Source organism: Varanus komodoensis, unplaced genomic scaffold (assembly GCF_004798865.1).
Source record: "Varanus komodoensis strain SLA01 unplaced genomic scaffold, ASM479886v1 scaffold61, whole genome shotgun sequence".
Taxonomy (NCBI): Eukaryota; Metazoa; Chordata; class Lepidosauria; order Squamata; family Varanidae; genus Varanus; species Varanus komodoensis.
The window spans coordinates 3,430,380-3,547,862 of record NW_025336236.1 but is presented as its reverse complement, the minus strand read 5'-3'; the positions used below and the strand labels follow the sequence as shown (position 1 = coordinate 3,547,862).

General features: G+C 40.8%; 5 protein-coding genes across 12 annotated transcripts; 3 read left to right on the top strand and 2 right to left on the bottom strand.

Moving 5' to 3' along the window:
- The first annotated feature begins 6,738 nt into the window (after positions 1–6,738).
- On the top strand, positions 6,739–54,154 carry FRS2 (fibroblast growth factor receptor substrate 2). Of its 7 annotated transcripts, none has more exons than XM_044449815.1 (8): positions 6,758–6,848; positions 8,339–8,475; positions 33,180–33,276; positions 34,404–34,495; positions 36,322–36,508; positions 39,769–39,927; positions 42,583–42,746; positions 42,988–54,154. In XM_044449815.1, exons 4-8 carry the CDS (start codon positions 34,430–34,432, stop codon positions 43,975–43,977), a joined length of 1,566 nt encoding a protein of 521 aa, XP_044305750.1. In that variant the 5' UTR covers positions 6,758–6,848; positions 8,339–8,475; positions 33,180–33,276; positions 34,404–34,429; the 3' UTR covers positions 43,978–54,154. The 7 variants fall into 7 exon arrangements, with proteins under 7 accessions (XP_044305749.1, XP_044305754.1, XP_044305750.1 ...); XM_044449816.1 differs by lacking the exon at positions 6,758–6,848 and adding an exon at positions 7,207–7,412; XM_044449814.1 differs by lacking the exon at positions 8,339–8,475 and having other exon boundaries at positions 6,739–6,848.
- Positions 54,155–55,227: 1,073 nt separating this feature from the next.
- CCT2 (chaperonin containing TCP1 subunit 2) lies at positions 55,228–68,155 on the top strand. Its single transcript, XM_044449868.1, has 16 exons — positions 55,228–55,405; positions 56,894–56,968; positions 57,264–57,329; positions 57,413–57,524; positions 57,778–57,854; positions 58,574–58,686; positions 59,816–60,018; positions 61,503–61,603; positions 62,038–62,165; positions 63,376–63,479; positions 64,460–64,579; positions 66,331–66,459; positions 66,553–66,656; positions 66,800–66,899; positions 67,469–67,610; positions 67,895–68,155. Exons 1-16 carry the CDS (start codon positions 55,403–55,405, stop codon positions 67,923–67,925), a joined length of 1,608 nt encoding a protein of 535 aa, XP_044305803.1. The 5' UTR covers positions 55,228–55,402; the 3' UTR covers positions 67,926–68,155.
- Positions 68,156–70,572: 2,417 nt separating this feature from the next.
- LRRC10 (leucine rich repeat containing 10) lies at positions 70,573–71,412 on the bottom strand. The gene has a single exon (XM_044449860.1). It carries the CDS (start codon positions 71,410–71,412, stop codon positions 70,573–70,575), a length of 840 nt encoding a protein of 279 aa, XP_044305795.1.
- A 527-nt stretch (positions 71,413–71,939) lies between these two features.
- Positions 71,940–89,323, top strand: LOC123033306 (cathepsin E-B-like). Of its 2 annotated transcripts, none has more exons than XM_044449870.1 (9): positions 71,940–72,017; positions 75,702–75,879; positions 78,197–78,314; positions 80,524–80,642; positions 82,172–82,371; positions 83,148–83,270; positions 84,006–84,150; positions 85,321–85,419; positions 86,720–89,323. In XM_044449870.1, the coding sequence occupies exons 2-9, from the start codon at positions 75,874–75,876 to the stop codon at positions 86,882–86,884; spliced, it is 975 nt and encodes a 324-aa protein (XP_044305805.1). In that variant the 5' UTR covers positions 71,940–72,017; positions 75,702–75,873; the 3' UTR covers positions 86,885–89,323. The 2 variants fall into 2 exon arrangements, with proteins under 2 accessions (XP_044305805.1, XP_044305804.1); XM_044449869.1 differs by lacking the exon at positions 71,940–72,017 and adding an exon at positions 73,040–74,037.
- Positions 89,324–91,090: 1,767 nt separating this feature from the next.
- Positions 91,091–112,170, bottom strand: BEST3 (bestrophin 3). Its single transcript, XM_044449924.1, has 10 exons — positions 112,027–112,170; positions 109,702–109,871; positions 106,917–107,011; positions 104,093–104,326; positions 103,243–103,397; positions 101,899–101,976; positions 101,021–101,173; positions 94,749–94,829; positions 93,491–93,642; positions 91,091–91,252 (listed from the first exon to the last, which is right to left on the bottom strand). The coding sequence occupies exons 2-10, from the start codon at positions 109,851–109,853 to the stop codon at positions 91,210–91,212; spliced, it is 1,143 nt and encodes a 380-aa protein (XP_044305859.1). The 5' UTR covers positions 109,854–109,871; positions 112,027–112,170; the 3' UTR covers positions 91,091–91,209.
- Between the last annotated feature and the right edge of the window lie 5,313 nt (positions 112,171–117,483).

The window sequence follows — 117,483 nt, the reverse complement described above, 5'->3', positions numbered from 1 at the left end:
ATCATTTAAATTGTTAGCTAATACTTTCAGTTGTTTTCTCTTTCATCATATTTATGGGAAGTCTAACCTACAATAAAGTATTTGGGTTTGTGTGTTCTCATACTTTGCAGGAGCAAAAATATCTCAGCTACAGTCCTAGTTTAGTCAACTTTTTCCTTGGATTGGTGAGCTGTCATTCTTCTAATTCTGAACTTCCTTCCATCCATTATGTTGCCCAAAGTTAACACCTTTCATCCTCTGCTATCTAGCTGCCACCTCTGAAAAACAAAATGCAAACCCCTCAAGTCAATGTTGGGATGCACAGGTAATTAAGAAGCCTCCTATAGCTTTCCGTAACAGCCAGTGCCTTTGAGATCAATTTAAAGAGCTAAAAGCATTATTTTTCTTCAAAGAGGGGTTCCCATATTTTTAAGTCTAGCTCTGTTCCTCCTCTGGGTATCTAGGAAAAGGAAGTAAATTTGCTGGAGAGCCAGAAGTAGCTAGAGAGAGGAGTATTATTTAATTATGTGAACATGTATACAAATGCATGCATGCATGCACTATTATAATATTATAATTTATTACATTTCTATACTGCCTGTGGTTCAAGCTCTCTGGCTAAAAGGGAAAGAGGAAATAGCTTTTTCATCAGGCCTCCCTAGTTCGCATAGCTTCCAGTTTTGAGCAAGTTTGCTCTGAAAGCACTTACCATCCATCAGTTTTTTGATGGAAGATGCTAGGATGCTCTAGGTCTAGGAAATATATGCTAGTGCATCTGAGATGGGGAAATGAGGATTCATTCTATTGCCCTATAAAGCAAAATGTATGGCTCAAATTTGGTCATGCTGACTCTCCCAGATAGGTTTGTTTCTTTCTGAAAAACAAATTAGCCAGCTTTGCTTCTGAATAATAACACATTGGATAGGAAGTGGCTACTTTAGTACTATTCCTAGTCGAAGCAAGATTAAATGTTCTGAACACCTATCATGTATGTAGAGAAATACTTTTCATAAGTTGTGGATTTTAATTTAGATACAGACACAACTGGATGTCTGAGTTATGGATTCTTCTGAACTAGAAGCAGAAAAAATGGCTTTGGGGGATCTAATGAGGAATCAGTTTTGCTACCTTTTAAGTCATTTGCTAAATAAAAGAATTACAAAAACAGCATAAACCTTTTTCCAGCACGCTATTGGAACCTTGTAGTGTTGCCCCTGCTGTCCTCACCATTACTCAAGCAAGTGATGATGGTGTTGGACTATTCTTTCCCTGGAGAGAAGCAGACACTAAGCTGATGGGGATGTCAGGACAGAGCCAATAAAACCATAGTGTGCTCCCCCTGTCACACAAAGTTCAGAAAACATAGGCCTCCTAGGAACAGTTTAATGAGGATCATATAGGAAGAATTGTGTAGGAAACTGGAGACTACGTATGAGGAAATGAGAGTTTTGATCCACAGACAGATCTTCTTTACCAGATTTCAGTAAGGAAAACACTCTTGTGGATGAGACACCTAAATAGTGGATGGAAGTTACTAAATGATAGGTGATAGGTATTGATAGGTAGGTATTGCACAGTTGTATCATCTGTTTAGGTATTATATGATTTAAAAGCCCTTATATATTTGTAAGTGGAAAAGTAGTTCTGGAGAAATGTCAAAAGACAAAGCAGGTATTTGTATTACAGTTTAGTTTCTGCTGTATTACATCTGTTCTGCACATATGCTATTTGGAATAGTCTTGTTGCTTTGGTTCTGTAGCACACAATTAATATCTAGTGTACAACCCTGACCATACTAGGGAGTAAGTAACACAAGTGGGATTTATCACATGAGGCTCACATGAGGACTGCTATTTTATCCACAACCTTCAGCTAACAGGAAAAAAAAAGAGTTAAAAAAAATCCTTGGAGAAGTGCAGATCCCAAATCTTTCCCAAGGGGAAGATTAACCATTATGCTAAATAAGTGCTAAGAGTGGCATTCCGGGAGAAACGGTAATCAATCATCTTGAAGTCTGTCACTGCAGATCAACCATTTCCTATTGCCTGCACTGGGATTCTTTAAAGCTTTACACAGGTTTAGATATGGTGCCGTTTATTATATGCAAGAAGAACAGTGCTTGCCTTCCCATCTGTCTGGAGATAACCTGGTCAGTTTAAAGAGTTGAATAGCCACAATCTTAGGACTGTGGTAGATGTCAGATGGGGAACATTACCTGCTTTCACATACAATTGTAGGAATGCATTTTAGCTGTGACAGATCAGGGACAGGAAAGTGATAAAAAGGCCAGAGATGTGTGGGGTCCAGAATGGAGGGAAGAGGAGGCTTATGTCCTTTAAATACAGCCTTGTTTTTCATGTGCAAAAGTGCCTTGCTCAGAGGTGAACCCCCTGCAAGGAATTGTGGGAAATCATCTGGTGAGGAATGAGACTTGCTCCAGCTAACTAAAGGAGAACATGGGAAAGAATAAGGAACAATTTATTTAACAGATATATTCCACTGTGTAAAAACAAGTTATGCTGCTTGACTGCTCTTTAGACTACTTTCTAAAACAATATAGGTCACAGGTGAAAATATGTAGTCTATGCAGTCTAATCTCCATCACAAAAGCACCACACAATAGCAGTTCTTTCTTGTAAGAGTGCAAGGACTGGAATAATAGGGGCATGACAGGTCAAGATTGAGATGCCTTGGGAGAAAGAGAAGCTAATGCAGGCCCCTGCCACAGATATGCAAGCAATTTAATGCTGCCATGCAAAGCATACTTACTTAGAAGTAATTCTTACTTGCTAGACCCAATTCAAAGTAAATTAGGTTAAGATCAGAATGTAAGGCAAGGGACCTAAGCAGACTACTTACTTACTAGATACTTTGTTCCAGTCATTTTAAAAGAAAAATTAAAACTATAAGAAAATTAGCATTAAATCAAGATACTTATTTTGTTATAATGCAACTAATCTTACTAATCCACACCTAGTTGCAGACGTGGAATAGAGTAATATTTAGTTTAGTTGGAACCTTTTATACAGACTAGCTACGTTTCATTAAATTTGAAGTTAATAATCCTTTCAATACTGTATTGGGTAAATATTAAATGAGTCTACCTATATAAAATGGCATTATCCTTCAGTAAGAGTGCTACAACTTTTCTTCTACCAACTTCAAACATTATTAGATAAGCTCCTTGGAATTCAGATCCAACCATATTACTTCATCTGACTATTTTCCAATCATTTACTTTTATGCACTCCATGAATTAGAGTGGTTAAAAATAATGTGGGAATTGGAAACATGCATAATAAGACACTTTCCAGAACAAATTAATCGGTTATCATGTGAGTTTTCACATTAATTGGTTTGACCCTACTCAGAAGATTCAGGTTACATAATCTACTAGAGGCATAACAGTTAAACAAAATGTGGAAAGCGGTAGAATTCATAACCAGATTGTAGGGAATGTATTGAGTACAAATAACATACAACAAAACAATTATGGGAACAAAGCAACCAGTGAGACTCTTCTGCAACCATATCCTGTACATGTTTACCCAATGCATTCAAAGCCTTAGGACTCATACTCCTATGTTTACTTGTTTGGGAAGAAGCCTGATTTAACTCAATAGTATGTACTTTTGAATCAGCATACATAGGGCCAGGTTCCACATCCCACTGATATAACTGGCAGAGTTAATACCACTCCACATTGCTGGTTCTTCGGTTGTTTCTTCTTCCTCTTCCAGAGGACGTAACAAGCTCTTCCAATTATTCATTTGTAAACACTTCTCAATTGCCTTCAATATGTTCTTTCACTTATTCTGACAGATCAACAAATCCTTCTCCACCAAATTGTCTCGCTTCATCAATTATTTTCCTAATTTCTCCAACTAACCCCAGGAAGCCTTTAATATTAATCGTGACTTCACTCCATAAATTCTTCCAGCAGGCATTCACAGTCTCTGGTTTTCATCCATTAATTGCTACTTTGATTAATATTATTGTGTCAGCAATAGTGAATTATTTCCAGCACTGCATTATGTCAAGATTAGGGTCTGCAACAATTGATGATTGAATGCAATCAAATACCAGGCAGGTGTATGTGGCCTTGACACACCAAATGATGTCCTGGTCAAGGAGCAGAAGCAATGTGGTTGTATTTGGAGGTAAAAATGCAACCTCAACATTTCCATCTTCATAGCAGATTCAGGATGGCCAGCTGCATTGTCTAGTATTAAGACTTTAAATGGTGACTCTTCTTGTGCAAACTATTTTTTTAACTTCTGGTTTAAAGCATTGGTGGAACTATTCCATAAACAAGATGGGTGTCACTCAAGCTTTTTGGTCATGTTGCCATAACATGGTCAGATAACTTTTGTTTCTGAGAGCATGTGGCTTCTTCACTGGGTATATGTCACCCAACTTTACCATATGACCTGTGACATTGCCACATAGTGTCTGAGTTAATCTGTCCTTCCATGCTTTATGCCCTAGTGCTTGCTTTGTACTTTTATGATTGTAGGTTCTCCCAGGCATCTTCTTTCAGAACATCCCAGTTTCATCCCAACTGAAGACTTGCTTTGAATGGTATTCTTTCTCCTTAATCAAGTCCTTCAACTCTGCCAGAAATGTGGCAGTAGCTTCCTCATTGGCAAGTGCAGCCCCTCCAGTAATTTTTATATTTTTCAGTCCAAACATATTCCTAAATCTGTGTGATGAACCCCTACTTGCAATAAATGGCTTGATGTCACTCATTTCAGAGGATCTCTTGCTAAATTCTTTGTATAAGCTTAAAGCTTTCTGATGCAACATGTTACTGTCAATTGGAACATGCTTTCTGTTCATGTCTTCCATTCACAAATGTAATGCTTTTTGCCATCTTAACTAAACACTTGTCACACCCTGTGGCTGTAACTTTTCCAATTTGAGGTGCAACAATAGTAGCACAGATTTCTTTTTTCACAATTTCACCGATAGAAGATTCTTATCACACATCCTAGCAACCACAGCATATTTTTTCTTCTTTCCCTATTAAACTGAAATGGTCACCTTTTCACTTAAAGGAAGCACTTTACAACGCCTCTTTGGCACATCTGATTTGCTGGCATCACAACTCTTGTGCTTTGGGACCATTATTATGCAAAATAAGGGTCACTTGAACACAAGCACTGCAATACCCTGAGAGTTGATCTGATAAACAGGACTGCTGCTAAGAGTCTAATGACTGGGTAGCGTATTCAAACTGGACAAAGGGATGATTAACGTAGAGGTGGGACTGCACAAGAATTCAAGTTAATCAGAACAGTGCACTTTAAATTATGAATGTTCACTGTATTTCTGGAATTTCCCATTTAATTTTCTTGGACTGCAGTCAAGTGCGGTTATGTGAAATTGTGGTAAATGAGACAGCAGATACAGAGGTCCTACTCTTTTTATTATTTAAAATAGGTATATGTCTGAAGCTGAACATGGTGCAGAGCAGCACAAATGGACAATCTTGATTACTTGGTTTGAGCCTCTCCATCCCTGAAGATGGGGGTGGGTAAGATGAATGTGTGTTATATGTGCATACCTGTGCATCTCTGGCCCCAGGTTTACCACTGCAGGTGGCCCTTGAGACCCAAAAGATTGTCACCTCTGCCTTATGGTATCCTGATCCCAGGCTATTTTGGGCTTGGGTGAGCAACTTGCAAGCCTCCAAATGTTGTTAGACATCAGCTCCAGCCACCATAACCAATGGTAGGGAGTGATGGGAACTCCAGTCCAACAACAGGTGGAAGGCCACAAATTGTGCACCCCTGATTTCAGGTCTTAAAAGTGAAATTCAGAACTCTGAATTACCAAGGGAGCAAAGACAACCAGTGCAGGCAGCTCAACCAATATTAAGGAAATCTATTTCAATCAGAATACTTTGCATCAGGCAATGATGTGAGGTGGACAGCACAATCCTCATGCAAGTTTTCTTGGGAGCAAGTCCCACTCTGTTCAGAAAGCTGTGTTCCCACCTAAGTGCAGGTAAAATTGCACTCTTATTGTGGCATATACTAGACCCCACTTCACCAAATGCAAATTACGCGTATTGCTGGGGTTACCTACTGAGTTTCTGGCATTCTTTCTTGCCATAAAGTAGGATGCAAGTACAGCTCTCCCCGTTTCTCGCCTTAAAACGGTTCGCCTACACAGAGTGGACCTGTGACGACAAGCAGGGCACTACAATGACACCAACCACGAAAGCCAGAAGATTCGCCGTCCAACTTCCATGTGTCGATCCTGCTATACATGCCTACGCAGAAGTAAGACCCAGTGAGTCCATTAAGCGCATAGGATTGCAGCATCAACGTTCTTCTTGTGATTCTGTTGACAGGCACTCAGGATGACGCTTGAGCGTTTCGCGACAGGCTGGCCTCCCCCCCCCCCCACTTTTCCTCCTCCCACAAAAAAACTACTCTTCTCCCCACCGGTGTTGTGATTTCCAAGCGTTGAAATTCCCCACACTATTCGGCGCTGCATGGCAACGGCGAAAGGTGGCGCCCTCAAAAGCGGGTTGGAGGCGAGGCCTAGGTCCCCTTTTTCTCCCCCCCCCCCCGATCGTGCTCTATTCCCCCCCCCCCCACGCCGCACCCCCAGACTCTCTTCCTCTACCTGCACGTAGGGCGCGGAGCCCGAGCACAGGGAAGACCAGTGCCCCCCACCCCCTCTCCTCCCGTGCCCCGGAAGGAGTTGCCCGCTTGCCCTCGGAAGTTCTCCTGGGCACAGTCCGGCCCAGAGCGAGGCCTGGCTGCCGCTCTCGGGACTGGAGCTCCAGCTACAGCAGGCAGCGAAGGACTCCGGGCTGCTTGTCTGGCCCCCCGCAGCGGCTTGACCTCATGAAGGAGGTGAGTGCGGACTCTTCCCTAGCCCCGCGGCCCCCAGTTCTTCTTGTCTGGGTCGGGATTCTCCCTTCGGTGGGTTCCTCGTTGGTCTGCAGTCGCTTTTTCGGCCTGGCTAGAGAGTTGCGGCGAACAAGCGAGAGACGGCGGATTGAGGGAGAATTATTTTTTCTGCTGGGATGGGTGGCAGATTTGGGCGGCGAAGGAAACCGAGTCCTCCTACTTTCTTTTGGCGTTTCCCATGGAGACTTTGAGGAGAAAGGCTCGGCGACGGCTGCTACTTATAGATGCCGAGAGGAGGTTCGGGAGGGAGCGGACGACGTGAAGGACGGCTGAGCTGTCTTGGCGGAGGGTGTGTTTGGTGTGTTGAACGTACAGTGTTTCTGTTGATGGGCGGTGGCGGTGGAAGAGGATTGATGTCAGCAAACGCCCTCCCTGTGGTTTCGACTGGGCAGCTTCCATGGCACTGGACAGTTTGCCCGAGGGCTGCGTCCCATGATACGCTTATGTCAGACGCTTCTGCCGCAGGTGTAAGGGACTGCTCGGGGCCACTTCGGCATTTTTCTCCCTGTGAGTTCCTGGTAGAGATAGAAGCGTTGGATCCGGATATAGGCAGGTGCAGCTGGACTGTCGGAGGTGGACTTACCTCGTCCCCCGGCAGAGCGTCCCTAAAATGCTACACGAGGGTGGTGAGTGCTGAATGGGGAGGTTGTAATGTGGGGGGAAAGCGCAGGGGGGATTCCGGAGAAACGAGCTCCAGCTACGGAAGGGATCTCTGCCTGTTTCTTTTCTTTTCTTTTTCTTTTAAGCAGTCATCTTGGCAGGTTGGTTTTCAGAATCTACCAAAGAGAAACTTGATTTGGCCAAGGCCACATTTACAATACTTTAATAACTGTTTAGCTTTTGAGGCGTGGGGGATAGTGGCTCATAGACATCAAATTAACTTGCATATAGGAATGGGTGTTGGGAGAGGAAACAAGGGCTGACATATTACCAAATGCTTTTTGACAGGAGAATAGCTGTAATAGATGTAAACAATATGGAACAAAACTTCTCAAATTTCTCTTAGGCCAGCAGAAATCAAAGGGTGTTCTGATAGTGACATTTTCTTTATGTTGGGCACTCTCATGTAGAGCTATATTGAAGTAATTCTTTTAAGTAACTGTATTGAAAAGCTTGTTGGACTTATAAATTATTTGGAGCAATGCCTTTCATTTGTACATATTTTATGTCTCCATTATGTCTCTTGCAAATTCTTCATGATAACATCATTATGGGAGTGGCTCCTATGTGAGCATTCAGGATAATCAGGCCCAAACCTGATGCCTAAACTGCTGAAGGATCCTAATAAATTAATGAAACCATTCAAACAGGCTTTTAGAGTATAGCCTTAATAGATAATGTATGTCAGATGCAGTGAAGGATTGTTTCTCATATTTTAATGGGGTTAAAACAAATAGTTGTATGTATTCATTCAGTTTTCTCCTGGTTTTCAGACAAAACAGCTCACATCATTCTAAAAATAGGAGATAGACCATGCCTTCAGGCACACACATTTAAAAGACAAGACAAGAGAAAGGGAAAAGTAGTAAGAGGCCGGAAGGAAAATAGTTGAACATGCAAGAACAAGGTGGTGAGTTGCCATTAGGTGTTTTATATCTAGTTGCGGGTGGGTTTGTCTTCCTTTATTCATTTCCTTGGTTACACAGAAGTAGCCCACAGATTTTTCTACACTTCTGTAGTCCTGGCAGTTGAATATTGGCAGTTGATAGAACATGTTTCTGTGCTTTGAGAAAAGTTTCTAGTGACAAGATACAGGGTAAATTAATTGGTCACATAGGCCAAGGATGAATTAGGCTTGCACTGAATGATTCATGTGCACTTGGATTATTGAGACAAACAATAATTGTTAGTTGGCACTATAAATTGAATTGTTATACCTATAATCTTTGAAACCATATAGCCTGAATCCTGAATATGAAGCATAATCCTATCCTGTTCATGTTTAGAGAGAAAATGCTGCAAATCCCAGCAGACCTCAGCCTGGGACATATTATGAGTTGTAAAAATGTTTGAGTGTAAATATGAATTGCTTCTTTGTGTTATAAAAATGAAAGGTCAGTTGACAGATATGTATTCCTGAAAATTGGTATTTCAAATGCAATTTAATCTGCAGTGTACTTTTTTCTGGCTAAGATCAGGTTGCAGATGTACAACCATTATTTAAGTGTCCTTTGTAAAGTAAGTAATGCTGCAGTCCTTTCCTACTTACCAAAGTGAACCACTGAACTCAGTTGGTCTTACTTGTGAGCAAACATCACATATATAAGATTGTGTTGTAAATTGACTAAGAACTTTAATCTTTTAATCAGTTGTGCAAACAGGCAAATTGTGGCCCTCCAGATATTTTGGCCTACAACTTCCAGCATCCTTCACCATTGGCGGTGTTGGTTAGGGTTAATGGGAGTTGTATGGCAAAATATCTGGAGGACCTCATGTTTCCCATCCCTAATTTATTGTGGTTTGGACCCAGACTTGAGCTGCAGGCTATGCAGAATAAATGTTTTATAACTTCTAGCATGCATCCAGTTGTTGCTAGCGTATGCTTGGAGTTGTAGATTTTTCTGTATAATGTGTATAGGATGGGCACTTTAAGTTACATTTAGAGTAGACTCATTGAAGTCAAAGGGAATTAACTTAAGGAAATGTGCAGGTTTAAATAAAAAAGATAAAGTACTTTGAGAGTTTATGCATAACTTTTCATGTGACTTCTCTTTTGAGGATGACTGCACTAATTTTAAACATTCTAAAGTTAAATGTGTTACATTAAGTTATAAACGCTGAATTCTTGGAATGCTGGATGAATGCCTGGCAGTCTAGAACTTGTGCAACCAAGATAATACAAGTTTCTGCTGATTCACACCTGCAGAAGGGCTCATTTCACATGACACTATGATTAACAAAGCAAAGAAGCAAGATCTTGGTATTGGTCTTTGAGGGAAGTTGGAAACTGTTTCAAAGTTATGGTAGCCTCCAGTTTGTTGTTTCCTCTGTTTAGATATATAAATACTAGTATTTGGGCTTTTTAAAAAGTTAAGAGGCTCTGAAAAACCATGTGTGGGACTGAGTAAGAAATCACCCCTTTTCCTGTTTGGAGTGGTGGCAAGACAAATGTGCCATGACGTATCTGATTTTGCTCTTTACTGCTGTGGCTAAGTAGTACATGAACTGTTTTGTGGAGTTTGCAGTGTGGGTTCAAATTTGAGGGCTCACTTTTTTTTGCCCCTGACATTCTGTGCATGCAGAAGGTGGAGTGGGGCATGTTCTCCTTTCCTTATTGGGCTTAAACTCCAGCTAGCTGCTTCTAAACTCTCTGCCCTATAGAGTGAGTCACTGAAAGCTGTTGTCTTCCATGTGTATCTGTATAAGCATGCCCTAGCCTCTCCCTTTGGTCTCTTTCAAACCTTTCCCTCTGTGCATGGGTCTTAACCTTTGTTCCAGGAGGGCATACCCTTTGCAAGCATCCTGCCAAGATAGCACTGGGGGTTGCGTGTCTTCTCCCTCTTCTCTGTTGTATGTGCTGTGTCTGTAACCCAATTATTGTGTGGAGCATAAGGGAATTTGAACCCTTGCTTGTAGAGCGCAGGCAATAGTGGGATTGTTGTGGGCTGCACAACTGGGGCTGATGGAGTTGGGGTGCTTTGTGCTGTTCTTGTGTGTTGTGATGTAGAGAGTGTATTGGGACTGTGTTTTGTTTTGTATGAGTACATTGACTCCCATTGACTGTAGGTGTCAATGTAGTTCTTGATTGGTGGACATTGGCATGTATTCAGGGACAGTGGGAATGTTCCTTTCATTGTTATGCTGTGCTTCTATTTTCCAGTGGTGGTTTTTCCTCCCTGCACTCCTGAGCTAAAGATGAATTAGATACAGTGGCTGCTCTACCACTGTGGCAGTCAGTGTATCTCTGGTCCCTGTTCAGTATTAGTATAGGATTGTTCTGCCCATTTAACATTGAGTGCATAAAAGATTCTTGTTACTTCCTGTTAGTAACAGTTAAAACTGGACTTAATGTGGAGTAGATTATTCTATTTCTGTGAGGTGCTAATGCCATTAAGGGTTTACTGACTTTCTTTGGTCAAGTGAGAAAGAGATGTCATTTAGTAATCTCTAGCCAGCTTCAGAAATGGAAGAAGAAATATTAAGAGGGAGAAAAATGACCTTTTCTTTTGAGTAGTGCTAATCTGGTTATATGTAAATATCATAAAGATGTTGAGCCAAACCATTATCTAGCTTTTGCTATATTAGCATTACAGCTGCATCTTAGAGCACACTCTCAGTTATGGGAGGCAGATCATTTTTCTCACAGGAAGAGAAGACCAGAGTTTGCCTTTTAGGCTGTCATGTGACTGAGATGCTCTGACTGCCTTAGCAGTGCAGGGGCCAAACAGTCCCTGATCTTTCTTCCAGCCTTGGAATGGCAAACTGCTGGGATTGCTGCCCATCACTGCAGGTCCAAGGTTAGGAAGTTGGCTTATCATACTTGTCAGGTAGAGGTAGCATGAAAAAGTATGAGTCTGCATGCTAGAGTTTCTTAGTAGTTGCTCCCATTAAAACAGAGTCTTATGGTATATTTATACAATGGATAAAGATTTTGAAGAAGAGTTAAGATTGATGGCTATTTAGTTTGAGAAAATTCTGTGAGTCAGAGCAAAGGTTTTTTGGACATATTATCAGGGTTTAAGAGGTCATCTGGTTAGAAAACCATCCGTATTCTTCAAACAAGATATTCATGGAAAGGACAGTTCAGTTTAGAAGTATGGTCGCAAAACTTAAATTATACTATTTGTCCTCTTGAGCATGGATCATGGTAATTGGTAATGTTACAAAAATATAATAAATGTACCTAACCATGAAGAAGTCCTAATTAAAGACTGGGAAGATGTGTGTAATTAATATAATGGGGGGGGGGAGTTGTCCACAAATTGCTCTGAAATAATTGACTTTTCCATTTGGGGAAAAAGGAGTATTATGAGGCATGTGGGTTAGCAAATGATTGGCATTGGATTAATGATACTAAAATAGAACAGTATGGACTTGGGGAATCTTTTGAAAAAAATGCATTATTGTTTCATAGAATACAAGGCTTGAATAGATTTTTAAAGGTGCAATCTGATTGCCCCTGCAGCAGATGCTTGTAAGTCTCCAGACTTTCCAAGCATGTCGTAAATTGTCGCATCAGCAATCTCTGCCATTGTTGCATCTTGAACCTTGCATTTTATTTAGATGGCCAAAAATAGCCATCCAGATTTAACATGAGGGAAAGGATTAGAAGGCTGGGGAGTCAGTTGAAATTACTGTAACTCTCCAAACCCAGCCTCCTCTACTCTGTATCTCTTAGCGTGCCCCCTTTTTCTCCCCCCTGAGGCCCAGTTGTGTCTTGGGGCTGCAGCTGGCACAATTATTTCTTCACTGGTTGTGAGGGGATGGGGCCAGAGCACAGCCTTCATAGTCTGAACTGTGAGGTCAGGGACTTAAGTGCTCAGACTCTGAAAAATCCCATCATTTTCCAGACGATGTATGGAGGATATAGGATTGCTTCCTAGGGAACCCATGGGTAAAAACAACTTTTGAAGGCCACATTGCATACACATTACATTACACATTTCAATGATATTTTACTCCATATAAGACTAAAATAATGTGTAGAATAGAACAAGATAAAAACTTGAGATGTAATTTTTTTGGAGGGGGGGGACACGAATGTCCATAGGGTCTATAGATAAAGGTTTATTGGAGAACTTCATTACTTTAGATGGACCAGGAAACAAACTTCTTAGTGATCCTTCAGAGATTCTATTAAATTCTTTAAAAGGTGAGGTAGAAGAAATAATTTTTAATTTAATGAAAATTAATACCAATTTTATTGCCTTTTATAGGTATAACTGTTGTTCTCCCTCTGACTGGTTTTTAGTATCTGGCATATAGCTAATATATTGGCTTAGTATATGCATACATGAGAAAATCAGATGGTTTAAAATTGATTAAGTTTTTAAAAATTACATTTGCTATCAAATTATACATGTTTACATTTATTATCCCCCAAATAAGAACATTTCTTGATATCATGTGTAATCTGATAAAGTTTGTCTCAGCCTTTTTAAAAAGGTAAAGGTAAAGGTTTCCCTTTGACATTAAGTCCAGTCATGCCTGACTCTAGGGGGCGGTGCTCATCTCCGTTTCCTGGCCAAGAGAGCCAGCGTTTGTCTGCAGACAGTCTCCGTGGTCATGTGGCCGGCATGACTAAACACCAAAGTGCACGGAACACTGTTACTTGCCCACCGAAGTGGTACCTTTTTATCTACTTGTATTTGCATGCTTTCGAACTGCAAGGTTGGCAGGAGCTGGGACGGAGCAACGGGAACTCACTCTGTTGTGCAAATTTGAACCAGTGACCTTTCGATCAACCAGCCCAGCAGCACAGCAGTTTAAACCACTACGCCACCTGCAGTCCTTCTTAGGCAAACTATTGTTTAAGTAAGCTTAATGCTAGTGATGAAATACTATCTATAAGGTGCAGCTTCCATAAATATTCACCTGTATTATGGATAATATGGCTGCGTTTTTAAGAACCAGGCTTGACCCAAAGCATCCTGCATAGGATAATCTGTAAATATGTCTGAAAAGCCTTTGGTACAACTGACAACCATACCAAAGGGATGCCATTCTAATTCTACTGCATGTTAACATAGGACTAAATTTTTAACCTGGTAGCACTGAGTACCCTTCTTTTTCTCTATTCACCTAAGTAACTTCACTTGCTTGCTCTTTCTCAAATTTTGCACATAATGTGTTTTCCTCGCAAGTCAGCAGATATTTTTAAATACTTTTAGTTTAGTGGTATTTAGCTTATTTATCTTGCAGAAGTCATAACCTAGAGTAATGATTACTGTTCATGACATAATTTACTTGTTATGCTTTTTCCTGCTGTGACTTCAGCATGGGTTATTTTTAATAACATCAGTGGCAGCTTTGTTACTAAATAAGTCTTTTTGGGCCCACCTCTGTGACCACCTTGTTCACCTGGTCACCACATAAGAGAGTAAGGGTGATGGGTAACACAGTTTCAAATCATGCTTAACTCTGAGGCTCACTGTGTGATTTTGGTTTAACCTTTCTCATAGGGCCACTGTGAAGATAAATTAGTGATGGAACTGCTATATACATTCTCCTGAGTTCATTGGAGGAATGACAGGAAAACATTGGTATAAATAAGCTAGTAATCAACAACAGAACAGTGGAAGCTTACCCCAAATATCTGATGGTCATATATCAGTTTAATAAGCCATTTTAATGTAGCACTTTCATTAGGCTAACAAAAGATCACCCACAAGGCACAAGCTTTTGAGGTTACTTCATCAGGCAAGATGTTAAAAATGTATTTTGAAAACATTCATATTTTTTGTGATCTTTTAATTGTTCTAATAAAAATATTTCAGCAATAGGGGTTTTGGATGTTTATTTTATGGCCCTTCCATACATACCTGCCTGCCCCCTAAGATTTGGATTAGAGGTCCTTCTTTGGGAGTGTTCTTTGAAGGAGATCAAAGGAGTGGCTACCTGGAAAAGGGCCTTCTTTGCAGTGGCACCCCAGTTATGGAACATGCTTCCCAGAGAGGTGTGCCTGGTGCCGACACTTTATTTTTTTTCAGTACCAGGCCAAAACCTTTTAATTTTCCCAAAAAGATTTTAAGTTTTTTTAAAATATTTTAAGTCTTAATTGTTTTAATGGGATTTTATCGGAGGATTGATGATGGTGCCTCTTATTGTAGCACCGTCCTGAAAACTTTTGTGATTGGACAGTATAAAAAAGCTTTTAATAACTAAAATAAATAAATAAATAAATAGGGCTACATGTGCTTTTATTGTTAATGACAAATATTTTAAATTATATATTTATAATAGTAATATTTTAGGTGTATTTAAAGATGTGGAAGGGGTGATTGATAGGTAAGACTTGCTTTTCCTTTTCTAGTCATGGCTAGCAAGCTGCTTTTTATTTTTCAGAACAAAGTTTGGAATTCTGAATACTGTTGCAATAAGCATATTGGGGACATTGGAAAGGAGATTGGGTTTGTTCAGTGGATTGTATTTCGATGAACTTACAGTTAAGTTGTAAAGCTTGTACTTCTTGAGTGGTACTTGTCTTACATCCTTAATAACCTGGTGCTAGGATATTGCAGTTTCTAGATGCTATAAAGTCTTTAAGAACATGGAAATATTAAATGGCCATGTTCACCTCTAGAACCTTGATGTGAATAGTCTACATTCAGCGCTTTTGTGCTTCCATTTGCAACATGAGCTAGCAAACTAGGAAGTCACTAGTCACAGTTTCCCATTTTATCTGAACTTGTCAACTGAAGATACCAGCTTTGAAACAGCCCAGGTTATTTAACTACAGACCATGGTTCCACATTCTCAGCTGATAGTTGTTGTTACTCAAATAAGTAGAAATAGGGAGCTATGGCTAATTGTGGACTTTCTGTCTCAGTGAGCTGTAATGTGAGGGGAGGAATGAACACGTCGCAGACAAAAGTGTTGTTTGTGGTTTGGTTTATTAACTCAAGACATGCTCATTTGAATTGGCAGAATACCACTGTCTTCTGTATCATGTAATGCACATTGCTGAGCAAAGAAATCTTACCCTGCGGTTTGCGTCTTGCAAGTTCCCTCATCTATGTTTGTCCCATTGTGGTATTTTTCTTTATTTGCTCAGTTGTTCAGTTATGACATTTTGAGATCGTTGTCTTCATCTCTTTCCTTTTGGCCATCTCTTTCCTTTTGACCTGCTATTTTCCTACTTTCTTGCATCAATTATATCTCTCTTTCCCTATTTCTGCAGCTACCTTACAAGTATATTCCTCATTGAATGTTAAACATTTACATTGACACTTAGGAATTTGAAATATTGTTTACAGTTCTGAGTAATGGCAGCAACAGAAAAGTCAGGACAAAAAAGATATTTCAGGTTTTTTGAAAGACACCATCAAATTCTTAAGTGCCAGACTAAAAAGAAACTTAACCTGTTTTGCACATAAATGTAGGATATCAGTTGCCGTTGCCATTTCGAATATGCAACTTCAGATTAGATTGATCACCCAGACTCTGTGGATTAATTGTGAGTTAAACAACAGTAAGTTGTGGGTTAAAGAACTCAAAGTTGACCTAACAGTTGACACATAGTATCTTGATTTGCACATCATAGATTTGTTGCAATTACATGCAAACAGAGCAGGCATTTTTATGTACTCAGTTGATCAATTGTCCATAAAAAAAAAAAGTAAAAGGAAACAAATCAAGCTATGTGTGAATGATGCAAAATAAAAAATGCAGTTCTATTGTAAAGTGAGAAGAAAAATGCAGCAAGCTGTATTACACTATGCATTATGTGGAAGTAAATCCCTCTGTGATCAGTGGTGTTTACTCTCTTGTAAGTTTGTTTAGGACTGCAGCAAGACAGAGCAATTGTATGGCTGCTAAATAGCCTCTAGATGGATATAGGATTGCTCAGATCCTCAGCAATGTATTCAGAAAATCACTGTGACCTTGTAGCTAAAGATTGGAGCTCTGATCTCCCTTCATGCCCTGCCATGCCAGTATGGAAAGAACGATGATAGCTGTGTCTTGGAAGTCACAAGAGTGACCTCTTAGAAGCATTTAAAAAGTGTTCTGGGGGAAGAGAGGAGGCTGGCACCACCAAGAGATGAAGTATCCTGGCAGTACGTAAGCTTCCTTTTCTTCTATTCTGAGCCCCCGCCCCACCCCAAACAGCCAAAATTTGCTGTCTGTCTGGCAAAATGGAAGGAGCATGAAGCTGATCTTCTTTGCATTCAGATGCCAGTGGGCAACCTAATTGCACTGTGGCCCTTATTATTTAAAAATTCATTTTTGGAGACAAACTCAGGTGTCTTAGAAGAAAATTGTTGTCTTCTACCATGGCTGATACTCACTGCAGAAAGCAGTCAAGTCTGGGCCTTTTACTTAGCAAGGCTGGTTTTTAGCTATACCTTCCATTGTATGTCTCAGGGATTTCACTGTGCCTCAGTGAATATCATCACATCCATAAACATTCCTTACCTCACAGGTTTGTTGTAAGCTAGTATTATCTCTTATACTGCAGATGGGAGAACTGAGGTTGAGACAGAGTGGTCTTAGTGAGAGGAGGGAGAGCATGTATTGCTTTGTTGCTCCTTGTCTCTTGAAGCACCTAAGCTTTGACACCAACTTTCATCAGATGTGTTGAACTACAGTTCCCTCCAACCCCAGCAGGTACCTGTACCATCTGCAGAAGGCTGCGCTATTTATACCAGTTCTTTCAATATTTTGTTACCATGATAGAGCCAAAATGATATCCAAACAAGTGCAAATGTGGAAGATCCATGGTTGAAAAATTAGTGATTTGTCTTCAGATTGAACTGTTAAAGCTTTACTTTCAGTATGTATATAATACTGAAGCTTTTGTTCTAATTTTTACTGTTTTCTGCTTCAGCTCTCCAGAGAAAGAACCAATTGCATAAAAATATGTGTTCTTCAATTCTCTGAAAAAACAAATGAAATTGATTCTGTTCATATCATAATTGTGCTGCATTCCAACACAATTTTATGCATGTTTAATCAGAGGATAGGACTGTGTTCAGTGGCAATAACCCCAGGTTGCATACCTAACTTTGTGTTGATCATTTTCTTCAACACTGTTAAGGCTCTCTCTGTGTGTTTGTGTTTCTCTGTGTGTTAAGACTGTAGTTTAAATTAAAAATCTGTTCTACGTTTTTAATATTTTAATGAAACCTGCATAAAAAACACACTAGAATTCAAACAGCATATTCTCAAAGAGATCTGCAGTGTCATGCAAATTTTGTCTGTCATGCTTCCCTACAAATAGATACATTATTGTGAAAACATTTCTTTTACAGGAAAAAAAAGCTGATAAACATTGCAGTGAGTGAGTGTTGGTTACATTTAAGTGTATAGATTTCTGACAAACCTAACTTAAAAAAAAAAAACAAGTATTTCTAGTTCTCATGAGTGAAAAGCTATCCTGCAGGTCCAAGACAATCCCAGAGTGGGTAAACTTTGATGCTATGCAAATCCTTCCCTTTCAGTAATATCATTCTTTCTCTTACCACTACCTTCTGTTGTGCATGGATGAGACATACAGACGAAAAACAAATGTATAAAAAGCAGCTTCAAACTGTTTAGCAAATTAAATGCAATTATGCAAAAATGACATAACCTTGGAATGCCTATTTAATTTTCCCATTGGTGTGTAAGTTCTTTTTTTAGCACAGAGCATATAACTATCTTCACTCTATATATACCCTAAGTGTAGTATTTGTTCAAGAAATACTTGAATACTTTCTTGCATCTCTGTTAAAGAGTTAACCTTCCACATGCTTGGCATGATCAATAATTTAAACAGGTAAGTCAAAGAAAGACCCCTGTGCCATCCAGAGGTATGAATGTGGGGGATGGGATAGTTCTGTAGTTAATGTGAGTGAGAAAACAAATGAATAAGTGATTAGAACAGATGCAGGGTCAAATTTTGTGGAGCACAGTTTGTGCTGGGGTTTGAGCTAGAGGTGTCTGATTTTGCACTTAATTCCTGTTTGCAAACAGATTTGCATATCAGTCTGAGCCAGCTATTACAAAGGTAGTTTTTTGTTGCTTTTTAAATATAGGAGGAAGTAGGAAATTGGAATACTAAGTGCCTGTATTCCAATTTAAAAGACCGGAATGAGAAAGAATTTGCCACACCATGCCAGTTGATAAATTTATGGTGAAAAACTAAGTCTTAATTGACTGACCAGCCATGATCAACTCACAATGAAGTGGTAAAAGTACAAAAAAGGAACAACAAAAATCAAGCTTATGAGAGAAGTACGTTTTCTTACCTGATATAATAATGTGGAAGGCTAGTTTTCAAACTTGTCAAACAGGGATTCCTTTAACCTAGTGGAGCATAGTGGCTGCAGGTTGCTTCTTTAATTACAAGTGGTAGTGAGGGTGCACAAACATACTGTCTGACCAAATACAGAGATTGCCCTTGATTTAAACAACTGATGGGGTGTCATGCATGAGTGGTATGGAGCAAACATATTGCCTAGCAAAAGCTGCCACTCTTGCTTTTGATCAATAACCTATGGATGATTTCCTTGTACGTTTTTATGTAGGATGTCCAAACCTAGACCGATTATTATTACCGATGGATTATTTACGGGCTAAATGAGCCAGTGATTAACACATTGTTGGCACATGCAAATCAGGTCACTAGGTTTGTCAACTAACCATGAGAAGTACCCTATTAAACCTGCAGAGATTGCCATGCTCAGTGCTAGAATCTTAAACCAAGCTGAACTTCTCTAATTTGATAAGCAACACAGTAACTGCATGTCTGTTAGAAGTAGATTTCTGTTCTTTTATTTGCATTGGTCCTTGTAAAAAAAAGTAAACGCAGTGGCTCATTCTTTTCCATGCTCCCAAGCACATAGAGTCTCAGGGATAGATGAAAAAGTCGGAGCACCCTTAGGACAAGTTAAAAAGAAAAGGTGAGGGTCTTGCCTCTTAATGCTTTTTTTGTTTGACAACTCACAATTTGACTGCTGTCAAGAGAAATGAAAGGGTAGAATAAAGTCTATTTGGAGCCTCCCAGGATCAATATTCAGGATTGGTACATGCTGCACTTTGCCTTGCCCAAGAAAGGTTGCCCACTTTCAGATCTCCCTAAGTGTATATTTATGCCCTTGCAAAAGAATGTTATTTTAAAAAATATGCAAATAATGGTGCTAATTAGCAGAATAATAGTAATACAGATTTCAAAAATAGACAGTTCCTCCAAGGTGCCACTGTCAAAAGAGGGATTATGAATGCCAGCTGTAAAAATCGAAGTGGTACTCTGCCAAAAAGAGTGGGTAAAGAGTGGGGAAAAGGTTAATAATTGTAGCAAGGAGGGAGAGACAAATTGGTTCTCCTGTGGTGTCCCCAGGGATACCTATGGGTGGATCAAGAAAGAGGGGACAAATTTTTGTTTTGCAGAACATTCAGTCTTTTGTGACTTAGTGCCAGGGTGCATTAGTGTGATGTGTGAATGTGCCCATTATATAGAAAATCTTAATTTTGGTAGATTCCCTTAATGTCATGTGTTTAGGATTGAAATGTAAGGATTTCACCTAAAATCATTTGTAAGGGAAGCGCTAAGCTTTCTAGCTTCACTGAAATGACTTTCAGACATGGAGGCTTGATCTTTTTTTGTTACATTGTATCAAATTAAATTAAAAAGAAATGATTATTTTTTGCAAAATGGTATAGAACCAAAGCTTTGTGGGCATTGGTAAGAGGCTGAGCTCTTAAAAATGCATTTCCACAGGAAGCTGAATATTAATTGGATGTATTAGATGCTTGTACGGTTTAAGTACAGTTCAAAATTTCTCTGTTCTTAAATAGACATAAGCCATTTAAATGGCATTTGTTGCCTTTAAGATGAATTTATATATCCTTTGCTTTGTAGGACTGTCATGAATATAATTTGAAAGTTAGTTCCCAGACTTTTATTTGGTGGCATTCTTTAGAAACCTTTAGCTTGAATTAATAGTAGGCAAGCTGGGTGAAAATGTACTTCAAAGGAGTGGCAAGCTAGTATCTTGCCTGTTTATAATTTATTCAATTATAACTGTTGCTGCTAGGCATTATTTCCTGGTGAGTAATTCTCTCAGCTGATAGGCAGACTTCATTCCTTTAAGCTATATAGGAGTTTCTTAGATGCCCCTTTTCCTGAGAGAAGTGGCAGACATTCTGGCAAAGGTGAAAATCAGTTAATCCTCCCTGACTTTTAGAGATACAGACAAACGAGATGGTAATTGCTATCTGTATGAACCACAAGGACAAAATTAGCTACTTGGTATTTGAATGTCTCTTACTGAACAGGGTCAAGGGCCTTTCCAGTGACTGCACCCAAGCTTGGACTCTTCTGCGGAAAACCACTCCCCCCCACCCGATGTCCTTCTACTGTTAGAGCAAAACTTCTTTACTCAGATGACTTGCATTTTTTCTGTGTTTCACCTTAATATATAATAATGTGTGTGTGTGATATATCATTATAATATATATTGTATGTATTTAATATGGTCAGTGCTGCTGGTTTTGATGTATTTGCTCTTGTTTATTCTAGTGGAACTGACTCACTGTTTTAGTGTTCGTTTATGATTACTATTTGTAGAAAGATATCATCTTGGTAGTATATGTAGACACATATGGGATAAATGAACTTTTAAGCAACGGTTCTTGCAGTCATGAAATCTCCCTTCATAGCCGCTCATTCCAGATTAAAATTGGGGAGGAAGGACTGAACTTCCGAGTCATTGTGAGTGCCCTGCCCCTCTGCCATCAGAAAGGGGCAAGTAGGGAAGTAATGGGCTAGTCACTGATCTCCCATTGTGGAAAGCATCTTCAGCTTATTTTCTTTGGTATGTATACCTCTGGTTATAAACTACTGAACTTTAACTAAATATGTTGCAAACTACTGTGACTTACAGTACAATCCTGTGGCCTTTCAACATTGTCTGGGGGATCATAGGGTTATTCGGTGTCCCAAATGCAAGGTCTTGAGACCTCAGGGCTGGGATTTCAAAGATTTCCATCCTTCTCAGAGCTAGCATGGAAAGAACTGTGCTGGCTATCTCTTCAAGATCAGATATCAGTCTCGAAGAGGACTAAAGAGATCTATCAGGGAATGGGAGGTCAGTGACTAGTCCATTGCTTCCATTTTGGATCAGAGCTTTACTAAGATATTGCCTGTCTGGACTTTGGAGCAGAAGGGTAGGTGCACTAACGTTCAGTTTAGGGCCTTATTATCTAAAGAAACATCTTCCATATGAGCCTGCCTGGACCTTAAATCCTCTGCAGTGGTCCTCCTCTGGGATCCCTCCTTGAAAGAGGTGAGGAGGGCTAATATAAGGAGGAGGACCTTTTTTCCTATAGCGCCCCAATCATGGAACTCTCACCTTAGAGAGGTGAGCCTGGTGCCAACACTTAATTCATTCTGGCACCAGGCCAAAACCCTTTTTCGTTATTTAGTTATTAAATTGTTAATTGATGTCTTAATTTTTATATCAGTTACTGACACTAAGAAATTTTTAATTGTGGTATTGTGTTGATATTGTTTTAAAAATATGTAAACCATCTTGGGATTTTTTAAATGAAGGATGATATATAAAAAATCTAAAAACAAACAAACTCTTCTAGCTCTAAGGAGCTTTTAAGTCTGTCTCTTGTTGAGAATTAACCTTTGGGGAATGGTGAGTGGTAACAAGAAGTGTCTTGTAGATAAATAAGGATCCAGTTAGGGGAAAAGGTCATTTCATCTTATTATAATTACAGCAGTCATCAAGGTAAGATAAATTCATTCTGAAAAAACAAGCAAAAGATAAAATTAATGTAACTTGAAGTGTCAGAACCTTAAGACAGCTTCGCATGCTGAATCAAGATACTTGCAACTGCAAGAGAAGATGCCAACAGTTGGTGGAATGTGATGGGATTTTCTTGGCCTTTCCAGGAATTACTTTTTCCCCCTCAGCAGTGTGTGTATTGAATAATTTGCATACTGAAAAGTGTATTAGTCTTGACTCTAATTATTTGAATTGGGCGTGACACAAATGAAAGGACAGAAGAAGAAGGGTGTCTGTGAAGTGCTCTAAGATTAAGGGATTGGAACCAAGGAAATAGATGACTAGTTGTTTTGCATAATCTTAAATTAAACAGGTTCCAATATAGGTCTTCATTTCTTGGAGCATGTTGCAAAGTCATGCCTACTTTACTCAATACTAATATTTACAATTTTCTGTTATGGCTTATTGAAGTTATTCCTTGCTTTCTTAATGGTTGCTTTGACAGTTAAGATGAATATGCAAATATTGTAGTGAGAGGTAATCTGTAGCATGCCTTTTGCTAAGTATGAATCTCCCCATGCCTCCAAATATGCTGTTAATGCACTTCACATTTTCAAGAAAACAATTTACTAGAAGGTTGAAAATCAGCAGTGCCTATTCTGGTAGATGTTATTATGCTGTGCATTTCTTTTGCTTCTTTTCCAGATGCCATGTGTGTGCTTAGTTGATAGTAGCTTGATGAGATCTTCTTCAGCATTTGTTTGCCACTGTTAATGAATAGCCCCTCCAGCTTAAGAAGTTGGCCATCCTTGTTTTCAGGGCTCTGGAGTGTTTCCCTACACTGTGGCCTTTACACTTATTATCTCTGTGATAAAATGAAGTTGTTGAAAAAACATTTTTAACTGCTTAAGTGAAGCCTGTGACACAGTAAAAACTAGGAAAATATATTGACAGAAATAGATGACTCTTGAGCATTTTGAGGTGGGGGAAAAGAATGAGAGGATCTTGCATAAGAAAGTCCTCTTGTGGGCTTCTCATGGAATCTTGTTAGCCACTGTGGGAACAGAACTGTTGCACTATATAGGCCTTTGGTCTTATCCAGTAGAGCAGCTCTTATGAAGAGGCCCCAGGACTGATTAAAAAATAAATGATTAAAAATAAAAAATAAAAACTGTGTTAAAAATTTAAATAGACTTTTAAATTTAAATTGGATTTTTAAAAAATAAAATGTTTTTTGAGGAAAAATCTATCTAAATACACATTTCTACTTAAGATACATTATAGTCCAAATGTTATTCATTTGAAATAAGGATTAGTTCTTATTATGTAGCATGAGGTTGTATATTCATGCAATGTTAAGCTTTTTGGTTAATGAATTTGATTAATCCATTCACAATGCCATGCTCTTCCACAGGTTTTTGTAAGATTATTAGACATTTTTTCTGTCTAGAAGGTATTCTCACAGATGCTTGGTTTTACGGTTCTCTGTCTACAGAGATTGCATGCCTTTTCTTTACAGCAAAAATGTTATAAAATAATCATGCAAAGACCTTGATCTCATTGTTTCTTCGCAAATCTACATAAACAGAATCAACCCCTTACCTCTTCAGTGCTAAGTTTCAAAAAGTTCAATGAGCAAAAGAAGATTATTGGGATTGGAATAGATCTGCACAAGAAGTGAAGTGTGAGGAGGGAGGGGCAAGCAGTCAAAATGAAAGTGAAACCTTTTGAGCAGAACACTCTTTGGCTCTTTTTGTGCATAGGCTGAGGTTTAGCATATTATTATTTCCCTAGAGGAGAAAACCTAAAATGGCAGCAGGGTTTGGGAATATTTTAATGAAGTTCCTCTGCCTATAGGTAAGGCAGGGATATGTGCAAAGTTCAAACACCTCACAATAATTTCATAACTATCTATGAACTGTTCAAATCAGTAATTTTTATATAACTGTAAAACTAATCTGAAAAGTTATTCTAAAAGTGAAACCTTCATCTGATTGTAAATATTAAGATTATACCAGCAAAAATGAATCTTTATGTGGAAAGCCTTGATTTAAATCCAGTCTTACTAACTAGTGATTTAAGTCAAATCCACCCTGATACCCCTCCCCCCCATAGTTACCTTGTTTATTATTATTTATTGGATTTTTAGCTCACTTCATTAGCCACATTGCTCCCTGGCCAGATTACAAACAATGAGAAAACTTCCATTCCTGTTTTGATCCATACTGTTGTGATGTATTACATTAAAGACTAGAGTAGGAATTTTGAGATATGACTAGTATTCCTCTGTTAGACATGTAAAGGACAGTAACCAGGTGAGATAATAGCTGGATAGTTTCCGTTTGTACAAAAAAGTAGTTGATAAGTGGGGGGGGGTGTGAATGTTTAATGTTGCAACAAACAGGTTGCCCATTGTGTATTTGCCTGATTCGTTGCTCTGGCTTAATTTTCTTCCAGTCAGCTTCTGCTGAGGACAGATTATTCTGTATATCTATATCAGGTGTGTTATGATCATTCAGTGACTGTTTAATGAAGATGTAGTAGAATTGCTCACCCTCAGAAGAAAGCAGAGAACAGAGACTTATGCAGAAAGACAGTGGGTAGTGAGAGCTGGTAGTTCTTAACTCCTACCCTAAAAGGAAACTTTTTTGATTATATGAGTGAAAAGTACTTTTGATATTAATTGAGAAAAATAAAATGCTTTTCTAAGCTATCACAAATTTATGAACACTGAGTTGGGCTCTGAGGAACTTTGCAGGAAGCTTCCATTCATGTTTAATAGCTATATAAATTTATACTTGTAGCAACATAGTCTTTGCTATAGCTTCATAGGGGAGACAAGAGGATCTCTGACGTGTACATAAAATGTGTTAATTAAAACTTCTTTCCATTCTCTCCTTCCATGTCCTTAAGTTACAATGTAAGTAGTTTTTAAAAATTGTATTTATTGCTCAAAATCAAAAATGTGTGGCTTGGATATAAAGAAGTTGAATGTTTTAAGTTAATTATAAGCCAGAATAAAATAGTTGTTTTTAAAGAATAAATAGGATTGAAAATGGAAAGCAACAACTCCTTGGGAATTGAGGAAATCTATTCCCAACTGGTTGAACAAACATTTTAGTTGCCAGCTAGAGCTGACTTTAAATGGACCAGCTGCCTGTGTCAGCAGCATAGGGTTACCAGGGTAACAGTGGCTGTTTAAAGAAGAATGTAGCTGAGAGGGCAAGTTTTTGATCTGTGAGTTGAGGGAAGGAATTTGATGTGATCATGCATCAGCTCTGCTAATCACACACACTCAAGCACTTAAAGCTATGTGGGCGGTGTGTAGCAGCTTACAATTCTGTTGAAGCTTGTATAGGGCTTCCAATTACTTCATTTTCTAGGAGCCAAAGCAACTGCAGTTTATCATGAAAAACTTTTCATTTTTGGTTTTGCGGCCTAGTGTTGAAGAACTCACAGCTATATTTAAAACTATGACATTTAATGTGCAACTGCAGAGATAATGAATACTTTCAGCCTCTGGATTTTCGTGACTTACCTTACAAAATGACAAGGAATATACAGATCCATCTGTACATAGCATGTCTTCCTTCAGAATTTAGCCTTATGAATATTTTATATTACTAGCTAGTCATTTTTCTCAAATTATTTGGTTTTCCAATGACTAATTCATACAGGTAATTCTTGTAAATCCCAAATGGAATTGTTCTCCAGTTTTTTAAAAAATTTATTGAGAAAAATAGTCTAGGTCTAGGCCACAAAAGAGTAACTAGAGACCTTGGCTGATACAGGTATCAAAGCCCCAGAATTCCTCACAAACAGATCTGCTGCAAAGGTGTTTGGAGGTCTGGGAAGAGTGAGATTGTGATGTAGAGATGTGTGGGAATGATCCTTCTTGTGCACTATCCTCTCTGTATAAATTGTGCTGGCTAGCCAGAATGTGTCTGGGGTTGGAGAAGAAAAAGCACAGAGCGGGTTATCTCCTGTTTGCCATCCTCACCATTTAAATCAGGCACTGTCCATTCCTGCATAACTGATTGGGGGTGGGAAAAACAGAATGCCCATCTCAGCATGGCAGGGATGAATGTTTAAACTAATGCATTGTATGTGCATGTTCTGTCTGTTGGAGTATTCCTATTCCCATTCTTTTTTCTCCAGTTAAGCTTGGAAAGTGAGAAGATTAGCTGGATAAGCTTAGCTGGGGGAACAGTCTGCCTTCTGAACAGGAGATAGGTGAACAGAGAGGCATGATGCTATGAGGAATGGAATATTGTAAAGTGGCCTTGTGAAGATGTTTTTCATGGCAACTTTTAACAGATCTAGCCAGCATGGCCAATAGTTGGGGTGATGGAGTATTTCAAAACATCTTGAGGTTGTGGTAGGCTGTTATAAAGGATCTGAGTAGCTTTCATGCAGGAAAGGCCTCTTTGAGGGTAAGCAAATGCATTCAAAGAGGCAAGCAGTTTATAACTTGTGCTATAAAACACTGTAAAGTCTGAAGAAACTGCAATGTACTTATGCATGTTTTGAATAATGGGATTCTCTTCTGTAAAGTAAAATTTGAGACATTTGAACAATTATCATTGAGCTTGTGGCAAAACATTTAGGGTGAATAAATGTTTTATTGGTTTATGAAATGATTTTTTTTGTCAGCTCATTGGTTGGATGTAAACATCAAGGGACTCTAAAAAATCACAATCTTTGCAAAATCATGCTTTCACAGAATCCCCTGTTGAAATTAATTTTACTTAAATATATTTAAGCATTACTTTCAGATTATGGCTGTGGGGGTGCTTTGACATGTAATTTTAAAAATAAGAAATGGTAATGGGGCCAACCTGTTTGTTACAAGTTGTGTCTGAATACGTTGTGTGATTGAGTGATGTGGAATTTATGAAAACTTCTTTCATATTTCCTTCAAGAATTGCTGTAAACTGTTGTAAAGTCAGCAGAGATTTTGTTGTTTGCAGGAGTAATCCTATAATTAGATTTCTCGAAGGTTCCATTTCCAGTATTGGAATGTTGTTTCATTATTTTAGCTTTCAGAAAGTTTGATTTCCCCCTCAAATATGTGTTCAGCTAAACTGCAATGTTTTTTTTATCAGCTGTTTGAGGGATTAAACAGTGATGTTAAGATTGGGGAACAAGGTCTTGCCTCTTCTGAGACCTTTAATATTACTGGTATTTGAAGAATGTGTTCATAAACTTCCAAACTGAATGTAGTTTCTTTCATCTTCTGAAACCAGGCAGCTGTGGCACTTCATTTTGAAGCTTAGCAAAAATGCAATTTTCTTAATTTTTTCATGGTCTGTTTAGGCAATATGTTTGTTCGTGCAAAAAATTATAATATTAACTAGTTGTGTATTAAAATGTTATATTTGCTAAGGATTGTGCTTTTTACTAGCTCTCCTAAAACAAGAAATTAATATTTTAAAACTGGTAATCTATGGTTGCCTTAATAGACTTGTTCAGTTTATGTATACCTATAGGCTTTACATTAAAAAGTAACTGAGAAACAATTTTTAAAATAGTATTTAGTACATTGGTGATTAACTGCTTTTTTGGTTAGATTTGGAGCAAGTGAAATATGGCTGGATTAAGTTCTCTTAAATTCAAACACGGGTGCTGCTTTAGTCTTCACTGACACCCATTCTTAGACCCAGGAAGTATGCTCTTGATGTTTCTTTCTCTTCTTTTGGTCCCTGAATACTTGGTAATTCAAAAGTTCTATATGTCTACTCAGTAAGCACTGTTGAATTCAGTGGGATTTACTTTGAGGGAAGAGTATAAATTTGCAGCCTAAGGGAATTTGCTTCATTCAGGTTATAAGGCTAAATTGTTTCAGTTCTGGGGGGAAGGAGGGAATGGGGGGGGGGAGAGAGAGAGAGAGAATGCTCTTTCATCTCTAAAATGATGCTCTTAAGCTTCATCTTTCTGTTTGGCATGACAAGTAAGATCTGGTTCACACATTACATTAACTCATGGTTTATTCAACTTGTGGGTAATCCATGATTTGTTGCTGTCCTTGGGGCTTGTCTGCCAGATGATCGAACGTACAATGCTTTGTCTTCTCAATCACTAGGTTGTTTGTTCCCTCCTTCTCATCCTCTGTGGTCTCTATGCATCACACATATGGGCTATATGCCTGCATGGAACCTGTTCCCAGGAAGATTCAATAGCTAAGAGCATTTGCTAGTAACTCCTCCCCCACCCTGGTGGCCACATAAAAGGGAGGAGCTCCTGCCATTTCCCTCAGCTCTTCTTCACTGCCTTCTATGCCCCTGGAAGTTCTTTCTCTGAACATTTTTTCCATACTCTGCTTTTTAATACTTAACATCACTCTTTATATACCCATTTTCTCTGATTGCTCGTGAACCTTTTCTCCTCAACTGTTGCCTTTTTTGACCTCCCTTCCGAAAACAAACCAAAAACCAAAAAAAGGAGAAAATGCGTGTTTTCCTACTCTGTTCAGTCTTATCTACCTGAGCTCTCTCATCTATCTACCACTGCCTCCACAGCGTCACAGAAGTTTGTACCTTCAGCAGCTGCCACTGTGGCTCCATCACCTCCTTCCATACCAGAACCTCAAGAAAGTGAAATAGTTGGCCAAGAGGGCCAAAGAGGTGAGACTGGTGCAGCCCTCAGTTGCCAAAGCAAAGTTGCACTGAATGGACTCTCAGCCAGTATCAGTCACCTTGGAACTGATTGCTCACAGCACTGAGGCTCAAATCCATCCTGCCCTCAGTGTTGGAGGGGGAGATCCAAGATGTTCCACTTTCCCTCATCCATCTCTATTGCCCATGGTTTTGAGGGCACCAGTTGTACCATCATAGGTCCAATATCCACCAGAGCTGTTCTGTGCTGACAACCACAGGGATCACGCCTGTTCGCCCATCTTGGACTGAGACAGGAGGTCAGTCTTATTGGTTCCGCCACCCTACCAGGGATTCTTTTATCTGTGGGTTTACTATCATCAAGGCCTCATATACAGTCCTCACAATGGGCCAGTGTACTATCCTAATGTCTTTGGGGGACAAGGGCATTTCGCCAAACTGCCAGCATCCTTTTGCCTACCATCTCCATTAAGATCACAGCCAAGTTTGTTGCTTCAAGAGTTTTGTGGACCCCTGCAGCCACCCACTTCTGCTTTTGTGCCACCATGCAACTCCTGCCACTCCTCTCTTCAACCCATCCTTGCCAACAGATGTCAAAGATTACAAATTTGCTGAAGAGACCGCTCCTTTGGTTGAGCCTAGCTATTCCTCTCTGGATGTGGATGCTGGGGATCTCACCTCTGCATCAGTGAACATGGGCAATTTTGATGAGCAAGTACAGTGAATGACCCGTGCCCTTGGCATCATGACACAGCTCCAACCTGAGAGGTTGTCAGACCTGGCCTTAACATTGTCAGGACTAAAGAATCAACACCAGCTGCATCTCCTTCCTGCCCACCATTCTGCAGACATTCTAGCTATCCTGGAAGGCACCACTGACCATGCCCCCAACATCAAAATAATTGGAGGAAAGAGAAGGACATGGATTTCCTTTTTCATCTTCTAAAGCCAAACTCAGTAGTGATCGAGTCAGTTCAAGGAGGTCACATCCGCACCCACCAACACCAAGGGATGCTCATGCCTGGACACTCGAGGGAGGCATGTGTTTTTCTTTGCAGCTCTGGAACGGAATGTTTCCAACTACCAAGCTACCATAGCAAGGTATTAGCTGCTATTATAGAGAAGCCTTTTATACAGCCTCCCAAGAGTCAGCTTCACATCTCTGATCCTTGCAAGGACCTACAAGTGTGTTCCTGGTCCTGCAGGCACTTGTAGGGTGACATGCTGCTCATCACCAGGGGGAGCCATGTTATATTTTCTGAGGAAAGGATGTTCATTTCAGAATCTCAAATGAACAATGGAATATTGTGTGTAGGATGAGTCACAGAGATTCTCTGGATGCACATTTAAAAGAGACTTGGTACACAATACTATACCAGTAGTACTATACTTTTAAAGATGAGATGGGCATAAGGTTGACTGAGATCGGCTGGTAATTCTTTCATTTATTTGCAGTAGAATGACAAAAATTTCTAACTCCTAATGGCTTGCCCTACTATTAGGCAGGGCAAGGAGGCCACCTCAGCTAGCTGGGTTTGGGTGTCATGAACAGGTGGCACAGGGTTGTTCTATTTTTTCTCATTCCATTTTTGGTGCTAGTGAAGGGAAAGAGGTGTTCAGGAGAATTTCTCCTTCAGTTACCAAAACAATTTGACATGGGAATGGTGGGTAGGTCATGCATTTTACTCACCTGCCTCAGGTAGCAAAATGTCTCTGGCATTACTGCTGTAATAATAGCAGTAACGTAAAAGTTTTCTCTGCCTGCCATCTTTACTGGGGATGGATAGACATGGGATTAGATTTTTGTGTGAATGAACTTGTGCTCTTGCTTCTGCTACTGATCAAAGATTCTTTAGCTGAATATGTGTTTGGAGGCACACTGTTCCATATTAGTTAGTGCTATTTTAGGCACAATTTTATGCCAAGCTTTCTTTGATGGACCTCAGGGTTCTAGTAAACCGCAAGGTGGATTCTGAAAGCATAATGTTGTGTGGAACAAGTCTAATGCAATTTTGGAGATATAATCCAAAGTTTTCTAATTGCTTATAAACAATTGTATTTTGTATTAATTTGCATGAAATGCTCTTCCTTGTGATCCCATCTTAATTGTAAGCATGTATTGACTAGGAGATAATAATGAGCCCTTTATAACCTTGATTGTGTATGGCAGAGCTGCCTGTAGCCTAGTGGTAAAGAGTGTAAGCATGAGATGAAAATCCTTAGTCATGTGTCTTCAGCCCTCTAGCTGCTGAAAAAGCAAAACCTCTTTTCTTCTTGATAGCAATGACTTGCCACAGGAAAGTAACCTGGGAGGATACCTTCTACTGATGCTTTCCATCTAGCATATGTTTCCTTAAATCAGAAGAGACTGAGAAACAAAGATCAAAAGCAAGCCAATACACTAAAATACACTTTCTACAGGAATTGGGGATAAAGGCAAGAATCCAAAATTATATTCACCAGTGGCAAACCAACAAGTGCATTGTTTAATCTTGAGAGAGTTCCTGTCCTTCTCATTTGAAGATATAAAAATGCCATGAACTGAATAAAACTGACAGTGCTTCTCTTGATTTTGGCCTACTACATGAAAACCTATAACTGGCAGTATCAGAGATTGATCAAAGCATGTGTAGGGAAAAGATGTGCAGCCAAGCGTGTGCTCTGCCACTGAAATACTGCTTCTTCCTATATACTGAAGAAAGTCTGGGGTTTTCACTGTTACCATATTGGGCTGCAGAGATGAGCCTCCACTTGTCCCAGGTCAGAGTTCAGTGATGGGGGGAGTTCATACCTACAGTTATACTTGGCTTTGGAGGTGTACTGAGGTCCTTGGTATGATATCAGAGACAAGACTTCATCCTTCTCTTGGTATGGGAGCAGGGTACTTAACAAGCACAAACAGGCACTGGATCACAAGATGGGAGAAGAAATAAGAACAGTCAAAATGTATTTCCTTTTTGAAGTAACCATTTTATTATTCAGCATGAGCTAAACAGCAAAAATCTGTTGCATGACAGATATGTTCCATTAAGCAGTATCAGAATTTATTTATTTATTTATTTATTTATTTATTTAGCGGACTTATATGCTGCCCCATTCGCCTAAGCCTTGGGGCGGCTTACAAATAAATAAATATCATTAATACAATAAAATGCAATTGGAGACATCCTGGCCAAAGTTGTTAAATTCAATAAATAAAATCAACAATTAAAATGCTGTTTAAATAAAAAGATCTTGGCCTGGCGCCAAAAAGCAAATAATGACGGCGCCAGGCAGACCTCTCTGGGGAGCTCATTCCATAGGTGGGGCGCCACCGCAGAGAAGGCCCTCCTCCGGGTACTCACCCTCCTAATGTCCTTCACGGAGGGCTCCCGGAGAAGGGCCTCTGCCACCGATCTCAAGGGATGGGAGAGCACATATGGACGTAAGCGCTCCTTTAGGTAATCAGGACCCAAGCCGTTAAGGGCTTTATAGGTGATAACCAACACCTTGAATTGGGCCCGGACTTCAATGGGGAGCCAGTGAAGCTGACGGAGGACTGGAGTTACGTGAGCACAACGCCCAGTCCCCATCAGCAACCTGGCAGCTCTGTTTTGCACCAATTGAAGTATCCGAACCGTCTTCAAGGGTAGCCCCACGTAGAGCGCGTTACAGTAGTCTAGTCGGGAAGTTACCAATGCATGAGTCACTGTCGTCAGGCAGTCGTTCTCCAGGTAGGGGCGCAGCTGGTGAATCAGCCGAAGCTGAAAGAAAGTGCTCCTTGCCACCGCTGTTACTTGAGCTTCCAGCGAAAGTTCTGGATCGAGGAGCATTCCCAAGCTGCGGACCTTGTCCTTCAGAGGGAGTGCAACCCCGTTCAGGACAAGGTCAAGGTCCCCTTCCCTGAAGCCCAACCGCCTAGCAACAAAACCTCCATCTTGTCTGGATTGAGCTTCAGTTTGTTTGCTTGCTTGTTTGTTTATTTATGTATTTAAAGTTTTTCTATCCTGTCCTATTACAAAAAGTCTCAGGGTCTCAATTTGAAGATCTCACTTTCTCTCTGATGATACTGTAAAATGCTGCCATTGATCTGTCTGTTTGCTTTCAGAGAGGGACAGCAAAGGTCACCCTCAAACGAATGACAGTGTAGAAAGGCAACATCACATGGCTATCCTCTGTATGCACACTTATCCCCTATAGTTATCCTTCATTTAAACTATTTCATTCTTGGACCATTGTTTCTATATAAAATATATTTCCTAAGTTTCTATTATACTTTTGTATTTCAAAATGTTGATTTCTAGGTCAAGTATCATCATGGAAGGGCAACATAATGTTTTGAAGTATGACAGAAGTACTGATGCTGTGCCAGAGGCTAGGAATATTAATGGCCAAATCTAGGTGAGTGTACTGGTATTTGGCCAGATGTTCTTCAGTTTTTGAAATATTCTCTTGAATGGGTTCAAGGTATAGTACAGTACAGTATAAACTTCATTGATGAAGATAACTTGGCAAAACAAGCTTTTAAGAATTATCCCCAAAATATTGGAATTTCCTTTTTGCCAGTAATTATTTCCTGGCCACCCACACCTCACCTTAATACAGCAGGACCCCTATAAGCACCGTCTCAGTTACCACCCTTTCACGTAATTGAGGTTGACCATTGGCCCTCCACATTCATGAGAGTTAGGGGCTCAGGACCCCCACAAAAGTGGATAAACCACAAATATCTCTAGGGAAAAACTGCAAATATCTCTAGAGTCTTCATGCCCACTGAGAGACAAAACACGTGAGTGAGGCTGGCTGGTACCGAGACAAAGCATGTGGCATGCACAGAGTGTGTATTTCCCTAGAGATATTTGTGTTTTTTCCCTAGGTAAACAGTTTGCATTTTTTCGCTTTTGCAGGGGTCCTACGCCCCAAGCCCTGTGAATATAGTGTTCACTACTATCCACAGTTTCAGGCATCCGATGGGGGCTTGGGGCCTATCTGTGCAGATATGGTAGGTCTCTTGTATACTGATATTGTTCATTGTTTTAAAACAAACCATATCTATCTACAGAATTGCTCTTCAGTTCCTTTGTTTAATAATAGTATTTTACTTTCAAACGTTGAATGGATAGTTTAAACCAGCCTTCTTTCAGTTGTGTTATATTGTAGCATATGCTAGCTAGGAATTATGAGAGTTGCAGTTCTAACACATTTGGAGAGCATCAGGTTGGGGAAGCCTGGGCTTTACTTTTGGGTTGCTGTTCCATTATTATAACATAATAATTCTGAAACATTGTGTTCATTGTGAATTTTTCAGTCATTTAGTTTTCCTAACATTAATTATGCAGATTTAAAAAAAACAAGTATTGTACTTTTCTGTCATGCATGCATACATTCTGTTTATCCACATGTGTGTTTAATTGTCTCACTTCTGCTAATGTTCTTTAATTTTGTGGAACTATAAGCATCTTGTATGCCATTTGAATGTATTAGTTTTATCTAATATTAAAAAAAATTTCTCCTTACTTTGGGTTTAGCAATCACATGGTCTTCTAAAGAAGTCATGGGTAGCTGTTGTAGCTGTCCGGATAAAGAAACAGTCCCTGATAACCATAGAAACAAATTCAAGGTAAAATTCCATGTGGGGTTCATCACTTTGGGTGAAATTCTGATTTTGGGATGGCAAGAAAGGTATAAGGACAGGAAACCTTGATGTGGAATTGATTGTTTGAATTCAGTTAATTTTCAAGTTTAAAGGTTAGTCAACAATAAATTAATCCAAAGTATTTGTTTTATAAATATTGAATGTGTTGGTATGACACAGCAGCCATGGTAAATTGTTGTGTTGTATGAACTCAGACTCCTTCCCACAGGGAGGTTTATTTGGGGGAAACAAGCCACTCTGACAGCCCATGGCTTGTTCTAGGAGTTACTTAACCCCACAGTGTGTTTGTATGGCAGACAAATTCATCCATGAGTTGCAAGGAGTAGCTAGCAAGCTGCTTAGCAAGAGCAGCAAACCTTCCTTGCTGCTCTTCACAGTCTTGTCCATGCCACCTCCAGTGACAGCCCCTTCCCTAATGTCCAAGTTACACTTTGGAGCAACACCAATTGATTTAACAGCTTTTTTTTTCAGCTTCAGAAATGTATTCAAATTTCGTTTTTAATTGGCATATCAGATGTGTTCATTTACAGGTGTCAAAAATATATATGTAGTCTTGCCTAGTCAATCTCCTTGTAAGTTTTAGCTGAAGTGAAACACAGTATTATAAATGGAAATTGAGAAGTGAAAACTACATATAGACTCACTTGTGCAAATTGCCAATTGAAAATCACTTGGAAAGGGGGAAAGGTGGGTGCAGTGAAAGCGAACAGTGACAGTATTTCCTTTAGTACGGAAACCTTCTGGTCCCTGAGGAGGCATCTGAATAGTATGGAGTAAACAGGACTACATTGTGGGGAGGTGGGCGAGCCCCTCTGGCATTGGCATTCTATTTGTTCTGTCCCATTTTATCACCTCTGGGGAGATTTATATTTGTACTTGTTGGATTGTACTACTACTTTGTTTGATTGGGATATATATACAACGTCATGGCTGGATAGTAAATGGAGAGGGAAATATGTAATTTCGTGGCTAGGGAAGTCAATGGAAAGAGAAGATAACACACCTTTCCTCTCCATTTACTTACCAGCCTTGCAATATCTATATATGTATATCTGTTATCTGTAAGTATGCACTTGCTCACTTCTGAAAAACCAACAGTAAATAAATTACAAGCACATCTGTGTAGTTTTCTGAAGCTGGAAAAAATACAGTACTGATTGTACATTTTGAACCCTTGAAGCCCCCCAACTCCCCAAAAAACAATGAGGAATGAAAATCAGTAAAGAGCAAAGAGAGACAAGATGGGTTCTGCCATGTAGGATACTCAAATACCAGTTGGAGGACTAAAGGAGAGGGAGAGGAAGAAAAACCCATTCTATCCTTTTGATCACCTTTCATGCACATTGTGGATTGTTTCGTGAACAACCCACTCACCATGCCTAATTCATTGGTGGCTTAGTGTGCCATGTGAGCTGTGGTTGGTCTCCTCCATGACTATTTCAGAGACAGCTTAGATTTTCCTTATCCCATAGCATTACAAGACTAATGCTTGTAATGATCTAATTAATCATTAAATAATTGGGAACAAACATTAGTAGTCAGCCTTGAAATGTCACAGGGGAGGTATATGTGGTCTGTACATCCCTGATATACTCTAGGGAAAAAATAAAATACCTTTTGAACTCTTTGTTCCTGGGAGCCATACCAAATGTATTAGTTTATTGTATAAAATTTTTACATAATATATTTGTTAAGCTATATAGTGGGGATTAATGAATTGTAAGTAGCTCTTTTGCTGCTATTTGCCTTAAAAGTACCAGCATCTAATTTTCTTAAACAATGTTTTATAGGTTATTAATGTGGATGATGATGGTAATGAATTGGGTTCTGGTATAATGGAACTTACAGACAGAGAACTAATCTTATATACCCGTAAACGTGATTCTGTCAAATGGCATTACCTCTGTCTGCGCCGTTATGGCTATGATTCCAATCTCTTCTCATTTGAAAGTGGTCGAAGATGTCGAACAGGACCAGGTATGTATAATAGTATATTTTCTCATTTATTTGTTGAGTTGAATTAAGATGCAAAGTAAAAGTGTGTGTGTCCTAATGGTCCCACAGAGGACCTAGATAGATGCATTAGTCACTGGACCAACAGTAGTTTCAAGCATCATTAGTTGATCTCAGATAAAACAGAAAACCTGCATCTTAATGAAATTCAGCCTGGTACTTCCCAGCTCCTCAAAATGAAAAGAAAGATTTATTCAGATCATCAGATGCATGTGTTAATCTGATACCTCCATTAATATATGATGGTAAGACTTCTGACTAGCTCACATTTCAGGAAATGATGGAATGCTGCATTATAATTATATGCATTTCTTTTAGCATGTCAGAAATGATATAGAACCACCACTTGGGAACACACAAAAGAATTTACTGGGCCAATGGTTTTTATTTTTTATGTTGAACAGCTGTCCATGTTGCAGTACTGCTGAGATATACGTCAGTTCCTAAGACACCTTTGACCTGAGGTGTGGAAGGCTGCTGTTGAAGGAAACAGCCTATGCCTTTGGGTACAAGAAACTGATTTCACCATTTTGAATGATTTTAGGTTTTAATTATATACATTTATTTTAGCATGTAAAAAATAACCAATTATTTACTGGATACATTGCAGTTGTGCCAAAAACTTGGATGGGCGCTAAATATGTATTCGTTAAATATTTATAGTGTGTAATTTTGCCTGATAATGGGTTTCCAAAACTGCTTACAAAAATGGGATGTTAAAGGGAAGCAGTTAGACCATTAGGATAAACTGAAGAAGGACAGATACTATAGAATAGTGAAATGAATGTATTTTCAGTTGCTCATTATGAAAGACATTGGGCAGAAATCCATACCTGAGCTCAGTTAAATAGGTCTGGATCAAATAGATGATGAGAGATGAGCTAACAAAAATGTACAAGCCATTGGGTATAGATAATTTACTCAAACAAGTTGCTGGAGGATAGGTCTGTCAGTGCATATTATCTATGATAGTTGATTACAGTCTCCATGTTGAAAGCCAATATGCCTCTGAATCGCAGTAGTTGGCATCAAATAGTCAGAGACAACAATTGCTTTCAAGCCTTGCTTATGGATTTGGTTAAGTCCTGGAACTTACATCATGGCTTTACATATATTGTATCACAGTTCAGACCTCTCCAACATTGCTGTCATGTGGATAAGTGATATATAGAGGTGCTGTGGCAGAATAGGCAGCATAGAAATGTTTTAAATAAATATATTGTAAACACATTTATATCCTATCCTCAAAAGTACAGTATAATTTTTATTGATGTCTGGGCTTTCTTTATCACTTTATAGTCATGTGAAAAGAATTTTTCAACCATTCCTTTAGGAACCCAGTTGTTCATTAGTATTTGAAAATACGAGCATGGACTTGGAGACACCTGTTTACCAACACTTTAGAATTTTTTCAGGGTATAATGAAATGCATCAGAGGTTAAGCATGTTTTATATGGTTTGTCTTGTGTAATCACTGGAAATTATCCTTTTACTCTCCAGCCTATTGTATAAACAACAGTGTTTCCTGCTTGTGTGAGAGGTTTGTGTTTGTGTGTTGTATTAAGTTTTGCTAGATTTAATAGCTATCATAAAGAGAATATTTCAAAGGAAACAGTTTAGTATTCAAGTGCTTGCCAATAGTATATATTTAAGCTAGTCAAGTATTAAACTTTACAGCTGCAGAATGTCATCTCCAGCTGGTGAAGCCTGAGAGCATTTTCAGAGGTCATATCAGTTAGTACCATTAGTCTTAAAATGAAAAGCAGGCTTCCCTGAGGAAAATAAGGGCATCTCCCAAGCAGTAATGCAAAAACTGCAGTGTATGTTGCATTTGAACTTTTATTCTGTAAACCAAGGACTGACAACATGTGACTCCTGGGGGCTGCTCCAGCTATTCTGACATCCAAATCCCCCCTGCCCATGCTACCATCTCTGCTACAGAGAGTGTGCTAGGATAATTTCTCACATACAGTGTGGTGGCAAAATCAAGTTCCTGTCTGTCCATCAATCAGCTGTTTGGCAGGCTGGCATGATTCTGCTGTGAAACAGGCCCAAGGAGAATCATCCCATTTCTTTTCAACCTCAATGAGTTGAATCATAATCGCTGTAAGGAGGAAGAAAAAGCTTTGACCTCTTCTCCTTCTCAGCCATTACAACCCAAGCTATTGCATTAGGAGGTAGGAGAGAAAGTTTATATGTTTGTGTGGTGGGGAGGAAGTGTGCTTCTGTTTGTGTGTGGTGTTACAGCCCCCAGAGTATATTCCTGCAGCCCCCAAAGTTGACCACCCCTTCTGAAAATGGTTCTAAATACATAGATCCAGTGCATTTGAAGGTTATAGATCTGCATTTCTTGAAAAGGAAGCAAATTGGGAAATGAATCATTTCAGTTCATGGCTATCCCCCCAGTCACCTTGTTCACAATGAAGTTCAGATGCTGTAAAGCTAATACACTAGAATCTTCAGGTTTCACCATTTGTTACCAAATGTGGTCACTTCGGCTGAAATAGAGTAGCATATAATAGTTTTAATATGTTAGATAAGATAAAGCTCAGCAATAGGAAAAACACATACTTGTTAACAAGAATGTCAACTTTAACTTAATGCTTTCAATGGAAGAATAATCCAAAGCTGCAACTGCACTGGTTCTCTCTTTGCTGATGATGGTAAGTTGGGCTCCCTCTGCTGTTGAAAGGCAAAGTGGAACAATACTAGAGGGAAAACCATGGTATTGTCTGCTTTAGTTTTGTGTCTGTCCTTGAGACCATAACCAGATTGGCTTTGTCTGTTTCACCCAGATCTGTTTTATAGTTCTTCATCCCTTAACCTTTATATGAACCTGAACTTTGTACCCTGTGTCTAGTCCTTTTTACCTCTTTGTACAGGAATTTTATATTGTTTTTGTTACAGTAATTGAGCAGAAAACCTGAAATACCTTTGCTGCAGCAAAACTGTGTTCTCACAAGTGACTACTGCTTACCAAGACAGTTTTGTTTCCTGAAGTGGATACCACATTTTCTTTCTTGGGTTCTTTTATTTTTATTTTCATTACTTTTCCTTTAAATATGCAATTGTAGAGATTAAAAACTATGTATAAAGCTTTAACATAATTAAATTTGATAGTCCTTTTCATTAACAGGTATTCGCTTAAATGGACTGTACCAACATCTTTTATTGGAAGTGTACATTTTCCATTAGGGTGTCTAACAGACAATGTATTGTTGTAGGAATATTTGCATTCAAGTGTGCCCGTGCAGAAGAACTATTTAATATGTTGCAAGAGATCATGCAGAATAATAGTATAAATGTGGTAGAAGAACCAGTAGTAGAAAGGAGTCCACATCAAACAGAGATGGAAGTTCCAAGAACACCCCGCACACCTACCAGTAAGTCTGTTTCTCTTTCATGCTGAGTGTGAAATTCAGCCTCAGTTCCCATCATCACTTTTGATGTCTTAAACGTTATCACAATATTTTATTTCACCTGCTTCATGCAATGAATGTTTATGAAATATTTATCAGTGATAATTGATACTACCCAATGCATGGGAAACATTTGAGAATTAATAGATAAAGGTAATACTTGCTGGTACCAGCAAGGGACATGGTGAAGAGAACATGAATCTGAGGAGATTAAAAAAATCATTAAGATTACTATGTTAAATGCAAGTGAGGATTACCTCATTTTCTGGGATTGTGCAAAATTAATTCAGTTAATGTTTGTTATGCGTGTTTGCTTTTTTTTTTAGTCTTTTTCTCAGTTAGAAAAAAGAGCTGCTGTTTAAATCAGTGAAGCTACAATAGTGTATTCACTTACATTGCACTCAGCTTAATAGGACTTGTAGTGGACACACATAGGATAGTGTTATGAGTGTTAATTGGAAATAGGGTTTTGTTTAAATTGCGTCATTTTAACAAGTTCGGGTAGAATATTTTTATCATAGGTTTTTATTTTTGGATCTTAATAATCCAGAAATTTGAATGGGGGTGTGGCAAGTGGATTGGTTTAAAATGTGTAAATCAAATTTCCAACTTGGTTTCTAATCAATCTTTCCCAAAATAAACATGAATACTAGGTTTTACAAACAAAAAGACCTATTTACAGTTAAATATGCCTAATGCTACACAGACGAATACTGTCCATGTGCTTTATGCACTGTAGAATTTATATATAGAAGGCTAAATGTGATATAAATGCAGTAATAAATACACTTTTTCTCCTTCAAGCAACCCAGGGTGGCTTATGTGAGCCCCTTCTCCATATTTTATCCTCACAACAACCCTGGAAGGTAAATTGGGCAGAGTTAGTGACTGGTCCAGAGTCATTCAATGAGTTTTGTGGCCAAGTGGGGACTAGAACCCAGGTTCTCTGAGCCCTAACCACTGTACCACTCTGCCTCTCCTAATAATCAGAACTAGAGCTTTTCTGGACAAAAATGCCTAGAATTTTCAAGAACAGAATGGTATAGCTTGCAAACCAGTGCAGTTTGATTGTCTAAAATTTACTTAAGACAGAGGCAGTTGTTCAGCCTGTGGACTGAATAAAATTTCAGACAAGCTTTTGGGGGCTACATTCTGGTGGTGAGTAGGGCTGGAGGCAGTATAATCAGGGCCAGAGGCCAAAAGGGGTTGGGCCAAATGAACAACAACAACAAATGCTTAAGGGAGCAATCCCGTGGTCTTTGGGCAAGTACCCCAAAGACCAAAGGATTATTCACATTTTATCTCCAAGTTTGGAGACAGTCTCTGACCTTGGTAGGTAAAGTTGGAAATCTGACCTTCTTCCCCTACTTCCTCACAGCCATTGCAGAAACCAGCTGCCCAAGGTTGGAAAACCCAGTTTAGAGGAGGAGGAAAGGTGGCATTTTGGTGGGTGGAGAGAGAAAAAGGCCTGAGAAGTCAAGATACTATTTATCCAGAGATTTTTCACGTCTTCTTTCCTCCCCCTCTGAAAAATCTTGCCTAGATGGGCTAAAAAGCCCAGAGAGTTGTTTTGACTAATCGGGTGGTATAGAAATAAATAAATTAAAATAAAATAAAATAAAATAAAATAAATAAATAAATAGCCCATCACACGAATTCTGCAGGACAGGAAGGACATGCTCAGCATTGTATGATAGGGTACCTAATATTAAGGATGCAATTGATAAGTCTGCACCTTAAAGCTCTTACTGTCAGTTATCGAGCCTTAGAAGAGATATTTCAACCTTTTAAATGGGAAGGGCGGTTACAGCAAAGGATGGAATGAGTTGGCCATCTGGGGAACTCTGGAGGGCTGGTTTGGGCACCCAGGACTGAAGTTCCTCACCCCTGTATATATTTATAATTTGAATTTGACAAGCCATGATTGGCTGTTTGTACTGCTTGACTTTGTCACATATTTTTTCCCCCCGGGTGTGTCATTTTACACAGAAAAGTGATTTTTAACTAAGTGTGTTTGCTAGGATGCAGATTCAGTTTTAATCATGAATATATAATAAGATTATGAGCAGGGACTTTTACTATATTTCTATTACAGAATATATTAATATAGCTCATGTAAAATATCAAATGGAGTTAAGCTTAAATTATATGATTTGAAAGAGTTAGGCAGCTGGAAATTTTAATAGATGCTCTAACAGTTATCTCAAGAGAACAGCTAATACACCAACATCTCGCAGGTGGATGGGTGACCACATGGAAGTGGAGCAGTGGCCCTATAGGCTCCTTCCAATTCTAGTACTGTTTTGTTCTGTCCTTTGTATTCTAAAATGCTTGTAAACAGGGGTCATACAAATTTCTCAGCTTTTAAAAAACAATTTAGTAGAATTAGATTATTGTAAACATGAGAGGAAATCAGATTGTGTTTCCTGGTAAACATGGCCAAGGGCAATTGTTTTGTCTCCAGGCTTTCATGATATCAGACTGTACCAACCAATGTACCCAGTCAAGGTTTTTGAATGTCATTGTTTCATTTGTAATGAATTAATATTTATTACTACTATGTTAGACAATGTGGGCATTTTAATATCAATATGATAACTGGATTTTCTTTTTAATCAGCACCTGGGTTGAGTGGGCAGAGTTTACCTAATGGGTATCCGAGGTATCCCTCCTATGGAGATGCTTCCTCACATCCCTCCAGCAGGCACCCTTCTGTAGGAAGTACACGTCTTCCTTCAGTAGGTGAAGAGTCAACACATCCCTTGCTTGTAGCAGAGGAACAAGTAAGTTAATTTTACTTCATAGTATTCATATTCCTATTTAATTCTTGTGTACTTAGTCATGAATCTACAAATTAGAGTGAAATTATCAGCACTTTTCTGTGGTGGAAGTCCTCTGAACTGCTTTCTTGTAAGAAACTGTGTACCAGGATATGACAAATGTGTGGTCCTGAACAAAAAGGGAATCTGAAGTGTCAGGTAACCATGTGATACCGCTTCTGATGTTTGATTTTGTTGTTTGCAGGTACATACATATGTGAATACAACTGGTGTACAGGAGGAAAGGAAAAGCAGGCCAAGTGTGCGTACTCCTCTGGAACAAAAGGTTTCCAATGCCGAAATGAGCAAGACAAGAGAAGATGAAACTTGTTCTGATGACACAGATGCCCAGGTTGTACTGGAACCTGAAGGAGTTAAATTTGTTTTGGGCCCAACACCTGTCCAGAGACAGTTAATGGAAAAAGAAAAACTGGAATCAAATGGGAACAACACTCAAACTAGTGGAAACAGCACTGAAACTAGTGGGAGCAGTACTCAAGCTAGTGGGAGCAGTAACAATGAATGGGACACTGGGTATGACAGTGATGAACGTAAAGAACTTTCCTCTGGTAACAAGCTAGCATATGAAAACGTAAACAGATTGTCCATTCCTAGTGTCCCAGGGCTCAGGAGGGGTCGTCTGATATCATCTAGTACCTCTGATACCCAGAATATCAACAATTCCGCTCAGAGGAGAACTGCATTGCTAAATTATGAAAATCTGCCATCTTTGCCTCCAGTCTGGGAAGCTCACAAGCTAAGTAAAGAGGAGGATGACAGTTTAGGACCAAAGACACCTTCTCTGAATGGCTATCACAATAATCTAGATCCCATGCATAATTATGTTAATACAGAGAACGTAACGGTGCCATCCAGTGCTCACAAAGTAGAGTATGCAAGACGTCAAGACTGTGCCCCGACAGTTTTTAATTTTGATATTAGGCGACCAAGTTCGGAACACAGGCAGCTCAATTATATACAGGTTGATCTGGAAGGTGGCAGTGACTCTGATAACCCTCAGACTCCAAAAACGCCTACCACTCCACTTCCACAGACTCCCACCAGGCGCACAGAGCTGTATGCTGTGATAGACATTGAAAGAACAGCTGCTATGTCAAGCTTGCAGAAAGCACTGCCACGAGACGATGGTACTTCTAGAAAAACTAGACATAACAGTACTGACCTGCCTATGTGAGCCTGGAAAGCATTAGTTAAATCATTTGCACCTTTGTGAAGTTTTTTTTTTTTTTAATGAATGAGTGCCCTGTTTTGATCTTTAAATGCCATCACCTTTCATAGATTGATAGCTTTTTCTGAATACTTCATGTGCTTGTTTAAAGGGAATTTAAGGCAAGAAGATTATTATATAACACTAATTTTACAGTTGTAGTAACAGCTTTTGGATAGCATTTCCATCTTTTTATGGTGCCTATTCCATTGACTGAAAATTGTAGCAACATGGCAATTTTGATAGACTGGCCATGTGCCTAAAGTCACTTGACGGCATTATGACACTTGTATGCCTCTTGAAACTTGCATTACTCACAGATCAGTATAATCTCACATAATGCATGTCTGTAGATTCACATATTCTAGTTGAATTTATGGCTTCATGTATCATAAATGAGAGAAATTCTGGTCAGTCTGAGTTGAGTCAAAGCATAGTATAACTTCTTTTGTACACTAAATGGCTTTCTGGCACAGAAACTGATGTGTAGTTGATGGAAAAGGACCTGATAGCTGCCGTTCTCCAATCCCCTTCCAATAGGAGCAGCTTGCCATGGTACAGAAGAATGCAAATCTATTAATAATCCATAAGTATATTTCAAATTTTAATACTGAATAGAGTGCCATTATTTATGAGTGTCTGATCTGGGATGGAGGAAAAACAGATGGAAATCAGTAGCATCATAAACTTACATTGAAGTTTCATTTAGCACTTGGTTTCAGTTTTAAAAAAGTCCATTACCCTAATGACCAGATGCACTTTAAAACCACCAGCCATACATCCAACTAGTAATTGAAAAACATGCTGTGTTGTCAGAGCCATTTGCATTCAGAATGAGCATGTTCTGCAATTCTAGGATTTGTTTTTGCTCTGTCAAATTTAAAATTACAGTGACGAGTGCAAAGAAGGTATACCATGTGGGGGACGGGGACTGGGATGAGATATACCTGAATAAATTTGTGCTTTTTGTAGGGTGAGATGACTGATATTAAAATTGCTAGTATGGTGCTGTATGGCTAAAGGGCTATAAATGGTTTGGCAAGGACATTGGGGTTTTGCTGGCCCTTAGTTTGGGTCAGAACCCTGGTGACCCATCCCTCTCACAAAGCTGTGGAGATCCTTTGGAGTAGCATCCCACGCAGTGTGAGGGGATGTAGCCAGAAGAAAATAAAATTCAGCTCTCTCTTGCACATGCAGAAGCACTATCTACTAGTGCACAGGTCTTTATGGATTCTAGCCTATATTTATTTTTCCAGTCCATCTTGTGAAAAGATCTTCAGGCTTGACTTGCCACTATTGCCATGTCAGAGGTCACATCCTGTTCTCTTTTCATCATTTTCTTTCATTCAAGTTTGAAATCAGCTGATTTCTAAGTGGCAGCTTCAAGTTTTTCTGTATGACTGTGCAGACACCTGCATAGTAGACATCTGTGATGTGTAATTAACAAGTACATTTTATCTGTGGTGGGATCTTTTAAGCTTTTAGTTCTGTAAAATGTCTCTTCCATTCCTTGCCTTTCATTTGTTTATTTGGCCATATAGTCTTTATGTTGCAAACTGTTAATTTTGTACATAGGCTTTATTCAATGTATATTGTGTGTTTCATCTTGTTCAATTTCTGTTTTGCCATGGAAATGAATTTTGGAGGCCCATTGGTAATACTGTCACCAGAAAGGCCTTTTTATTACTTGCACAAATGGAAAGATGCATTATAGATGTTTGAGGACAAAAGTGCTCTGGCACCTTAATAGGGTTATGTTGAGACATGAGCTTCTGTGTTTGGCTTATTCCAGAAGAAAACAGCTGTGGCCAACGTAGTAGTCAGAATGCTGGGTTTCATATATTGTATAGTTTATCAATAACAGTAATGTGAGTCCATAAATAATAAGGGTTCTTGCGTTCTTCAAGAATGAGAACATAATCTGTAGCATCTACCTTGAATTCAAAGCATAATATTCTTTCAGTGCTGCCAATATATACTTCTTTTGTTGTATTCTGCTGACATTGGTGTCAGTATGCTCTGACTTAAATCTTGTTTGCTGGCCCAGCAGGTATTAAGACTAGAGGAACTACTGAGTATGTAGAGAATATCTGAAGGTAATACCTATGGGTATATCAATGCTTGACAGCTTAATTGCTGCTGAATATTCCCAGTACCTTTGGCATCTGCTGATCTTACCTTACAATCTGTTCATGAGTCCCTCAAATTCACAGTAAAGAAGCTTGCGGTGCACTTCATAGCAACGCTGACCAGCTTGAACCTACAGTTGCCAAGGAGTAGTTGTTATGATGTGATACATGTGGAGATCTAACCATTTCTATGCATCTTAAAGACTTGCGGGGAAACTGTTTCTGGCTTTTTTCCAGGCAAAGAAGAACAAAACAGAAATAATGGGGGGAAATATGAGAAGTTTAGTTTCTTATCAAACCTTAACTTTATTACTTTAAGAACATGATTTGTATACTGTAACTTAGCTCACAGTGGTACTGTTTGGTGTATTTATGAAATTTAAAATTATACATATCTTTATTTAAACAACAGCTACACATCTGTCTGGTGTTACGGTGCAGCAGCTTGCAGGTCCGTCTAAGACTGTGAACCTGTGCCTACTTACATGGAAGTAAGTTCTATTGAAATTAGTAGCACTTACTTCTGAGTGGACATGTGTTGCATGGCACCATAAAGTACTTCAATGTATTCTAAATGCTACCAGCAGGGAAATGAGGGAGGAATAAAAATTGAAGCCCTATTAATAGGGTGTTAACTTTATTATTACAGGGGCTTCAGATTGCATATAGGGCAAAGGATCGTTAGGCAGAAAGGACATTCATACTTTACAGCACGGGTGCACAACCAATTCCCGACTGAAATAGCATGGGATGGGTTTGGAGGCTGTGTGTGCATGCTGTACACAGACACACTTTCAGCAGCTCCAGCAATCTTGATACACATAGCTCTTACCTTGCTGCTAGCAGGACTGTGGAAAGGCTCTCTTTTTTTCCACCCCCTCCCCCAGCAAACCCCATACAGATGGTTCTTTCCAGTGAGGCAAAGTGGGGCAACTTTGGGAGACCCACAGGTTATATACCCTTGTTTTAGAGAGAAGCTCTGAATTGTATAATGTAATTAAGGAGTTGTGGAATGCAGTCCTATACTTTATGGCCCTTTATTTGGATTGAGTGCCATTGAATTCAGTGGGATTTGCTTCCAAACAAATACCAATAGGGGGCAACAGAAGTGTTTATAATAACTGTTGAGAAAATCATCTATCTCAACCCCATATTTATTTTATTTTATATCCCATGAAATCACAGCAACGTGTAATTGAAAATACCGGCAAAATGCAGGTCTTTTTCTTTCTGTTCATTGTCTAAAAGAGCAATCCAGTGGGCCCTAGACATTATAGCATGAGATACTTCACATTCTAAGATCTGAGACCAGAGACAGAACTCTTAACCTGGGAGCTGAAACTCTTTGCGCCAGATCCATCCCCACCCTTCAGAACTAGCATAAAAAGAACTGCAGCTGCTGCTTCTCCAAGTCAGAAACACAGCCTTGGGTGCATAACAGGTGGGAGGGAAGAAGAGGAGATTGCAAATGCCAGGGCACAAAACATCCTGTTTTCTCTGCAGCTTTCTTCCTTGTGACTCAACCAGTCTATTTAGCAAAAATGCAAGGTGGGAGGAGGAGGAAGGTGAAGATCACCCCTGCTGTTTCTCCCACTCTGCACTGGATGATCCTTAGTTTAAGTGCTTGATCATCTTGATTGAATTGTACCCTAAAATATTCTGAACTTCTGAAACGTCCAAGTTCCTGCATATGTTCTGTATTCTGCAGCATCAAATTGGAGTGTTGCTTATTTTGTAATTCAAAGACAATAGCATTGCTATAATTAACAATGGTGTGAATTGGCTGTGTAGCTATGCTACTTTAAAAATGCTTTTAAAAATAGAGAGAGAGTGGTTTCCTCTCCTGCTGCAAAGAAAGCCCTTCCATATTTTCACTGGAAAAATATAAAATGATTATACCTAAGCAGGGAAATGCGGGTCATTTGGTTTTTTCATTTTTTTCCTGTGGGACTTCACATCTCTAGATACGTCCTGCTCGATAGTGAACAAAACTATGCAAAAGAATAAAAAAGATATTAAAAAGCTAAGTGTCTTCCAGCAATAGTCAAGTCACCCACCATTGATAAGTGTAAGAACATTTATCTATTCTAGCATTCCAGAGTAGCTAACTAGATGCCCATGAGAAGTCCATAAGCAGGACATGAACAAAAAAGTACTTTCTTGCTGATGTTGCCCAACAACTGATTTTCAGAGACATACTGCCTCCAGTATTGGAACGAATTAATATCCTGAAATTCTTACGTGAAGAACACCCCAACAGAATTAATTTTCTATTAAAATTCTCTTCATTTCAATAGTACCTAACAGGCTAGACTGCCTGAAATACCTTCCTGCTCCTGCCATATGAAAAGCTAATCACTTATACAGCTATTAACTTCTGTGAAAGAAATAGCAGAAGGAATGCTCCATTGTGGCAAAATGATAAGATTGTTTGTTGAAAAACAACCTTTTTCCTTCTACCTAGGCATGAATATTGTCTGGAAATTTAAGAGGTTCTGGTCTGGATATTTTTAAAAAGTCTGGAGAATATTGACATTCCCTAAAAGCAACTGTACTTATTACATTGCATTCACATCCAACCTTTTTTCTTCTGTGATGAACCAAAGGTGGCTTACGTAGTTCCATTTTATCCTCTCAGCTACAACCCTGTGAGGTAGGTTTGGCTGAGAGTGAGTGACTGGCCCAAAGTCACCCAGTGAGCTTCGTAGGTCCCCAGTTGGACACTCTTAGCCACTGTACCACTGGTTCTCCAGTTATGTCTGGAAATGCCTCTGCCTATAAATGTTCTGCAGCAAACTGGATCCTGACTGGCAATATCCATTCTGTGAAGGTCTGTGACCTTGCTTGACAAAACAGGTATTACAAAGAATACGGTACTGTAGAATATCAGAGGGGATGTGAACAGAACTTTATTTTTTGGACAGAGCCTTGATCTGATCGGTTGTCTGAATTCTGCAGGACTCCCAGCCTTCCTTTTTGTCTTATGTGCCTGAACACCATTTCCATGTATGTTGGAAAGAAATTAGGGGAGTGCTTTCTTTTCTGTCACCTGAAGTAGCTTTTAAATGGTTTCATCTCTGCCTCTTCAAGTGGGACAGACAGACATGTCTGATTAGCTGCTATCAAATGACAAGATATGCACTTTAGTGGAGACTCGTCAACGTGATAAATTCATCGTTTGCCAATTCAGAGCTCCTTTTAGTTTTGCCATCAGTATTAATAGTTGCATTTGACTTGCAATGTGCTTAGCAGGAAAGCACTGAACACACACTGTGGGGGAAAATAGCTAACACAGTGGTGACATTTCCTCAACAGTATCCTGCAAAAGAATAGTTGCAATACTAAAATCATGCTGTTCATAAATATTTTTGTATAGTAACATGCTTTAACAGAATGCAAGACACTTTTCTCTGGTGTTTTAACCTAGCTGTAAAATTACCCCATCATTTCATTGTTGAAAAAGATTCAATGTATATGCAAATGTTGCCACATTTGAAGTCTTTACAGCTCAATTGTCTTTGTACTGAGATGTACAAGACAAGATCTGATAGCTTGCCTTACTGACAGATAATAGTATTACCAGACTAATGGGTAGGGGCAATGCTATTCTATCTCCAGTTATCTTTGTAAAATCATAGATTTAGTTCTCTTTCTAGATTTTCCATCCATGAACCTGTATGTATGTGTCAGTGTAAACAAAATTATTCTGTGCCAATCAAATTTGCATAAAAATCTGAAAGGCACGTGTTTCCTAAGAGAAGTGTCAAATTTCTAGTTTGGGATTTCAGCAGACAATGGTCATATATTTCCAAGCTTTAGTTTTACTAAGCTGGCTTTTTAAAGGGAGAAAAGATGTGGAATTCATTCCTGGGCCAACACACAATTCTGTGCAAAGTACCACCTTTCTTGCCTGTGCAGTAACCTTGCAGACACACTGATCATCCATCACCTACACAGGACAGACTATTGACATGATCGACTAGAAGAGTTCAGCTGAATTGCATTCTACCACCATGTGAGATAAGAAGACACCATTGCCACCTTTTCGTAATTCTCTTGATTCTCTGTCAAGATGTCCTGATTTAACCTGCTGAAGGTGTGGCAAAATTGATCAGCTGTAATGTAGATGGTGAATAAGAATGGTATCAATGTTGGGCAAATTGTCTTTGCATTAGGATACAGTAAGACTGTGTTGGTAGCAGTCTTTTTTTTAAATGCCACTGATATATGCTAGTGAGCACAGTCAACTATGTGTCATGTGAATTCTGTCCTGATGCTCAACTTTCTGGATTGCTAGCACAAAACCACACATAAAGGAGGTGCAAGTACTGTGCAAGATAGGTGCAAAAGGAATTTTAAGTTTCCCCTTTGTGGCCACAATTTCCCTCTTTGTTCATCAACAGCTGTTTATATTATGTTTAACAATATTTGCACTATTGTATCTGTTAACCCACAAAATTAGTAAGGCTTCTAACTGAAGCAAAGAATCTGTTTATCTTATGACCCTGACAGAACTGGTCTACTGTTTGTGGTTCTAAAAATTAGCCACGTATTTTTCCAGCTCCCAACTCATTTTGCAATTCTGCCCTATTCTGCCCACTCTCCGCTGCAAATATTTGTTATAAAGTATACTGGATTTTTTTGCAGTGGGCTGAAGGTAGAAAGTCTGTGGGTGCAATTTCATACATTCTGGAAGGAGAAATCACATACAGGAAGCTTGCTAAGATTTATTTTTGGACCAGCAAGGGAAGGTGAAATTAAATGTAAAATATTGAGTGCTGTTGCAGATACAACATACTAGTACACTGAGTATACAACATTCATTTATTAAACACACAAGATAGAAACCGTATTGCATGAAATCTCACTTTACAGTGATTAATTTGTGGACTTTGTTAAGAACTGAGACTCTCATTTTTTGATTCATATAATTATGTAAAACCTTTTCCCACCCTGTTTTAGAAAGTTTATTCCTTGTAATTTTACCAAGGCTGAAGAACATATCTGGCTCTTGAAATCCAAAAACACAATTTTTTAAAAAACAAGATTTTGCTAAAAGCAAATTATGGGATCTTGCATTATATTTGGACATCTAAAATGAGTAACATTTGCTGAAAAAAAAAACATTCTGGCATTATAGAAACAGAAACAGAGTGAATCAGAAGGGGCCTCCTGGGCCATCTAGTCTGACCCCCAGCTCCAGCCAGCTCTCTCACGACATGCCCACCATGTGCATGTCCAGTCTATCTTTGAACACCCTCATCGATGGGGCCTCAACCACCTCCCGGGGAAGCCTATTCCATACCCTCGGGGTCCTAACTGTCAGGAAGTTATATTGTTTGTCCATCACTACACAATCAGTTTAATATTTTTTTATATGTCACCATTTGCTAAGCTTTCACTTTGTGAACAACCATGCATTCACATCTGCCAGTGTTTGCATAGTAACAACAGAATGTTCAGCTTCTATATTTAAAGTTAGTCCTCTCAACTCTAGTGTGACTAACAGCAACAGAGTTCCTAGTTATATAAAACACTTTTTTCCTTTGCACCTGATCATCTTTTTTCATATTCCAACTCCATGGATGTGTGTGTGCACCCTTCCAAATGATTGTAACTGAAAAGAAGTGTTCATGTCATGGTGTATATGTCAGAAAAGCTTATCTTCAGCTTACATCCTTCTACAGTTCTAAAACACTACTTCTGGATAACCTGTTGAATTTAATAAATTTGATGCACGAAATCACCTTGGCCATGGGCATTAAAGGTTTTTGTAATTAATTGCTCTTGAAATATGGCCAAGATGTGTTATTTTTTTCAAGTGCTTGGTTGGTTTACTAGGTTACTTTGCTGGGCTGGATCTTGAGAACCATGAGCCAAAGGAAAGGGGTTCTCCATGTTAATCTCCTGAAAACCTCTGGAATGGGATAGGGTGCAACAGGTTTCTAGCAAAGGAATCTTGCATGAGTGGAGCCCCACAGTTAATCTCTTTATCCATACCACAGTCCCAAATTACCCTTGAGTTTTTGGAGGGGGTTTTGGGGGAGGAAATGAGCATTTCCCTCCCACTAACTTCTTTTCTGTTAGAATTCTCAGGATCCAACCCACTGTTTGCTTCAGATTGCTGTACATTTTGTGTGAAAGAATAAGAATAAAATTTAGTATCGGACAAAGGTGATTTCATAGACCATGAAGTGTTGATTTAAACAAAAAAAATCTGTAATAATATGATTTACAAAGGGCATTTAAAAAATTTTAAGGTTGCTAAATTTTATATTTGGTAAAGTATATGTGACCTACCATAACCATTAAATGTACTTTTGTACATTTGTATAAATATGAAATGTATAACTGTCATTAGCAATGAGGTTACAAGTTCTCGTGACATAGGACAGTCTTCCTCTGTGTTCATAAAGGGCATGCTATGAGAAGTCATCTTTCCCAACGAACTGACCCTTGAAACTTTCTAAAAAGATCCTGTGAAGCCAAGGACCATGGAGTGCAGAGATAATTCCTATTTATATACGTTGCACATGTACTCAGAAGTCTTGGGGCATATTAGAGCAATCTGACAACATCCTCAATGTGTGCCCATCACAAAGGATTGATAATGTGAAATTTGCCACAAATCAACATTGATCGTGCCATGTTCTTATGTCCCTAAATCCTAATTGGCAGTGAAGAGGAGATGAGAAGGTATATGGAAAGTTACTTGCCCGAAGATTTTGCCTGTTCCCCAACTACCTCCCTGCAAGGGGGAAGAATTATTGAAGTCTTATTGTGTAGCTTACATGTCTAATTAGCATGATGTGTCTGCATCAAACAGGATGATGTGGCTATCATATATTTTCACAAATTAACTGAAAATGTAGTAGAACCATAAAATTATATGAATAATAACTGAAGAGTCTTTATTCCTATTTGTGTTTAGAATTATTTTGCTATCTGAATTTTTCTTTACTGCATTGATTTTGAGGTATTTTGTGTGAAACAAATAATTTTAAAAATAGAGAGGGCCCTTCACTCAGGAATTTGTATACTTTGCTTTTTGTTCAGCAACAGATGTCAGCAACCTGAACTCCCTGTTAATTCCCAATGCAATATATAAATATATATATATATAAATATTATAAAATACATATATGGTACTAATTCTGTATTTCCCTGGTATTTGCCAAACCTTGAATGCCACCTGTCTTGTTTGTAAGACATTGATTGCTACTGAATGTATAGGAAATGCTTCCATTTTGTAAAAGGAAATAGTGTTTGTATGGTATACCACAATATGGCATGTCCCAACCAGCAAGTATGGTGCCTTTTTAATTTTATTTTTAAGCATAACATTTCATTCCATTGTAACATTATGTACAGCTATGTCTTCGGAATCACTGTGCGGTTAGAGAAGCCAAACAATGTTTCAGAAGTTACGGTACAACTAATCTAAGGTCTTAGCATGTAAACAGACAATAATAGTCTTGTAATCACCAGTGTGCCACAAATGCATTTCTTAAATGCATAACTATACATTTCTATAAAAGCCAAAACTGTACTTGTATGTTACTTTTGTCATTACATTGTAAAATACTGTAAAGTTGTTGTATGTCCTAATTTTGCATTATAAAAAATGTTTTCCTACATAAAGGCATCAATATAGCAACTTTGTATAAAAGTAGCTTTCTAGAGTTTTATTTTATATATTAAAAAACCCGCCTAAAAGAGTTGCCAAAATGCTCCTAAAAGGTTTGCAAACTGTTTTAAATTCCTCTCCCCTACTGTGCATTTCAAACTTCCCAGGCTTCCTTTGCAGAGAAAGTTGCCATTTACATGATTCATAATATGTTTTGTTTTCAGCAGCCATATACTACTATTTTAATTTTGGCATGTTTTTTCATTGAGCTTACCAGATGATGTCCATTTTAAAATATATTCTGTACTATTGACAACACTGTCCCTCACCTGTGCCAGCTTCATAAGAATTGTGGCATGGCAATAAAATAATGATTTTTACTATTTAAGAGTGCTCACTACTTATTGGATGCATGGGGAGTGCACATGCACACATTTGTGGTGGTAGTATTTTTCTTAAAGGGAACTGAAATGTTTATTTTTAATGCATATTTCACATTGATAAGCTCTTGCAGCCCAGATAATGTTAGGACATCACACATACAATGCTTGGGTTTTGTTCAGTTTTGTTCAGATTTCATAATAAATGTACATGACACTTGCAGAATGACAGAAGAAGGGATAGACCCTCTGCCCTAAGAGTATAGTCAACAATCGGCTTGTTGAGCTTTGCATTCAGAAGGCTCCAAGCAGGGAAGGTCACCCACCAGAGAGGATCAGGTCAAGAGTGGGTGCCATAGACAAAACCGAGCTAGATAAACCAATGGTTTAACTTGTAATGTTTCCATTGCTCCTGTCATTTTCTGGGAATTCAATTCAACTCAGTGTTGCATTTGAGCTGAGAATGAATGTTAGGGAAAAGCAACGGGTGCTCTGAGAGTTCAATAGGCTCGCTAGTCTCCCTATCTGACTCAATAGAATTTGCTCAGCTCCCTTAGGTAACTCAGTCGTCAACTCTGAGAGCTTATGGAAGTATGTTCTGCGCTGGGGGAACTAAATGTATATAAACAAGTGCTACGTGGGCACTTGTAATAAAACAACACGGTTATTTTATTTTGGCACTGCTGCTCCCCCGTACGGTATGACGATGGTATGGATGAAGAGTCGATTCGGCTGATAGTTTGAAGGAATTATAGAAGAGCAGTTGTCCCACCCAGCAACAGAGGCTTCGGCAGTTTTGCTCTTATCACTCCCACTTGCCTCCACTAGTGGGAGTCCTCTGGCGATAGCAGCGCTCTCATTCGGGCCTTCGGCTTTTCCTTAATTTAAAAATACAGCTTCTTCTAAATATGTCGTTGTGAAAGGGCCCGTGAGCGTGATGCAAGCCGAGGGCCTTTTATGTCAACCCCAGCAACAGAGCGCGATAAGCCCCATTGAATTCAATAGCGTTTCCTTCCGCTTAAGTGGACCACCTACGGCTACAGCCTGATTGGAGGAGATGTTGGAGGAACTACACCTCCCGGCATGCAACATTTTCTGGTCAACGATTTTTTTTCCTTCCTCCGGAACGAGAAACGGTCGCATGGCCTCACTTCCGGCGCTCCTTGGTTGCTGGGAGGAGCGCGCGGCGGCGGCACTTGCGGGCACGAGGCGGCTGTCTGGGAGATTCGAGCAGAGGCCTTGAGATCGTCCTCACCATGGTGAGTGCTGCGCTGTGCTCCGTGCTCTTCTGCCGGAGTGGCGGCAGCAGTGGGCGCCGCGGAGGAAGGGGAGCGGGCCGCTCTTAGGCCTTTGCGGGGAGGAGGACGATGGAAGATTCCAGAATTGCCCGAAGCGCGGGGCGGGCAACGGAGGAGGAGATCGATTCCCCTCTGGCGAGGCCGCGAAGCCTCCAGGGCTGTTGCGGTTCGCGAGCCTCGCTCCCTCCTCGACAAAGCATTTCGCTTAGCGAGATGCCTGCGTGATTTGCCCCCCCCCCCCATCTCCCGGCCGCGCCTCCTTTTCTCTGAGGAGAGACTGCACAAATCTCAATAATTTGTATTCTAAACTGCGTTCTTAAGTAAATGTATCGTTCATGGCGGCTTTGCTTTCCCTTTGTAGCCTCATTGATGTAGAAAGGCCGAGCTTCCGCACGTAGCTTGCGGTAGGGACAGAAAACTGCAACCTTTCGAAGCATTAGTTTTTAGATTATCAGGTTGAGGGTGTGAATTGCCTTGTTTTTCATTGATCGTTCACTCTCTTAGAGAAGCATGGAATATGAGTGTTTCTTTAAAAAAAAAAAAGGGAAAGGTATTTATTTATTCGGGTATTTTTTACCACGTCTAATACCCAGTGGTCTCTGAGCGGCTTACAATTCAAATCCAGTATAGGTGTTCTTAAGTCGCCAATTTCCCTGTTACAGTTTCATGCTTTCTGTCCATTTGGGAGTTGTGGAAAAGCTGTTTCTACAGTTCCATATCTGTTTTCACACTCAGCCTGTCCCACCTTTCCATTTTTTCTTGCTGTCTAATATAGTTACAGGGCTGGGAAAGACCTCTTCTGCCACCAGGAATATAGCTTTACTGTATCTATTAAATATATCTCTGGAATTATTTCCTTTCTTCAGTATGTCAGGCACTGATGGTTATGTGCTTTCTACAATTATTAAAATCTTATTTGTTCATCCTGACTTTCCCCAGACAGTAACTTGTCTCCATGTTGTGCTTTTATTGTGATTGTTTTACAACTTTTTGTCAATTGCTTTTGGACTTTCCAAATGGGAAGTGGGGCATGTAATTTTTAAAAAAAACAATTTTGATAAATATTTAACCTCACTAAAGAGATTGTGTTAATAAATATAGTAGTTCCAATGGCAAAACAAGAGATTTAAATATAATTTATAAGTCTCCAGTGTGAATGACTTAAAAATAATGTAGCTACCCTAACGAATGGGTGACAAAATATTAAGTGTGAAAAAAGTACAGGTGAGATTGCAATGTTCTTTCAGACATTTGACTCATGTTTGGTGTTTTGAAATACCACTAAAAATGTTTGGCGTTTTGAAATACCACTAAAATAAATGTAATTAGATAGTATTCATGCAATAAGTACATTATGAAACATGTAAGATACATGGTACTTTGCAAAGGATCTTGAAAATTAAGTTTCTGTTGTGTGTTATATGTGATTCTGATTTGCAATTATTTCAGGCATCCATGTCACTAGCACCTGTGAACATCTTCAAGGCTGGAGCTGATGAAGAGAAAGCTGAGACAGCTCGTTTGGTAGGTATCATATTCATTGTCTCCAGTGTCTGGAAGCATAAACTGGCAAAAATAAATACTCTACAGGTTCCAGGATATGGTGTGAAGGCACATGAGGTAGCTGCCATGATGTAGTGAAGCAGGGTTTGGTCTTGTCAATGCTTAGAGGGAACAATATGAATGGCTTTTAAGTATCATGATGGAAGAAAAGTGGCCTATAAATGCAGCAATCTAGTAAATACATTTCCTTTTTCATAAATGAATATTTGAACTCATTCCGATTGCAATTGTATTTATAATGTTTCTTCTTCTCTAGTCATCATTTGTTGGTGCCATTGCCATTGGAGACCTAGTTAAGAGTACTTTGGGGCCTAAAGGCATGGTAAGACCTTTCTGAGTTCTGATATATGTAGTGGTTTTGTTACTTTGATTCAGGTATTAATATTGCCAAATGTGAATTTTTAGGACAAGATTCTGCTGAGTAGTGGAAGAGAAGGCACAGTGACAGTAACAAATGATGGGGCAACAATCCTAAAAGCTATTGGAGTTGACAACCCTGCAGCCAAGGTTTTGGTTGGTATGTTTCACTAAATATGCTATTGCTATTGTTCCATTACGTTTATATCATGCCTTTTTTCCTCTTGTGAGGAACTCAGAGTGACTAACATAGTTCCATTTTATCTTCATAAACCTGTGAGGTATGTTGGGCCAAGAGTTTGTGACTGGCCTAAAGTCACTGAGGGAGCCTCATAGCTGAGTGGAGAGTAGAATGCAGATTTAATAGTATCTGCTGTTTCAGCAATAAAGATTTGGTAACATTCTCCTTTCAGATATGTCAAAGGTTCAAGATGATGAAGTTGGTGATGGAACTACTTCAGTAACAGTACTGGCAGCTGAACTGCTGAGGGTAAAACATTTTTATGGGTAATTCATAAATTACTAAGGGTAAAACGTATAATTGTATCATCTCAGCATAATTATTTATCTTATTAGCATAATATCTCAGTACATTGAGATACTGAATTGACATATTGCATGTTTTAAAAGTATGCCAGCCTAATATTGCAATATAGTGGGAACATGTTCTTAATCTTTTAAAAATATTTATTTAGTTTCTGAGCTTGTTAGAGTTTTTGTTCATATTATGAACATATTTATATGGTTGAATCCAGATTTACTCAGGATTTAGGATAAACCAATTGAAATGGATGGAGATTAATCATGACTAGGTTTTCTGTGGGATTGTTCTGAACATGAGAAGTGCTAAATGCAGCCCATAGTTTTCTTCTTTCCTGTGGCAATTTACAATTTAGTGCTGTAACTTGCGAGAATTCTATAAAAATAAGAGTTTTTATATTACATCAAGTTTTCCTTAATAGTTTTCAATGTATGTGAAATAAATTATTAAAACATATATTAATCCAAATTATAAGTGCCAGGTAATTTTCAAGGGTAACCCTGATATATAACAAACCAGGACTCCAGTTGAAACCATAACCATATTCTAGCAACTAGGATATATCTGACAAAATAGAACCATGGTAGGGCATGCTTGCTTTTAAGAACTCATTTGATTTGGTGTCTCCACTAAGGTAAATTACAGAGGTTTTTTTTTATAATTAACAGGAAGCAGAATTGTTGATTGCACGAAAGATCCATCCTCAAACCATTATTGCAGGCTGGAGAGAAGCCACAAAAGCAGCAAGAGAAGCTTTGGTGAAGTCCTCTGTGGATCATGGGTTAGTTCATGTCACAAACTAAAGGCATTTATCTCTCAGTTTTGGGCAAGTCTGCAGTAATTTATGATAGATGCTTACAGCTATATGAGTGATGCAGTTGGCATATAACAGTTGGACTCTGTGCTCATGTGAGGAGGTTCATTGTGCCTGAAACTAGCATCTTGATCATACTGTTCTGCCAGCATGCTTTTAAAAACTAATTAGCTAAAGAGTTTAAAATCCTATGATACATAGATACATAGCTGTATGTAAGCATATGTTATCTGGCAGAAAGTGTCCTTGCTAGCCTGTTTAGTTTGTGTTAGATAAATAAATAAATAGTGCTTGTGTGTGTGTGCACACAAGCACACATTTATCTATATGAGCATGTGTAAAGATCTGTAATGACTGATGAAAGCACTAGGAGTGTAGGTGAGCAGGTGTGAGGGGTAATGTAAAATGTTTTCTTCCTTGTCCTCCAATGCCTGCTTTCCTGGTTGTTGCTTTGAATATGTTCTACTGTGCCATGCATGGGGAACTGACTTGCCCGTTGAGATTTTTTTCCTTAATATACAAGGCATTTCTACAACCGAATAGGACAGTGTTTCAGGAAATCATTCTATATTTGAATTAAATGATTTTGAGTTACAGGGCTTTCATCTACTCCAAAATTCAAAAACTTGGTAAATGTGGTAGAAAAAAGAAACAAAGGGTATATAGAATTGTTGAAGAGGCAAAACCTGTTGTAAGGTTTCTTATTCATGTATTTTAAATACTGGAAAGTTTTGCATTACAGCGCAATACTCTGTTTCATTTTATACAGTAGTTGGTGAAGCAAACATGATATTGGACGCCTTTCTGTAAAAGTGTAGCGTTAACATTTTCTCTAAAATGCTAATAGTGTAGCAACCGCTACTAGGCATCTGCAAGAGTTTGTTTCCTTACTGAGATTATTACAGCTTCCAACATTTGAAGGTCCCAGAGAACTTCCAAGTTTAGGGAATAGCTTGATAGGTTGGCATGCTTGGCTGCTGTTGGAAAATAGAATGTAAGAACTTCACCCTCACATAGAGCTTGTTCTGTGGCCTCTGGGTGCAGGGTCATTTCAGTGGTGATTCAGGTTGTTTTCACTACTTTTCCTGCTTTTCAGTGGAAATGAAGAAAAGTTTCATGAAGACTTGATGAACATTGCAGAAACTACACTCTCTTCAAAACTGCTTACTCATCATAAAGAACATTTTGCAAAACTTGCAGTGGATGCTGTCCTTAGGTTGAAGGGATCTGGTAACCTGGAAGCTATTCATGTCATCAAGAAGCTGGGAGGAAGCCTAGTAGACTCTTACTTAGATGAAGGTATCTTTTTAACTTACTAGCCTATATTTTAGTGAACTGTGAATCTAGTAAGTTGCAGATGCAGGAAATCTCTACATTGTTTACTGTTGTGATAACATATGCAAGTTAATTGATCCATATGATTGAAGAGAGGTATATGCATAATTTTCCTATCACTTTTTAAGCCAAGGGGCCCAGCGAACATGCTTGCTTCAGTTTCATAAAATATACCTGATTATTTAAGTCTCTTTGAAGAGAAAGCAGTTCATTCTGTTCTTACATTTATGTGGCTGGATAGCAAATCCAAAGGAGCAGCTCTGTAACCATTGCTGAGTCACCAAAAATGTTCTTAAGGAGGTTTGCCACTAGCTGAAAATCCATGCCATTTGAGTTGAACCAAAACCCTAGGTTTTCTAAATGTTTTCAGGACACAGACCCACACACCCCCTGCAATGAACCATGGTGTTGGAAAGATAATAGTTACCAGCACTGTTCTGATTTTGTCTGCTTGTAAGCAAGACTAATGCCTGAGATGGGAGTGAATCCCATATTTTTGTATAGTACTGTGGTATGCTTGTGTACACATCCTCCATTGTCTGTATGATGTACTGTGTTCTCCACTACACGTGTGAAGTATTGTGTTCAAATGTATATGGGATACTCTGGTTTTTATAGTTTATCCATGGAAAAATTCACCAATCCAGGTATATTCTCACAGTTGCACATATGTTTACTGCTGGTAGAATTTTTGTCAGAGTTAAGTGAGGTTCAGTACCTTTGGACATAAAAGGAAGGCACAAGTCCAGGCCTAATTACTCAGTCGTTGCAGTTAATATTTACTTACACTTGCTCGCTTAATTGCTTGGTACAGAGTAGCTTTCTAGTCGTCTTTGGTCAGTGCTTGCTTTTTTTCTGCTCATTAGAATGTCAAACCCTCATTGTGTAATTTTGCTTGGCCACTGTCTAGGACAATTTCTGAATGATTCTGAAAGCTCTCAGACTGCATGTTCTTAAAGCTGTGATTTCTGAAGTACAAGTAGTTGCATTCTAACTGTGGTTTGGATTCAGAGGCACCTGATTCAGAGGGGAAGTGACCATCCACCCAAGATGACTTTTTCTGCTAATTTGCTGTCACTTACTGCAACTTCTGCAGCCCATCCCATACCGTTCTGAATTTGCCCTGACCCTCAAGAGCAGTCTTTTGGGGGATGCAGTGAGAATATCATGGCAACACCTTCATTACCTAACTCTGACACATTTTCCCATTCTTTATTACAAACTATTATTAATATTACTGTTTTCTGCTGTTAGGGGTATTTACTAATGGGAACTATATTCATGAAATCTAAATGCAGTGTAATGTAATTTGGGGTATTTTTAATGCATATTATTCACATAATTAAATTATTTTGTAACCTCACAAACTGTTAGATAGGTCTGTATCAGCTAAGGTAGGTAGGTCTGTCCTTCTTGTGGCCAAGTCTGGTTTTTCTTTGTCATTGAAGGCTTTCTGTTGGATAAAAAAATTGGAGTCAACCAGCCAAAAAGAATTGAGAATGCAAAAATACTTATTGCAAATACTGGCATGGATACTGATAAAATTAAGGTAAGTGATTTTTTATACATAACCATATGTCCAAAAGCACAGGTAGCTGTGTCAGCAATAAGCAAAATTCTAAAATCCATATTCGTGGATATTAGATTACAAAAGGTATGTAAACTTTCAGAATCACTTAATTGGCCAAGATGTTTCAAAAAGCAGCCTTGTGGGGTCAGGTGGAAGAAGATAACAAAAACTAAAACTGGATGTTTTTATCAACTGACTTCAACACTGTCAGTTTATTTTAGCGTTCCTTCTTCCATGTTTGGATCATCTTGCCTGATGAAGAAATCTGGCAACTTCAAAATCTTGCATAACTGTATAATTTTTTTGGTTGGTTTATTAAAGGCATTTCACTAACATGGACATTAAAATCACTTAATGTTATTAAAGCAATTAAAATTTTTATTTAATAACTCCATCTTGATCGTTTGATCTAGATATTTGGCTCCCGTGTTAGAGTCGATTCTGCAGCAAAAGTAGCAGAAATAGAACAAGCGGAAAAAGAAAAAATGAAGGAGAAAGTTGAACGTATTCTGAAGCATGGGATAAACTGTTTTATTAACAGGTATGCATTCTGTTATAGAATCTTTGCTTTTATACACTCCAGATTCTACACTCATTTCTTTGTATCATGCTTTACCACATGATAGTAAAGCATGTAGTTTATTAATATATCTTCTGGATAATTAAATTGTCGATGTGTCAAAACAGCACACATTTTTCTTATAAACTATATATTCTGTAGTTATTGCAAGCACTGAAAGAGCTTTCTCTCTTGAGCAGAACTAGGAGACAGATCTGGATAGCTATTAGTCTGTTGGCAATATGAAACCAACATCATCTGAATGCTAGCTGCTGAGGAGCAGGAGAGGGCCATTGCCAGTATTTCTCGTACTAGACTTCTCATTTGTCATTGTGAAAAACAGGGTGATGTACTAGATTGATGCTTGGTCTGATCCAGCCCACTTACTTTTATGGATCAAGTATGTCAAGAAGGAGGCTGGCTTTTACTGTCTTAGACTGGGATAAGGAGGAAGACTTCATGGTATTTTAAACTGACTGGAAATAATTGAGTTATTTTTAAAATGATGCTGGTACTATTTTATTGTCAGGCTCTGTTGTGTTACGGTATGTTGTGATCTCTGGTATTTAGAAGTGTTACATACATGTTTTTTACATTTAAAATTACCATGTGAGGGCATGGCCCTAAAAGATGGCCCTCGAAATCAAATATGTGGAATTTCCCTAAGGGACGACATAAAATGTCCCATTTCCTGAGTTTTGGTAGTCTGCTTTAAATATCTTACTTTTGTACCAAATACCAGCACTCTGTTGTAGCTGTCAATGCTCTAGCAATTTTGAAGTCAGAATACCTTTTTGAATAATACTTTCAAAGAAGGGACAATTAAATTCTTTATATAAATGGAGCGTGTAAGCATTTTACTACCCTGTGTAGCAGAAATAGCTAGAACACATGTTGAAAAGGTATAACTGCCCAATAGGGTCTGTTCTAGAGAGAAACTGATTAGCAGCAGAAAGATGGAAAACAACTTTACAAAGATCTAGTGAAATGTCCTTCTGCTGAACTCATTTACACCATAGTCATTCAATCGTCTTACTGATCTTGTAAGGGTTCTCTTCCCATGCTTGTGTCAAGTTTACAGTAATGTAAATATTAATTATTCTATCTTAATACACAGTGGGAGCTTTTTGTTAAGTTAAAATAACTTTAAAGCTATTTTTCCTGCAGTATTACAGATACATCTTTATTATAGGCAACTGATATATAACTATCCAGAACAGCTGTTTGCTGCTGCTGGTGTCATGGCTATTGAACATGCAGATTTTGCTGGCGTTGAACGTCTTGCTCTTGTCACAGGTACAATAAAACTTTTTTTTGCATTGGTGTTAAATCTCAGTTTTGTATTTGTAGTCATTTTCTGTTTAGGTTGGTGAACCAGAATACAGAAAGTAGAATAAAGATGCTAAGCTTGCATATGATTGTGCCTTAAAGGTATTTAAGGAATGAAATACAGAAAGATAACACGTTCAAAGGTGTATTAGCTGGAGCAAAGCATACTCTCCAGACTGCATACAGGATATTGGATGCTTTGATCTTGAAGAACCTCAAGTAGCATTGTCTTATAATTTGAAAGGTATACACATGAATCTAGATAACCACAGGCATAGTTTTCTTGCATCTTCTTGTTGCAGTCACTTGCAACCTCTGCCCAAAACCTCACTCCTGAAGATTGGGACATCCTCTAAAATACAGTAGTGTCACATAGGAGCTTTCAGCTGATGATGGTGGAAATCAAAGATCCCTATCTACCCCTTATGTGAGATTAAGTGACCTGTATTTTCATGAGGAAGTCTCTGGATTTGAGCTATACTTCTCTCTACTCTCTTTTTAACACTGTCCTCCTTTCTTGTGTTGCCTTAGCTAATCATGAAAGGCACACAATGCCCAGATTTCTGCTGCTTTTTCTTCAGGCTTAGTGAAAGTAAGATGGTTCTCCTACAGATCCATGAGCCATTTTGAGTTTGGCTGAAAAAGGAATGAAGGAATAGCCAAATACTATCAAAGCCAGAAATGGCTGCCACACATTTTCTAACATGGAGATAGTAGAAGAGGACTTGATTTAACTAGAATGTCAAAGGTAGCATAGCATTACTGGAGTAGTTTCTTCATAAAACTTGTCTTTAAAATCTCAAAACCCAGGAAATTGATCCATGAAAAATATTGCTCATACTTCATTGCAGAGTATGTTGCAATTTGACATTTTATACTTCTGCTTAAACATTATTTACTAAAATGTTTTAATGCATGTTAAGGTTAATGTGAACTTGTATTTTCAGGTGGAGAAATTGCTTCAACTTTTGATCATCCAGAATTGGTAAAACTAGGAAGCTGCAAGCTGATCGAAGAAGTCATGATCGGTGAAGATAAACTTACTCATTTTTCCGGAGTTGCTATGGGTAGGTTTTGATATTAGGTGTTGGACAAAACAATCATATGCTCTGATAAAACTGGGAAAAAGATGAATTAGATACCCTAGCAGAATGGCCACCTTATCTTACCTGTGCTTAGCTTGGAGTGGGGGGACCATGTCCCTGGAAATGCTATCAAAGCCCTCCAACCAGCAACTGACACCCATGTGCTAGCCACACATGGGAAAAGCCAATACACTCATGTCAGTGGGGATCCTGTAGTATAATACATGGAACAACGTCAGGTATCCCCAGTCCCATCTGCTCCAGTTGCTCAGTCCCAGTCATCGCTACAAGACTTCAAATCCTCTGTTCTAAAACTGTGACAATAAAGAAAGGAGAGAAGCCAGTGCAAGCTACATAGCTCTTTGAGCAGGAAGCTTGAACCCCTCCTGGGGCAGGAGTTCAAGAACTGTTCAGGAAAGGAAGCAATTGTTCGATGGGAGGGCCTAAGAAACACAGTAAGTGCAGCTGTAGGCGTTCTCTAGTTGCTTGCTCCATAGCGCTTGGGGTAGGAAAGCAGAAAATGTTACCTTGAGCCCCAAGAGGGGGATGGAGAAGATCTGTGTGCACTCAACTTTTGTATATCTTGCAGAAATACTCCTAACTCCTGAAACTTGAACCCACACTGCATGCTTTGCAGGCTATTTCCCTATCCATCCACAGCAAACCAACACTGCTGGGGCCGTTTTTTTTTCTTCCTCAAGATCCATTTATGGATTTTAGGAGTATGGGGTTAGCCGTAGCCTGGTGGATTACTTACGTTTTACATGCTTGCATTTTTCAAGATTGAACGTAGGCTGCAGTCCCACAGCTAGCAAGGAGCTGAAGGCCCGCACAGAGGCACTACAGAGCTGGTGTCACTGCACAGACCACCTAACTTTTTTTACTTCCCTTTTTTCTGGCAGTTCAAATGATCACCCTCATCTCATGTTGCCTTTATAAGCCAACCTTGCATAGTAACATCACATCACTTTTGTCCCTACTTTTCTCTCTTCCACCCATTCCAACTGACGGCCTCATAGCGGCCTAACAGTACCGATTCAGCTCATGCATCCTGAAGTGTCTTGCCCCTTCCTTACAGTCCAAAGAAATTGATTGAACAGAAGGTTGTGGGGGCTAGTGACTCTGAGCCCATCCTTGCCAGGCAGAATCGCATCTTGAACCAGATAAAGAGTATGAAAAAGGTGGTAGATGAGGATGCCTACCTCGTAACACAGGATTAATACATTTGGCCATGTCAGAGCTTTATTTTGATGTTATTCAGGAGGGAGGACATTGTGAAAGGGCATAAGTAACATAATGGCCAACAAGTTACTGCAACATGACTCCAATGCCTTGACTTAACAGCAATAGTAAATGCAGAATCTCTTACGGCACCAGTTCCTCAATACGAATACCTTCACCTGTTGCAGAACTAGTTGTCACGGTGCATGCAAGCACAGAGAAGCCTGTCTAGGACAAGTCGACATAGACTATGCAACTGCTGGTCATGTTCTTCCACCTGGTCTGCACTGAACAGTGTGTGGGCTTGGTGTATTTTGAGACCTGTAATGCAGGGCGTCAGGCATTATTGGTGCAGAATAAAAATGAGTGGCAGGGTGAGGACCAACCTGCAAAGGTAAGATTTGACCTTAACTTTCTGGTTAGTGGGAGATTTCTAAACTCCAGTTCATCTTATTTGAAAGATTTTAACTCTCTCTCTCTTTTTTTTTTTTTACCATTTTATAACTCTTTAGGTGAAGCTTGTACCATAGTTCTGCGTGGTGCAACACAGCAGATCATAGATGAGGCAGAAAGATCTCTGCATGATGCACTGTGTGTTCTTGCACAGACTGTGAAAGATACTAGAACTGTGTATGGTGGAGGTGAGTATAGAACCTTCCTATTTACCTCTTTTTAGCAATGCTGAGATTATCTTAAGCTGACTATAAAGATTCTGGATTTTTTCTAATTTTCAGGCTGTTCAGAGATGCTGATGGCTAATGCTGTGTGGGAGCTTGCAAAAAGAACACCAGGCAAAGAATCATTAGCAATGGAGTCTTTTGCTAAAGCCTTGAGCACGGTAAGCTTGTATTCAGCTAGTTATATTTGAAGTTAATAGAATCAAGATAGAAGTTCTAGAAGTCCTGCAATATTGGGAAGGAGGTTGAATCTGTTTCTTAATTATTTTTTCTATTCATTGCTAAAACCTGTTTATTTTATTAGCTCCCAACTGTCATAGCTGACAATGCTGGCTATGACAGTGCAGATTTGGTGTCCCAGCTTCGAGCTGCTCACAGTGAAGGGAAATCGACTTACGGACTGGGTGAGAATTTTTACATATAATTCATTTGCTTTATTTTGTCGTTTAAAGATCTTTGTAGTGCTATGGCTTGATGCAAGGATGGATAAAATTGGATTCCAGGATTCAGCATGTACCCAGAGGCTCTCCTGTTTTTGAATCATTTTCTATGCTTTCCCCTCTATTTTGCACCTTGATCCATTTGGTTGCATTTAGGATAATAAAGTAGATTGTGCAAGCTTGAAGACTGCCCGTGCCCGGCTTAATAAAGACTAGCTGTAATGCTAAAATTGCCTGTAGTGCCTGCTGTGCTGTTTAGCAAGAGTAGTCAAAATTAAACCAAATAGAGTAAGTCACTGTGAATTTTGCTAAATACAAAAGTCATAGATGGGTTAATTGGATAGCAAGAGCTAAAGAGTAAATGAAATAGAGAATGGGCATACAGTGCTTGTATTGCTTTTGTTAAAATCATTTCTAGAGTCTGGGGATTCATAATTCTCATTTTAGAAGACCTAGTCAATGTAAAATAATTTTGGAAATGAGGCCTGCCATTACATTGTTAACCTAGAACATTTCTTTATTATATCCTGAAGACATGAAGGAGGGTGCCATTGCAGACATGGCAAGTCTGGGAGTAGTTGAAAGCTTTCAAGTGAAACGGCAAGTTTTGCTGAGTGCTGCTGAAGCTGCAGAAGTGATTCTCCGAGTTGATGACATTATTAAAGCTGCTCCAAGGTAAAACAAAGCTTTCCCATTTCTTTTGAGAAAGAATGTGATATACTTCAGCAGACCAACAATTTGATTTTAATCAAATAGTTCCAATATATACGAAGTTGTTCTTTGATTATTTTTTGTATGTTACCAGCTTAGTCTGTTCAGAGAAGATTAAAAATGTAATGATGTAACTTTTAGATTAGGTCTTCAATTGTAGACTTAAATTAACTTGAAAATCTTGACCAGAAAATACCTTCTTCCCCCATGCTGACTTCTGTTTTACTAAATTCTGACCTTTTTTTTAGGAAACGAGTGCCAGATCGTTACCCATGTTGAGTATTCTGAAGTCACGAGGACACATGGACCAGAAGTTTGCAAAATACTTCAGCGCATGCTTCTAACAGATTACGGAGTGAAGGGTTGGCATATCTATTCCTGACATGCGATTAGATGTTTTGGGTTTAACTTATACTGTTTTAAAAGACCAATACATTTTCAATTGTACAACATCTGTATTTCCCTACTTTCCCTTTACATAGCACTCTGTAATAAACATTTCAAATATATATTGATCCTCTGTTTTCCTTATAAAATACCATTTAGTGTGTGCTTTCTCTAGGAAATGCTTTAACATTTAGGTAGGGTGAAACATTGAGAATCCAAAGAAGACACAGATGGAAGTTTGTGCACAGTTGGTTTACTGATAATATTTAAAATAACAACTGTAGAATCTTTTTATATCTTATTGCAATACGTTAATTCAAACTTTTACACTTTGAACTACTTGTAACTTTTTGTATTTCTATATTGATCACAACAAGTGTGAAGTAATTTGAGGCCTGGCTGTTCACTTAATCTCTTGCTTTAGAGGCATGATATCTGTACAGACTGAAAATGATCAGTTGATTTTTCTAGTTATATGAAATAGCTGGGAAAGTTGGAGGAGATACAGTTTGCAATCAGGAAAAGCAAGGGAGGCACCGTACTTGGTCAAATTGGCATTAAGACTGTTCCAAGGCTAAATTCTCGTAGAAATTCAACTCTCTTCCATTTGAGCAAGTTCTTACACAGCCAGCCATTTCTGGCCAAATCACCTGCCTGTTATCCAGCATTGTGTACTATTGCCTGTAGACTCTTCTTAGCCTGTTTACATAAGCTGAACAGAACAATCATAAGAAAAAGAACAGATGCAAATCAGACATGAAAAACTGCAGCATTCATCTATAGGTAAACATTTCAGTTTCCAAGAACATGCAGATTCTTCAGGTTGAAGATAGTATTTGCAAGCAAGATGTATTCTGAAGTAGGTGGAATGTCCAACAATTTATTCATTTATTCTGTGTGTCTACAGATAAATAGCAACTGTAGATAACAGTAGATTTTTATCTTCCTCTTAGTAGTTCACAATAAGCCTAATGGAATACATTATACACATATGCACACAGAACAAAAAGTCACCACAAAAACAAGGATAGTTCCTTTAAAAATCTATTAAGAGCCTACAAAAGTCTCAGGTTCAGTCCCCGGTGTCTCCAGATAGGGCCTGAGAAACTTCTCTGAAACCCTGTAGAACTGCTGTGCATCAACACAGACAGTACTGAACTAGATGCACCAACGGGTTGCATTGCTATAAAGCAGATTTCTCCATTTGTAGTTTCCTGCATATCTGTCCAGCAGGAATGCCCCACAGAACTGTGGCCAAAAACGTGTGGTGCTCAGCTTTTGCCAATTTACCTTACCATATTGAAGGGAATGCTTATGAGGCCTACAGTGTGTAAAGGCTAGACTTCAGTGAATTGACTCATGGGGATAAAACAGTCCTCTAGATAGTATATTCCCAGGCTGTGTAAAGTTATAAATTCAGCATTTTGAATTAGGAATCGGAGCAAGTAGAAATCATTAACCTGTCAAATATGTGCATATATTCCTATAGCTACTGCACCAGTTTCTATTACGCTAGGCAAGTTACAGAAGCACAGCTTAATGTAATAATATGCAACCTATCTAGGAAGGGAGAGAGTCTCGATACTAGGCATGAATGAAAAGGGCAGTTGTAGCATATTCCAACCTGTTTCCCATGAAGTAGTGTTGAGTCTGGGGCTACCCATAGCTTTTATCCCTTATCACAGAAACCTAATCTGCTTCAGACAACCTTTTTCCACTAAGTGATAGTCATTACTAACTAGCAGAAGCTCTTATCTAAGATGAACATCTGTCCAGCTATATATGTTCAGAGTTGAGCATCTACTTTGAATTGGGTAACCCTGCCTTCATTAGCCATAGGTATACAGTGGTGTGCACAACTGTTTTGGCCCCAACAGCTAACATATCAGGAGATCTGGCATATGCATTCACATGTGCACACATGCCCCTACCTGATTTGGGTTTGCTGGGAGGCAGCCCCAATAATGGTTGCTTTACTGCTTTCATCAGCAATCCAGAATTGAATATGACCTTGGATATAGAAAATATTTGTGTTTTAAAATATCCTCAAAACACTTCTAGACAATGGAACTAATCTAGTGCTAAACCTTCAGTTTTCATTTGTTAGAGAACAAAGTAGTTTGGCATCAAGTACATGCGATTTCTTTCCTGTCAACATCTCGTTTGTTTATGTTTATGATACCAATTGCTTTTGCAAGTGGCTGGTATCATTCCAGACCAGCCCTCCCTGATCTGGTAACTTCCAGATGTTTTGGACTTCATTTTCCCTCAGTCTCGGCCACCATGCGCAGTGGTTCAGTACTACTAGATGTTGCAGTCAAAGCCATCTGGAGGGCATCAGGTTGAGGAAGGCTACTTTCCTCAGTTGTGCCTATACATACACCCTATAAATGAATTGAATTGGTCTATAACTTTGGTATACGCAAATCCCATCAAAAGATCCTATTCTTAATGCACAGTCTTTGGAATTGTACAGTTTGGCTGAGAAGGTGCCTATCAGTTCTGCATTCTTGGTTCCTAAGAAAAATATGGCTATTCCTTAATTGGAATGAGACAGCTTGCAGGAAAGAGGAGGTGGCGGCAGAAGGGAATTGATGTCTTCAGATCCTTTGTCTCTGCCTAAACCAGATCTCTTTCTAGGCTCCGGGCTCTCCTCAGACCACCTTCCAACCCTATGCACTCCCTTACCCACCTTAGGTGCATTTCTACATGGGTTGTGGTCATAAATCACCAGCTTCAAGCCAGTAAGGTGCACGAGATTGGGGAAGTCGCGGATGGCATTGCAGTCAACATCAATCACCTCCAAGAATGGCATGTGCAGGAGCACAGGTGGAAAGTCCGTCAGCTGGTTGCTGGAAAGCCAGATGGTACGCAGTTCCTTCAGATATTGCAGCTGCCCAGGCAGGGCACGCAGTGCATTGGATCCAACATGCAGGGTCTTGAGGTGCTTCAGCTCGCACACCACGCTGGGCAGGTGGTACAGGCAATTGGACTCTATCCATAGCGTCTTGAGGTTCTGTAACTGACGTAACTCTGCAGGCAGGTCTCCTAGCTTGTTGTTGCCTAGGTAAAGGATACACAGTTGTTTCAAGGTGCACACAACGGGGGGCAGTGTTTGGAAGAAGTTGAAATCCAGTGCCAGGATCTGGAGGCTTTGTAGCTGTTCTAACTCAGGTGGTAGATGATTCAGTTTGTTATCGCTCAAGTACAGCTTGACCAGCTCCCTGAAAGAACAAATGCACAAAGGAAACCGTCTTATTTGCCTGCCGCTCAAATCCACCATTTTATCAGTTGGCATCTCTTCAAGGTCCCCCAGAATATATTTCTGGCAGCTGTCAGAAGGCAGAAAAGCAACTATTGTCCTGAAAGTGTTGCCCATCCTAAGAACTTCGCAAAGTTGCAATGGCTGTTGGTACCAGATGAACAAACTTTCTGGATTGGGAAAGCTGCCTGGTGTTTTGTTCTCCACATTTACTCTTTGTAGTTCTGCTGGCATTCCCCCTTTTCCATTATAATATATGCATAGTCTGCATAGCAACACTCATGACTTTCAAGAGCCCTGAAACGTTTCTGATAAGTGAATGAGTGTCTGTTGATGGGACATTACAGGCATCACTTTGGAACAGCTCTCTTCCGCAAGGGCAGCAACACCAGGTGAATTGTAAAACTGTGCAGTAGTAGATCAGAAATATTTTCCAAAATAATCTCATGCCCCATTTAGCAAACAGCAATTTTAAGGTGTAATGTTTGTAACGGTCATACCTGCAAATATTCATGTCATGTTTTCATATGTGTTGTTTTATGTTGCAAATGCCAGGTACTCTGTAGGGAACATGGAAATGATAATGCTTGCTAGTAGCAGCAGGAAAAGAGCCACATGTACAAGAAGTGCAAAGTACACGCCGTTTTGACATTTGGAAGGGGGGGTGTGGTGGAATGACCTTGCAGGGCTGCAGGTTGCCCACTCCTGTTTTAAACAGCATGGTAAGTGCATTTATGCCACTGACTCTGCAATCCTGTGCATGTTTACTTGGAAAATTATATTATATTGTTTTATAATGTGCTTATTTATTTATTACTGTGAGCCGCCCCGACGCTTTGGCGAATGGGGCAGCATCGAAGCCTTCTAAATAAATAAATAGATGGATAGATAGATAGATAGATAGATAGGTCCCTTTTGTTCAGCAGGGCTTTCTTCTAGGTACATGTCTGTATGCTTTGATCATTTTAATGTACTTGCCTCAATCTACATTTTCCATTTGTATAGTCCAGGAATCTGTAGTACAACTGTTGATGCGATAAATGTAACAAATCAAAAAGTATGTTATGCCTACATTCTTTTGGTTAGACTCAGTATTTAAATATTTTAATCTGTGGATCAAACTAGATGTTTTAAAATGTGTCCTTGATTCCACTCTTTTTCTAAACCACAAACCACTGTGGAGGCCTCAACCCATCTCTGGACCACAGCAAGGGTGGGGAAGAATTCCAGCTTTTGTCCTTGCTCCACTTTCTTGGTAAAAATTCTCCTGCTCCTGGCAAGCTGTTACTTGTGTCAAATGGTGCAGCGATTTCCAGTAGGAAAACTGTGGGGAGGGTGGTGGTGGTGGAGTTAAACCCTCCTTCGTCAGCACCATGATTCTAAACAGCATTCCCATTGGCTGATTGGCTAATTTGACCCTGAATAAAAATTTCATAGCACAGCTAGCCAAAATCTGCTACAAGAATTAGGCTTGCTTTATGTGAAATACATATTTCTGGAAGCACAGAATTCTTCTCTGTGACTTTTATTCATTATTCTGTATTTAGAACTTAATTAAATATATATATTGTGTGGAAAAGCTCTGATTCACAGTTTAACCATTAATCCATCTTATCAGAATAGATCACAGTGACCTTAGATTGCTGCACCTTGTGCCTCATTTAAAAAACTAACATCTCCTTGCAATGAGCTAAAAGAGATAAGGATGCTAGAAAAATATCCCTGGTATTTTGGGAATGGTAGAAAGCTGCTCTTGTGTGATGGTGGGAGGAAAGATGGAGTAGTTAGGCTGGGTAATGTAGGCTCTTCTGTCAGAAGCGAATGTCTTCAGAAAATCAATAGTTCCTTGTAAAGGCTGCATAGAACCTGAGGACCACTGAAGGGAATTGAGAGACGTGGAAGCCTATGCAGGAACAACCTGTAGGAAAGGTGTGGACTTGTTTTTAGTATGCCCTGGGACATCACCTGGGAAAGACAGCTGTTGGGGATAACATGCGAAGCTCCCTTTCTTTACAGGATTTCACAATAAGGTTCATATGTTGATGTTCCATTAGCTGCCCTAAAGAAGACCTCTGTGTCCATACCATTCTCTAGTTCTTACCTGTTTTGATTCATCCCTTACCTCTATAAAAACAATATAGTATCCATTTCTACAGCTCCCTTTGTTGTTTTTCATGGTGTTTCATGGTCTTTGGACAGCTGTTATAGATGACGCTATGGGAGAGATGGCAGTATAGAAGGAACCCGCATAGAAGCAACCAGAAGAAAAACATTGACCATTACTAAACAACAAAGGGCACAATCCTATGCATGTTAAGACAGAGAAAGTCCTACAGTTCTAAGTCCTAAGATACCCAACCTCTTGATTTAAGAGTGGGGAGGTTGTAACAATTTAAATCAGAATGTGAGTCAGAAATGTTTACTGATATACTGCAGATTTTGAGGTTAACCAAGCAGCATATCTTGATCTACCCTCTGTCCACATCTGTTCTGACAGTTTGCACTACTTTCATTAATCAGTAGTTACTTTTAGATCACACTACAAATGCCCTGCCAAGCTACTGACCTCCAGCCATTGATCAGCCTCTTAGGCAACTGATTATGGTTTAGTGGTGTGTGTGTGTATATAAAAATAGAAATTACTGGAAGAAACCAGCCTCATTTCCATTTTTGTGCAACTGAAGCCATGAAGGTTCTCTTAGCTGCTCTGGTTTATATTCCATCTATCACAGCTCTCACAAGGTAAGGAAGTATTTCAAATAATTCCCAATGAACTTAGCAATGAGACTACTTTTCTGGCTAAAGGCATCTTAACCTTTCTTTTGTAAAAGTTAAATAAACACATGACTTTTTCGTGGTAGAGAAAGATACTTGCAAGATAGTTCGAGACTCAATGTGAGTCTAAAACATTTCATACACGAAATGAGATCAGCATAGGACCACATTCACAAATCCTATTAATTTCAGTTCATATGGTTGTATTCAATGTTGTCCAACTACAGTCCAGTTCACTTTATTTCTACCCCAAGTAGGAATGACACTGGATCCAACACAGAGGGAGCATCAGACTGTTGGTTCCAGTATTGTCTGTTCCACAGGCAGTGCTCTTTATGGAGATCTTTCTGAGATTTTCCACTTAAGCTATTATCTAATAATTTTAAGCAGAGATGCTATGGACTGAATCTTCCACAAGCAAAGGGTGTGTTCTGTCACAGATCAACAACTGAATCAATTCTTTGTTGATGGTGATGGTGGCAGTTGTTTAGCTATTGGCCATGAAAAGACTTAAGGAATAAAATCAAGAAATCTAAAATCAATTGATAAAATAAATCATTTAAAGACTAAAACCAAATTGTAAAGCACCTATAATCTAATAAATTACATTGCATTTAACTGGGCCTGACTAAGGCCATTAAACATGTGTCAACTTTAGTTATTACCCTTTGGTGATTAATATAAGAGGAAATCTGTCTTCTGAAGTTTAGATTAATGGGTGCTTTCCTTTAAATTCCAGCAGGACTGTTCCTTCCAAGTAGCTTGGGACAGTGGGGAGTCAAATATAGTGTGAATAGTTCTCTATAGCAGCTCCTCCAGTGAGTCCAACTGAGCCCGAGGATGTGGTGAGAGCTGCTGTCCAGGGCTAAAGCACCTGAGCCCCTCCTCTGCAGAAAGGCACAGGTTCAAATCTTTGACATCTCCAGGTAGGGCCAGGGGAGGGTTCTACCTGAAACCCCAGAAAGCTACCGCGGGGCAATTGCCAATGCTGACAATACTAAGCTAGATCAGGGCTGAGCAATATGCAGATTGCATGAGGCCCCCTGGCTCTGCTGCCCCACCACCGCCACTGAATTTGCCACTGCCTCCAGGAAGGGTAACCCCAAATTTCTGGGGTTTTCCCTCCGTCTGCTCTGTGGAACTCTAGCAGCAAAATTAGTGGCATGTGGATCTCTTGGCAGCGGTGGGGGAGGGATGCGGTCCTCGAAGTTCCCCACCGCCAGGCTAGAGGGATCACTGGTCTGCGTCAGCGTGGCACAGTTTCCTATGAACCATGTGCCTAGCTGAGACCTCCCCAGCTGAACTGGTGTGAGCCGTGGCACTCTGTCTCCATGAAACTGCACCTGTTGGAGGCCAGGACCACCAAGGCAGCATCCTTTCCCACTGCATAATACCTGCTGAAAGGTGTGCCTTTGAAGTAGTCTCCAGCCCAGTCTCCCACAACTTGGACTCCTCCAGATATTTTGGCCTGCAACCTCCAGTATTCCTCAAGATGGACCATGCTGGCTGGTGGCTGAAGTCCCAGACAACTGCAGGGCTCCAGGTTGGGACAGTCAGAAAATAGGGCAATCCTTGGCCTCTGGCAAGTGACCGTATGCCAGTATGATTTTCTATTTTTATTGTTCCTCCAGGATCCAGTTAGCTCGATTTCCATCTATCAAAACAACACTTCGACAGAGTGGAGGACTGAAAGACTTTTGGACAGATCATGAACCTGATAGTTTTGCTCAGAAGTACACACGATGCTTCCCTTCAGTCACTAATTTGTCTGCAGGACTTACGAAAGAGCGGCTTTATGATTACATGAATGTGAGTAGGAGGCTCTTGCATCATGGAATGAATCCACCTCCCAATTTATTTATTTATACATAAACAAAATACTCGATTGGCTGAAATTGGTTGTGTGTTTCAGAGGGAGGCACGGAAAGCTTCCATAGAATGCCTGTAACACTCTCAGTTCAGAAGGTTATTGGCACGCACCCTAGATGGTTCCCTAAGAGCTCTAAGCTAAAATAGATTGGTAGTTTCCCCTTGCCCCTTTTGACCTTGCCCTGGAATGTGACTCTCAAAAGTGTATTGAAAATTAAAATTGGCCTTCAGGCTGAATGTTCTTTGACACCCTGAAATGTTCTATTTGTGAGCCGCCCCGAGGCTTCGTTGTGATGGGGGCAGCATAAAAACAGTTTAAATAAATAAATAAATAAATTTCAGAGCAGTAGTTAAGGATGCTAGTATGTTGGAGCAAAAGGGGGGGAAAGCTTGTGGCTCAGCTGGAATAAATGAATTATTCTCTGAAATGTGGCAAGAATCTTTGCGCCTTTGTCCAACAGCAACTTCAAAAAAGTTACTTGCTTATCTATGAATAGTTGTTATCAACCTGAGTTAATTCAAAACTGCAAGCAAGGCTCTTGTGTTGTGAAGGGAGGCATTGACATTTGTTTAATTATTTAATTGATTCATATACTGCATGTCAAGTATACATTTTAAAAAACTTGAAGCCATTTACAGAATTAGACATTCCAAAGGCAACATCCTAATAAATACAGATAAATCACCCGTTAAAACATTTAAAACCAAAATGTGTGGAGTTAGCAAACAATTCCTGGAAAAACACTACTGTAGCAGCTCTGACTTGGAGAGCTTTTGCTTTCGACTTCACAGAATCAGTAAGATCTGCAAAATATGATTTACTCCTCAAAGCAATGAAATACCATTTGGGTATCAACGCTTTAAAAAGAATGTCCTTGGCATACAATCTGCTGCAGATGCCAGAAATGGCTCTTCCTAAAAATAGAGCCCAAGGCACAACTGTGCAACTCCTTTGGCTGATACAGAGGTGGACACCTGATAAACTTCTGAATGCTGCATTCCCTGGGGCACTGATTCTCTCTTGGCACATAGCATTGAAGAAGGCCTCAAAGACCAAAGATGCCTGCACAGACTCAGTTCCATCAGCTTCGGTGTTCTCTGGGATTCCTATGTACATAATAAAATGTGTATGAACAAAGATGGATCTCACGCAATGCATGACTCACTGTGTGTTCCACTGCAGTGAGCTCTTTTACAATCTGGAAGCACATGGAACAGTGTAGAACAGTGGTAAATGCCCCTGGTTTCATGCAGAAGGTCCCTTGTTCAGACCCCAACATCTTCAGTTAGGTCTGCCTGACAACCTGGATAGCTGTCGCTGCCACTCTGTCGGTAATCCTCAGCTGGTCCCCATGGTCTGACTCAGTATACAGCCGCTTCCTATGTTACTGTGAGGTTTCGGTGTTGCACATTTAATTTTGGCTGTACCCAGAGGTGGTGTGGCTGGTTTTCTCTCCCCAAAAGTCTGTTCTGGTAGGTTGGAGCACCCTCCAGAAGAGTCCTGAAGGTGGTATGAGGGTCTGCAGGTTGAAGAAGCAAAATCAGCAAAACATGACTCGGCTTCTCTTCTGGATCAAAGGCTCGTCTATGAATGGAAGTGCACAGTTGGACTCGGTGCGGGAACACAATTAATAAAGTGACATATCAATAAAGCAAACAAAAAGCCGCAGTAGTGCATCAGAACACCATTAAAACAGGAGGAAAATAATCCTGAGCAGAAGCATCTTAACTGCCTCTCTGAAAGCAGAAAGAACAGGAACCCCTTGGATGCCACCACAAAGGGTATTGCGGTGCACCTAGTGAGAAAGTTTCCCTGAGCTGACTCTGGCCACAGGTAGCTTAGACTTGGTTATCCATGCTCTGGTAATAAGCAGTTTGGAGTCAGGCGACATGCTGTGTGCTGATCAGCCTTTGGAAAGAGTCCAGAATATTTGACTTTGGTGTTCCCCAACCTGGTACCTGCCGTATGTTTTGGAATGCAGCTGCAAGGGATCTTGCCCACTGGCCATACTGGCAGGGGCTGATAGGAATGGAAGCTGGAAACCCCTGAACGACGCCAAGTTGAGGAAAGCTGGGCTAGAAGTTTGTGCATTCCTTCCTCTTGGACTTCTGTCACTTACAGGGACCCTGTGAGTCCCCCATTTTGCTGTCTAGCCTGCTTGGGCCAGGGGGTTGGAGCTGATGTGGGGATCTTACATCAAGTTGTAAGCTGGGAGGTGACTGAGCCCTGAACTGATGGATTTCTTTCCCCGCCTAGGCCCAGTACTATGGAGAGGTGAGTATTGGCACGCCGCCTCAGACCTTCACCGTGGTGTTTGACACTGGCTCCAGTAACTTTTGGCTTCCGTCGATTTATTGCTCCAGTGATGCTTGCAGTAAGAGATGTTTTGTCATTCAAATGTTTAATAATAGCACCTCTGCTCTTCGGAATTCTGTACCACTTTTAAAGATACGGTCTAAACCAATGCAGGCTTTAAGAATGGATTTCAGAATGAACAGATTTTGAAAATGGATTGGGCAAAGGGAAGGGCTTACAGACACAGGCAAACTCCACCCGCTGCTGGTTTAATTTTCAATAATATGCCCAATGCTGCATTTTAAAATTGTCTTTTCCTATGTCTTACCTGTTAGGAAATTTGTCTCCTTTTAAATTTGTTTTAAATTAGCATGGCTGCTTTTAGAACTTTAAAGGAATTGATTTGGACTGCTTTATCACTGGTTTTCTTTTAGTTTATTTTATTGGGTATGTCCCCCTTACACTGGATAAATCATCATTGTCAGCCTCATTAGCATGAGGATGCACCTAGCACAGAAAGTTAACCCAATACGGTTAGAACAAGTCCCTGAGTGGTATAAAAACACAGTAACGGAATGAGTGCAGGGCACAGTTGCTACCAGCCTGCTTCTATTTATTTATTATGTATTTATTTAAAACATTTCTGAATCTTCAGCAGACATTGTCCATGCATCATCCCTATAAGCAACTGTCAAATTTTGCACCTGATGCGCCTTAGTCCAGTGATCTCCTCTGGCACGGAAGCTCTAATGCACTTGTGGAGTTTGTTCTGTGTCGGATTCCCCATTCACTTCGGACAAAGGGCACAGCTTTGCAAGTAGGGTGATTTCTGTCAAAGTGAGGGGGAAGCCCATGCACACAGGAATTCCTACTGCCATGGCAGGAATCAGCAAAAAATATTGACACTGATTCTACCCTCTGATGATTCGGTGAGAAAAGACACTGTGCAAGGAGATTCCAGCCAGGAACTCTCTTCTGTTGAAAAATGTGTCGAATGACCCTAATAGTGAGAATCAATGGGATCTATTGGACAGTTGGGTACCACTCTGGAAAGGTCTGCCCAGAATGTAGCCTTTTCAGGATAAATGCAACATGACTGAAAGCCATGAAGTGGGAGATGGACAGATTGGTCTTTCTTTATTAATCCTTGATTAGAATGCATGAAAATGTTAGAGCTGTGGAGCTTAGCTCAGTGAGACTTAACAGCAAAAGTGTATACCACTATTCTTTTTATTCTGATAATATACTGCTTACCATACCTTAATTGCACCTCCAGTGTCATTTATAATACAGAATAAAATGCCTATGTTTTATATATTTGGTTTGAGCTATTCAGTTTTTTTAGGACAAGTTAACTCATTCTTAATAGTTGGAGTAGGGTGGCATAAACATCCTGAAATGAATTTAAATAATCAAATGAACATCCTTCAGAAGCTGTAGGGGATAAAGAATCCTTAGCAACAGAGAGCATCTCTGTTTTGCTACAAAAGATTTGACCAGAAAACATAGATGGATAAAATATTGAATCTTTCCTTTGTGCTTAAGTCAAGAAGACTTGATGTGATTGTTTGGAATGGGTGGGAAAGATTTCTTTCTGTAAGGAAGTCTCCATGGCTATTTTAAATGGCCTTAATTCAGTCCTGGAGACAGCATCTTCCAGCATCCCTGAGGGAAGAACCAACTCTGGCAAAGAAGGGAGGACAGGAATTCAGTTTGGAATCAACTCCTGGTACGGTCAAGAACTAAATCCACGATTACAAGGTTTTAAATCAGTGGAGGCCTCTTGCTAATCTTTATATTACTCTCTTTAATCCAGGCAAATCTAGTCCCAGGTGGCCAGTTTTAACAAAATAAAATTGTGGTTGGAAACCTCTCCTCATGTTCTGCCTGGAAGAGAAAAGGAGAGAGGATGAGAGAGGGAGGGAGATACAGGCTCCCGGCTGCAGCAGGCCAGCTTGCCCAGGACACAGGAGAAGTTGCATGGACCATCCTTCAGCATCTGTCCTTCAGCATCCCACTGTGACTTGCCACCTGCTCTTAAAGCAGTCGCTTCACTGTGATGGATGATGCCCCTGGCATGGGAATATATGTTTGGAAGGGCACAATCCCATGTACATGTAGACAGAATGGCTAAGAAATTCTGGGAGTCTCAGGATTTTTTTCCATTCTAAGGCTTATACCCTTCCCCTACCTTTTCATTTTTGTGATGCACGTTCTAACTTGTGGGGAGGAGGCAGGGGGAGAATCACACTTATTGCCAGGCCTAAGCATAGCTGTTGTTTTTGCAGGGTGTCATCGAATGTTCAAGCCATTTTTGTCACAGTCCTATGCATTTGGAGGGCAAGTATTTTCTTTGGAATATGGCACTGGGAGTCTCATGTGTATCGCTTCCAGAGAGAAAGTACAGGTGAGAGAGACTAACTGTTGTTCCCTTCAAGCGTTTAGTGCTTCACTGCTTTCCCACAGTCCATGTGAGGACATGAATGTGTCCCCCTCTAGAAGCTTGCGACAACTTGCCGAGGATACAGAATTCTGTGTCTAGTAATTCTTTTTAAAAATTTATTTATTTTCATAAAAAGAAAATAAGATACATTGAAAAGAAATTAAAAATATATAGGAAAAAGGATGCCAAGGAATATTACACAAATATAGCATATAGTTTCAGTATCTAACAAAGCCACAAAAAAGGTGAAAATTTCTGTCTGCTCCAGTCACATTTAGGTCATTCAATTCTTGATCAAAGTTCTCATACAGTTTAATCTAAATTATAAAATGAATTGTAGATAATATAATAGCTTTAGTATGTGCCTAGTAATTCTTGAACAATAGTTTTTTCTATCACTATAATTATTCTGCTGATGCTGCTATCCATTGAGGATGCTTGTCCTGGTTGCCATTCTGGCATTAAATGGGAGCATGTGACAAGGGGACCATTAGACTTGACAACATCAAGGGCTGCTCAAAGGAGGCACCTTCTCAGCAGAAGACAAAAGAAGGGATGGATAAGGATTTTGCAAAGGAATACAAGATTTATGAAGGATTAAAGAGGAAATGAATGTGAACTGTTCATTTTTAAGCTTTTCATGACGATGGACATTTAAAGGGTTAACAAAGACTCTCCCAAATACTATAGATGTTAATAATCCTAATGTGTATGTTAGAAAACAGGCTAGGCAGAAAAGCAACACACATGGTGTACTTTCTAGCAAGTGTATATAGCTAAATAAGGCGAAGAAAGGAAGGAAAGGTTATCATCCATTGACAGCAAGGGTGGAGAACTGTTTTGTGGTTGGGGACCAGGTTGCTCTCCTTGCTCACTCCCTGGAGGTTGGATGACACCACGTGGATTTTCCTTCCTGAATCCCTTCTCTGTCCTAGCAGAATTTCTCCATGCAAAAAATGGCCCTGAGCTACGGGCCCTGCCCTTTTCCGCATGGAGAAATGAATCTCCTTTCTCCCTGCAGTGAGACGGAGAAAAGTTCTGTGCTTTACTCTGCAAGGGGCCTTCTGTCCCTCTGAGTAGAGAGGCAGGAGTCATCATACTGTGCCTTGCTCTGCAGGAAGAAAAGGGAATTTCCTCTCCAGCCCTGCCTTCTCTATCCCCACCATTATTTCCAATCAGTGATCAGATCAGTCATTTCAGCTCCCACTGCCCCTTTTTTACCACTGGGAATCCCCGCTGTTTCCTCTGAGCAGAAATTGGGCATGCAGGCTGCATTTCGTCTCCAGGTGCCAGAGAAAACGTCCCGGGTGATGGGAATTGCTGTCCAACACAGAAAGTGCCAGCTTGGGGAAGGATGGGAGTCCTGGGAGCTGCTGCTTCCCCGCACTGGCTGGACATGATGAGCTGCAGTCTGGCACAGCCAGAGGGCACCCGACTGGGCATGGCTGCTGTGCACCTTTCATATTGTTTCCCTTTGGCAAATGAACAAACAGATTGGCAACATTACCATTGAGAACCAAGACTTTGGAGAGTCTGTTCTGGAGCCTGGCCTCACCTTTGTCCTTGCAAAATTTGATGGAGTGATGGGCCTTGCATATCCTTCCCTGTCGGTGCTGAATGCAGTTCCGGTCTTTGACAATATGATCAAGCAACGTTTGATCCAGAAACCAGTGTTTTCCTTCCTCTTGAACAGGTCAGTGTTTTGTGGCATGAAGAAATGACACCAGAACAGCCTCTGGGGCAATGGTCACTTTCGGAACTGAGTGCAGTCTAAATGCACATGGCGCTCCTGTCTCTTTTACTTTAGTGGAGAATCGAATCCAGCTCTGCACAGACCAAAGATGCACCCATAGAAAGCTGCCTTAGATGGAGTCAGACTAGTGACCCCTCTGGCTTAGTATAGGCCACACTGAGTGGCAGCAGCTCTCTGGAGATTCAGACAGGGACACCTCAAGGTGGCAGAGTTTGCAACTGGGGCCTCCTGCATCAAAAGCAAGTGTGCTGCCATTAAAGGGACACAACACTCCCTTACCACTGAATGGGGAAGACTTCAAAGGGGTGTGGCAAATGGGCCACTCTCAGTTCTAGCCTCAGCTGTGAGAGGCCTTAAATTATTCCAAACTGGAGTCCTCTGGTCTCCCCAGGCTCTCAGCTCCACTTCCTCTCTCTGGGCCGCTGAAGAGCTCCCAGCGTGATTCTCCTCTTCTATCCAGTGTCTTGCTAGGCTTCTAGTGTACTCTATGTAGCAATCACACAACTGGACAACTTGGTGGGATGGCTTTATGTTGTTTCTGAAATGAAGCTCTCGGCTAGCTCTGGCCCAGCAAATCTCTAGTCTTGACTATGATACCTGAAGCTCCCAAATGAAAACACGACCATTCAGCACTGCTAGTTCGGACATGCCTATTCAGCTTCATGCCTAGTCACAATTGCCTGCTCATCAAGTCCATGTCTTTCCTCTTTTTTTAGAGGAGGTGATGCTAAGAATGGAGGTGAATTGATATTTGGGGGCATAGACCACTCCCTTTACAATGGATCAATTCTCTGGGTTCCGGTCACTCGGAAAAAATATTGGCAAATTCGTATGAACAAGTAAGTTTGTTTAAACAGAAACATTGGCGTAGGAATGTAGAAAGGGGAGCATCCCCATTCAAATAAGTCAGCCATGCTGGTCATAGATACATGATAACCGAGCATGAGTAAGGGCCAAACTGGCCATTATGGCTTCTTCGTGGCTTGTCTTTTGGTGGCTCGCTTGTTAAAATAGCTCTCATGTATGTTTGAGCTGCATTGGGACTGTTGGTGGGGGGGTGTATTTAAGCAGTTTCCGTTTTCAGTGGTAGGTCAATACAATATTTATTGTACTATAGTGAATTTTTGAGTGATTTTTAAAATTTTTATAAATTTATTTATATGTAATTATCTGCTTATAATTATTCTGACTATGAAGCTTGCTCCGTATTACCAGGTCAGTGCTATTCATAAAGAAAAGCAGCTATTTGCATATGTCAGGTTGCAATCCTATGTGCATTGACTGAGAGTAGGTCCCATTGACCTCAGTAGGTCTTACCTCTGTGCAGACTTGCACAGGATTGCATTGTTTATTTTTTACATTTGCAGAATTAGAACTTACCCTTGCATAATATAGATGTCAGCTTTATATTTTCCAGGAGATCATTTCATCTGAAAGATTTCTCTCAGTTTTGATTTCAATCAGTTGTTTTAATTCACCATTAATTTTCTTGTTTCCATAATGTCTATGTTCCACATGCTTGCATGGATATTAATGTTTGTCCTTTCCTCTTTCTTCACACCCCAATAATACAGTGTGAAAATCCAGGGAAAGATAGTAGCATGTAAGCGTGGCTGTGATGCCATTATCGATTCGGGTACTTCTCTTATTACTGGACCATTCTCACAAATAAAAAGAATACAAGAAAATATTGGAGCTGTGCCAACTCATGCTGGAGAGGTAAATGTACCTGGAGCAGGGAATTACTAAGGGCAAAAAGCAGGTGATATGATTCTGATATACTGTGTATGACCCACTTTTTAAAAACAGCACCAATGCTCTAAATAAGGGAAAAATTAGGACAAAACTAGAGACATACTGTGCTGAACTTTGAGAGAACTGTGAGGTTTTGTTTGTCTGTCAGTTTATCTGCAGTGTCCCTTTCTCAAACGTTTGGAAACAGGCAGATGCCACTGGTCATTGGGGGGGGGGGTCACATTATAACTGAACATCACATAGATATGACAGTGGCTCACCCATCTCAAAGGATGGGAAGGTTCATACAACTCCATTAGCCACTTTGCATGGAAAGCTACCTCACAGGACTTATAAGCCACTTCCTTTAGAACAGGGGTCTCCAACTCGCAGCCCGCGGGCCAATTGCCGGGAGGGGCGGGGCACGGGGGAGGGGCCCTGCGGCCTTCAAAGCGCCGGCGGCGCCCGGGCCAGCCTCCGGGAGCGACGCGGGGTGAGCGGCCCAGCCCCACCGCGGTGGTGGAATACTTGATGCGGCCCAGCCTCACCCAGACTACGTCCAGCGGCCCCCAGGTCAGTTGAGCTTGAGACCCCTGCTTTAGACGCTTGAGAAATGGTGCCTGCTCCCCGCGTCCCCGTGACAAATGGGGACATGGGGAGCATGGCGGGTTGGCTCCCTCCCTGCCATTGCTCAACAGCAGCACTGGAGAAGGGGAAATGGGGGAGTGCCCATTGCTGGTGATGGGAATCACCCCCCCTCTGCTCAGCCAGTCCGCTTCTGCTGAAGCCTTCTCTGCTGGGCTTCCTCTAGAGGTGGCCCAGCAGAATGCGCTGCATCCCCACTCTGGCTGCTGCTGACTCCCTGTGAGCCAGAGTGAAGGTGGTCCTGCTCTTCCTTGACATCACCATGTGGGAGCAGGGCCAGCTTCATCCCAGGTGGCACAGAATCCCCATAGTTGGGGGGATGCTCCTGCTGCGAGCTGGCTCCCCAAGCTCCAGGTAGGGTCAGCATGGAGCGATGGGGAAGATGCTGACAGGTTGTGTTGTGCTGTCTGTGAGCCACTTGGATGCCTGCTGACAACATGTCATTTCATAGTTATATGTAAATGTCAAGAGAACCGCCAGCTCAAGGAATAAATTAATTTTATATTACAGTTTTCTGTAGACTGCAGAAGACTATCTAGTCTACCCCCAGTAACATTTACCATCAAGCAACAAGAGTTCACATTAACCTCAGAGCAGTATGTCCTTAAGGTATGCATCTAACTCTTCATAGTTATCGTCTCATGAGCAATGCAGTGAGCACCTGTCTTGCATCAAAATGTCATGTGTACTGTTTTCAATATAAAGAAATGCTATTTGGTGGGGTGTGAAAAGCTCCTCTCGATCCTCCCTAACTTTTTGATTATGCAGATTCCTCCCCTGCTTTCTCTGTTAGGCCACCGCAGTAGGATTAGTTTTTCCCTCACTGGCTTGTACCACTTGGAGGGTAAGGCAGGGAATTTGATGACCTTACTGCATCCCACAGCCCATCAGATTCAGACATATGATTATACTCAAGAGGTCAAATGGTGTCCTTCCATCGTCCTTAGTCTGAAGAGGGAGAAGCAATGTCCTGCACTTCCTGGCTTGCTTCTCTGTGCTGCGGGTTTCACTGATCACTGAGCTCTGTCCATCTCCATTCCCACCCTGACCCTGTTCTACTAGTTGGGGCCAAAATGTGGTTGGAAATGTATATTGAGCTACAAGGAGGGCTGGGGCTGGCAGGCAAGTGGTCAGCGATCGAAGGGCCAGAGATGGCCAGGAGTCCAGGCATCAGAAGATCAAAGAGCCAGCACAAGGAGACAGGGTGAAATCATGAAGGTGAGCCACCAGAAATGGTGACAGCTGCTCATGAGAACAAGTCACTCAAACTGAAGAGCTGACTTGGTTGCAAGGCTTTTGTAGTGTCTGGATTGTTCCCGTTGGCTTGTAGAAGCAGCTGATTCTCTCAGGGTGGAGCTTGATATTGGCTGTTAGAGGTGCTGGTTCAAGACCATACGACCTTACAATGCTTTATTTTGCAGTTGGTTGGATGACATTGTGAGATCAGCAGATAAAATCTAGTGGGAATGTGTTTCTTCCAGTTTTACTCTAATGTAAGTGCAGGGGCCCCAGTCTAGATTAACCCTTCCCCCTACTGCATGCATGATCAGGGGCAGAACCCCAGCACCTGAAGTTTATGGAGTTTAGTGGTCCGTTCAGAAGTATATCTGGATTTAGACGCTGTCCATCCATTCTGCATTACTGATCATTGTGTGTAGCTTCAAATGCATGACGGGACTGGAGGAAGAAACATTGGCTCAGTTATCATGCAAAAGAGACACACTCCTTCTCTCTGCCATCTGTTCTCTTGCGAGCACTCCTGCATGCTTTAGCAGAAAGGCGTGAAACATGGATTTAAAAGATGGGAGTGTTTTTCAGGGGCCGAAACAGTTATGCAAGGTGTCCTCTATATTTGGTATAGAGCTTGTGCAAACACATCACCCAAACAGAAATGTTTTTTCTTTAACAGGACACCACTGGAAGACAAAGTTTGTGTATCAGTGGCTTTCAGGTTATGGATATTGGCACCGGCAATGCACAAACATGGATTTTGGGAGATGTATTTATCGCAGCTATATATTGTATTTTTGATCGTGGGAATGATCAAGTTGGATTGGCTCATAGAGTTGGGTAGAATGAGCACAGGGAGTAGAATGAACTGCTGAAGATAACTCTGCCCTATATAACATGAGCAAAAATAATTTTAAGGAAGTCATTGGGGAGGGAGAATGGGAAAGGTCTGAATTACTAAGACTTGAAATTCTGGAGTCAGCTATCCTAGATGGATTTCTATCTCTGCATACTCAGTTAAGGCCTAATATATTATTGAATCAATAACTTGAAACCTCATCATTCTGCAAGGAGCCACATTATAAACTACCCAGTGAAGTATTTAAAATCATTAAGGTCACTCCTATGACCACTAGACAGTCTGAATGGCCATAGGTAAATTCAGAGTCCCAATTCTGACCTCAGAAATGTACTCCAAGGTGGCAGGTGGGATTCTGAATTAGAAGCGCCCTCCCTCCACCTTCGCAGTGGGCATGGAAAGAAGCAGAATACTGACCTTGGAGCCAGGGCAGGGTGGGGGTTCTCCTAGGTGGTGGGGAGGGGAACAGTGACGCTCCGCCCGAGTATGATGTATCCCAGCAGCAGCTTAGTCTGCTGTCCTCTGAAGCAGGCACAAAAGGCTTGTGCAGGTGACAACTGGCTATCTAAGTCTTTTGTGGGGCAGGAGAAGCACAGAAGCAGCCTTTGGGTCTGCGCTTCTTCTGCCCATGATGAGATGTCCATACTTCTCTGGGTTGCCTGCCGTATAACCCAGTCCTAGGCATGCTTACTGGACAGAAAATCACTTTACAAGTGTGCGCGCGCGTGCACGTGCACAAAGGGGTGACAGAAGCAGAGGCTTCCATCGCCCCATTGCCCCACTTCACCTGTGGGTTTTCACAGGGGATCCAGGCAATGTTGCCTTCTACTCATAACCTTCCCTTTCCTGTCTTTCCCCATCAATTCTTCCTTTGACTTTCCTTATCACTGAAAACCCATTAAGGAAAGAAAAGAGGATAGAATACCTGCAGAATTGATAGCCCCCCTGGGATTGCAAACAAGCCAGCCCTACTGAACCATCTGATAAATCTCTTGACTTTTCACTAGGAATTGTCAAGACAGTAAGCAGGCGGGAACCCTGCTAATAGGCTGAAGCAACTGGTGCCTTAGTCAGAGTTTGCCAGGCACCCTCCATATTTGTTGGAGAGCAAGTCTCCCTTGGCTCTGCTGGCTGGGAATTCTGGGAATTGCTGTCCAACACATCTGGAAGGAACCAGGCCCGGGAAGAGTTACCTAGTTCTTTTCCAGCTATCTTGTTTGTATTCTGTCCTGGGTCACCGTCACATTCCCTTAGGGCCACTTTGGTTGTCAGGTGCTCCTAATGCCTATGGATCCATGGACATATTTGAGTATTTGAGACGCTGCTTTGGACACCATCACAAAATGGTTTCCATAGATGAGGTGGCTAATCATGTAATATCTGCTGTGGAGACCTGGCTACTTAAAAGTGAGCTGAAGGAGGTGGTTGCTGGTGAGAAAAAGGGAGGGTAGAGACTGGGATGAGAGAGAAACTGAAAAGACAGACTAGAAAGGGAGAGAAAGAAGGCTATCCCAACTTTTTCCAAGGTTCTTATGGTAAAAATTCTTTTCAAGTGGTCAGGAAGTGTAGAACTTTTGGGGCACCTTTGGAGGTTCCTGCAGGTGCCACATTGGGGATACCTGCACTACACAGATAAACAGATTTTTCATACTGTACTAATGTTTGCCACCAAACATGTTAACAGGACTTTCCCATATTTGACAGAAAAAATCTGTGCAGGTATATGAAACATACCTAAGTGGAAAAGGGAGAAAAATTACTGGCAAACTAGAATTCCCTTCCTCCCGTTAATGGTAAGGGGAAAAGAAGCCAGGTTTGTCTGGAACAAGTCTTTGTGTTGTCTTATAGGTAGGTAGGCCAACTAAGACTGCAGTCTAGTGCATGCTTACAGGAAAGTAAGGCTTGTCTCATTGGGGTGGTATCATAGCTCAGTGGTTAGAGCACTTGTTTACCATGCAGAAGGTCCTCAGGTTTAATCATCAACATCTCCACTAGGGCTATAAAATCTGCTGCCTGAAGCCCCGGAGAACCATTGCCAGGGTGAGATGAGCCAATCACCTGACACTATAAGGCAGCTTCCTATGTTCCTAAGGAGACAAGTGTCTGGAATGTCTCCCTTGCAAGGTGGAAGAGCGAGCATCCTAGCCAAGGTTGTTTCCGCAGTGCAATTAGAGATGCAGACAGGCCCAAAAGCAATTTTAGCTTCCCTTCTGAAAATGTCAAGTCTCCCAGCTTCAAATCCAGTTGTGCACCATCCCTTCCACACCTCTATATTCCTGCACAGTGTATTTTGTAAATGTGTTCAGAGCCCTCATGATCACAGTCCATAATGTAACACCGCATTTCTTACTCATGCCCACTTTGCTTATTGGATCTGGTTCTGAAGTCAAATGTACAGTAAATTAAATTTGATTGAGAAAATGACCTGTGGGGTTGTCCTCTTTTCATTTTTCATACTAATTTGGTTTTAGCCACTTGCAAACTACTTCACAGCCTGCCTTCAGACAAGACAGCTTGGGTATGCGAAGTGGGGATTATATCATTTTCTTCTTTACCACAGGCAGCAAAAGATAGTGGATTTTGCCCTGCTTTGCATACCTACTGATATCTTGGGGATTCTAATTCCCACAGATCATGTGGAAATATGATCTTCTGTATTAGGATGTAGTTATGTTTAGGTAGAAAAAAGGCCAACAGACTCTGTGTGTGTGTGTGTGTGTGCGCGCGCCCACACACAAACATGCACTGGATTGCATCCCTTGGGAGCATCCCTTGTCTGAGGGGCTATAGGATAGTAGAGTTTCTCTGTTCCCTGCATAATAAAATTCCACCCTCTCCAGGGCTGACCTGCCTGGAAAATCTCTCTCTCTCTCTCTCGCTTCCTCTCCTCTATTCCCACAATTACGTTTTTTAAAGCTTACATTGGCACCTATGGGAGCTTTTAAAAACTCTATTTACTGATTAGGGATGGAGTAAGAAGGGGAGGGAATTGAAAACTGTGGGCCAGATGGGAAGACTGGAGGAAGAAGTTTCACAAGTGCAACTTCATTCACAGTGTCACGGGTGAAAAATTACAGCTGCTGAATGTTGCTATTCCTCCACCATCCTCTTTGGAACTTATAGAGAGAGAGGGTGCCAGTAATTTAAAGGCTGGTCTCCTAAACAGGTGCACGCACACACCTACCTGTATCTCATGCTCACCTGTAAAACTTGAGCTGACCTTTGTTCAGGAAAACCACAATTAAAGTAAACATAAGCATTTTTTGAAATGTTTTATCCAAATGAAAGGCATTAGTGCATAATGTAGCAACGTAACTGTGCAATCTGCATGGATTTTCTGAGTCCTGAGATGAGCTGTTAAAAATAAATATTCTGCATACGACGAGAGAAAACCAAATCATATAGGTGCTGTCTCTGATTTGTCAGCACTGTCCTTTATTTTCTCATTGCTGAATTCAGCTATATGAAGGATAGCAGTTTCTTTGGTATCTAATTGTTCTAGTAGGTAAGATATGTCAAATGTATTTACGGCTGTAGGACTAGGAGTAGGTGTGCTTTCCGTGCTTACATTATTTTTTCCAGAAGATGCTCCAGCTCCAGCTAAAAGAGGTGCAGTTCTTGTGCTGGGTGACTCATGCTGAGTAAGGACATCTGGGAATCTCCAGATCTGGTGATCTGTGGTGTCGCCAGGTGTCATCCTTTGAGGGGCATCTGCATCCTTTGCCTCTTGTACACCTGTGGATGAATCCTGTCGACTGGATTCCACAGGAGCTGCCCCTGCTTCCAAGGGAGGTATCAGCAAACGTTCAGCAACATTTAGGGGACCGTGGTGGGTCAAGACAAGTCCCTCAGAGTCAGTCTCTGACTCACTTCGACTGCCAGAATCTTTTTCTGTCTGGACCGAAGTGGTGCCACTTGTTTGTGAGTCCAGCACGGCTTCCTTGGCTTCTGTTCCAGAGGACAGGGAGTCCATTGTCCTGAAGGCCTTACTCTCACTGGGCTGGCCACCTGTCTCAAGAGCTTCATTCCTGCTGGTTTCTCTAATGACTCCTAGATCCATGCTTCCATGCATCCTCATATTCTTCTCAGGCCCTTCATGGTTTCTCCTGCCATTCGAGATGAAATGTCTCCCTCTGGAGTGCATGTCCTGTAAATTGCTGATGTGATACATTTCATGGGATGGGAAAAAGACGGAGCTTTCGCTGGTCTGCCGTTGGTAACTCCTCCTGGTTGGGGAGGGGGAGCCTTCGCGGACACTCAGAAATCGCTTCATTTTTCTCAGCACTGAATGTTGCCTTCTGGGTTTATAATCATCCCGGAGCCAGTTTTCTCCATGGAAGTACTGGCTGTCTGCTAGGCTAGAAAATAAAAATGGAAGCACACACAAAGACAAACATGTATTAATAGCAAACTTCATTCCTGCAATGTAGATCCTTTTGTAGGACTTTTCTACCTGAGGTGTCCATTATGCACTTTTGATTCCTTACTCGTGGTTGTTTACAGGCTCTGGGTGCCACTGTGATCCCCAGAGTCTGGTTTTTTTCAGAATACCTTCCCTATCTCCTTTAAAAAAAAATAGAATGAGGAAAATTAGCCATTTGATTGCAATAGGAGAAATGGCATGACGTCTCTCAGCACGAGAGGACCCCGTGAGGCCCTGTAGCAGATAAGCAAGAGAGGAAGTGCTCTCTGCGTGGTGGAGCTCGAATCTCAGTGCCGTGACAAAACGAAGTAGATGCAGTGATGGACAGCTCAGGAAATGCCTTGTGTAGAAAAGCCCGTAGTTCAAACAGCACTAGCCACACATTAGTGGGAGCCAGCAACAAGCAGAGGCAGGCCGTGAAGTTTGTAAAAGTGCAGTGTGTGTGTGTTGGGGGTGGGGTCATACAATGCTGCCCAGCTGTTGGAGCAGAATAAAAAGCACCTTCTGGGGTTGGGGAATGGAATGGAATGGATGGATGGAAAAGTGCATGACTAGCTTTTACACTGTATCATTTGGTTTGTTTTGCAGGTCCCAAGTATTACTTTGCATTGCTTTTATATTAGCATTAGGACTAGCTTTCTAGCAATTTATTCTCAGCATCAGTGCCACTGGTATTAGGTTAGTTTCAACAGAACTGTGGTATGTCTATATTAGCACTGCACTCATGTAAGCAGTTTATTTTTAAATAAATTTAAATTTAATGTATAAAATATTTGTACTACATTTCATTTTTTCTTAGTTATATTTAAATGCCACTTTGCTCTCAGGTTGCACAAGTCAGTGCACATGGTGTCCTGCCCAGTCTTACAACAACCCTGCGGAAAAAAAATCGGGCTGAGTGTATGGGTGGGTGGTCCAAAGTCACTTGCCCACATGGGACCCCCAAGTTTCCTTTACAAGTTAAAGTAACTTTTAGTTACAAGTTAAAACTGCAATATAATTTTAAAGATAAAATGAAAGAGCCAAACACCAAAGCCCATTAGGATGTAACTCACAGCACCAGAGCAACACATTTAAATCAACTTGGTGAAAAAGAAAAGGCCTTAACAGAACAGGAAGCTGCTGAATGCCCTGGAACCATCCCATTCCAGGCATTGGTCCTGGTGAGCCCTCTCCAGGTTGGAAAGATTCAAGATAATTCTAATTATGTATGCATGTCCAATTGCTTTCAGTACTGCTGCATGCTTTTTATTTTAGTTTCCGTGGTTTTGGTAGGGTATCCATGTGTAGCTAAACTAAGAACAATGGGCTTCTTATCTCTCTCCTACTGTCCACCTGCATCATCTCATTAATTCTGATGAAGCTCAGATGCTTCATTTCCCCCCCCCCCCAGTAATGCACCGCTACCTTCTTAAAGTCCTTATGCTGTCACTGTACCACATTTCCAATGAATACAAAACTCTGCACCCTTTTCTTGTTATATTGTCCTTCCTCCCATGGGCAAATAGCAGGTGGGGGTGGTTAGATCCAAACATTCCCTCCCTAGCACAACTTCCCTCAGCCAGTTCAACAGCCCCTGTGACTGCTGTAAGCTCCACACCACCATCATCCTCAGGAGATCTGGTTTCCTAGCAGTTAGGCCCAAAATATTGTATACATGCAGATGGAGGACTGAATTGTATGGGTTCCACTGAAAGAAGGACAAGAAGATGATTAAGAAGAGGACCATCAAAATGGAATGATTTCTCTGCACAGCGTGTAGGTAAACTTTGAAGTTTACTACTACAGGATGTGGTATGCTGATCACCAGATTCGTGGGGATGAGGTGGTGGGTGGCTACCAGTCAAGATGGCTAGGTGTTACTTCCAGGATCAGAGGCAGAATGCATGGCAAACTGCAGAAGGAGTGAACTCTTGACCTCATGTCCTCTTGAGAGTGTCCCATAGACAACTGGTTGGCTACTGAGGGAAACAGGATGCTGCACTAGCTGGGCTTTTGGTCTCTTCGTAGGGTCATAATAGACTGAGATCTGCTGGAATTCTACCTGCTATTAGGCATACAAGTGTTAATTCAGGTAAGAGGGGGCTATTAATGATGTATTAAATCAGACTAATGGCAATCCAGTTTAGCCATGTAAAACTATGGCAGGAAACTGCAGAGTCACATACCCCATTTCAATTGTTGATCCAAGGAAAGACGGAATGCAGGAATCTGCAGCTGCTAATGTGTATGGTGGGCGGGCTGAAGAATCATCCCAATAAATATCTTTTCTCATTCTCGGTAAATTCATGTGCATTTCATCGACGGCCAGAAGCGAGACCTAGGAGATGGGTTATGGATCAGAGCACTGCAACACAGTGTGAAGCCAAGGAACTTAGCCCACAACCCAGAGAACCGTGCAATTGGCTCAAAACACACCAAACAACCATAGGATTGACTCATTTCACGTGGCGACTGGCTACACATTATATATTTTCTGCACTATTTGTTTACCAAGAGAAGAATTAATCTCTTGGCTTTATTTTAGAAAGCTGTCATTCTACTTGTTTTCCCCCACCCAAAAAATTAAAAAAAAAAAATAAAGCAGTTGGCAGCAGACCATATGCAGACAATAAAGTCAATGTCACAAATATTTTGAACAAACATAAAACTAACTTCATAAAACAACCCCAAATCAACAAAAATAGCAACTTATTACACCCCCCCCCACAAACCAGCAATCCAAAGTGAGGGCACAGAAAAAGGAAAATAGCTTTAACATATCTATTATGAAGAGTGAGGAAAGGATCAATCAGAGAATTCCTAATCAATCAATCATGAAGTGCCAGGCCTAAGTGAAACTTAGGGCTATCCACTGGATAGGTGCCACCACTGAAAAGCCTCTATTCCTATTAGTCATTGACAGGTCCAGAGCAGGTCCTCAGGTAATGAAACATACGAACATATAGAAGAAGGCAAATCTTAAAGTATCCCAGTCTTAAGCCATTCTGGGCTTTAAAGATTAAAATCAGCACCTTCACTTATGTCTGAAAACAAACTGACAACATGTGCAGATCAACAGAATGAGTGTAATATGTTCTGTATTCCTCATTCCAAACAATACCCTGGTGGCAGCATTATGTTGCACTAGCTGTGGTTTCAGAAGACCCTTCTAGGGGCAGCTCCATATAGAGCACATTATGGCAGTCTAACTGGAAATCAGATCAATTAGACAGTATGCAGCTGAGAACATTGAACCTACAACGATGTGGACAGGCAGACTCATCAAGCATCCCTTGGCATGAGAACAGCATTATTAGAAGCATGGCCCTCTTTTAATCTGTGATTAAATGTAGATGCTGTAGATGTGACCCATTGTGGAAGAGAACAATCATAACCCCACATGAGAAAAGCACATAGTCATAAGCAGAAGCACAGTGGCCTCACCTGCAGATTCCTGTCAATGCACCAATTTGTTTCAAAATCGTCGTCATCTTCACCAAATGGGTTTATAAGCTGCTCAGCTACCTGTAATTAGATTTTTACAACGTAAGATTTTGGCACTAGAGACTTGCACTAATGGTGGGAACAAGCCTGTTGCTAAGCAATGATGTGTCATTTCTGTGATTTCCCAAAGTGGACTTGGTGAATATGGTGAGTACACCTGACAGCCTACCAAACAAAGAAATCTATTCAAGTGGAGCAGACTTCTACAACCTGCTGCTCATCTGTTCTTTTGGACTACAACATCCATAAATCTCAGCCAGCATGCTCAAATGGCTAAGTGTGTTGGGCATGGCAGATGTTGCAGTCCAAAACATCTGGAGGGCAACAGGTTGGGGAAGGCTGGAGAAGACAGATGCAAAATAAGTTGGAAACTGTTGCAGCTTTTAGTCATAAAGCTACTGATTTTTTTCCTGTTGCAAACATGGAAGGCAGGAGCCTACTCGGAGTAAGTGAAGCATGCACTGTCTCAGCATACTGCAAGTTGTAATCCAATACATCTGTCAGGCATCAGGATGGGGAAGTTGGTATTGCATGTGGCAGTTGAATGTTGAGATGGTACATACCACTTCCAGTTGTTATGTGGGGATGCCATTTTTGGATAGCTGTCCTGAAAGTTAAAATTTGGGTGAAAGGTGGCCAGGCCTGCTGTGCTAGGTTTCAACTTACAGGAAGACTTTTTTTTAAATACACCGGAGAACTTTTAAAACCTGCTTCTGCACCCACAGTCCAAAGTGGTGAAGTCCAAATGTCACCACCATTAGACTCAACCACATAATTCCCTTGCCACATTCAAGCAGGAGCCAGTGCTGAAAAGACATCTCAAACATGGGCCCGCTCAGTCCTTATGAGCAGGCATCCCCAAAGGGGAATTTGTTTTTTTTAATAATTTTTAATTTTATTAATGGCAGCAGGGGAATTTGTTGGTATCTCAATTCCCAGGAGTCAGTCAGCATACAGCTGGGCCACAATGATCCATACCTAGATTTCTGAAACACACTTTATGTGGAGCTATCCTTGAAAAGCGTTCAGGAATTAGAGCCACTGCAAAATGCAGTTGGTCACACTGTGGTTTTACAGACCGTGGGACACAGGTATGCTATCAAGTTCACTTGTTTCCAGTGTTTTTCTGAATGGGGGATGCTCATCCTTAGGTCTGTAAGCTACATCTGGCCAGCCTGAGGTTCTAATCCACTCCACTGATGTTCCTCAGATATAGCCACATCCTTTCCTCCAGCTGTCAATCATGTAATGCCTTTCTGGCTTTTCTGTGTGTTCTCCCAGCCCTTCTAGACAGTTGAAATGCTCCTCTTGAGGGTTATTTACTGGCAGGAGTAGCTTAAGGCTAAAATGCACTGGTGGTATTTGAATTGTGGTAATGCATCCGCTTGTCTTCAGCCCACCAGTTTTTCCAAAATGGAATGCAGACCTTGGACTGAAAGACGTGCAACAGCCCAGCAGAGAAAGTTCTAATTCTTACCTCTAAAGCCCTAAGCAGCTTGGAGCCAGGAGGTCCGCAGGTCCCTCCTGTGCTACGAACCTGCCCTTAATTTGCAGTGGTCAGCAGAGACCCTGTTACATGTCCCACCTAGTTGTGAGCTTGGCCTTTTCTGCAGCAGCACACCAAAAACTGAACTCCTTTCCTCAGAAGGCTGGATGAGCTCCCTCTTAACCATGTTTCAGGTCGGTGATGAAGCCTGTGCTATGCCATATGCCACGGAGGTTGGAATAGGGTTTAATGTTCACTCTGTTTTATCCTAAGGGAGATGTCCAATCTTGTTTTCAGTTGATTATTCTGATATGTTTGTGTTTTTATTTATTTAAAACTTTTTCAGACCACCCCTTACCGAAAGCTTGGGACAATTTAATAGTAAGACAAAAAATAAAATAAAACACAAAATAAAACATAGCTTATTGTTGTTCTTTTAACCTTTGATGCAGCCCGGATGCATGGCCTCGGGCGCTTGCTACTTCTCAGGCTGATTTGCCTCAGAGTGTATCTTACATCACAGAGTTAGCATTTTTCCAGCTGTAGGGGTCACATGCCAAGAGCTCAGATGCCAGCAGGGGGCCACTGTCAAGAGCACCTCAGACTTGCTCCTGCTCTTCACCATTAGAACCTGCTTGCTCACCTGTCTCTCATTCTGGTCCAGACAATGGTGATAGTGAGAAGAGAGAGAAGCAGGTGCCACGGCTCACCTGTTCCCTGGCTCTCTGCCTAGCGAGCAAGCAAGCAAGCAGTGATGAGAAAAAGGAGGCGCAGCAACGGCAACTGGTAGCGATGGTGGCGAGTGGGTGGCATTGAGAGCATGTTGTCCAAAGGTCTTCAAAAGCCTGAAGCTGCTCCTGACCTGCATAACCAGTTGAACCTCGGTCTCTTGTTAACTGAGCCCAGCATGAAACTGGTACATGAGACATCTAGATTTCATGGACAGCTGTGTCGCTCTGGACACTACAGAAGTAGGACAGCAAGACTCTAGCTAGGCGGATCTTCATGAGCAAGCAAGTGTGGAGCAGGACACCTTCAGTGAACGTGAAAGATAAATATGCAAGTGACTGCAGGGGGAAACACTGCCCTGGCTTGATGAATGGGTGGCCTGCCATAGGCATGCAGGACATGACCTCACTGTCTGCAAAGGAATGCAATGCTGGACAATTGAGCGCTATTTTGGGACTCCTGGACGTGACATCTAAATGGCTTATGCAGTAATCCAGGGTGACAGAGGGTAGGATTAGAAGGACCTCATCTGAGGGGAACCAGTCTCCTGTGCAGAACTCATATGACTTGCAGCCAAAGAATGTTTTCGAGTAACTTGCTTCCAAAATGACCTTGCCTATAGAGAAACAGAGGCAATGCAATAATCAATAGTCCTTTATGCAGCCCTCTTTCTCCCAAAGAAAATAGTGTTTTACATCTTTCATGTTACTCTTGTACCAGGCTGACACTCTGTAATGACGATTTTAGCATCATTTCTGCAGCAAGAGGCTTAAACTCCATATGCCTGCTTCAGTGAGAAATGTAGTTCAGAGTGTAAGTCCTGTTTTCTGGACGTTATTAGACAGAACATGCTGAAGGACCGGGCTCTTACTGCTTCTTCATAATAATGCATTCCCTTGCACTCGTACCGGTTAAGACGGCATAATGGACGCACTGCAAAGCACCTGTAGGCAAGCGGGACTAGTCCTCAAGCTCTCTCTTAGCGGAGCTGCTTATACCAGCTGATGCTCCCCTCACAGAAATGCTGGGAGGCCCTTGTGCGGAGCAGCCATTTCCCCATGTCCAGTTTCTGTGGCACCTGTGTACCTACACTCAGTGCTTCTTGACTCAGCATGGCTCCAAGCAGCATGGCTACTGTACCAAGCAGGTGGCGTCCTTTCCCAGAGACGGGGAAGCGTGCTCTCAGACATGCCTTTGTAGCGCCGATGATGGATTCTTGCACTCGGCTTTATATGGACATTCTCCAAAGAACGTCCAGAAGCTTCACTTAGTGCAGCTTTTCCTGCAGCTTTCATAATTCCCAGGCAGCATTCCCAAGCACCCTTCCTAGAATGCTTGCCATTTCTCTAGCTCATTGTCCTAACCTGAACACACTGCTTAGGATGGAGTCATCCAGTCATCCCTGCACTGTTTCCCAGCAACTATCGATGTCCTTCAGTCACCAATATTGAGCCAACCTCACAAGTACTTCAGAGCTGGATCACACCCACTTATGTCTGGTCCATGGTCACTGACATTTGTGATGCTTCCTGAATACTTGTTGGCACTGGATTTGGACATCCATTTCCAGTGATGTAATTTCATCACAACGGGAACCTGGGCTAGCACTGAGTATCCATGTTAATCTAGTCCTGCTATATGTCCCGAGCTTGGTATGACAACCAGGCAATGTTTGTTGACACTGACTAGCTTAGAAAACAACAACAACACTGCTAAAACAGTGTCAAGGCTTAACTGTTTTTTCACAGTTGCCTATAGTGCTCTAATAGAAGCAGTTTTATGATTTGATCAATATATTTTCTAGATAACGATGGCCTTAGCTACTCTTCATTTAAGTTATTTCCCCTTTCAATTAATTATGTCCAGATGCACTGGAGAGTAAAGGATCAATAGGGTAGTTATATGGGTTACAGACTCAATTATAAACTTGATGAGGATCTATAAATTGGTTGGTGGAAAAAAAATCAATGTTAATTAGAAAACATTCAGAGTTTTATTTGAGATTAGCTGCTTTGTGTGATAGTGAAGAGCAGTCATGATTGGCTTTGCTTGTTTAATAGCTTACTATGGGACTTGGTACCTTTCATTTTCTCTAGTACCAAATGATTTGGCTAGCCTTAAGTGTAAGAAACATAAATGGCAGCACATCATTCATTTGGGTCCCAGAGATGCACCCCGAGCCGAATGAAAGCAGGGTGTTAAAGCCACATACTCCTGGTGCCATCCTCAGACTATTTTTATTTTATTTATTTTATTTATTTATTTTCCGATTTTTATCCTGCCTTTTCCCTACAAAGGGCTCAAGGCAGCTTACATCATTCTCCTCCTCCATCTTATCCCCACAACAACAACCTGAAGGAGCGCTTACATCCTTATATGCCCAGCCGCCCCCTGAGATCGGCGGGAGAGGCCCTTCTCCGGGAGCCCTCCATGGAAGAAGTTAGGAGGGTGGTTACTCGGAGGAGGGCTTTCTCAGCGGTGGCGCCTAAGTTATGGAATGCGCTCCCCAGAGAGGTCCGCCTGGCGCCGTCGTTATTTGTTTTTCGGCGCCAGGCGAAGACCTTTTTATTTAAGCAGTATTTTAAATGTTAATATTATTGAATTTTATTTGGCCAGGGCGGCTTGTTTTATAGTGTATGTTTTATATTATATATTTGTATTTTATTGTATATATTTTAAAATGTTATTTTAATTTTTTGTTGTAAGCCGCCCCGAGGCTTCGGCGAATGGGGCGGCATAAAAATGTTTTAATAAATAAATAAATAAATAAATAAACCCTGTGAGGTAGGTTGGGCTGAGAGTCTGTGACTGGCCCAAAGTCACCCAGTTGGCTCCATGGCTGAGCGGGGACTCGAACCCAGATCCTCTGAGTCCCAGTCCCATGCTCTTAACACTATCTTCTCACCACCATGGTCACAGCTGCCCTTGCTCTTCATCCTCTGTCTCAGCATCACTACTGTTGGCTTGATAGTCAGTGAGGCCATGGATAAGCATTGGCATCCGCTGCTCCTCCTTTTCTCTACCTCTGTCACCTGGGCCAGAGTGAGAGGCTAGTGGATAAGCAGGCTGCAATGATGAAGAGGAGGAGCCTCTCTACAGCAGTGGCCCCTCCTGGCTGTGGGTCCTGAGCAGGCTGTGGGTCCAATCATGCCTAACTTTGGGGCCAGCCAGGCCTCTAATTTCAAAGACTCTTCACAAAATTGGGCTGGCGTGTGGGTCAGGGGATATGAGGATTGGGGTGATCAGTAACATGTGAAGTGGCCCTAGCTTAGGGTGAAAAGGGAGATCATATAGCAAACAGTCCTTTCGTCTGATGAGCTGTTGTGAAATATAAAGCTTGCACGCGGACAGAATGCAGTTGGATGATAAAAAACAGAACATTTGCAGTAATGGCTATATATAAACCTGTAAAAACTTGCCTTGCTGATAGTGGCCTATCTCTGAACCAAGGTTATAAGTGGCTGGACACATTTACATGGCTGATAAATAGAAAATATGTGGAATTTGCAAGCATGGTGTGACCCAGAAATACTGCTAACCGTGTTTTAGTATGTACTGTCATCACCGTGCGTGTGTAAAAAATATGGTCAGTGAATATTGATCCTAGTATTTCTGTGCATACAAACACCTGATATCCAGATATTTTTCAACATCTCTTAAACTGCTAGATCTTTCTTTGAAGTTTTAATTTGAGGCAATGAATCTAAAAAATGGTTGAATAAGCATAACTCACTAAAGGTGCAATCCTGTACATTTTAAAGTCCTCTCAGCATTCCTCAGCTGCTAAGAAATACTGGGAGTAGTAGGACTTTTTTCTGCCTAAATGTGCATAGGATTCACTCTAAATGAATGCTAATTCCTTTAGGTGACATTTTAGATGATAATTTGAAACAAGGAGCTCTTGCACTTCCATTCCATTGGAAGATTCTCAGTCATCAGTTTTGAACAAAATTACAAGAAAATTCTAACCGCACTTAAAACTACAAAGGCAGTTTACCTTTAGCCATCCTGCATAGAAGAAAAACTGTAACAATGTGAAGATAGGAATGTAAAGATCTAAATCATGACCTGGATAGCCTTGGTCAGGGTCCAAAAACTGACGTCCTATCAGACACGTGAAGAAGAAGGTATAGACAGCAAGTGTGACAACCTAAAATGAATAAAATTCACATTAAGATGCTACTATGAATCTAGGGTTGTATCTATAGTGTTACTCCTATTTAGAATAGGCCAATTAACCCATGATTTGCTGGGTTGGTGCTTTTTTGAATATACAACCTTCAGTTGACCCAATTGGAGATTATTTCATAACGTGAGAATCTGGACACTGTGGGTTAAGCAACCCATAGTTAACCTAATAACTAATTGTAGGTTAACTATGGAAGGTGTAACCCATGATTAATCCAGAGTGTTCAGGTTTGCACATCACTAAATAACCTCAAATCTGGGACTGCATATGCAAAAAGGTAGTGAGCGTGTGCTGGGCATGCGACACGGCAAATTACGAATTCATTAACCTATGATTTGCTGCAAAGGATCCTATTGAAATGAATGGGGCTTAAGTTGGAGTAGCATGGGACACAACCCATAATTATTAAAGAATGCAATTCTTAATTACCATTTTATTAATGTATAACTAGGAAGTGCATGTTGCATCAAAATGGTCTAGTCTTAACATTTCCTAGACACACCCTGGGAATTCTGAGGCTGCAGGGAGAGGCTGCTGAAACACAGTTTCCTGCTTCTCCTGTCAGTGGAATCATGCAAGTGGATCCCACCCACTGAATTGTGGATTTTTCAGCACTGAAGATCCCCACCCCACACCCTCAAATTCATCTCAGCCTTTGCACACGGTGAAAGTTGTTGCTTCTATACCTGTGTGTACACTAGTGGAATTCCAACCCAGTCATAACCGAAGAGCAGACTACACCATGACCGAAACCGATTCATCTCCTAAGCAAGAAACAGAACAAAACAAGAAAATTTGAAATGGAGATGATTCTGATTATTATTCATGCAGTGAGCTTGGTGTAACAACAGGCTCTCTGATGGCTGATAGCTTAGCTGATGGACGATCACAGAGTAGCAAACTGACCCTTAAGGAGGACTTTGTGCTGGAAACCTGTGGCCCAAGGGCAATCTTTTAGGAACCTGATGTCTATTCAGAAGAAACTCCCTTTTCATTCACTGAGGCTTGCTCCTGATTATGGCTGCCTAGGATTGCAGCCCAAACCATATAAATATTCTCTGCATACCCGAGGCTTTTGAATTATATCTTCAATTCTGTGCTGTTCCCATAAAGAGGGAGGAGACTCGCTAGCAACATGGCTCGGACCTTCCCGAGCACATTGTAAGGCAAACCCCTATTCTGTTTTGACAACTCCCAGCATACCCGAGCTGTCCTCTTTGGCTGCAGCTTGCCAGCCACACTAGCCAAATATTTTAGAAGTGATGTTTGAAAGGCGATTTATGATCCAGTCTCAGCTTATTCTGCCAGTGCGAGTCTAGTGAGGTGGTAACTTCATATTTAGGGAATGGATCCAGGAAATGCCTCTCCCAAAAGCAAGGGCCCTGCTCCCTCTGTCCGTTTTGGGGGGATTCCCTTGCTCCCCATGCCGCAGCTTGACCCCTTAAGCTGGCTCTCCTGACTCTCCATTTTTAACGGACTGGAGGAGCTGCCGTGAGAAGGAGGGGGCAGGGGAGTCCCTTTCTACCAGCACAATGGAGCCAGCTTAAATCTGGATGCAACCCCATGCAACCCGCTTGGATGAAACCCAGTTGGTGCGGGGCCCATGATAGCGATATCCACTTCATGCATAATGTGAAAAACAGTTTGTATTCAAGTCTGAAGTATCACTCAGCAGTTGTCTCGTGTGCTAAATATGTTGTCCGAGGTTCCCAGGGCCAGTTGGGAATAAGCAGCTCAAATTGCTTGGTACCTGTTCAAATGTAAAACTGACCCTGACATTGCCTTCACATGTATTAACGTTAAAGATTTTCAAAAGATGGAAAAACGGAGAAGAGGCTGCTTGCCTGAAGTGTCATTTGATCTCTAGGGCCAGTCCCAGAGTTACAGAAGCACTGAATTGCCACCAGGTATAATTTTGGGAATGTAAAAAAATAGGAGACAGCATATAGAGAAGCACTGAAGAGGTAACACATTTCATCCTTGGGCTTTAAGTCTTTTTCCACAACTTTCTGCTGTGTTTGCTTACTTACTTTCATCAGCGTCTGCAAGTCTACACTGTCTTTGATCCTTCCATCTTGTCGTGCTTTTGCTGCCAAATTTCCAAACCAGACAAAGGGGACCCAGTATTTAAGATGGGGAGACTTAAGATCCTCAAATATTCTCCTTTCCTCTGATGTCATAAAACCTGTTTATAAAGAAATATAGCTGGCTTCTGGTGTCCTGTTTCTTCTGAGAGTACATGCTCTGATGCAAGTGTGCACTGAGCCCCAGCTTATGAGAAGATGAATGATTCTCTGACCATTTTATTCAATTCTGTGTGTATTCATATAAAATACATACACTGCACCTCTTCACATAATGGTGAAGATATGTCTGAGACAGATTAATAAACTGATATGTCTGAGACTGCAATCCTATGCATATACAGACAGAAAAATGACCTACATCTCCCAGCTTTCCCCCTCTAGCCCTGCTAGCTGGAGAATGCTGAGAGCTCTAGGATTTTATCCTGTCTAAACATGCATCAAATTGTGCCCCTAATCAACCTATGATACTAAGCCTTGTCCATGAGGCTGAGCACATGGTGAACCCATGCTGTAAAGCATGGGATTATGCAATGCTTCCATTCAAATTATACCCTGGCTTTGTATCTGCTTGTGAAATCCAGCAATAATAATGGCATATGTCATGTTCAACATCCTATATCCTTATTTACTGGGGAAGCAGTTTTCCTGATGAAGATGGAAGCATTGCTTCTTTTTTGTCAATGTGTTCTTGAGCCTTCTTGATCAATATTTCTTCGTACTGAGGACTGAGAAATGTTCACTGATATTCATTTGAGTTGGGGCAGAGATGGGGAAGAAAAGAAATGGACAATACCTCCTTCCACCAAGTGGTCCATGGTTGGGAATCTTTTATAGACAGCTGTGCTCACTGAACGAAAGATGAGGAGGGATGTTAAATTCACATAACGCATGAGAGTTCTCCTAAGTAGACGGCCATATTCATCTCTTCCTTGGACAGTACTAGAGATCAAGAACATAATTCTGTCTGGCCACGGAAGATTGACAAATTGATTCCACCAGCGGTTCACCACCAGAGTAACGTAGAACCCTGCAGATTTGGAAAAACCCTGATTCACATTTCTTGCTGTAAATCTTACACTTGTTTGGAGCTTCCAGTTATGTGGCCAGTTAAATATACAACTAGATTTATAAGAACCCTGTACTGGGGAATACATGCTTACTTGTAACTCTATTATAAGGTCAAATGTCCTGGCTGGACTTGTTTAAAGAGGAACAGGGACAAATGAAAGCTGACACGCTTCTTGTCCCCAAGTAGTCACTGAATCTGTGCTCGCACCAGCAATCATGCCTGCTGTCAGTGTGAATTGTAAGCTTGGTTGCATGCTGGACGTACAGCCTTAATGCCCGTGATGTGCCATTAAAGCATGGCCTTTCACTGATGCAAATAACCTAACTGATGATCCATGCGGCTCTAATCTAGGGAATCGTGTGCTTGTAGTGCAACCAGTTTTTGCACTGGAGGGCTTGTGTTTATCTCTGTCCACACTTTCATATGGTTCTGCAAAACCTGAGATTAGGGTAGCCTATATACATGCATAAGACCATAATAAGAACTCGGCTGGACCAGGCCAAAGGCCTATGGAGTCAAAGCTTTCTGTTCCCAAAGTGGCTCACTAAATGCTTCTGGAATTTCCACACAGAAGGACATGGGCACAACAGCATTCTCCCAGTTCTGCAGCAATTGGTATACAGAGGCATTCTGCCTCTGATTCTGGAAGTAATAGGACATAATGTTAATGTTTAATGGCCACATTACTATGGCTTTTATATATAATTGGTTTTGAGGTGGTGGTAGAGGTTTTTACTATTTTTACTATTGATTTTATCGTAAGCCACTTGGAGAATCCTTATGGACTAGTGGGTGGCATATAAATTTATAAATACATGCATACATAATATATAGCCATCATAAATGGTAGCCATTGATTGTCTTATCCTCCATGAATTTATCTAACGTCTCTTTCAAGCCATCCAGGTTGGCAGCCATCACTATTTTATTTATTTGAAACTTTTCTAGACTGTCCCTTACCGAGGTCTTGGGACAGTTTGACAATACAGACTGCACAGTCTAATTCTTATTGGTGGCCCGTATGTTAGGGAAAGGGTTTTATGTTCCCAGCATTGCACTGCAATGTCAATGCCAACCTGTGAGTACGGCGTATTGCTGTGTGTACAGTAATTCCAAGCCAACAGGAGAAAACATGATGAGAATAGTAGCTAAGAGCATTTTTTAAAAGTATTTTTGGGATAACATAATGGAGTGGTGATGAATTTGCTCAGAGTTACTAATTCCATTTAGTCTTTCAGATATGGATGCTTGATCATTTTGCACTTTATGAATTTTGATATTAATTAACCCAGTCTCTAATCTCAGACTAAAGTGGATCAGAATGTTGTTAGCTCTCGGATGCTATGCAGTTCTCCATTTATTAGACTGTGCAGGTTATATGACTGTTGGACCCACAATTCCTCCTGGGATTGCTGGGAACCAGAAATGGAGAAATGCTGGATCCCTCATTTTGGAAACAGAAAAGCTGCAGGATCAACCATCACATCCCCTGCAGAACGTAATCTGAACATCTGCAAAGCTATTCCCATTCTTCTTAGACAAGTCAACCTGCTGATTTCGCCATCAAATCAAATTGCCTTCCCATTCCCCCTTCCTAGCCTGCTTTTTACAAAATCCAGCCTGATGAGGAACATGTAGATCTTGAAATCCTGTGCATTTATTAGGTTTTTCTAGTTAAAGGTATCAATATGGATTTTGGAGTTTATTTTACAGGTGATAAGATTATCTGTTCTAGTCATACACAATCATATTACCTTGACAGATGTATGTGGAACACTGGGTTTGTTGTAATAACATGATGTTCTGCCCTGAGACATGGTCCACAGCCGGGGTGGGCAAATCTCAGGCCTGTGGGATCTACATTATGTTTTATTTAGTAGAACTCTGAAACTCATCAGCTGGAGCCAGGAGCGAAAGTAGTCACTCCAGATAAGTGGGACCGTGGGTGGCAGGTGCAGGGGTGGGGGAGGCCTGAACCTTTTCCACACAATGCATTCATTGTGTGCTTGTGCTTTGTATCACCCCCGCCACCTCATCCTCTTCTAAGACCTGTCCTGTTCTTGGGGGATCATTTCTGTGGGGTTTTTATGTTGAGGAAAGTGCTGTTATTCAGAAATAGTGTAATGAAATATTTGTGGATTTATGCAGTTCTGCTATACCACTGTACCCACTACAGTTTGTGCAATGGAATATAGGCAAAAAAGCCCCAGAAAACCAAAACAAAACACATGTAAAGGAGCAACTCTTAATTCATAAAGAATCCAGAAGCAGAAGCTTCTCATGTAAAAAAGCTCATACACCAAGATTAAGGAGTGGGGTTTTGAGAACTGAGTTCACAATCCTTTCATATAAAACTCCATTCCTGTTTGTCTTCAAGCTTTTTTGTTTCAGTAGGGTGGGTTATTAGTAACTCATTAGTTGTTGCTGCGTTGGTTGAACAATTTGGGAGTCAAAAGTCTGGCCATTCTATTGCAACTCACCAAAGACATTGATGAAGTCCTACGTAAAATCAGACTGCATGTTCCATAATTGCAGAATATATGCTTACCAAGAACAAAAGTGACTGGGATTTGTTCCGCATATTTGTCGCAGTAAATGGACAGTTTTTCAAAGTACCGTTTTTGGCTTCCAGTAAGGAAAAATCTGCAAAGAGAAAAAGGAGTATAAAGGCTTTTAATTTTGTTTCATGTACAGAACAACTGATTAAGTAATAAGAACAGGATATGGGCAACCAGGAATACTCAGCATTAACAGCCATTGCTTGCATATCACAGCGTAAAGCAGGTCCTGGGAGTGCTTTACAGTTATGATAAAGTTTGCCGATCCCAAGATGAATAGGAAACTTTTTGATATGCAACTTGAAATCCATTATAAAAAATTAGTGACATGTGTTAGAAAGGCGTGCCTTACAACTGTTGTTAAGTTCACCCCACCTTTGAGCAGCAAGGAGTTTCAGGGGTGCCAGCACTTGCTTAAGGTTCAGTTTTCTTAGAAGGAGGTCCCTGGAGATTTGGGGTATTTTTGTGTTATAAGTTGCACTTATATACAGGCTGAACATAAGATGAGGCTTCACAACATTAACACCCCAACCCATAGCACCTTCCCACTGTGGACTGAATATTCAAAAGGACAATCAGCACATGCCACAATCCGATAAGACTTGGTGTAATATGGTGATTGTGCAAACCTGCTCATAAAGCTGAGACAATCTGAGGGAGATAATTCAGATCAATGAACCCCCAAAATCTTATAGTAACACAGTGACCATATAAGAACATACACAGTCTGTCAAAAACGGGAGTATAGGTATATAATGGGGGATGGCAATGATAGATTCTATAGGTAGTGATATTGTATAGTTATATTGAAGTTGTATTCACTGTAAACTAAATCCACAGCAGACCCATATCAAACTATGGTGAATCATGTAGTTAACTGCAATGGAGGATTAAGCAAACAGTTCATAACATAAACCCTTCCAGCTTAGCTCAGCTTAATTCCAGCAGAGTTTGAAATAATCTGAAAGGACTCTTTACAGTGTACCACAGGGAGTGGATCTACTCCCTGTGAATTTATGGAATGAAGTATTCCCATCTGCAGCTGAGTGTGCTTTTGACATGACTAGCATAACTCTTGATTTTGTCTGTAGAAACTATTTAAGCAAGTCTACTTTGCTTTGCTTATTGCTCTGTTACAGAAACATTAATATAAAAAACAATATTTGTTTTTAAGTATGCATTTGATTTTGTCTCCACTGCAAAACAATTTGCTTCCTTATTGAGATCAAATGTACGGAAGTTGCACAAAAGCACTGTGGACCAGTACAGATCTTGCATATCCTCTATGAAAGGGCTTGTGCAGGAGACCTTCCTTGCAGGTTGTGTTCCATGTAATCATATATACCAGTGATGGTGAACCTATGGCATGCGTGTCACAGCGGGAATGCAGAGTCCTCTCTGTGGGCAAGTGAGCCAAGTGGCCCCAGCATCGCCCCAGCAGCCGAGCATTGGATAACAGCGCACGTAGGGGCCATGCCCATGCCCAGAAAATAGTAGTGGTGCCAGGCGATGATTTCAAAAGCCGCAGCACATTAACCACAACTTGCCCGAATTTTCGCATGACTGGTCAGTGTGCTGCCAAAGATATATATATATATTTGCTTGAACTTGCTGTTTTCAGGTTTTATTACAGTGTTGGCACTTTGTGATAAATAAGTGGGTTTTGGGTTGCAGTTTGAGCACTCAGTCTCTAAAAGGTTTACCATCACTGGGTTAGGGTTAGAAAAATGAGGTGTCCTGGCATGATTTTGATGGTTGGAATGTGTTTAGAATGGGCAGAAATGTTGAGCTGTGCAGAAAAAGCTGCTCAAGGAAGGCTTTTTCAAAATCGCCCTCTTTTTAATCAAACTTTAGCCCTATATTAGGGTTAGGGGAGTGCACCAGGCTAGGGTTAGGCCACTGCTGGCGAACCTATGGCACGTGTGCCACAGTGGGCACACAGAGCCCTCTCTGTTGGTATGCGAGCCAAGTCGCCCCAGCATCGCCCAGCAGCCGAGCATCGGATAACAGTGCACATAGGGAAAGGAGCGGCGGCGCCAGGCAATGACATCATGAGCCACGACTCATTAGTTGCGACTTGTGCGAGCTTTTGCATGGCCAGTCAGTGCGCTGCCAAGGAGAGAGAAAGAGAGAGAGCGAGAGAGAGAGAGAGAGATTTGCTTGGACTGGCTGTGAGTTGTTTTTTCTAAACTAAAACCTCAGTATTCAGGTTTTATTGCAGTGTTGGCACTTTTCAATAAAGAAGTGGGTTTTGGGTTGCAGTTTGGGCACTCGGTCTCTAAAAGGTTTGCCATCACTGATATATACAAACAGGAAACTCGTTTCCCAAGTATAGATACATACGAAGCCAAAAAAGCACTACTAATCTAGAACAGGGAGGTATCAAAAGATTTGGGGGAACCCCAAAAACATACAAAAAAGAATCTACACATCCATGCACACACACACGCGCATACACACACACACACACACACACACACACACACACACACACGATTTAGGGGAAACAATAGAGAAAGAATTGCCAAAACAGCCTGATGGGGACTGAGCATGCTTGGTGATCACAGAACACTGAATGTCTGTTGTGAGTTGGGGGATAGAAAAGTTGGAAAGGGGAATGGAATGGAGTGCCCTTGAAAACAGCATGGCTGGCTGGCTGGCATCATGAACAGGAACAGTCCACATTGCACAGTTTTGTTGGAGGCCCTTGTTATTTCATGGAAAATTGGTTAGCCCCACAGAGACATATGCTTCAACAAGGTGAAAATGATATACCTGTACAATATACTTATTGCTGTGTAGAGGCTTGCAAAGAGAATAAATTCTCTGTAAAGCAGCTTGTAGATGCTTCCTTTCCATTTGAGAAGTAGTCTGTGGAACCCAAAGAAGGTGGCATTTGCAACTTTACTGGAGTATGTGACTGTCATCTTCTCTGCCGGCTGCCTCTGGAAAAATAGAAGGCCAAATCACAACAGGAAACCAATCACATTTTATGCAGAATATTGACCTGAAGAGAAATGCTCGTAGCTTCCATTATGTATTCACAGCTCGGACAAGCAGGGTGGCTGCTGTGATTACAACAGGCAGAACCATGTTTCCCCCTCCAGCTGCTCTCCATGCTCCAAGAGGTAGAAATATGTGGGAGATGAGGACGTTTGCAGTGCACAGCAGGTCCCCCTCTTGTTTGGCATCCTGTTGACAGAATGCCTTAGTTAACCAACAGGAATGACAGTTTAACATACAATAAGCAACGAAGCCTCAACACACAGTGAAGCAGTTCACCTTCCGAACTCCTACTACTGTGTTAAAAAAAATAAAATAAAAAATATATTTGTATTATTAAAGCATCCTGAGACTTTGGTAATGGAATGGCCCATAAAAGTTTTAAATAAACAAACAAACAAATAAATAAAATAAGTCTTCATATGCCCAGAATGGGTTTTTCCATCTGCTGGGTAAAATCTACAGTAGAAGAAAATGGTATACCCAAACCAAGAGGAGATCCCCTACTTGAAATCTCTTCAGAGCACTGATTAAGCAAATTGGGAACCAGAATTATACAGGTTTTATAAACTATAAACTAGTTAAAACAATTATTTGTTTTAATTGGTAATATTGATTGATAAGTGTAATGAAACCACTAAGCAAAGATCTGAACTTTAGTCTTGCTTTTAGTTATTCATGCACAGATATTTATGAAGTCTGTGGAATTTTGCCATAAATAATCAATAGCCCAATTACAGTTTGGGTCCCAGTACACATTTCAAATCACAAAATGGGAATTACGTTTCTGAGTCCAGTTCAAGTGTAAAAACTTACACATCTTGCGACTGCAATACTTGATGCAGTACTTCCCTGCTATGAACCTGCCCATATACTAGGTTTATCATATAAAGCCCTTCTCCAGTTGCATCCTCTGAGGAAAGCTCAGCAGGTGGCAACCAGCGAGACAGTCTTCTCAGTGGTGGCCCCCAATTATGGAACGAACTTCCCAATGAGGGCCACTTGGCACCTGTTATCTTTTTTGGTGCCAAGCAAAGATCTTCTGCTCTCAGGCATTTGGCAGTGTATGATGAGGTTTGTAAATCAAGTGATATTTTTTTCCCTCAGTGACTGTTTAAATAGTTTTTAGATATATGTGTGTTTCTTGGTGCGTTGTATGTTTCTATGTTCACACAAGTATGGCCTTTTAGCACATATTTTAAGGTTTCAATATTTGTAAACTGCCAGAAGGCAATAGAGAAATATAGTAAATGAAATAAAATGAAACTTATATACTACTTATTCAGTTTCTAACTCAAGCTACCACAAGGGCTTAAAGTTGGTTTAAAGAATGGTTCTGAAAAACATGTGTTAAAAGTTTAAAATTAAACAGATTAAACCCCATCTGTGATATAAAACATTTGTTAAGAAAACCCAGCACTTTTTCCCTAAAGCTCACACATACAAAACAAACAGCCAGACCAACTGAAATGTTTTTGAAAAGTGATTGAGAACTGACAGTAGCAGAGCCTCTGGATTTAATGGTCTTAACTCTCCCACTTTAGATGCTAATTTTTACCACTTCACTCACTTCAATTTGTGGGAAGCCTGCCCCGCTGCATTTGGGGGCCCTCCAAGTTCATGAAGTTGAGGGGGGGCTAGACCTCTGCCCCCAAATCCTGCCATAATGGCACCACTGAGAATAGTGAGAGGAAGAGCATTCCACCCTCCCAAGTCTCCCCCTCTTGTTTGTAAAAAGCAGCCACCATAAGCATCTACAAAGTTTACATTTTAATGCAAAAAGGCAAGTTACATTCATTAAATATTCATATATTTGATGCATATGGGCAATTCTAAATACAGGGCTCATACTCTAATGTAACAAGTTATGAAAAGGTCAGCGGATGGGAATGACACATATATCGATTATTTCTAAGCACAGAAAGACCTGGATATGAGAGCTATGCATCAGTGAGGTTTTGCTGTCGTTTTTAAAGCATAACTGATTTGAACGAAACGTACATGTTCTAAATGTCATTGTAAGAAATCCAGTACAGATTAACTCCAGGCGCAGGGAGATACCAGGATAAAAGAAATGAACATGCAGTAGACACTAACCTGCTCTTAGTCTGATTAGGCCACTCAAACACAGGAATAGTTACGGGGGTCTTCTGGGGTCCCGGAGTGAAGCAGCATGCAGATCACTTTGTTCCCCTCTTCACCTTAGGCACCGGGCCTATCAGAGCTTTAATTGCTCTCTGGAGCCCTCGCAGGACTGGACTGACAAGCACAGGGGCTAACGTGTCTTTCCACTTCTGGAAGCCTGTTTTTGCCAAGTTCTCGGAGGCTGCCGGTTACAACAGGGAACAAACGCAAGCGGCAGCTGCTGATCTGGCTCTTTTCTAATCTATAATTATCACTCCACTTGTTATCCAAAGGAGGACCCCTTTGGTTGGAAGGCAGACCCATGGAATTAATTTGTGTTGGCATTTTCTAGTTTGGACGTATTTCCCTTTGCCTTCTGCATGGTGCATAAGAAGAAAAGAGTTTCTCCCTCCCCCCTTGCAGAATGACTGGAGCCTGATTTTGTAGATGCAGGTAAGTAAGAATCAAGAAGGAAAAGGAGGAGGTTCTAACCCTAGGAACTCGGTGCAGTTTGGTCAAAGGAGACTTGACCAATAAAAAGGTATTGCCTTAGCTATTTTCTCTCTTTTGAAGATGATCAATTTATGCACATCCATACAACAGCCTTTTCTATTCTGGCATCCTGTGCATGGGTTGGACTATAGTTCCCACTCTCCCCAGTCATACTGGGTACAAGTATTGGGAGTTGTACTCCACCCCATCCAAAGGGTGCTGGGCTGGGGAAGGCAGCTGGCTTCTGGGCTCGGCTGAATCCTCACAAGGAAGAATATGATTCATAAGAAGACGATGTAATAGGAGCCAAGGCACTCAGGTGGAATTCTGTGCTTTAAAAAGACCTATGATCTGTAAGTAGAAAATACAAAATTGACAATTAAAATATGATATGCATGATAAGCAGTTTTATATGATTCAGGCAGCTGCAGTCTCAAACACACTTAAGCAGTAAGTCTGCACTGGGTATGATGGAATTTATTTCCAAGTAAACATGCATAGGATCACACTGCATTTACTTTAACATGATCTAGTTACTGTACTTGGAGGCGTGTACTTTGTCCGAGTAACACAGTTGTTAAAAGGAATTTAGTCTTGGGGATTGTGCCATTCATTTTCATTGGATGAAGAAGGTCGAGGATTTGATCTGGCAGGCAAGACAGTCAAATGGTGGTGGTTGTTTGTGTCCCTCTGTTCTTGGCAATGGGTAGGACTGGTGAGGGATGGCTGGCTGAGAATCCCTCTGCGGCCCAAAGTGGTCACTGGTTGCCGTGCAAAGCAGAGCAGAACAGAATGGAGCAGCATGCATAATTTGGCATGGTAAACAAGAATCTGAACCGAGCGTGACAAAGGAATGAATGAATACTCCATCTTGTTTTACTGCCTTTCTTAATAGCCTAGGTCAGTGGGTGAGGGATACTTGGTCTGAGGAACAGCCTATCTTTAGTACGTTTCCAATATTAGCTGGTAGTTCATTCTGGTTGATCATCTTTTCATTCAACAGCTCACCCAGTGTTAGCTATGGATGCTGCAATCCTGCCAGGCAGGAGTCATGGCCAAAGTTGAGTTAAAGGTGGTGCTGTAGTGAAGGCAGGGCTTGCAGGGATGCAGTATCAGCACTATCTTATTACAGGATAGTGATAAGGTATCACTATCTGATATTATTTGCTGCCACCTCAGAGATCCATGTTCTCTTGGTGCTTAACTGCAATTCTCACAGGAGCTGTGGGAAACTGCATTTTCCAAACTCAATATATTGTTCCCTGTTTCACTATCAAGCCCTTTGGGTTAGCCTGGTCTTGGATGGGGAGCTAAAACTGAAATGCTTTACAAAAGAAACTGCTTCAGGCAGAGATGGAAAGAGCTAGAAGGGCTTTGCTGAGCTGGATCAACATGGCTGCCTGAATATTTTGGGCTCTCCTTGGGGGTGCAAGCACAGAGATGGTCATGATGAGCATGCACCGCACAGGCTCAAGGAGGCTCTCCTGTCCACAGATGGTTGTGTGCAAGCACCTCAGTCCAGTGTGAGTGATCTGTGCACAGACTGGCTGGATGGTTGTAGGGGTGCAGGCAGTGATTCACTCCCTGTGCAGGGTATGGGATGCACTTGTTGGGCTCCGCTGTGCCCTGAGCCTGCCTACGAATGCACACGGACCATGCTGACAGCGGGTGAGGTGAGTCGCAGGCTCCCCATCTCTCTCCACTGTTGCCCGCTTAGCAAGAGACCAGCACCGTTAGAGATGCTAGCACTGACCTCATTTTGGATGCGGATGGGGCCTTTCCCCATGAGTGCAGCATGGGCAGCTGTCCAGTCATCAGCTGGACAAGGGCCACAGGCTTTTTGCTGAAGAACACACTGGCCATTTGGCAGTCCTTAGGGAAACATCAGCTGTCTGGGCAACTGCATCAAGTGCCTTACGGGCAAAGTGTTTTGGACAGTGCTGATCCCTGGCATATCATGAGGAAGTGACACAGCAGTTTGTGGGGTTTACTCATAAGTAAACACGTCCAGTCGTCTTCTCCAGACTGGCATCCTCCATGTGGGATCAATGGCAACTTATCTTTAGGGAGCCCGGCTGGCACTGAGCAGAGGTACAAAGCTGCTTGCAGCCCAAGGGACTAACTCGATTTCGTAGAGGCTCCCAGATGCTTCATTCCAGTCACACAGGGGTACAGGGCAAAACAGGTGGACTCAAAAACCCCTGGCTCTTTTTCTGCCAGTAACTAGGCATGAGGAGCGGTAGTTCAACCTAAATGGGGAAAATGCACAAAAGGCAGGAACCCACCAAACCACCAGTTGTGAGGGGAGAGGAGAGGACCACTGGAAGGGGCTGGCCATTAGGAGAACACCAGAGGAGTGGTTTAGATCCTGGGTTTGCTGGATTTGGCCTACAGGCCTGAAATTCAACACTACTGGTGTAGATGATTCTATCCACATACCCTAATGGACCATTTACTCCAAAGTGAAGTAGTTTGCGCCACTGCTTTGTTGCCAGGAGGGCTTTATATGGATGGGAGACTCTGAGATCATTTGGCATCCTTAGCCTACATTCCCATGCACATTTATTCCACTGTACTCAATAGTACGTATGACTTAGCATGATTAGATTGTTCCGTATATAGGACTTAGGGACAAAAAGGCCAGAGGTGGGTTTTTCTAAACATGGGAGTTTCTTTTTCACCCAACACAAATCTTTCCTTGGCTCTTGACAATAATTATGAACAATGGACAATGGCACCAGGTGTCTTTCTAGGATGCTTTCTTATAGTCATAGCTCATATAATGGGATAGGTGATTATTTCACAGATGTCACAGAAATTTTACATTATGGAAATAAAACTGTGACAGCAAATCAGGAATAAAAGCAATCTCTAATAAGCATGGAATAGAAATTATGAGAGATGTATAAGGCATATCCTCCAGGTAGAAAGATCCTCCCAGCTCAGGGTTAACCAACTTGTGCTTGTAAAAAGCACGTGAAACATTTTCTCAGTGTCTGCTTAGCTCCCCTTCCCTTTGGCTGCTGTTTTATCCACAAGGAAGAGAACTTCCAGGTGCATTTTAAGAATAATATTGACCAACTACAGCACATCCACAACTAGGACTGGAGTGTTCTAGAAACCAGAACCTATAAATAACGGTTTGAAAGTGCTGTGCATATTTAACTTGGAGAAGAGTAAGGGGAGATGTGATGGAGGTTTCCATGTGATGTGATGATGGAAAATGCCTTTTCTGTATTGCTCTGGAAGGAACTAAAACACTTGGGTGAAATTACAAGGAAGCTCATTGTCAGAAAGATTCACACAATAAACACTTTCTGTCAGTGAAACCAGCTGCCTCAGAAGTTTCAGTGTTCTCCCTTGCTGGAGGTTTTTCAGCCATGGCAGAACAACCACATCTGACAGGGATGCAATAGTTGCAAAACTGCTGTACTGAGTGGAAAAGTAGTGTAGGTGACCTTCAGATTAGAAGGTCCCTTCTAATTCTAACACTGAACAATTCTAAGGGAAAGAAGCAAAATCTGGAAAAGGGTGAAATGCAAAAAATCAATTCCTGGTACACTTTTTTACTAATGGTAAAGGCATTGTGATGCACTTTTAGAAGCCTATTTGGCTACTGAAAGAAGTAGTTAAGAGCTTACATTATGAAGCAGTTGTGTCTGTCATCACTACTCCAGTTTTACCCCCTGCAAATCTGAAACCCATGAAGTGGGCCATGTCCATGATTAGGGAAGGTGGGCAGCACAGTGGATAGGTCTCTAGGGGCTTTGCACAGCCAAGGCATTTCAGATTTGAGGATGCTCAGGATGAAACAGAACCACTTGGATCAAGGATCATATAAAATACAATGATGAAATATGGATGAGAGTACAAACAGGCAAAAGATAGCTTATACTCCTATTTGTGGCAGTATCAGTTTCCTGCAGATACCACGAGGTGCTGAATGGGTCTCTACAGCTGCCTGGGCTAGCGACCCGTCAATTCTTCTCTCCAAGCTGAGCACAAAAGAGAACGCCTCTTGCCGTGGATTTATAAATTCCCTTCTCTCACAATTTTAGAGTTTGTAGGTATGCATATGGGCTCTAGCCTCCCTTCCTGGGAGGCAGGGGCAAGGGTGAGGGAAAGCAGCTTCATGACAATTATCTCTGGTGCTCTTCCTAACATGCTGTAGGCCATTAGGTCTTGGCACGGCCCCAGAACACTCTCCCGGCTTTTGGCCATTGGGAAAGTTCATACTACTGTTGAACCTTAATAATCTCCTTGTTATTCTTCTGGTGCAGCCCAACCAATACACACAGCAAAAATGATTCTCAATTAGGAGAAACTTATATGAACTAAGTGTGCAGTACTTTTCTTGTATTTGACAACCTTAGTATTGAAGGATATATAGTATGTTGTTCAGTGCAAGCCATGCATGTTTACTTTGATGTAAGTGCCACTGTATTCAGTTGAGCATACTCTCTTATAAGTGTCTGTAATATTGCTGAATTAATGGATCAATATACATGTATTTCTTTATTTTATGGCATTTTTATATTGCCCATCAGCCAAGCCCTATGGATACATAATGACACATCCAGCACAAAACTAGCAAAATCAACACAGCATAGGCATAGCATTATACCAGCAATAAAACAGCATAAGAGTAATCTAAATATAATCTAAAAATGAAACAAAGGCCAGGGAAAGATAATTAGTCAAGAAAATGCCTCAACCTGTCATTGAAAAGGCCACAGTGTAGGCACTAGGTTGGTGTGGCATATGTCAACCTTCAAGTTTTCTAGCATTCTTAACCTCCATCCTCCACACATTCATTTTTTAGGTGCTGCAGGCCTGTGGCACTGGGGGAAAAATCTTGGCATTGGATGAAACTAAGCCTGAGGGTCAATAGCAGGGGACATATGCCAAGACTCTAAACTAGGGATCTAGAGCAGGGGT

Bases quoted from the DNA above. Each gene is read 5' to 3' on its own strand.
- FRS2 (XM_044449814.1), top strand. From the start codon at position 34,430: ATGGGTAGCTGTTGTAGCTGTCCGGATAAAGAAACAGTCCCTGATAAC. The intron at 34,496-36,321 runs GTAAAATTCCAT...AATGTTTTATAG, and splicing joins ACCATAGAAACAAATTCAAG to GTTATTAATGTGGATGATGA. The intron at 39,928-42,582 runs GTAAGTCTGTTT...CTTTTTAATCAG, and splicing joins AACACCCCGCACACCTACCA to CACCTGGGTTGAGTGGGCAG.
- CCT2 (XM_044449868.1), top strand. The intron at 58,687-59,815 runs GTTAGTTCATGT...CCTGCTTTTCAG, and splicing joins AAGTCCTCTGTGGATCATGG to TGGAAATGAAGAAAAGTTTC. The intron at 66,900-67,468 runs GTGAGAATTTTT...TATATCCTGAAG, and splicing joins GAAATCGACTTACGGACTGG to ACATGAAGGAGGGTGCCATT.
- LRRC10 (XM_044449860.1), bottom strand. From the start codon at position 71,412: ATGGGCAACACTTTCAGGACAATAGTTGCTTTTCTGCCTTCTGACAGC.
- LOC123033306 (XM_044449869.1), top strand. From the start codon at position 73,982: ATGAAGGTTCTCTTAGCTGCTCTGGTTTATATTCCATCTATCACAGCT. The intron at 78,315-80,523 runs GTAAGAGATGTT...TTGTTTTTGCAG, and splicing joins TTGCTCCAGTGATGCTTGCA to GGTGTCATCGAATGTTCAAG. The intron at 82,372-83,147 runs GTCAGTGTTTTG...CTCTTTTTTTAG, and splicing joins TTTTCCTTCCTCTTGAACAG to AGGAGGTGATGCTAAGAATG.
- BEST3 (XM_044449924.1), bottom strand. From the start codon at position 109,853: ATGACAGTCACATACTCCAGTAAAGTTGCAAATGCCACCTTCTTTGGG. The intron at 103,398-104,092 runs GTATTGTCCATT...CTTTATAAACAG, and splicing joins GGACCACTTGGTGGAAGGAG to GTTTTATGACATCAGAGGAA. The intron at 101,174-101,898 runs GTATAGAAGCAA...TATTCATTTTAG, and splicing joins TTCCACTAGTGTACACACAG to GTTGTCACACTTGCTGTCTA.